The 106,890-nt window shown below is 44.7% G+C and overlaps 2 protein-coding genes across 6 annotated transcripts in view; both read right to left on the bottom strand.

Moving 5' to 3' along the window:
- Nucleotides 1–6,037: 6,037 nt before the first annotated feature.
- ankle2 (ankyrin repeat and LEM domain containing 2) lies at nt 6,038–67,790 on the bottom strand. Its single transcript, XM_038807597.1, has 13 exons — nt 67,632–67,790; nt 39,248–39,721; nt 36,716–36,910; nt 34,932–35,125; nt 30,851–31,039; nt 29,375–29,497; nt 29,209–29,275; nt 26,067–26,248; nt 21,534–21,631; nt 20,331–20,506; nt 14,521–15,436; nt 8,211–8,342; nt 6,038–7,555 (listed from the first exon to the last, which is right to left on the bottom strand). The coding sequence occupies exons 2-13, from the start codon at nt 39,708–39,710 to the stop codon at nt 7,318–7,320; spliced, it is 2,973 nt and encodes a 990-aa protein (XP_038663525.1). The 5' UTR covers nt 39,711–39,721; nt 67,632–67,790; the 3' UTR covers nt 6,038–7,317.
- Nucleotides 67,791–78,427: 10,637 nt separating this feature from the next.
- golga3 (golgin A3) overlaps nt 78,428–106,890 on the bottom strand; it is an 86,484-nt gene continuing 58,021 nt past the window's right edge. For all 5 annotated transcript variants that reach the window (XM_038807116.1, XM_038807391.1, XM_038807473.1 and 2 more), the window contains 9 exons: nt 104,433–104,576; nt 102,657–102,854; nt 98,561–98,677; nt 97,062–97,201; nt 95,243–95,375; nt 90,122–90,244; nt 88,658–88,822; nt 81,823–81,986; nt 78,428–80,285 (listed from right to left, as the gene is read on the bottom strand). In XM_038807116.1, the coding sequence (XP_038663044.1) occupies nt 80,075–80,285; nt 81,823–81,986; nt 88,658–88,822; nt 90,122–90,244; nt 95,243–95,375; nt 97,062–97,201; nt 98,561–98,677; nt 102,657–102,854; nt 104,433–104,576 (1,395 nt within the window). In that variant the 3' untranslated portion in view covers nt 78,428–80,074. The remainder of the gene's footprint in view (nt 80,286–81,822; nt 81,987–88,657; nt 88,823–90,121; nt 90,245–95,242; nt 95,376–97,061; nt 97,202–98,560; nt 98,678–102,656; nt 102,855–104,432; nt 104,577–106,890) is intronic.

The raw sequence follows: 106,890 nt of genomic DNA, 5'->3' as shown, positions 1-106,890 counted from the left end.
TCAAGATAACTTGCATCATGTCTGTGCGTTAAGCAAATTGTATCAATGTTTTTTTCAGGCTAGTACATCAATGCAATATTAAATTCAATACAGGGTTCTGCAATAAAAGGGTTTTTAACAAATTGTTATCATCATTTAGCAATAGACCTGTTATTCTCAATGTCAGCAGTTCACATCCAAGCCATGCTCTTTCACTTTTACACAATTCATGGATTAACTTCAACGGCTTACAATTCTTAATTTTAATCACCTAAAGAACTTCTAGGAAATAAAATAAAAATCTTTGTTCCAATATCTTTCAGCTCAGGTGAAAGACTGAAGCTTCCCCCATACCTAACTTGTCACAAGCCACTATCGAGATAAGAAAATATTAAATGTTTAACTTTAATTTGAAGCTTCTAGCACTGCTGCCTCACGGCGCCGAGGATCTGGGTCACTGTCCGTGTGGAGTTTGCGCATTCTCCCCGTGTTTGCTTGGGTTTCGCCCCCAGAACCTAAAGATGTGCAAAGTAGGTGGATTGGCCACGTTAAATTGCCCATTAATTGGAAAATGAAAATGAATTGGGTATTCTAAATTTATTTTTTTTAAACTTGAATGTGAAGCTTCAAAAAACAGTTACTCTAAACTGAGATCACCAGTTAGTCCTACGCTTCACAAGACTGCATTAAAAGTAAATCCTATTCAACAAGTGCTGTAAAGACTTTTCCATTCAATCTCCACTGTGACCGTCCAACATTCCAACTAGATGATCTGATTCTAGCAGCGGATCCAAACCGATTAAGCAGGAGGCTACAATTTCAGCTGTGCTCTTATTGCTAAAAAAGAGGCTGCAGAAAAGATCTGGGATTCCCGATTATTTGTGCTAACTTATTATCTGGCGGTGTACCAAAATTGGGGGAAATGCATGCAGCAAAGGACAATGGCTACTTACATTTTCATTCCATTCCTGTAGTGTTTTCACACTTTTGTCCTTACTGTAAATTCATCATAACACTGGGAGGAAACCTTTATGGGGTTGCCAACTCTGGTTTGATGTATTCCTGGAGGTTTCATTAAATGACCTCTCATCTCTAACTATTCGCTCACATTACTTTTAGATGAACAACACTTTATAACAAACAAATGTGTTGATGCAACGTTTTAAATGCACCTATCCTTTTCCAAATTGCTCATGGCTGTGTCCAGATTAACCTTTTATCCTGTTGGCAATCCTACACCTCCAACCAGCAAGAGGTTTACTAATATTACAAGCATTTATTTTTTTCTCACGCCCAGAGTGCACGGTGTGGTCACACCTTTATCATTATAACCTGTGCATTTTTAATTGTAGCTCAAAATCAATTTATATATTTTTTTGAAGCACTCAGTTTAAAAAAAATCTAAAATTTCCCATGTTCAAGAAAATGTGTCAGTGACTTTTTTCTTTGGAAATCCACGGGTGGCGAATTTTATTTTCTCCAGCGGGAGCAATTCCGGCAATCTGCAAGCCTTGGGTGATGCTGCCGATCGCAAGCTAAGCAGGATTCTCTGGCAGGTGATCAGAGAGTATAGGTTAGGGTGTCTGCACACACACACACACACACACACACACACACACCCCGGAAGAGCTGTTAGGAACAATCCGCCTCCACCCACGCAAACACGGGGAGAATGTGCAAACTCCACACGGACAGTGACCCAGAGCCAGGATCGAACCTGGGACCTCGGCGCCGTGAGGCAGCAGGGCTACCCACTGCGCCACCGTGCTGCCTTTGTGGAGGTTTTTGACCCAAATACATCTCTGATTGTTTACTCTCAAGAGCTGGAACTTCTCCACGAGTTCCCCAGGATTGCTACACTATATACACACACACATTAACCTGTTGACTGCATTGAAAAAGGCCTTGGGGATGTAGATCGGGAGGGGTCTGAACAGGAAGAGCACGTTCATCTTGATTATCTGCACTCTCCCTGCCAGGAGAGTGGTAGTGAGCCCCACCTCTGCAGGTCCTTTGTGACTTCCTCCACCAGGCTCATCAGGTTCCATTTGTGGTTCTGTGTCCTGTTGTGGGCTATTTGGATCCCCATGTAATGGAATTTAGTCTCCCTCCTGCAGGTTCACAGGGAAAATCTCGCTCTTGCTCAGGTTAAGCTTGTAACCCGAGAAGGCTCCGAACTGCTTTAGGAGTTTCATCATCCCTTCCATGATAGACTGGGGTTCAAGATGTAGGAGCAGGTATCCGCACAGAACGAGACTATGTCCGCTGAGAATACATCTGGCCTAGAGCCTTTCCCCAGTTCTCGTGGTACTTCCAGGCCCCGCCTCCTAACTTCCAGCATGCCCAGTCCGTCAAGGAACTGCTTAATCCTAGAGACCCCATCAGGGGCTCGGAGGCAAACAGCCCTTGGTAGAAGGTTGCAAAGGCCCCGTTTATCTGTTTTGATGCTGCAACTAGCGTGCCACACCCATCTTTAACCCGAGCTATTTCCCCCATGGCTGCCTGCCTCCAGAGCTGGTGAACCAGCAGCCGACTGGCTTTGTCTCCGTATTCGTAGAAGGTCCTTAGTGTCTGGCGGAACTGGTGCACTGCTTTCCCGGTGGAAAGCAGGTCAAAGTCAATTTGTAATTTTTTCCTCTCCGCCAGTAGTTCCACAGTCGACCATTTGTTGCCTGGTTGCCCTCTCCTTCCTGTCTGCGCACCTTGAATGCAATACCCCCCTCCCCCACCACAGTTGCCACACTCAGCACTCCCAGGATGTGGAGGGTTCTGGTTGTTGGTAACGTACCCATCTATGGCCACCTGTCTTCAACCTCACATCCACATAATATGCAGTGTGGTTGGATTTACGATTGCGAAGCATTCCGCTCCTACTACCCCTGGAAGGACCGATTTCCCCACTACAATGAAGTCAATCCTAGAGTATACCCTGTGGACTGAGGAGGAGAACGAGAACTCTTTCTACCTTGGGTGTGCGAACCTCCAGGGTTCTGCTGGCCCCACCTGCACCATGAAGTCATTTAGCTCTCTCAAAGTATTTGTTAAGTTTCCCAAGTTGGGGTTTGACCTGTCGGTCCATGGGACCTGTATGCAATTAAAGTCTCTTTTCCTCCCCCCACGAGTCAGTGTATAATGGAATGAAATAAAGTGTGTGCCTATGTCAGGGATTTCTGCCATTTATTTCATGAATAGTGCATTGTTCCTGTTGGGAGTTTACTTGCTTACCAGGACCACTGGTGCCCTTCCAGGACACCAAGAACCATGACATACTGCCTCCCTTGGTCCGTAACTCTGTCGCTGTGAAGGCTGTCCTCTTGTTTAGAAGTATGGCTATCCCTGAGCCCTTCTTCTGTAGCATGACTGGTAGGTCTGACCCATCCAGCTTTTTCTTACCTGTAGTTGGTCCTTCTCCCTCAGGTAGGTCTCCTGGAGGAAGACTATGTTTTTCTCCCAGACTTTTCAGATGGGTGGAGACTCTGGATTGTTTCACTGGGGCCGTTAAGTCCGTGACGTTCCAAGTGACTATCCTGATGGGAAGGGGGGGGGGGGCCTTCTGCCCCCCCCCCCCCCGCCCTCCTGCTGGGTCAGCCATACTTACCGTGGATGTGTCCCTGACCTCCAGGGTTTCCTTTTGCCCAGGGGGCATCCAATATGGCCACCATTGCCATTTATTCCATGTGGATGTGCCCCTACACTCTGATTTCCTATTGTTTGGGGGTCCACCAAGATAGTCGTTCCCAGCCCTTTTCGGTTTTACCATGTGCGACCTGTCGTAGCCAGCATTTTACCCCTCGATTGCCCCTCTTGGGTCGGTCTACCTCCTTCGTCTCTCCCCCCCCCCCCCCCCCCCCCTTCTGAGTCCCAGTGGGGCCCCCCCTCATGTTCCTTCCCCACTTCTACCAAGCATTCCCTCCCCGTCATGAGCTGAGCTGCCCCCCCCTGTACTTTCCTGTGCTGCTCCCACCCACCCCCCTGCCTCACTATCTCTGCACCTTAAAATCGCTCTCACTCCTCCTTTCTAGGACACAAAGTCAGGTTGAAAGCGAGGCAGTTTTGTCCCACGCAATTGTCCTTTTCTGTTCTTTACTCTAGTTTGTTTCTACTGTCTTCCCGGTGCAGTGACAGCATTCCTTCCCCTGGAAGGTTACCCACAGTTTGGATGGGTACAGCATTCCAAACCGTACCCCACTGTTGTAAAGGGCCGTCTTGGTTGCGTTAAAATCAGCCCGATGCTTAGCCAGGTCTGCCCCAATGTCCTGATACACTCTGATCAAATGGCCGTTGCACTGGCAGAACCATGTGTGCTTTGCCCAGTTTAGAATCTTCTCCCGATCCTGGTACCGGTGACGTTTTGCTATGACGGCCCTCGGCTGTTCTCTCGCTCAGGCTTTCGTCTGAGTGATCTGTGGGCTCCGTTTATCTCTGGGGATGTGGGAATGTTCTCCCTCCCAACCAGCTTGCCCAGCATGTGGGTCACATATTCCGTGGGGTTCCTGCCCTCGGTACCCTCTGGCAGGCCTACGATGCAGAGGTTTTGGTACCACGACCGGTTCTCCTGGTCCTCGACCTTCCCCTTGTGTCCCATGCGCCGCCACCAATCTTGCCATTTCTGTCTCCAAGGAGGCGATTCGGTCTCGCTGGTTAGTCACCACTTTCTCCGGATCTCTGATCATCGCCTCTTGTGCCTCCAACCGTTGCTCTGCTTTTTCTCGTGCCACCTTGAAGGGGGCCAGGGCGTGCGTGACCACCGCCATCACTGTTGCCATCATTTTGAGTTTGATGGCATCCCTGTGTTTCACTAGCTCCCGAGTCAGGTCTATCCACTCGCTTATCGGTGGATAGTCTGGTGTGAGCCCAAGCGACCTATCCTGCTCGGGTGTGACCGCTTCGTCCTGCATGATCGCTGACATCCCGTTCCTCCTCCTCTCTCAGCTTTTACTGGTTCTACTGTCCTTTTGGGTACTTTGAGTTATTCAGGCCATTCCTTGGTAGTTGCGGTGGTCTTTGGGAGGGCGGGGGGGGGGGGGGGGGTTCCAGCGGGTTTAGTGGCCTATTTTCCGTCTTAAAGTGCCGATTTTCTGAGTTCCCGGAGGAGAGCCACGTTTCCCGTGTCTGCTCAGCAAATCCCCGTCACCGGAAGCTGTCACTTACATTTTTATGTATAGCTAACAACTAAAATTCATGGTCACAACTCCTAATGTCTTGTACTTTTTATTAAAACGTTGATTTTGACAAGTTATATTGACTTTAAAAAAGCCCTACATCTCCAATTTCTTAACATTCGGATTTATTAACATAATTTTGTTTTTAACAACACGCTCAGCTTTAGTCCATCATGTTACAGAAATTCTGTTGCTTAAGAAATCTTTGCACAGTTTGACTGAAGCCAGGACTATTTCGAAGTAAAGTCACTGGCTGGACTCTCCCAACGGGGTGAAGCAGTAAGGAGGCCACCACAGCGGCAACGTTGAATGTAAATTACAAACAGTAGAAACAGGCTCCTCCCGTTAGCAAAGGAGCTCCCTGCCCCCATTTCATTACCTTCCCCCATTTCATTACCTTCCCCCATTTCATTACCTGCCCCCATTTCATTACAACAGCTTTTTTTTTTTAAAAGCAAAGGGACTCACCAAACAGAAAGGTCATTAAATCACTATCTACATAAGGCTGTTTTTTAATTTTGTAAATTCAGTTCAATCATACAAGTGGCATGGTAGGAGGGGCATGAACTTCCTGCTTTCCATCAGCCAGCAAATATAGTACCTTGAAGTCAACCCGAGAATTTAACAGTCACCACAGTAACAATACTGCATTTCAGTTGGAAGCGCACCAAATACTTGACTCCAGAGTAAACTAGGATACAGATAAACCCACAATATACAAACTCACAATCACTGCCTTTAGGAGAATGAATCAAATATTTTTTAGTTACACTGTTAAACTAATTTACTCGAGACTACTCAACTTGCATTTGCCCATTGAATACTTTCACGTGTACCGTACATTATTCAATGGTCTTTTAAAAAAAAAGAATTAACACAGTGTGAAACTCCACAGCAACAATTAAAACGCTTTAATTTTGTGCACTTTTGTTTATTCTTTTCTCTACACGGTTATCATTTCACATTTACACAGTAAGTGTACCATAATATATGCTACATCCCAGAGGTGCAGTCTGAAAGGTCAAGAGGCAATAAGACATTGTCATGTATCCACAGCACCAGTCTGCTGGCACTTATGGTTGTGGCAGCAACAGTGTAAAACCACTTTGTACGTGGGCGAGCAAGGTGCTTTCAGGTTAGCATTGTGCACTAGATATCTGTGCTCGAGTTTCGGGAGGGGGTGGGGGGGGCTCAACAGTAGTTGGTCTCCAGAAATCATCCAGTCATCCCATTCCTACATGTTGCATTCAATGATATCCACAGCTCAATTAAAAAGTTTTTTTTTAAAAAAAGGCACTAAAAAGCTTGCAAAAGTCACAGATGCCGTTTTCTTGTAACAAATAAATAATTTTTAATACGATCGACAAACAAACCGAGAATACTTTATGACCAATGCAAGCAAGGAGTCAGGATGATGGGTTCATCGTTGTCTGCCAATATCTTATAAGTTGTGCATATAAAAAAAAAGTAAGTTTCTCACCTTTCTTATCACCAATTATATGGACTTACTTTCTGCAGCATATTAGTCTTCAGTTCCGTGGTATATAATGTTTAAGAACGCAACTACAAATGTATTTCTCAGCAATAACGGTGGGGTTAAAAAACAAGCCATGTTCATTTATTCCCCCCGGCCACAGAATCACCCATTTCCCTACCACCCACCCCCTCTACCAGATCAGTGGTATTTTACAGAAATTTCACAGAAATTAAATTGAAAATAACATACACAACTGGGAGTGTTACTGACATTATCAGCCTGGATCAGCCCAGAGCAGGATCTTTTCCAACCCCCAGAGGTGCCTTGGTTGAGAGCTCTCAAAAAGGTAAATTATTCTCCCCCCCCCACCCCGCTGTTCTTTTTGGGAAAGTCCAAATGGGGAACATTTTATTACAGTGCAGCATAGAAAAAGTCCAAATATACTCATTTTAGGATGAAGAAATGACAGAAATCAGGGTTAGCACTGATTACAGAGAAATGGGGAACGTGGACAATGCAGCAAGCAATAAAGAAATGCACTGAAAATTGATTTACATCAACAGATTCAAACAGAATACAATAACTATGAAACAGCCATTGTACATTATAGACATATTTAGGAAACTACATTTTTTTTAAAATATAAAATTGGTTCACCCTCTAAAGTGGGGCAACATAGTGGTACCACAACATCACGTGTTAGAGCTCAGATGCTTCAGAGAAGTGCAGGTGTCGCAGCACCTGGACATGGCTCGCATAGGCTGGACTGTATCGTCCTGGGCTTCCGAACTCTGAGTAAGGAGAGCTCCCAAACTTTCCTGGACTGTGGCACAGTGGACTGGATCTTCCATGAGTGGAGAGACCAGGGCTGCACGGAGAATTCGGTGTAAATGGCTGTATTTTTGGTCTCCCCTTTAATACAGCAGGGCTTGGCCAACTGCAAGAACAAACAAATAAAACATTGTAAAAGCAACTGTTCTGTCAAATTATTTCACTCTCGTGCCAGGTTCTACCCGAAGCTCCCCCATGTACACTGCTCTGTGGAATATTGAATAAGTGTTAGTATTGTATGTATTTATATTAAAGTTAACTTCTTAAGGGTTGATAAGATACTTTTCTCATCAAAATTACTTAATTACGGGCAGCACGGTGGCGCAGTGGTTAGCACTGCTGCCTCACGGCACCGAGGTCCCAGGTTCGATCCTGCCTCTGGGTCACTGTCCGTGAGGAGTTTGCACATTCTCCCCGTGTGCGCGTGGGTTTCGCCCCCACAACCCAAAGATGTGCAGGTTAGGTGAATTGGCCACGTTAAATTGCCCCTTAATTGGAAAAAATTGGGTACACTAAATTAAAAAAAAAAAAGAAATTGTAAAGAATAGACGACCACCAGGCATTGCTTTTTTTCTATACAAACACTATGAAACAAATTTTACAAACTCCTTGCCAAGGACATTATATTACAAGATATATTAAAGCAGTGTGAATTTGATTTTTTCAAAGTTTGGAACGAGGATAACTAGGTCACTGTGAAAGGGTCCTCCTCCTTCTGAAATGTCTGAGTGGACGAGGCTTTCTTTGCCTTCAAAACCCACCTCTGCATTTCTGATACGGAGTAGGACTGCATTCTGCTCTTCCACTGACTTAAACATGGGAACATCTGAGAGTCAATATCAACCCCGCTGAGTGCAGCTAAAACATCACCGTCAAGCTTTGTTGGTTCATCTCTGGAGGAGAGAAAAGAGAATTGCATAAGCTTCAACGTTAACTGTTCACTCCAATATCTTTAAACAAAAAGCACAATATACCAGTTGTTAAGAACATAGTTACCTCCTCGGCTTTGTTTGAGTAAATGTATGTCTGCGAGTGAGTCAGTATACTTCCTCACACTCGCAGAATACGTATACTTCCTCACACACGCAGACATACGTATAGTTCCTCACACTCTCAGACATACATATACTCACTCGCTATACATACATACATATAGGGGCGGCACGGTAGCACAGTGGTTAGCACGGTTGCTTCACAGCTCCAGGGTCCCAGGTTTGATTCCCGGCTTGGGTCACTGTCTGCGCAGATTCTGCATGTTCTCCTTGTGTCTACGTGGGTTTCACAGTCCAAAGATGTGCAGGTTAGGTGGATTGGCCATGATAAATTGCCCTTTCTTTAGGTGGTGTTACTGGTTTACGGGGATAGGGTGGAGGTGTGGGCTTAAGTGGATGCTCTTTCAAGGAGCTGGTGCAGACTCGATGGGCCAAATGGGCTCCTTCTGCACTATAAATTCTATGATATACTCACTTGCATACATACATACATACATACACATACATATACTCACTCACATACATACATACATACAAATGCTCACATCCATACATACATATACTAACAGGAATAAAAGAATGACCAGGGTAAGAGTAGGGCCAGTCAAGGAGGGGTAGTGGGAAGTTGTGCGTTGAGTCCGAGGAGATAGGAGAGGTGCTAAATGAATATTTTTCGTCAGCATTCACACAGGAATGTCGAGGAGAATACTGAGATATAGGCTACTAGACTAGAAGGGCTTGAGGTTCATAAGGAGGTGGTGTTAGCAATTCTGGAAAGTGTGAAAATAGATAAGTCCCCTGGGCTGGATGGGATTTATCCTAGGATTCTCTGGGAAGCTAGGGAGGAGATTACAGAGCTTTGGCTTTGATCTTTATGTCGTCATTGTCTACAGGAATAGTGCCAGAAGACTGGAGGATAGCAAATGTTGTCCCCTTGTTCAGGAAGGGGAGTAGAGACGAACCCGGTAACTATAGACCAGTGAGCCTTACTTCTGTTGTGGGCAAAGTCTTGGAAAGGATTATAAGAGATAGGATTTATCATCTAGAAAGGAATAATTTGATTAGGGACAGTCAACACGGTTTTGTGAAGGGCAGGTCGTGTCTCACAAACCATTTTAAGTTCTTTGAGAAGGTGACCAAACAGGTGGACGAGGGTAAAGCAGTTGATGTGATGTATATCGATTTCAGTAAAGTGTTTGATAAGGTTCCCCACGGTAGGCTATTGCAGAAAATACGGAGGCATGGGATTCAGAGTGATTTAGCAGTTTGGATCAGAAATTGGCTAGCTGGAAGAAGACAAAGTGTTTGATGGGAAATGTTCAGCCTGGAGTTCAGTTACTAATAGTGTACCACAAGGATCTGTTTTGGGGCCACTGCTGTTTGTTATTTTTATAAATGACCTGGAGGAGGGTGTAGAAGGGTGGGTGAGTAAATTTGCGGATGACACTAAAGTCGGTGGAGTCGTGGACAGTGCGGAAGGATGTTGCAGGTTACAGAGGGACATAGAGGCTGCAGAGGTGGGCTGAGAAGTAGCAAATGGAGTTTAATGCAGAAAAGTGTGAGGTGATTCATTTTGGAAGGAGTAACAGGAAGACAGAGTCCTGGGCTAATGGTAAGATTCTTGGTAGTGTGGATGAGCAGAGAGATCTCGGTGTCCATGTACATAGATCTCTGAAAGTTGCCACGTAGGTTGATAGGGCTGTTAAGAAGGCGTACGGTGTGTTAGCTTTTATTGGTAGAGGGATTGAGTTTCGGAGCCATGAGGTTATGTTGCAGCTGTACAAAACTCTGGTGCGGCCGCATTTAGAGTATTGCATGCAGTTCTGGTCGCCGCATTACAGGAAGGATGTGGAAGTATTGGAAAGGGTGCAGAGGAGATTTACCAGGTATGGAGGGAAGATCTTATGAGGAAAGGCTGAGGGACTTGAGGCTGTTTTCGTTAGAGAGAAGAAGGTTAAGAGGTGACTTAATAGAGGCATACAAGATGATCAGAGGATTAGATAGGGTGGACAGTGAGAGCCTTTTTCCTCGGATGGTGATGGCTAGCACGAGGGGACATAGCTTTAAATTGAGGGGAGATAGATATAGGACAGATGTCAGAGGTAGGTTCTTTACTCAGAGTAGTAGGGGTGTGGAATGCCCTGCCTGCAACAGTAGTTGCCAACATTAAGGGCATTTAAATGGTCATTGGGTAAACATATGGATGATAGTGGAATAGTGTAGATGGGCTTTAGATTGGTTTCACAGGTCGGCGCAACATCGAGGGCCGAAGGGCCTATACTGCGCTGTAATGTTCTAAAAATTCTAATTCTCTAAAAAACACTCGCATACATACACACACTCGCATAATAATATTTATTGTCACACATAGGCTGATATTAACACTGCAATGAAGTTACTGTGAAAAGCCCCTAGTCACCACATTCCGGCGCCTGTTCGAGTACACAGGGAGAATTCAGAATGTCCAAATCACCTAACAGCACGTCTTTCGGGACTTGTGGGAGGAAACTGGAGCACCCGGAGGAAACCCACGCAGGCACGGGGAGAGCGTGCAGACTCCGCCGGGAATTGAACCTGGGACCCTGGCGCTGTGAAGCCATAGTGCTAACCATTATGCTACTGTGCTGCCAACTACATATGTAGTGCATACATACATATACACATTCACATACATACATATACTCACTTACACATGCATGTACTTATTGATACACATACATGCATGTACTCACTCATACACATACTCACACACATATACATGCATGCTCACTCATATACACATATACCCACTCCTATACATACGTACATTCACTCCTATATACTCATATACACACATATACTCACTCATACACATGCATATACTCACTCCTATATATATTCATATACATACTCACTCACGTATGTATGTATATATATATATATATATATATATATATATGAACATATGTACATAAACTCACTCATATATACTGATATACATATATACTCACTCATATATACCAAATACGTACATAGACTCACTCATATATACCAAATACGTACATAGACTCACTCATATATACCATGTACGTACATAAGGGGCAGCATGGCGGTACAGTGGTTAGCACTGCTGCCTCAGTGCCAGGGATCCAGGTTCAATTCCGGCATCAGGTGACTGTCAGTGTGGAGTTTGCACTTTCTCCCCGTGTCGGTGTGGGTTTCCTCCGGGTGCTCCCGTTTCCTCCCACAGTCCAAAGATGTGCAGGTTAGGTGGATTGCCCTTGCTAAATTGCCCCTTAGCGTCCAAAAGGTTAGGTGGGGTTACTGGGATGGGGTCAGGGCATGGGCCTAGGTAGGGTGCTCTTTCTAAGGGTTGGTGAAGACTCCATGGGTCAAATAGCCTCCTTCTGCACTGTAGGGATTCTATGATATACTCGCCTATGTACATGTCCTCACTCATATAGACTCAAATATGAGCCTATGTACATATACTCACTCGTATGCATACATACATCACTCACATACACTCATGTACATATACACACGTACATATACTCACTCATATACCATATCCATACAAATACTCACATACACGTACATGTACTCATACGTACATGTACTCACTCATATGTGTACATATATGAGTCTATGTAGATATACTGGTATAGACTCATACATATATTCACATACACTCATATGTACATATACTCACCCATATATACTATACGTATATATACTCACTCATATAGACTCACATACGCACGTATGCTCATTCACAAATGCAAGATGGCGCCGGAGCGAGGCGACTCTCTGCAAGCTCTCCCCAACAGATCCACTTTTAACTTAACTTATACTCGTTCTAACCTTTTAAAAATTAATTCTAAAGCTAACATTATTACTAACCTCTCTCTTTACTTTGTATATCTTGTGTTGCCCTATTATGTATTTTCTTGAATTTTGTTTAATTCCCTTTTCTTCCATGTACTGAATGATCTGTTGAGCTGCTCGCAGAAAAATACTTTTCACTGTACCTCGGGTCACGTGACAGTAAACAAATCCAATCAAATCCATCACTCACATACAAACGTATTCTCACTCACACACGTACATATACGCACATGTACGTATACTCACTTATGCACGTATGTATATTCACCTCATATACATGTATACTCACCTCGTACACGTACGTAAACTCACTCATACATACATATACACTCCTACATACTGATACTCAAATACGCGCACACACATATATTCACTCATATACACACATGTATGCACTCAATTTATGTTTTTTTAAAGTTAGACTACCCAATTCTTTATTTCCCCCAATTAAGGGCCAATATGGGCGGCACGGGTAGCACAGTGGTTAGCACTGTTGCTTCATAACTCCAGGGACTTGGGTTCGATTTCCAGCTTGGGTCACTGTCTGTGTGGAGTCTGCACATTCTCCCCGTGTCTGCGGGGGTTTCTTCCGGGTGCTCCGGTTTCCTCCCACAGTCCCAAAAGACGCGCTTGTCAGGTAAATTGGGCATTCTGAATTCTCCCTCACTGTACCTGAAAAGGTGCCGGAATGTTGCGACAAGGAGCTTTTCACAGTAACCTCATTGCAGTGTTAATGTAAGCCTACTTGTGACAATAAAGATTATTATTATTAATTAGTGTGGCCAATCCACCTATCCGGCACATCTTTGAGTTTGTGGGGGTGCAACCCATGCAGACAGAAGGAGAATGTGCAAACTCCACACGGACAGTGAATTGAGCCGCAATTGAACCTGGGTCCTTCGCGCTGTGAGGAAGCAATGCAAACCACGGCTTCACCGTGCTGCCCTCTTATACTCACTCATACACGTCCATCTACTCACTCATACACTACGTCTACTCACTCATACACGTGCGTCTACTCACTCATACACGTGCGTCTACTCACTCATACACGTGCGTCTACTCACTCATACACGTGCGTCTACTCACTCATACACGTGCGTCTACTCACTCATACACGTGCGTCTACTCACTCATACACGTCCGTCTACTCACTCATACACGTGCGTCTACTCACTCATACACGTGCGTCTACTCACTCATACACGTGCGTCTACTCACTCATACACGTGCGTCTACTCACTCATACACGTCCGTCTACTCACTCATACACGTCCGTCTACTCACTCATACACGTCCGTCTACTCACTCATACACGTCCGTCTACTCACTCATACACGTCCGTCTACTCACTCATACACGTCCGTCTACTCACTCATACACGTCCGTCTACTCACTCATACACGTCCGTCTACTCACTCATACACGTCCGTCTACTCACTCATACACGTACATCTACTCACTCATACACGTGCGTCTACTCACTCATACACGTCCGTCTACTCACTCATACACGTCCGTCTACTCACTCATACACGTACATCTACTCACTCATACACGTGCGTCTACTCACTCATACACGTGCGTCTACTCACTCATACACGTACGTCTACTCACTCATACACGTCTATCTACTCACTCATACACGTGCGTCTACTCACTCATACACGTCCGTCTACTCACTCATACATGTCCATCTACTCACTCATACACGTCCGTCTACTCACTCATAGACGTAATTCTGCTCACTCACACACATACGTCTGCTCACTCATACACGTACATCTACTCACTCATACACGTAATTCTGCTCACTCATACACATACGTCTGCTCACTCATACACGCCCATCTACTCACTCATACACGTAATTCTGCTCACTCACACACATACGTCTGCTCACTCATACATGTCCATCTACTCACTCATACATGTCCATCTACTCACTCATACATGTCCGTCTACTCACTCATACACATACATCTACTCACTCATACACATTCATTCATAAATGTACATGTACTTCCTCGTATAGATGCATTGATATTTTCATTAATAGAAGCTAGATTCCTGCATTTTAAAAAAGAAATTTAATAAGTAAGCTGGACTAGTTTGATACTTCAGCTAGATGGGTTGGATCTGCTTCCAGAATATGATCCAGATCTCCCCACCAACAATAATACACATATCCATATAATTATCACCTCCTTACCCAACCAGAAAAATCCCCTTGGTAGATCCTCTTCTTAAAGTCCCTGGGGTGTGCTTGGGAAGGAGCTGCTGTATATCCTCCGGGGATCTGCAGGTGAAGCTCTCCAATTGTCTATTGGACCTTGAGTTCAGCTTGATCTGAGATGCATTTGATTCCTGTGCTGAAAAATGTTCAGAAACCTCCCTCTCCAAAGCAGGAGAACTCTCTGTCCTACAAGCCAAGGTGCTGCTGTGTGCATAGTTCCTCTGGTTTTCCAGTTGTAAAGCTTCTACCTTTGACATGCACAATGACAATAAATCCGAGATATCTTCACTACCTTCTAGCATAGGCTGCTGCTGGTTGGGAGCGAGTAACAGATTCTCATTTTCTGTTTCAGTCAACATATCAGTCTCAATTAGATCAGCCTGATTATAGTGAACATCCTGGTTCTTTGCAGAGTTTTCAGCAGGTACCAATCCCGAAACATTACCGCCCATTAAATCTGCCGTTACTTCACTCGTCTCCGAAAACAAATTTCTCTCTTTGTCATCATGCAACGAAAGCTTTTCAAAATCAGCCATGAGATTAGATACGGGGGACAGGATATCTTCTGACCCGACCCTGGTAAATGAACGGGAACATCGCCCTCCAGGCTTCTCGTTACCGACAGGGGAACAAACTCCATTTAAATTAGGCGATATCTCCATGTCAAGTTTACTTAGATTGTCTGTAGAATCGATAAGATCTGTTGTGTGCTGCACAGGAAGTATATGGCACCCGTTTTCTCCAGTGGCATGAGGGCTATTTCCAGGTGTAACCATGGATCTGCTGACTTTCAATGCAGCATTTTGTCTATTTTTTAATTCTTCTAAACTTATGTCACCATCATCCAAAAAAGCACCAACAGAGATCGAGTTGCAGTATTTACTGGTTTTACCTGCAAGAGAAAATAATACATTCTGATTGCATTTTGCCAGCTTAAAGACGTTAGTTATTATTACTCATCATTATTCCTTTTCCAGAGTGGTACGAGTCGGGACTTGCAACCACATGAAATGGTTGAGCTAAGTAATGTGGACACCTTCAGGGAAAGCCAAGTACTTGAGTAAGAAAGGAGTAGAGTAAAGTGAAGTAGGTGAGAAGAGGTTTGCGTGGGGCATAAACATAAGAACGGATGGTTGGGCTGATTTCTGTGCTGTAAATTCTATGTAATTATAAGATTAACATTCTTCTCCTCTGTTAATTGGTTGACTGTGACCATTCAAACCGTACCATGGAAACTGCCCTGCATGAAGTAGCAGAAGTAAATGAAAGTACTCCCACCGTTCCGGAGTTAACCACTAACAACTCTGAGGGAGTGGTTGAATTGCCCTGGCCGTACTCCTCTTTGCCTGTGTGCAAATGCTTTGAGTCCACAGTGTGCTTTCCCCTGACTAAAGGATGGCAATCTTGCAGTCACAAAAAAATGTCTTGAGATAGTAAACCTTACTTCCGACTATGGCAGAGTAAAACCTTGCATACAAATTCTGATCTCTGTTAATGCTCCAAACCCATTGCAGTAACAATCAGTCCCTTCGAGGGTTGACAAGCAGCCACTGTTGCAAAAACAAAGATTCTGTTCCATAAAACCATAGAATTCCTACAGGCTAATTGGCCCGTCATGTCTGCACGGACCCTCTGAAAGAGTACCCTTGCTGGGCATACTCTGCTGCCCCATAACCTCCACATCTTTTGGACGCTAAGCAGCAATTTAGTATGGCCAATCCACCTATCCTGCACATCTTTGGTGCTGTGGGAGAAAGCCGGAGCACCCAGAGGGAACCCACACAGACACTTGGAGGACGTGCAAACTCCAGTCACCCAAGGCTGTAATCGAACCCGGGTCCCTGGTGCTCTGAGGCAGCAGTGCTAACCACTGTGCCACCATGCCGCCCCTACTAGAACTTGAAAATGTTGTTCTTTGCGATGCAAAACAAGTCTATGTCCACACAAGCAAATTTTTGTTAGATGCTTTAACTATTTATAATGTTCAAAATGAAAAGCGGTTTGGGTATGCAAGTAGCAACTTCTGCATTACGTTGGTATCTTTAACATGGCCAGCTGGTGCCTCATGGGAACTGAACAGGAAACCAATTTCCTGTTCTTTCACAAAAAGGGTTACCTTTTTCTCCTTCAGTACAGTGTACATACTGTATACTACTAGCAACTAGATTCAACCTTTATTTAGGAATCAACGAACGTGTTGAAGGGTGTGAGGATTATTAAAGGTGTTGTACAGTGGGTTCTTTATTAAGCTGGATAATACATAGGCCCTTCTGGAGGCAACATGCTTCCTGGGTATTAGTAAAAGATCTGTATAAATTCAGTCACAACAGCTCTGCCAGTTAAGGTAAAAGCCTAATATTTGATTTATAAAAACATAAGAGCATAAGAACTAGGAGCAGAAGTTGGCCATCTGAGATTAGCACAGTTGCTTCACAGTTCCAGGGTCCCAGGTTTGATTCTCGGCTTGGGTACATGTCTGTGCGGAGTCTGCACGTTCTCTCCGTGTCTGCATGGGTTTCCTCCGGGTGCTCCCGTTTCCTCCCACAGTCCAAAGACGTGCAGGTTAGATGGATTGGCTGTGATAAATTACCCCTTACTGTCCAAAAAGGGTGGTGGGGTTACTGGGTTACTGAGATAGGGTGGAGGTGGGGGCTTGGGTGGCGACCTGATGGGCCAAATGGCCTCCTTCTTCACTGTAAATTCTGTGATTCTATGATCTGTCCCCGCCTGCTCCGCCATTCAATAAGATCATGGCTGATCTTTTCGTGGACTCAGCTCCACTTACCCGCCCGCTCATCATAACCCTTAATTTGATGGAATAAACAACAGATTCACATATAAATCCACAAAAAGCTTAACCAAAATTATGAAATACACAGGCCCTAATTAAATGTTTGTCATTAGCTTTATTTATTGGAATAAAAAATGTCACAGAGTTAACATAATGGAGGGCTCAAAATAACTCAAAAATCTTGTGCAAGAGAGAAAGGGCATTTCCAGCAGGTTTGTGAATAGTAGGAGGGCAGATTTCACTGGAAGAAATGTTTTCACACAGACAACTAGAGCACAAATGGCTAATGCAGTAGAGTTTACATAATTTAAAATGGAACTGGAACAGGGAGAATACAAAGGAACACCGCGTTCGACAAGATGATCCAATTGAAATAGCTGACCTAGCTGCAAGTGCAGAGATGGTGATGTATTTTAGCCACATACACAGATTTAAATAGAAAAACCATCAAGGTGCACAGTTAAATGCACTTCAACAGGAGTTTCGAAGAGCGAGTGGTGAATTGATTGAAGTATATAAGATCCTGTACAGTCCTGACAAGCTGGTTGTGGAAAGGATGTTTCCTCTTGTGAGGAGTCCAGAATTAAGGGGCACTGTTTTAAAATTAGGATTCAACCTTTTAGGACAGAGATGAGAAGAATTCTTCTCTCGAGGGTTCTATAGAATTCCTACAGTGCAGGAAACCATTTAACCCTTTGAGTCTGCACCAACCCTCTGAAAGAGCACCCCATCTCGGCCCACTCCCCCCACCCTATCCCCGTAACCCCACCTAACCTGGGCACCTTCTGACTGGGGGAGGACTCCGGAGCACCTGGAGGAAACCCCACGCAGACACGGGGAGAACGTGGAAATTCCACACAATCACCCAAGGTTGGAATTGAACCTGGTTCCTTGGTGATGAGGCAACAGTGCTCACCACTGTGCCACCGTACCGCCATTGAGAAACTTTGGAATGCTCTGCCTCAGAAGGCAGTGGAGGAGGGGTCATTGAATATTAAACATGGAAATCAAAGGTTATCAGGAGAATCTACCTACCTCCGCCTTAAAGGAATAGATAGGAATGTGGAACTCGAAACATAAATAGATACACCATGATCTTATTGTACGGTGGTGCAGGCTCGAGGGGCCAAATGGTTGCTCCTATTTCATAAATTTGTATGTACATATTTACTTAACAAAACTTTGCAGTCTTTTTCCCTCATTTAAGTTTGGAATTCTGTTATCTAACAGTTGTGAGTAGTACTTAGACTTTATCAGGTGACTACAGATGTTGAGTCCCCAAATGAAATGTCAACCCACCCAATTGCTTTCATAGAATCATCAGAATCCCTACAGTGCAGAAGGAGGCCCTTCGGTCCATCGAGTCTGCACCGACCCTGGGAAAGAGCACCCTACCTATGCTCATACCCCATCCTATCCCATAACTCAGTCACCCCACCTAACCAGTTGGATACTAAGAGGCCATTTATCATGACCAATCCACCTAACCAGCACATCTTTGGACTGTGGGAGGAAACCAGAGCACCAGGAGGAAACCCACGCAGACACGGTGAGAGTCACCCAAAGCTGGAATTGAACCCGGGTCACTGGCACTGTGAGGCAACAAAGAAAATAGAAGGAGGCGGCCATTCGGCCTTCAAGCCTGCTCGACTATTCATAATGATCATGGCTGATCATCAAGTTCTGATCCCAGCTTCCCCCCCATATCCCTTGATCCCTGTAGTCCCAAGAACTACATCTAATTCCTTCTTGAAATTAACAACGTTTTGGCCGCAACTACTTTCTGTCGTCATGAATTCCACAGATTCACCACCCCCTGGGTGAAGAAATTTCTCCTCACCTCAGTCCTAAAAGGTTTACCCCTTATCCTCAAACTATGACCCCTAGTTCTGGACTCCCCACCATCAGGAACATTCTTTCTGAATCTACTCTATCTAATCCTGTCAGAATTTTGTAAGTTTCTATGAGATCCCCTCTCACTCTTCTAAACTCCAATGAATCTAATCCTAACCGATTCAATTTTTCCCCAAAGACAATCCCGCCACCCCAGGAATCACCCTGGTAAACCTTCGCTGCACTCCCTCCATAGCAAGAACATCCTTCCTCAGATAAGGAGACAAAAACTGCACACAATACTCCAGGTGTGGGGCTGCACGGTAGCGCAGTGGTTAGCACTTCTGCCTCACGCCGCCGAGGAGCCGGGTTCGATCCCGGCCCCGGGTCACTGTCCGTGTGGAGTTTGCACATTCTCCCTGTGTCTCTGTGGGTCTCACCCCCACAACCTAAAGATGTGCAGGCTAGGTGGATTGGCCACGCTAAATTACCCTTTAATTGGAAAAAATTAATTGGGTACTCTAAATTTATTTTTAAAAAGTAACAAAAAAAAAGAATACTCTAGGTGTAGCCTCACCAATGCCCGATACAACTGCAGTAAAACATCTCTATTCCTTTACTCAAATCCTCTCGCTGTGAAGGCCAACAAAACTTTTGCCTCTTTACCGCCTGCTGTACCTGCGTGCTTACTTTCAGCGACTGATGTTCGCTTTCCTCTGCTGGCCTTGAACAGTTATTTACATTGTGTTCAAGATCCTCCATCCACACAATAGTGCTGCTGCTTCCATGATGCCAAGTGCAATTAACCACATTTGGATTTCTAATTAACCCCATGCAGCTCGTGATTAATGTATTGCTTGGGGCTGGTTTAGCTCACTGGGCTAAATCGCTGGCTTTTAAAGCAGACCCAGGTAGGCCAGCGGCACGGTTCAATTCCCGCACCAGCCTCCCGAACAGGCGGCGGAATGTGGCGATTAGGGGCTTTTCACAGTAACTTCATTGAAGCCTACTTATGACAATAAGCGATTTTCATTTATTTCATTTCATTTACTTTTTAAGTGTAGGTACTCGTGTGGAAGAGTGGCATTAGTACAAGGATAACGGACAGAATGGCCTCTTTTTGTGAAGAATTTCCATGATTTTAGGTCACTTTTAAACTTACCACTTGGAGGGCTTTTGAATTGCTTGCAGATATACATGTCTCCACCTTCCTGTTCAGCTTTTTGACTCAGATATTCTTCTATTTTTCTGATTCCTTCTGGTGCAGCAAGATCAATAAAACAACTAAGAAATTCCCAGTACTCAGCCCATGGATGCCCCATTCCATGAGCTAAATCCCTGAAATAAAAATTATTATGTTACACCTGTACTTACTGAAGACAATGCAAGAGATTTAAAAATCCTCTTGGTGAAACTTTTAATATTTCTATAGTTGAAGTATATGCAAGTTTTACTACTATTTAAATAAATGATACTTATTGGGACTAAAATAAGTTGTAAATGTGGCATACACAAATTATGCAGGTTGTCTAAAGATGTAACACATGCATAAATGATACTATCCTGCACCTCACTGGGAGTATGTCACAGTAACTATTCCATTTTATCATGTGCATAATCTCTGCTGTGAGCTTTGAGCTAGTTAACAGGCTGGACCTCATTGAACAACAGTTTCCTTCCTCTATTCCCATATGAATGTACTGACTCCAGTTTAGATTGAGCTGAATTGGCGGCAGGGATGGCCACGTGGCTAAGACAGAAGCTATCAGTGGTCTATTCAACTGTCAAGGAAATCACAATACAGTCTGATAGTAATGACCACAGCACAGTGATGACCACAAATGAGGCAGTTTAGTACACTGGGCTAAATCGCTGGCTTTGAAAGCAGACCAAGGCAGGCCAGCACCACGGTTCGATTCCCGTAACAGCCTCCCCGGACAGGCGCCGGAATGTGGCGACTAGGGGCTTTTCACAGTAACTTAATTGAAGCCTACTCGTGACAATAAGCGATTTTCATTTTCATTTTTCATTTCATGTGTAGCCTACAGCAAGAAATCAATCAGGTCAGGGCGCCATGACTAAACCTTTCCTTCTCTGGCTCGAGAAGCACTCAAATCAAAGTCAACTATGTCAACATAACTGGTCAGTAACCATAGATCCTTCAGAGCTGCAATAAAAGCAAAATACTGCAGATGCTAGAAATCTGAAATAGAAACAGAAAATGCTGGGAAAACTCAGCAGGTCTAGCAGCATCTGTGGAGAGGGGAAACAGTTATCATTTCGAGTCTGTCTGGCACTTCTGGTGTTATGCAGCTCTATTTATGGTGTGCCCTTTTTATACTTTGGTTGTGTTGTTTTACCCTACCTTCCAACTCTCTCATAGCCTCGTTCAGCATCCGCCTTTTTAAATTCGCTTGCCTTCTCTCGGGATGGGGTTTTCCATACTCTTCGAAATTCCTCTGCCTGAATCGAAACAAGAAAACAACTGACTGCAATACAAATAAACTATATCTACGCCAATTTTTTAAAAAATCGATAAAGACATCAGTGCTATATATATGTATATAAAGTAGGTTTGATATGCTGCTCCCATATACCTGTGACATTTCTTCTGGGATTAGAGAGAGAGGGAAACAGGGAAACAACTGACTACAGGGCAGTGATCTGGCTAAAAGAGCTCAACTGGACAAAAATGGTCCCACAGCTTAACATATCTCCCCATTATGTACACATCTCCTGATGATCCTTTGAATGTTTGTTCACTTTAATTAAGTTGTGGTAACTGGTGTTAGATAGTGAAAAGTAAAAGCTTCATAATATGATGAATTGAGGAAATTGCCATATTTTATATTTTCTTGCAGTAATGTTGAGATGCATAGAGTGACTGCACAGAAACTGAGAGGAGGAGGAATCTCTTCAGCCAGAAGTTGGTGAATCTGTGGAACTCTTTGTCGCAGTAAGTTATGGAGGCCACATCACTGAGTGTCTTTAAGACAAGATGGATACGTTCTTGCTTAATAAGAGGATCAAGAACCCCTTGGGGAGAAGGCAGGAGAATGGGGTTGAGAAACGTATCAGCCATGATTGAATAGCTGGGCACACCCGATGGGCCAAATGGCCTAATTTTGCTGCTATGTCTTATGGTGATTAATGTATCGTAAAAGTGGGGTAATCATTGATCTGCAGGTGAAATGTTCTGCGAATAGATCTTAAGAGTCATTTATTTATTTACAGATTGCTAGCTAATGGAATACTGTTACTGTTTGAAGGGTAATTTATGAGGGGTATTGTCTTTGGTCCTGACTAAACAAGTCAAGAGACATCTTGTAAGAAGAGACAAAAGAATGCTCATGCTTTGGTGCACATTGATAGTTAATGGGAGGAGCCAGGTCTGTCTGAAAAGTCAGCTGGAACTCCCGAGTTCTGACAACTCACAGAGGTGTTTCAGTTTGGTTCTGAAAGGTTCTCTCTCCAAAGATTCTGCACAGAGAAAAGCAAGTAGAAACCGGAGTAAATTGGATTTGTTTATTGTCAAATGTACCGAGGTACACAGTGAATAGTATTGTTCTGCGTATTGTTCTCAGACAGATCATTCCATACATGAAAATAAAATACATAGGGCAAACATAAAATACACGATGTAAATACACAGACACAGGCATTGGGTGAAGCATACAGAAGTGTAATACTACTCAGTAGAGAAGATATGTGAAGAGATAACAGGTAGCTCTGGAAATAGTGGATCCATTGGTGGTCATCTTCCAGGATTCTATAGACTCTGGAACTGTCCCTGAGATTGGAGGGTAGCTCACGTCACTCCGATATTCAAAACGGGAGGTAGAGAGAAAGCAGGGAATTATAGACCAGTAAGCCGAACATCGGTAGTGGGGAAAATGCTTGAATCCATTATCAAGGACTTCATAGCTAAACATTTAGAAAGCAGTGGCAGGATCAGTCAGAGTCAGCATGGATTCATGAAGGGAAAATCATGCTTGGCAAATCTGTTGGAATTCTTTGAAGAGGTAACCAGTACAGTCGATAAGGGGGAGCCAGTCGATGTGATATATTTGGACTTTCAGAAAGCGTTTAACAGTCCCGCATACGAGATTATTGAGCAAAATTAAATCGCATGGAATTGGGGGAAGTGTATTGAGGTGGATAGAAAACTGGTTGGCAGAGAGGAAACAAAGATTAGGGATTAATGGGTCCTTTTCAAATTGGCAGGCAGTAACCAGTGGGGTACTACAGGGATCGGTGCTGGGACCCTAGCTATTCACAATATATATTAATGATTTGGATGAGGGAACAAAATGTGACATCTCAAAGTTTGCAGATGATACCAAATTAGGTGGGAGGATGAATTGTGACGAGGATGCAGGGATCCTATAGCAAGATCTGGACAGGTTGGGCGAGTGGGCAAACCAATGGCAGATGCAGTATAATTAGGATAAGTTTGAAGTTATTCATTTTGGAAGCAAAACCAGGAAGGCAGATTATTACCTGAATGGTTGTAAATTGGGTGGGGGGAGTGTGCAGCGGGACCTGGGTGTCCTTGTGCACCATCCGCTGAAGGTAAGCATGCAGGAGCAGCAGGCGGTAAAGAAGGCTAATGGTATGTTGGCCTTCATTGTGAGAGGTTTCGAGTATAGAAGCAGGGATGTGTTGCTGCAATTGTACAGGGCCTTGGTTAGACCACAACTGGAGTATTGTGCAGTTTTGGTCTCCTTCTCTGAGGAAGAATGTTCTTGCTCTCGAGGGAGTGCAGAGAAGGCTTACCAGACTGATTCCAAGGATGGCGGGATTGTTATATGAGGAGAGATCGACTAGGTTGGGATTGTTCTCGCTGGAGTTCAGAAGAATGAGGAGGGTCTCATAGAGACTTATAAAATTTTAACGGGACTAGACAGGGTAGATGCAGGGAAGATGTTACCAATGATGGGCCTGTCCAGAATCAGGAGTAACAGTCTGAAGATTCAGGGTAACCATTTCGGACAGAGATAAGGAGACATTTCTTCACACAAAGAGTGGTGAGCCTGTGGAATTCATTACCACAGGAAGTAGTTGATGCTAAAACTTTGAATATATTCAAGAGGCGGCTAGACATAGCACTTGGGGAGAATGGGATCAAAGGCTATGTGGAGAAAGCAGGATTAGAGGGCAGCACGGTGGCACAGTGGGTTAGCACTGCGGGTTAGCACTGCGGCCTCACGGCGCCAAGGTCCCAGGTTCGATCCTGGCTCTGGGTCACTGTCAGTGTGGAGTTTGCACATTCTCCCCGTATTTGCATGGGTTTTGCCCCCACAACCCAAAAATGTGCAAGCTAGGTGGATTGGCCGCGATAAAATTGCCCCTTAATTGGAAAAAAAATGAATTGGGTATTGTAAATTTATTTTTAAAGGTAAGCAGGATTAGGCTATTGAGTTGGATGATCAGCCATGATCGTGATGAATGGCGGAGCAGGCTCGAAGGGCCAAAAGGCCTCTTCCTGCTCCTATCTTCTATGTATCAGATCAGTCCATAAGAGGGTCGTTTAGGAGTCTGGTAACAGCGGGGAAGAATTAACTTTATTCATTTTTAGAATAAATTTAGAGTACCCAATTTTTTTTCCCCCCAAGGGACAATTTAGTGTGACCAATCCACCAACCCTGGACATGTTTTTGGGTTGTGGGGGTGAGACCCACGTAGACACGGGGAGAATGTGCAAACTCCACACAGACAGTGACCCGGGGCCGGGATCGAACCCAGTTCTTCGGCTCTGAGGCAGAAGTGCTAACCACTGCCCTACTGTGCTGTCCGTTTGTTAACTTTATTCACGAGTGTTATTTGAACTATACTGATTTGCTTAATTGGGTTTTTCTCTTTTACTTAATAACTGCTGTAACTTAACTGTAAAGCTATTTCTCTGTAGTTAATGTGATTAATTCTGTATTTAAATTAAAATTTGCTTGCACATTTAAGATACCTATGGGTCAGTGCTATCACTCCTGTGGGGCAGTAACAATCCCTTACAGTTTTACTAATTGAGAATAGCTGGATTCTCGTCCAGGATCCTAACAATAATAATTGAGTAAATTCAGCTCCATTTGATGACTTTCTCATTAACTTCAAAAATTTTTGGGAAATTCTTTGGAAACTTAAAAACTGTTAAGTCTCTCCTCAAACAATTTTTTTCAGTTCTGATGTAAGACCGTCAACCTGAAACATAGTTCAATTTCTCCTTCCACAGATGCTGTTAGACCTGCTGAGGAGTTTTGTTTTTGTTGTCTAATAATACTGCCCTTTCCGGTCATTCATTCAGCTGCTTTCCAGTCATAATATAATACTTATTAGTGGAGATGCAGGGAGGCATTCGGCCAACAATCAGTACAATACAAAAATAATTAATTGCCAATGATCACAGAGCACCAGAAGGATGGTTCATTTTGTAGGGCAATCTCACAGGGAGATGGAATAATGATTTCTGTCAAAAAGCTTTGGATTAACATAGATCTATTAAAGCTCAAGAGTCTGTACACATTTCTAAGACACACCTTTAAGGATACAAACAAAGAGGAGTAAGTAAGTCTTTCAGCACCTCAAGCCGCTCCACCATTTAATAAGATCATGGCTGATCTGATAACGTCAAATCTGCAACCCCTCTCTCCCCATCAGCCCTTTGCTTACCAAGAATCTATCCACATCAGCCTTTAAAACATTCAAAGACTCTGTTTCCATCACCTTTGCAGGACGTGAGTTCTAAAAGCTCATAGCACTGGGTGGAAAAAGTTCACCTCATCTCAGGTTTTAAAATAATGTTACGAGATAAGTACCATCAGAATAGTTGCGCCATATGAACATATTTTATTGAATTATTGTGTATTTGAATGCGAGAAATTCATTTTTTAAAAGGAAAACTTACCTTGGATGGAGACATGGGTCCTGCAAATGCTCTAACTTCCATAACTGGGTCCTTGGGATTTCCGGAATGCCTGGGTAAGGATGTACAGTACAGCTTAGCGGACTGATCAGGTGACCAGGGAGAACCAATGACAGCTGGGCACGAGTTGTCAGTATCTCTTAGCAATGGTACATAATATCGATCTGAAACAGAATATTAGCAGTTCAGTTCTGGCATCAGTGACTATTTCATGTTTCATAACAGAGCAACCTAAAACAAAACAAGACACTTAATAGGTAGGAGGCAGCCAACATAATAGCACAGCTAAAATTGGGTAATAGAAGAAGCAGTTAGATAAATGATGGTCTTTATCCCAAATATTCCAGATCATCAGTATCGCGTATCGTTAGGCAGCAATGAAGTCACATTAGCAAGTTATTCTGTTTTGAAAGAAAGCAGTTCTACAAATTGGAGCATAATTTGAGTTGGATTAGAGATTATATAATTTGTATGAACTAGTCTCGAAATGCTGAGACGTGCAAAATAGATCTTTCCAAGGTGGAATTTGCAGAATTAGCACCATCTTCTGGAGACATCAGTACAACCAGATAATATGCACCATTTGTTGAGAGTTCCCATGTCTTCTGGTCCTAAACACGACAGGGGAACAACTCTCAAGTTATTTGCGAGAAGGTACATCTCACACACTGTCTCTAGTTGAAACAGTGTGAATATATATATATCCTAACTGGAACTAAGTATATTTAGCAATCATTTGAAAGTGAGGAAATACTGTTAACTGGGGATGCTTTCCAGAGAGTAATGTGTCACGAGGATTCTTTCTTCCTCCATAGACATTGCACAGAAGCAGAGTTGACAGGGGCGGCACGGTGGCGCAGTGGTTAGCACTGCTGCATATGGCACTGAGGACCCGGTTCGATCCCAGCCCCGGGTTGCTGTTCGGCTGGAGTTTGCACATTCTTCCCGTGTCTGCATGGGTCTCACACCCAGTAAAGCTGTCTGATTTTGACTACATAGAATCCTGCCTAACAAGTCGCCCACAAGCTGGATAATTTTCCTTGTGCCTTCGGCTGGGAACTGTTATTGGCTTATTTCCGTCAACTCTGCTCTTTTTTAATTAATGGGCAATTTAGCTTGGCCAATCCACCTACACTGCACATTTGTTTTTAATAAATTTAGAGTACCCAATTATTTTTTTCAATTAAGGGGCAATTTAGTGTGGCCAATCCACCTAACCTGCACCTCTTTGGGTTGTGGGGGTGAAACCCACGCCGACACGGGGAGAATGTGCAAACTCCACATGGACAGTGACCCAGGGCCGGGATTCGAACCCGGGTTCTCAGCGCCGTAGTTCCAGTGCTAATCACTGCGCCACATGCCGCTCTACACTGCACACATTTTTAGAGCGGGTGAGCCACTCATCAAGATTACCACCCAGGTTCTAAAGCTGAAAATTAACCCCTTAGTTTCTCTCTCTCTCTTAGCAAACTCCTTTCACCAAAACTAAACAAACAGCTTGAATCCTTCAATGCACACTGCATCCATTAGATCAGTGTTTCACAAACGTTTTTCCATGGCCCCATTTTTACCAATCAGCCGAACTTCGCGACCCACGCCAGCCGACCTCCGTGACTCATGCCACCCGAAGTTCATGACCACCATTTTCGCTTACCTTTAATGCGACAGGTGAGCCTGTTTGGTACTCACTTGCTTTGTCATTCAATGTTAAGTTTGTTAATGGGTTGTTCTGTTTATCAGAGTTCCTGAGCTCACACTAGCACTCCCATGTCCTGCCGTTGGCTCTCCTACGAAGCTCTCTCCAGCACGTTCAGTTGTGAGATCCAGGCCTGTTTGCGTCTCTGGCCCTCTCTTCCTTCGACCAAAAAGATGCATCTTCAGTTCTTCACGCGTCCTGTTGCTTGCTTGCAACTACAAAACGGAGGAAGCTCTCCTCAGTAATTTCGAGGCCCACAGTTTGCGAAGTCAGTGTACCAGGCGCGTGACCTGTTCCCTGCCGCCGCTTCTGGCGAGAAAACTAATCGATTTAAAAAAGAATCTGCTCCTGGAACAGCACGCTGACGTACTGAAGAGGCAGTCTGCCCCGCTGGGCTCCAGGCCTGCGAACTGATATATCTGGCTGAGGAGGCGATATGCGCAGGTCGGCTGGTGTTCTTGAAAGCCAGTCACGGCCGTTGGGCTCTTGTTCCCGCGATCGAGAATGCTGTGACCGATCGCACCACGAACCTCCTGACACCCGCCCACGACCCACCCGAGAATCGCGACTCTGTTTGAAAATGACTGCATTAGGTGCTGCCATGCCAAAACAAAATGCACTTTTGCTGCAGTAAAAATATACAATGGGGTAAATTTTCCAGTCCTACCCGCTGCAGGAATCATCGCAGGCAGGACAGGCAATTTGCCAGCCTATCGTCACCTGACGTCAAATGGGAATTTCCAGTCTAGGGGCAGGTGCAACCGGAAAATCCCACCCAATGTCATCACATTTATAAAACTAAATGTAAATATTTTGAAAAATCCCCTAGTTGCCACATTTCGGCACCTGTTCGGGTACAGAGGGAGAATTCAGAATGTCCAATTTACCGAACAGCACATCTTTCAGGACTTGTGGGAGGAAACCGGAGCACCCGGAGGAAACCCACGCAGACACGGGGAGAACGTGCAGACTCCGCAGACAATGGCTCAAGCCGGGAATTGAACCTGGGACCCTGGTGCTGTGAAGCAACAGTGCTAACCACTGTGTTGCCATGCCGCCAAAAAATCTGCCAAATGGTAATCTGCGTTAAAGAGAAAGGAATACTTTTTGTTCAACACACTCCCACTTTATTCTGTTTGAAAATATAGTTAGAAGTACGTACATCGCTGTTAGACATAAATACTGTGAGGGCCTCACAAAGCATTGCCATTTTGGGGCTCCATCAATCCTCTGTTGCTCCAGTGACAAAGGGTCTTGCAAGTCTCCCATAACACCTCTAATCATTTTAATGAGCCATTTCCTCAGACTAGCCTGAGTTTTGATCAAGAGCCATTCACAGACACAAAGAATGCAGCAGCATAATATCGTAATTATAGTGTACAGGCATAGCACCCATTTCATTAAATCTTTAGTCCCAAAGCGACTAACCTTGTAAATATTCTCTGATATTTTCCTTTAGTTCCTCGGATTTATTTTTACTCCTTTCACAGATAACCTGTGGAAATAAAAACAAACTAGCAACCATATTTATTTTGCTTGTAAAGGAAGCTTAAATTTAGCATAATTTAGGGTAAAAATGATACTGAAAGCGTACCTCCATAGGAGTTAGGTCATACTTGTTCTTGGAAACTTTGCTGGTATCAGGATGCGAGCACAATACGTTAACCATCTCTGCATGTCCAAATTTACAAGCAAAGTGTAATGGCGTGTCAAAACCCTGAAAGTAAAGGTAATGGATTTTGGAGAAGCTTTGATGCATCAGATGTTTTCTAAATTTTTAAAACTCTAACATGGCAGACCAGGGCATCTACTTTCATTTTATAAGATCTCACGTTTCTAGATTACAGAGTACACAAGGTCGTGGATTTTAAGTAGGGTTTTAGTAGTGCTTTGATGATTATTAGAGCACTAAAAGAAAATCTTTCCGTCAAAAGATTAAATTATCTTTTTTTTGCATTTGCTCACAGGGTTGTATCAGCACTGTCAAGGCTGCATTTATGGTTCCTCCCAAGCTGCAGAGAGGTGGTGGTGGCTTGACTTCTCCTTCAATTGCTGCATTCCTAGTGGCTCTGGTGCTCGTAAAGTGGTGTTAGGGTGTGAATCCCATGACAATGAGGAGTACACAGTGGTGTATGTCCAACTTTGCAGGATGGCACATGGAGGGGGACTTGTATGATGTGGGCAATTTTAACATGTTTAATGTACTACACAAATGCAAGTTGTTCACACAACCAAGTTTCTCTGCTAGCTACAAATAGTTTGTCGACAGCCATCGACTAGAACACATGAACATACATGCAGACTGACATACAGGCCGACTTTTAAAAAATATATTCTTTCATGTGCGCATTTGTTGCCTTTGAACCGAGTGCCTTGGTGGGCCATTTCAGAGGCTAGTTAAGAGTCAACCACATTACTGTGGGTCTGGAGTCACAAGTAGACAGATTTCCTTCCCTAAAGGACATTAGTAAACCAGATGGGTTCACCATTAGAGTGACTAGATTTTATTAATTGAAATCAATTTAATTAATTGAAGCTGCCATGGTGGGATTTGAGCAGGGTGGGATTTGAGCACCCCATAGCATTAGCCTAGTCCTCTGGATTACTAGTATAGTGACATTATCACCAAGCCACCAGCTCCCCCAACTGCTATTGCTTATGTTACCCCAGCAATAGCAGATAGCTCGTTCCCAGTATAATCACCACCATCATGGTAAAATATTGAAATATGCCCTTCAACTAGATGTACTAACTCCAGCATTTGGAAAGACAACCTATTTTCTGTGCACTACAGATATTTCTGTATTGGCACTGATGACATTTTGAGTTTCCAACAGTAATAACTAGATTTAGGTCCTTTTAAGGTTAGACTGCTTATAGAGATTTGGACATCTGTTTCAATATTTGAAGGCAGCACTGTCAACGCCCAAACTCACAGTCAGATAATATGTGAATAATGGTCTGCTTCAGGGGTCATCTTTCATTGCGGGCAATACCTGTATGTTATAGGCTTTTCAGAGACAACATAAGTCACATTAATGTTCACTGCAGGTAAAAATGTAATACCAACCATTTTATCAGGCGTGTTGAGATAAAGGTCAACTATATATTTGATGCGTTTCTGCAGCATAACTTCATTATCATCTGGATACATCAGCCGCATAAATGCAGGGTTCTCCAATGTGTCCAGTAGAAGTTGGCAAATTTGAGGCTGGTTCTCTTTAGCAGCGACATGCACACCATTGTACCGACATCCTTCCTGCAGTTTATACACATAATATATCTTACACCTCTGAGGAAATGTATCGTCTTATCCTCTATCTTATAGCTGTTACCCTTCAGGTTTCCTCCCTTGTTCCATGCTCCCTTGCAGAGGCAGTAGGTAGGAGACTTCATTTCAAAATTCCATCAAAAAACTGGATAACAAGATACCAGGAAGTTAAGGGCAATCCTATGGATCCAGCTATGTACAAATTTGACATCTGAATGCCCCCATCTCTGAAACTTTCAAAATAAAAACTCAAACCCTTCTGGGTTTCCACGTCATTGAAAACTGATGTGTGTCCCCACATTCCCCCCGATATAAACTCAAGTGTAACATCACTGTAATATCATACAATCTTCCCACTGTCCATAAAAGGGATTCAAAATGTCTGTAATCTAGATCAGAACCATCATAAACATGACAAGTATGAGTAAGTTAAGATTGTGTGCATTAGAATAATAGGGAGACAGATTGCTTGGTGCCAATGGCAGGAGCTATCAAGCCAGCATGGGTCAGCTGACTCTCGGAAGCGCAGTGAGCAGGGTGAGCAGGTGTTAAGCTGGAGCTTGACTTGGGGGATTTGGGGGGGGGGGGGGGGGGGGTTGGAAGCCCCCCTCCACGTTGATCACATGGAACGTTAGAGGACTGAATGGGCCAGTCAAGAAGGCTTGCGTGTTCGCGCATTTGAGGGAGCTGAAAGCGGACATGGCAATGCTACAAGAGACACACCTAAAGGTTACAGACCAGACGAGATTGAGGAAGGGGTGGGTTAGCCAAGTGTTCCACTCAGGACTGGACTCAACATATGCTCCAAATTGGGACGACGTGGTATTTATGAGGTGGGTGTTAGGTAAGATCTTCTTTTTTTTTAATATATATTTAGTGTACCCAATTCATTTTTTTCCAATTAAGGGACAATTTAGTGTGGCCAATCCACCTAGCCTGCACATTTTTGGGTTGTGGGGGCACAACCCACGCAAACACGGGGAGAATGTGCAAACTCCACACGGACAGTGACCCAGAGCCGGGATCGAACCTGGGACCTCAGCGCCGTGAGGCTACAGGGCTAACCCACTGCGCCACCATGCTGCCCTGGGGTGTTAGGTAAGATCCCAGACTTAGTGTCACATAACCTGATCATGGGCGGGGACTTCAATACAATCCGGAAATGGACCGGTCGAAATCCAGGACAGGGAGACGACCGGCTGCGGCAAAGGAATTGAAAGATTTTATGGAACAGATGGGGGGAGTAGACCCATGGAGGTTTGCACGGCCGAGGACGAAGGAATTTTCCTTTTTTTCACAAGGTATACTCCCGCATCAACATTTTTGTTCTGAGCAGGGTGCTAATACTGAAGGTGGTGGATACCGAGCACTCGGCAATCGCAGTGTCGGATCATGCCCCACACTGGGTGGATCTACGGGTTAGTATGGAGAGAGGGTAACGCCCGCTGTGGAGACTGGATGTGGGGTTGCTACCAGACGAAGCGGTCTGTGGGCGGGTTAACAAGTCCATCCAGAACTACCTGGAAACAAATGATACGGTGGAGGTCTCTGCAGCGACGGTCTGGGAAGCTTTGGAGGCAGTAGCCAGAGGGGAACTAATCGCGATACAGGCCCACAGAGAAAAGGTGGAAAGGGCTGAGAGGGACAGGTTAGTTGAGGAGATACTCCAGGTAGACAGGAGATACTCGGAGGCCCCAGACGCAGGGCTACTGAGGGAGCGACGGGGGCTACAGGCAGAGTTTGGGCTGTTGACCACAGGGAAAACTGTGGAACAGTTGAGGAAGGTAAGCGGGGGGGGGGATCTAGGAGTACGGGGAAAAGGCAAGCAGAATGTTGACGCACCAGCTCAGGAAGGGAGAAGGGGCCAGGGAGATAGGTAAAGTAAAGAGTAGACACTGTAATACTGTCCTGGACCCAGTGGGGGTGAACGGGGTGTTTAAGGAGTTCTACAGTAAATCATGAGTCGGAACCCCCGGCTGGGGTGGAGGGGATGAGGCAGTTTTTGGATCAGTTGACGTTCCCTTGGGTGGAGGAGGACCTGGTGGAAGGGCTGGGAAACCCAGTTGAGATTGAGGAAATAATCAAGGGGCTGGAGGGCATGCAGCCGGGCAAGGCCCCGGGGAAGTAATGTGAATCTTGAGGGAATTTGGCAATTTTTTGGGGTATAAACTGGACATGGGGAAAAGCGAGATGTTTGCAATCCAGGCAAGATGACAGAAGAGACTGCGTGAGAGGTGCTGCTTAGAATGGTAGGGAAGAGCTTTCGATATCTGGGAATCCAGGTGGCCTGGGAATGGGAGGTACTGCACAAGTTAAACCTATCCCGGTTGGTAGAACAAATGGAAGGGGATTTCAAGAGATGGGACATGCTCCCGCTATCACTGGGGAGGGTACAGACTGTGAAAATGACGGTCCTCCCAGATTTCTGTTTGTCTTTCAGTGCCTCCCCATCTTCATCCCCAAGGCCTTTTTCAAGCGAGTGAATAAGATTATTATGGCTTTGTGTGGGCGGGTAAAACCCCATGAGTGAAGAAAGTGTTGCTGGAGCGCAATCGTGGGGAGGGTGGGTTGGCGCTGCCAAGCTTCTGCAATTACTACTGGGAGACTAATATAGCCATGATTAGGAAGTGGGGAGGGGTCGGCATGGGAGCGGATGGAGACGGCTTCATGTAAAGACACCAGTTAGGGAGCACTGATAACGGCACAACTTCCGTTCTCACCGGCCCGATACTCCACAAGTCCGGTGGTGGTGGCAGTTCTGAGAATCTGGGAGCAATGGAGGACGAGCTAGGAGGAGAGATAGAGGTGGGTCTATGAGCGGATGCCCTAAGCAGGGTGAATACCTCCTCATCATGTGCCAGGCTGAGCCTGATACAATTTAAGATAATCCACCGGGCACACATGACAGCGGTTCGGATGAGTAAGTTCTTCAGAGAGCAATGTCCACAGTGCTATAAACACGGGTGGTGCCGAGTCCGGAGGTGGCAATCTTTGGAGTGTCGGAAGATCCGGGAGTTCAGAGGGCGAAAGAGGCCGACGTCTTGGTCTTTGCCTCCCTGGTAGCCTGGAGACGGATCTTGTTAATGTGGAGGGACGTGAAGATTGGGCTGGGGGAGGGAAATGTTTATATTACCATGTTGTGTCATTGTTTATGTTACGGTTATAAAAAATTTTCAAATACATCAATAAAATATTTTTAAAAAAAGATCGTGTAAATTAGGACAGGAAACTCAGTAAATGGGTAATTCAGGAATGGGGCGTGGGCAGTAGGGGACATTGTTTTTCAGGTTTTTTTGCATGTGTCGGCCCACACGGTTGTTCAAGAAACGTTAATGTGTTAAACTGTGAAAATTCAATAAAATATTTTCAATAAAAAGGCTTCAATAAAATATTTTCTAAAAGAAAAGATTGTGTGCATTATTTAGCAATTCCTAAGAAACAGAAGACTCCTATTCTATCTTCTGCTGTTCGGCATGCTTACCTGGTCTGGCTAAACATTTGCCAACGTTAACAGACCAGTGAGTATTAGCAAGCAACCATTGAATGAAATATTGAATCACAAGGGCCAAAGCAAGTCAACGCAAGCTATTCCCAGTGAAATCCACACAAACCATAAAATGTTGACATCACCCACAAAATCAAAGTCAGCAAAGTGTCTGCAGAATACAGGCAGCTTTCATTCTCAATTCCAGGCCCAATGTAGTGTCAGGCTAGTGCTTCCACTGCACAAACTTTGTTCTTTTTATTTGAGCCCATCCCAGTGTTTCATGCTCTTTGTTTATGAAGCTGGAGGTAATTTTCTGCAGTATTCAAACTACTCAACGATAGGATGTGTACTAACGCATTATAGTTCCAGGAACAAAATATTGACTCCCCAAACCTGTAAAACGGTAGGGTTATCTCCAGATCCGATTAGATAACGTGGATTACTCCACACAAGGTCAAGAAACGCAATCTTGTCTCCCCTTTCAATGGCCTTCCGTAGTTTAGATGTTAAGTCTTGCGAGCGTGGGCTTTTAAAACTGTTGGCTCGCTCCCTGTTGGTGCTTTCTACTTCCAGTGAACTTACGCCATCTGGCAAAAAAATGCAAGTAATAAATGCATGAGTTTGATGGAAGAAAAAGTAAATTTTATTGTTACTTACAGCTCAGAAGGAGGCCATTTGGCCCATCGTGTCTGCACCGGCTCCCAAAAGAGCTACCTAGCTAATCCCATTCCCCAGCCCTATCTCGGTGTCCCTCTATAAATTCATTACTTTCAAATATATATCCAGCTCTCTTTTGAAACCTATGGAATCCACCTCCACCACTCTCCCAGGCAGCACATTCCAAACCCTAATAATGCTGAGTAAAGACATTTCTCCTCATCTCACTCCTAACTCTTTTGCTGACCGTCTTGAAATTGTGACCCCCCTAGTCACTGACATACCAACTAGTAGAAACAGAATATCCTCCTTTTTCCTGTCAAAATTGTTCAGGATTTTGAACACCTCAGTAAGGTCACCTCTTCTCTGCTCCAAGGAGAACAAGCCCAATTTCTCCAATCTTTCCTTGTATCTAAAATTCCTCATTCCTGGTATCATTCCAGTAAATCTCCTCTGCACTCTCTCCAGGGCTTTAACATCCTTCTTCAAATACGGTGCCCAGAACTGAACACAATGTTCCAAATGTGGTCTGACCAATGATTTGTAGAGGTGCAGCATCACTTCCTTGCTTTTATACTCTGTGCCTCTATTTATAAACCCAAGGATGCTGTAGGCCTGAACAACTGTTTCAACTTGCCTGGCCACCTTCAAAGAATTATGCACCTGAACCCCAAGGTCCCTCTGCTCCTGTACTCCCCTCAAAGTTGTACCATTGAGCCTGTATTGTCTCCCCATGTTTCTTCTATCAAAATGCAGTGCCTCACATTTCGCTGCATTGAAGTTTATCTGCCAGGTGTCTGCCCATTTGGCCAACTTGCCAATGTTCCTCTGAAGTCACTCAGCATCATCCTCACAATTCACTATTCTCCCAAGCTTAGTGTCATCTGCAAATTTAGAGATTTGGCCCTCACCACCCACTTCTAAATCATTTATATAAATCAGAAAAGGCAAGGGTCCCAACACTGAGCCCTAGGGAAATCCTAGGTATAGATGGGAATTCTGAGAAATGCCCATCTATACCTACCCTCTATTTCCTATCTCTTAGCCAACTTCTAATCCAAGCTGCCAAGGACCCATCAATCCCAAACATTTCTAATTTGCTAACCAATGTGCCACATGACATGACTCTGGATCAAATGCTTTCTAATAGTCCAAGTATACAACATCCACAGCACTACCTTCCCCCATGCCTGCATCACCTCATCAAAGAACTCAATTAAATTTGTCAGACATGACCTGCCCTTGACAAAGGATGGATTCCTATTCAAATGAACACTTACTGGGATAAAAGTTACACTATGTAACTGTTAATCTACACAGTCCAGTGTGAAAATCCAAAGTTATTAAATATAATAGCACTTTATGGTTTTACTGTGAATTTGGTATGAAGGTTTGGACAGTGGAAATAATTCCCCAAAATAACACATCCTTTTACAAAAATATCAAAACATTTTTGACAATTTTCTAGGAAAAGCACAAAACTCCCCAAATTCTCAAGAAACAAGCTGACAATAGTTTACCTCGGTTACACATCACACTGCCTTTCAATGGAGATATGCACGCAGATGACTTGCTTGGTGAGGGGTAGTAGTCACAAATACCTCTGGCAAACTTTTCTGCATCTTCTCGATTAATGAAAGCTTTGAATCGAGATCCTTTCATCATCTTTACAGCTTGAAGGGCTTCCTTCTTATCCAAATAGACATGCACTTTGTCTTTTCAGGAAGAATAGAAGGCAAATTAAAAAGAAAAGGGACAATGCTCTTCTACAGAAAAACACCAGTCACAATAACCAACGTTATTAACCAGCCATGTCTCTGAAAGCATCCTTACTGCCATCAGGTGAAGGATATTGGATTGGAGAACCATTTGCCATTTTGAGATTGCCAAACATTTTAACATAATAATACAAGCAAACTATTATAAAGTCCAATTTAAAAGTCACACTATTTGTACAGTTATTCCTTTGGTTGCCGACATTATAAACGGCCAACTAGCATTAAAAATAAAACATTGGAACATTAAAATCAGGAATTGTAAATAAATTGTATGAATTGTCCTCTGCTTGCAGGCAATAGCCACCACGTGGCTCCATAGAGAATTTCCAGCAGTGATATAGTCACTGGACGCGTAATCCAGAGACTCTGGTTCAAACCTCATTGTGGCAGATGGTGAAATTTGAATTAAATAAAAATCTGGAATTAAAACTCTAATTGACCATGAAACCACTGTAGATTGTTGTAAAGACTCGTCTGGTTCATTAATGTGCTTTAGGGAAGGAACTCTGCCATCCTTACCTGGTCTGGCCCACAAGTGACTCCAGATCATCGGCAATGTGGTTGAATCATAAGTACCCTTGGGAATGCCTCCATCAAGGGCAAAAATTATAACTGTGCCATAGAATCCAAACAATTGGCAAAAAACATCTTTGCCATTGTCATTTTTTAAAATGTACTTGCTTCAGTTACTTTTCACTCCATTCTTTCCCTTTCTGTAAGGTATTACTTCCCTGTAAGGTATTGTGGAGCTCACATTTGGAGTATTGTGTGCAGTTCTGGTCACCTCACTATAGGAAGGATGTGGAAGCATTGGAAAGGGTGCAAAGGCGATTTACCAGGATGCTGCCTGGTTTGCAGGATAGGTTTTGTGAGGAAAGGTTGAGGGAGCTAGGGCTTTTCTCTTTGGAGCGAAGGAGGATGATAGGCGACTTAATAGAGTTTTATAAGATGATGAGGGGGAGATAGAGTGGACATTCAGAGACTATTTCCTCAGGTGGATGTAGTTGTTACAAGGGGGGATAACTATAAGATTCAGGGTGGGAGATATAGGAGGGATGTCCGAGATAGGTTCTTTACTCAGAGAGTGGTTAGGGTGTAGAATGGACTGCCTGCTGTGATAGTGGAGTCAGCCACTTTGGAGTCAGCGGCTATTGGATAGGCAAATGGAGCACACCAGAATGACAGGAGTGGGATAGCTTGATCTTGGTTTTGGACAATGCTTGGCACAACATCGAGGCCGGAAGGGCCTGTTCTGTGCTGTACTGTTCTATGAACACTGTCCAGAAGGGCAGAGAGCCAGGTGTGATGTGGAGGGAATAGCTCTTGGTTCAGGCCCATCTCATCATTTTGACCACAAGTAAAATTAAACATGAGCAAGGCATTGCTGTCTGAAATACCAGTCAGCTGCAAATAATGGTGTGCAAGATTCTTCAAAAACAGTGACCATAATTCCAAAATATATAATGGGTGGCACGGTAGCACAGTGGTTAGCACAGTTGCTACACGGCTCCAGGGTCCCAGGTTCGATTCCTGGCTTGGGTCACTCTGTGTGGAGTCTGCAAGTTCTCCCCATGTCTGCGTGGGTTTCCTCTGGGTGCTTCGGTTTCCTCCCACAGTCCAAAGATGTGCAGGGTAGGTGGACTGGCCATGCTAAATTGCCCTTTGTATCCAAAAAAGGTTAGGTGGGGGTATGGGATGGGGTGGATGGGGGGGGGGGGGAGGCTTAAGTAGGGTGCTCTTTCCGAGGGCCGGTGCAGACTCAATGGGCCGAATGACCTCCTTCTGCACTGAAAATTCTATGAAATTCTATAAATATATGAATATCACTTCCATCTTATCAGTGGATTAGAAAATATTGATTTTTAGTAGCATGGTGAGTGATAAACTGCAATTGAATTTGCTGCTGTTGCTAACTGGACCCCGTTATATTGTTACTACATTGTTATATCCCTCCATAGACAGGTCTAGACTGTCATTCCTCCCTCTCCTACTGATATTGCTTTGTATCGTATAAATTTACTACTCAAAACAATTCACATCACAAATTAAGTCTACAAACAGGCATCAATATGTACATTGATATGTAAACCAAAACTTGGGCAGCAGTGGCGCATTAGTTAGCATGTTGCCTCATTGCGCCAGGGACCCATGTTCAACCCTTGCCCCAGCTCACTGTCCATGTGGAGTTTGCTCATTCTCCCCATGTCTGCGTGGGTTTCACCCCCACAACACAAAGTGTTACATTTGGCATAACTATAAATTTAAGAGACTCACCATTCCGAGACAATATGTCATCCCAGACTGGACAAACCCCATAATAAAGTGAAGAGGTGGCAGCTGAACCTCCTGACATCTGCTCGGTACTGTTCTGTAAATCACGTGAATCTACATCTTTTGACAACGCTGCCTCATCTGGTGGGTTTAGTCCCACATCATATCCAAAATGCCCATCGCTGTGGGATTCGGCAGAACATGCCGCAGAGCTGCAGTCAGACAAGTACGAGGAGTGGCTACACAAAGCACTGTTGTCTTCAGATTTTGCTGAATCGTAGGTGAACTTAGGTGGCCTATCTGCTTCTCCCCCTTCCTGGCGTTCCAACAACACCTGAGCGAGCTTCTTCTCAAAAATGAAGCGGGTTGTTGAAGTTATGGGTCCATAGTTCAATCCAGCATTGAGAATTTCTTGTCTGAGTTCAGTGGGGGTGAGTTGCTTCAGTCTCATCAAAATAGCTTCCATCCTGTCTTTGTCTGCAGAAGAGGGAAAATAGTCTATGAAGAAACTAAAAATGCCTGTCTTAATATAGCGCTTAGAAACTAACAAGGAGTTCAAGGTAACATCTTCAATCCTTCACACGCCTTTTCCTTTAGGTTTATGTGACAATTGTGCAACTTTTGATCCTCTTTAGTAATTTTCTTATCAAAAAAGCTCCATGTGTAATAGTATTTCCGAGATTTAGCTGCTGTCCAAAATAGTCCAGTCCAAGAATAAGATTTGCAGCTTTATCATGAAAGCTGAATAAAATTAGATCACTTTTTATCCTCCCCATTTCTGCCCCACCTCACAATAAAATAGGTGCTATTCAGCTCATAATGTAATGCAGAATTTTAAAAAAAAAACAGTAATTTGGTCACAAAGCAAAATACTGTAGATGCTGAAAAACTTAAATAAAAACAGAGGATGTTGAAATAATCAGATCACACTGTGTCTGTAGGGAGAGAAACAGAATTAACGTTTCAGGTTGATGATCTTTGGTCAACAAATAGGCCCTCTCACATACACAGAAATGTTAAATGCTATTTTGTCACTAACACTAGCATGTGTTAGATCGTCTATATCATCTCATAAACAGCAACAGGACACAGCATTTAATGAGACCTTTCTATTTAAGTACACAGTCTCCCTTCCACACGAAGTCTGGAAAAAAAACTAACGGAAAGACATGTAAAATTGAAAAAGTGTAGTAGGTATCTGAAGATGGCTTTCATCTCCATTCTCAAAATGGATGTAGATTTCTTTCCGAGTGAAAAACGCAGACATGTATAAAGTTAATATCCACCAAAAAGAAAAGACCTGAACATACTTCATAGAATAATACAGCTCGGGAGGTGGCCATTCGGCCCAGAGCTTTCCAACCAGTCCTATCATGCTTTCACCAAAGCCATGCAAATTTGTCTTTTGAGTATCTATCTATCCAATTAGCAATAAATCTGCTTCCTCCACACTTTCATTTGCATTTCACTGCATTTTACTTTATAACAACCTGCAGTGTAACAAAATGTTGCCTCCTGGTGCCTCTGATTCTTTGTCCATAAATCTGTTATGAACAATGTATTTATGTATATGTATATGATACATATGTATATGCCAAGAAAAGTAAAAATAATTTTAGTTTCATTTAGGTTTTGTTTATGAACCTTGGTGCCTGGGAGTCTGTGACAGACTTGTGACTGAGGTTTTAGAACGTTTGGGTTTGTTTGTATATACATTTTTAATGACATTTTACAGCGTGCGAAGTAAAAGAGAGGGTTGAAAATAGGTTGAAAGTTCAGTGATCCTGGAAACAAAACACAAAGTAGAAAAGCTTTACTACTGCCTAGCGACAGTGATCTGGAGGAGACTGACACAGAAAAGACACGAGTTGAGAGGATGGGTTCAGTGTCAGAGCAAGACGACATAGATTTGAAGTCCTCTCTTGATAAACCTCAAGACTAATGGGACAGTAATTAACCGAATATGCGGCTCAACGTAGTTTAGGGAACTCATCTGTTTGCTCTGTTGATGAAGAAACAATGAGTGCGGTTTTCCGGGTCTCGCGGAGAAATACAAGTTGTCTGTAAAGCATCAAGCGAATGCTCAGGAACTCATCGGAAGGAAACAATTTAATAATAATAATAATTGCTTATTGTCACAAGTAGGCTTCAATGAAAAGCCCCTAGTCGCCACATTCCGGCGCCTGTTCGAGGAGGCTGGTACGTGAATTGAACCCGCACTGCTGGCCTTGTTCTGCATTACAAGCCAGCTGTTTAGCCCACTGTGCTAGACCAGCCCCTGGTTTGTAACACAATGTCAGTCCTAAGCGAGAAGTCTGTGTCAAGCGAGTGGCAACTCTTCACTGGTTTAGGTGTCTGTAAAAATATTGCTGGGGAATTTGATTTGATTTATTGTCACATGTACCGAAGTACAGTGAAAAATATTTTTCTGCGGCCGAGGGAACGTACAGTAGACAAAAAGAATAATCGACAGAGTACATTGACAAATGGTGCGTTGACAAACAGTGATTGGTTACAGTGCAGAAGAAAACATAGAAGAACTTTGATAATAATTCTATAAGAGGAAAATAGTTTTAGTAGGTTAGAACACTGATAGAAAGAAAAGGGATGGGGGAGAGAGCTCAGAGAGTCGCCATGCTCCGGCGCCATCATGGACATCGGGTCTGAATTGTCTTGTGCTTGTATTGAGATCTTTCCAACTTTTGTGTGGTGTAACGTAGTTCACTTGTTTTGTTTTAATAAATATTTATTCTTTGTTCACTTGTGAATTTGTTCAGTAACTTTCTTCCACTGTTTCTGAAAAAATGTAAGGATCTATCAAGCCAGATTTCAGTCTGGGATCTGACTTGTACAGCAGCTGGGATCCTAACAGCTGCATCTTCCGATTACCATGCCCTCGCTCACATTTCTCCTTATTTACCCCATCTAAACCAACATTCTGAATACCTATTAATCAGATCTGTTCTGGCCTGAAGAGAACAAGCTCAGTTTCTCCAGTCTCTTCTCAAAACTGAAGCTCTTCATCCCTCGTAAAGAACAACTTCTCCAAGGCCTTGAAATCCTTCCCAAAGTATGATGCCGAGAATTTAATGCAATGCTCCAACTGAGACCCTAACCAGTGTTGGCTTTTGTACTCCATGCCTCTATTAATAAAGCCAAATATCCCATGTGCTTTTAAACAGCTTTTGCGGGTTTCTTTTCAGAATGCATATATCTGACAAATGAATGATGTGCATCATAAGTCAGCTGTCTTCAAGGATCCTTTTCCACCATAAATACAAATATATTTGCATATATATATTCGTATTCGGGCAGCATGGTAGCATAGTGGTTAGCACAGTTGCTTCACAGCTCCAGGATCCCAGATTCGATTCCCGGCTGGGTCACTGTCTGTGCGGAGTCTGCACGTTCTCCCTGTGTCTGCATGGGTTTCCTCCGGGTGCTCTAGTTTCCTCCAGCAGTCCAAAGATCTGAGGGTTCGGTGGATTGGCCATGCTAACTTGCCCTTAGTGTCCAAAAAAGGTTATATGGGGGTTACTGGGATGGGATGGATACGCGGGCTTGAGTAGGGTGCTCTTTGTAAGGGCCGGTGCAGACTCGATGGGCTGAATGGCCTCCTTCTGTGATTCTATGATTAACTCCTGTGAACCAATTGTTCATCTCAAGATCACAAACTGCCTCCAAATATGGAATATCTAATATAGTTTTTGTCCACCCACACTGAACTGTTTAATATTTCAGACTTCCCTAAACAAAATTGCCACCTATAATGGGTCCTTTATCCTAGTGGCACGGAAATGATCTTCATTTTCAAGCAAAAGGTTTCCCCTTTTGTGCATCAAAATACATGTCTGATTCTTTTTTGCATCACAATAAATATTTGCAACCTTTAAATATGGGTCCTATGAGTAATCTCCAACACTAGGGTTTCAAAACAACATTGAATCAGAAATCGGTAACTTTTCAAATGATCTGCAAATGATTTTGCCTCATCTATACTTTTGTCACTGATTTGGGGGATGGGGGTGGAGGAAATTGCCAATCAATTCAGTTTCTGTTTTGTCCAACAACCCATCATGATAATACCATCTCAACCTCTTTTTTAACCACCTTGTTTTTTTTACATTAGGCATTCTAATGACGAAAGTTAGAACTCATTTTCAAACATTATACATCTGTTTAAACATGTCTTGGGTTTATCAAAGACATTGTTTACCTCACATCTGCCTGCGCCGACAAATCTGCTCATTGTCCCATACTGCAACTGGGCAATAACTTGTGATCTTTATATTAGCTTGGCATAATCAGATAGAATCATAGCTATTAGATCATGCCATCATTAATAAGAACATTCACAGACAGCTCTGTGCAATGCTGTGGTCTTACTTGGCAGATACCATAAGAACTTTGGCCAATTCACTGATTTTTTTTTCTATTTATGGTGGGGGGCAGAAAAGAGGGTACACATATTTTTTTGATAAACTGATAGATTTCAATATATTTATTTACCAACCACATCATTCCTACAGATGAGTGAGAGTAATTTGCAACATAACAACAAGGCTAAATTTAATTTGTACACAATTTAAATAAATAAACTTTTGCCAATCAACAAGTCATTTTAGTTCTGATTATAATACTCTTCCTGTTGTAGGAAGGACACTGGGTGACTAGCAGTGGATCACAGGGCAGCAATACAAATCATGAGGGTTCAGGTGACAAAGTAAACCCTGCAGCAAAGTTCCCGCAATCTGTCAAATGAACCATGTGATTGGAAAATGACCTGCAATTCTCTACGTGACATCTAATATTGTTATATACAGGCTTTCTTCAAAAATATATCAGCTTCTGCTTTTAACTTTGCAAGTGAGCCCATGACTATCACTTGGATTACAATACAGAGCTCACTGTCCACCATAGAATTGTAAAAAGTCTTACAACACCAGGTTAAAGTCCAACAGGTTTGTTTCAAATCACTAGCTTTCGGAGCACTGCTCCTTCCTCAGGTGAAGGAAGGAGGAAGGAGCAGTGCTCCGAAAGCTAGTGATTTGAAACAAACCTGTTGGACTTTAACCTGGTGTTGTAAGACTTCTTACTGCGCTCACCCCAGTCCAACGCCAGAATCTCCACTCCATAGAATTGTACAGGTTTGTGTCCTTTTAAAAGAATGTACTGCTTTATTTACTGTAAATACAAGACAAATCTATTTTCCTAAAGTCCACGGCATGGTGGTACAGTGGTTCGCACTGCAGTCACACAGCACCAGGGACCCGGGTTCAATTCCGACCTCGGGTGACTGCGTGGAGTTTGCACTCTCTCTCAGAGTCTGCGTGGGTTTCCGCCGGGTGCTCCAATTTCCTCCCACAGTTCAAAAATATGCAGGTTAGGTGGATTGGCCATGCTAAAATTGCCCTTTCGTGTTCAAATGTTAGGAGGGGTTATGAGAATAGGACAGCCAAATGGGCATAGGTATGGTGCTCCTTCGGAGGTTCGGTGCGGAATGTCCTCCTTCTGCACTATAGGGATTCTATGATCTTCTGCCTGCCTCCTGTAGTTCCACACTGTACACACAGCTGCCTGACTGAGTTAACCAAGACAGCAGAGTGTTACAAATCTGCCATGAAAGAAAGGTAGGAGAAAAAAATACCAGATGCGCAGTGATGTGGATCAGTCTCTTTATTCATCTGAAACTCAAGATTTCATAAAATTTGAATTCGCTCTCCAGATTTTCTCACATTATGCACAGAAGAAAAGATCTTACATTTTGGATCTGCCCCATTTTGAAATCTGCTGGAATGATTGAATGGTAAGCCATTCTCCCTGGATAGTTTGGTACAGGCTGTGGCACTAAGTCACACACATTCCCTATTAGATTCCTGTGCTCTTTAAGTGCTCTTAAAGGTAAATTAGGTCGAAGCTGTGTGGACTTTATGGGCTTTAGTGCCCAACTTAACAAATAACCCTTCAACATTGCTCAGTCACACCAGGAACAGCTACTCAGATGATACTGGAATGTTGCCAGCTGCACAGATCACACAGAACAGTACAGCACAGAACAGGCCCTTCGGCCCTCGATGTTGTGCCGAGCAATGATCACCCTACTCTAACCCACGTATCCACCCTATACCCGTAACCCAACAACCCCCCCCTTAACCTTACTTTTTAGGACACTACGGGCAATTTATCATGGCCAATCCACCTAACCCGCACATCTTTGGACTGTGGGAGGAAACCGGAGCACCCGGAGGAAACCCACGCACACACGGGGAGGACGTGCAGACTCCGCACAGACAGTGACCCAGCCGGGAATCGAACCTGGGACCCTGGAGCTGTGAAGCATTTATGCTAACCACCATGCTACCGTGCTGCCTTTGGGAAGAAACGAAAATATAAAACTGCAAAGTTAAATTATTTTATTTTCACATTAATTCCAACCGTACTGCCAGTCTGGTTTACGACAACCCAAAATATAAAAATTATTCTGGAGGAACATTTCATTTTGTGCTGTTGGTCAGTAGAACAAAGAACAAAGAAAATTACAGCACAGGAACAGCCCCTTCGGCCCTCCCAGCCTGCGCCGATCCAGATCCTTTATCTAAACCTGTTGCCTATTTTCCAAGGTCTACTTCTCTCTGTTCCCCACCCGTTCATATATCTGTCCAGATGCATCTTAAATGATGCTATCGTACCTGCCTCTACCACCTCCAGCTGGCAAAGCATTCCAGGCACCCACCACCCTCTGCGTAAAAGACTTTCCACGCACATCTCCCTTAAACCTTTCCCCTCTCACCTTGAAATCGTGACCCCTTGTAATTGACACCCCCACTCTTGGAAAAAGCTTGTTGCTATCCACCCTGTCCATACCTCTCAATTTTGTAGACCTAAATCAGGTCTCCCCTCAACCTCCGTCTTTCCAATGAAAACAATCCTAATCTACTCAACCTTTCTTCATAGCTAGCACCCTCCATACCAGGCAATGTCCTGGTGAACCTCCTCTACACCCTCTCTAAAGCATCCACATCCTTCTGGTAATGTGGCGAGCAGAACTGCACGCAGTATTCCAAATGTGGCCTAACCAAAGTCCGATACAACTGTAACATGACCTGCTAACTCTTGTACTCAATACCCCGTCCGATGAAGGCAAGCATGCTGTATGCCTTCTTGGCCACTCTATCAACCTGCGTTGCCACCTTCAGGGTACAATGGACCTGAACTCCCAGATCTCTCTGTACATCAATTTTCCCCAGGACTCTTCCATTGACCATATAGTCTGCTCTTGAGTTAGATCTTCCAAAATGCATCACCTCGCATTTGCCTGGATTGAACTCCATCTGCCATTTCTCTGTCCAACTCTCCAATCTATCTATATTTTGCTGTATTCTCTGACAGTCCGCCTCGCTATCTGCAAACTTGCTCATCAGACCACTTATACCTTCGTCATGATCATTTATGTATATCACAAACAACAGTGGTCCGAGCACGGATGCCTGTGGAACACCACTAGTCACCTTTCTCCATTTTGTGAGACTCCCTTCCACCACTACTTACTCTCGGTCTCCTGTGGCCCAGCCAGTTCTTTATCCATCTAGCTAGTACACCCTGAACAAATATTTGGCAATTCAATTCCTACTTTTCAACTATATTCATGCAGTAACAGGACAATACATCAGCCTCAAAGCATTCCGATTCCGAATGGATCAACACATAGGGCTCCAAAGCTGTGCAAGCATTAAACCCTGCCTTTTTCTCACTAAGAAATGCTGATAATAAACTGTTTCTATTTAAAAGCTGTGGTCATAAAGCAGAGCAGTGGCATTTACATAGTACCTTTCGTGACCTCAGGATGTCCCCAAACCTCTTGGCTTGTAATCTGGAGCTAAACACACTCCTCATGCTTTACCACTTACAGAAGAAAGCTGTACTTAACATGAGAACAAACGACAAAGGAGTGCACCTTCCTTCAACGATTCCAGCCTTTTGAGCATCTGACCCTCGGCATTCAAGGCCACCAGGAACCAGGCAACTTCCAGTCCAAGGGGCATCAACCACGGATGATTTGGATATTCAGCAGGTAGCAGTGTGGGGAGTGAGGCATAGAAAATGAAAGGGAAAAAGCAGCAACAGGTAGAAGTGATGCTGGAAAGTGCATTCCAAGGACCGACTCCCCAGTTGAAACGTTCAGCCATTATTCTCAACAGCCCATTTTCTTTTTTAAAAAACACTTTCTTAGCAAAATGGCTGATGGTGTCACTGCAGGATTATCCAGAAGTATCCAATATATGGTGGCAAGTGTAAAGCTGTCTGTGTTTGATGCTGACTTACAGAATGCAGAATATGTATCGAGCCATCTGCTGCACAGCCTCTCAGGCAGCTGCCAAATAGACCTCTGTGTTCAATGTCACCAATGCACTGGGCAGCAAAACAGATAACTTTAGCCAAATGAGGAACATGTTTGGAACAGGCTTCCAAATGCCACTGCCACCATAGGAGCCACTCACCACAGAGCAAAGAGTGCAGTGACAAGCCAGAACTGGCAACTGGACAAGCTGCTCTCAATGAATAAACGGCACTGCTTTACCAATCCCCACCCATACCAGAACCAAAAGGAAGGTAGGCTGGGCTCAGCCAATTCCACAGCAGGAAATCATTAGGGGCTCAGACTTCAAAACATCAAGTGCCAACCTGTTTCGAGGAATATGCCACTGAAACACAGCTGCAACCCTTCTCCCAGCCTCCTGTTTTAATATTTTTGGTTGATATGCTAACACAGAATATTTACAGAGTGCTGAGGCAAGGAAAACATTTAACTTTATTGGAATATCACCGTGGCTTCCTTACCATGGGGTCTACAAAAGAGCAAGCTCACAAGACATTGCATCACTTTGTGTGATGACATATACGGTGTCTCATCAGCATATCACAGTTAGAATTAACCCCTTAAAAGTACACCCCCCTTACCCCAGATCTGTTTCTTCTTCCCCCGAGTCTCTGATTTCACATTTATTTTTACTGAAATAAACATTGTGGCAGTTTCACATCTTCCCAAAGGGGTCCTCTGCTCCTTTGGAAGTGATTGAGGATTTGGGTGCTGCTTAAGTCTCTCAGACTTGGGATCATCAATCTGGTTGTTACCTAGATCTCTTGGCAAATGCAGTATCTCAGGTCTGCTCAGTTGGGTAAATGACTGATTCGACTGTGTAGGAGGTTACTTGTGTGTGGGTATCTCGCGCACATCTGATCCATCTCACCATACAATTTTCAGTTTGAGTGAGGAAAGCCGGCAGATGTGATGTCTGTCACTTGTCCATAACGAGCTCGAATCCAAATGGGTTCTCCTGGTTGGAGATTTGGTAAGTTGCACGCTTTGTGACATTTTTCATTGTTCTATATCTGGCTGGAATAATACTATGTTTTTTCTCCCTCGCCTGTCCAAGTCTTAAATTGTACACGTGAGGGCAGCACAGTGGCGCAGTGGTTAGCACGGTTGGCTCACAGTGACGAGGTCCCAAGTTTGATCCTGGCTCTGGGTCACTGTCCGTGTGAAGTTTGCACATTCTCCCAGTGTTTGCGTGGGTTTCACCCCTACAACCCAAAAGATGTGCGGGATAAGTGGATTGGCCACACTGAATTGCCACTTAATTGGAAAAAATAATAATAATCTTTTATTGTCACAAGTATGAAGTTACTGCGAAAAGCCTCTAGTCGCCACATTCCGGTGCCTGTTCGGGTAAACTGGTACAGGAATTGAACCCGCGCTGCTGGCCTTGTTCTGCATCACAAACCAGCTGTCTAACCCACTGAGCTAAACCAGCTTATTGGGTAATGAATTGGGTACTCTTAATTTTTTTTTAATTATACATGTGGCATAAGTGGAATGGCAGAGTTGGGTGTTGTATTCTCAGTCTTCTTCCCATTAGGAGCTCACAAGGTGCTGAACCATTTGGAGTGGAGTTAAATTAATGCAGGTTGGATGTCATTGTTCTTCCTCAGCAATGCTTGCCACGGACTTCTCTTCTCATCTCACTGGAAGGACATTTTGAAAATGTCAAGGCAGTCAAACCGAGGCAACATGGTTTGGTATCGGGGAAATCAGGTTTAATCAATCTATTGGAGTTTTTTTGAAGGAGTCGCATGTGCTATGGATAAAAGGTTGCACAGTACTTGGATTTCCAGAACAGTAAGAAGTCTTACAACACCAGGTTAAAGTCCAACAGGTTTGTTTCAAAGACGAGCTTTCGGAGCGCAGCTCCTTCCTCAGGTGAATGGCGAGGTATGTTCCAGACAAAGTCAGAGATGCTGGACAATGCTTGGAATGCGAGCATTTGCAGGTAATCAAATCATTACAGATCCAGGGAGAGGGATAATCACAGGTTAAAGAGGTGTGAATTGTCTCAAGCCAGAACAGTTGGTGGGATTTTGCAAGTCCAGGCCAGATGGTGGGGGGTGGATGTAATGCGACATGAATCCAAGATCCCTGTTGAGGCCGCACTCATGCGTGCCGAACTTAGCTATAAGTTTTTGCTCGACAATTCTGCGTTGTCGCGTGTCCTGAAGACTGCCTTGGAGAACGCTTACCCGGAGATCAGAGGCTGAATGCCCTTGACTGCTGAAGTGTTCCCCGACTGGAAGGGAACATTCCTGCCTGGTGATTGTCGCACGATGCCCGTTCATTTGTGAATTGCGCTTTCACATAGCCGTCCGTCAGTCCAGAAGTAAAACACTCGAACATGTCAGTAACGAATATTCGTTTATTCACGGCCGGGACAAATCTCTAAGTAGTCGGGGAACCACCTTCGAGAAGTGCCAAAGTCCCAAAGTATGGACTGTCTCTTTATACAATCACAGCTTAGAGGTGGTCCCCTTAAATTCCTAGATACACCAATGATTTGGCAAGGATCCAGAACATGTACTTATATGGAATTATTATCCTAAGGTAGGGTGGTGACTATGACATAACTGCTGCTGCTAACGGTTTTTCTTATCCTATCTGTCCCTCAGGTCCAACTTCCTTATCTCATTCCCTCGCGTGCTCCTGAGTCAGCTCTTTCACATTCCAATGTCCCTTGTCTCAGTTGACAAGGTTTTACACACTCATCTTTGCTGTCTCTGCATTAACAGATACAAAGTTCTGTTCTCATTTCATTCCCTTAACCCTTTAACATCCTTTTACTTGAGGGTCACAGATATATTTCAGAACCTTAATATTACATACAGACAGCAAGGTTATAACAAGACGATAAATGAAATCCACTTCCACACATTCGTTGTGAATTCGCATGCAGACACTGCGACAACGAATGAACGGGCGTCGTGCGACAATCACCAGGTTGGAGAACTTGCAAAATAGCTTATTTCAACTTCAGTGGGCAGTGTGTTGTAGGGTGGATCATTTGCAAAACCAAAAGCAATTGTACATCATGACCCTGGGTTGCCCGGCACAACACTGCAGGCTAGGAATATGAGCTGAAATGCTGAATCATGTGTTAAATAAAGATTCCTGACAAGGATGTAACTTTTAACAATATTTATCTGCATGTTCAACTCAGCAATTAATCAGCTATTGAATTCTACACAAAATTTGACTTTGGAATAATAGAAACGAAAAAGAACTACTACAACAGGGTAGAGACAGCTGATGCACATGTTTTGCAGAAACCTTCAAATGCATTTCTCCATACCAGTGTGGAAGATCAAAAGTGAAATTGGCGCTGAGCTTGCACCTTTGTTGCCAAAAGCATATTTCATCTTTTCCTTAAAAGTTGAATTAGTACTTTAAAGAACTAATTGTTATACAAATATATTTGTGCCTATTGAAGTTATATCTCTCACTTTTCATTTCATGGAATAAATATATCAATTTTAAAAGATGAAAAAAAAGTGGAAAGTAAGTCGTAAAGAAGGCGTAAGAGACAAAAATAGGTCAAGCGAGGGGCAAAAATCTGGCATCTGGAATATAATGTGGGCAAATGTGAAATAGTCCACTTTGGCAGAAAGGATAGGAAAAAATGGAGATTGCAGAGCCTGGAGGTACAGAGAAAGCTGGGTGTCATAGATTATATAGAACATACAGTGCAGAAGGAGGCCATTCGGCCCATCGAGTCTGCACCGACCCACTTAAGCCCTCACTTCCACCCTATCCCCGTAACCCAATAACCCCTCCTAACCTTTTTGGACACAAAGGGCAATTTATCATGGCCAATCCACCTAACCTGCACATTTGGACCTTGGAGGAAACCGGAGCACCCGGAGGAAACCCACGCAGACACGGGGAGAACGTGCAGACTCCGCACAGACAGTGACCCAGTGGGGAATTGAACCTGGGACCCTGGTGCTGTGAAGCCACAGTGCTAGCCACTTGCCCTACCGTGTGTGTCCTCGTGTATGAATCACAAAAGGCTAGTATAGGGGTACAGCAAGTTGCCATTGTAAGGAGAATTGATTACAAAAGTTATGCTTCAGTTGTTCAGGGCATTGGTGAGACCACATTTGGAATCCTATGTACAGTTCTGGTCTCCTTGTCGAAGGAAATATGCAAAGGTGTGAGAAGCAGTTCAGAAAAATTTGCATTGGGAATTAAGTGAGATTTGAATCGTTGGCTGTTGAATTTCAAAACTAAGAAGGAGTTTACAACTTAGAAACGGTCATAAATAAGTAAAGTATGTCATTCAATTTACTTTACCCGGATGTGGCAGCCATAGGGAGATCATAAAAGATGTTTATATCAGGTAAGTTTCAAAGAAGGATAAGAACAATGGGGAAAAGATGAAAGAGAAAAAGCATATTTAAAGAGAGGTTGGATGTTGTGCTAGGTGTGGCCATGCAAGACCTCCTGAAGTGTGTGTTCTGGGCTGAGACAGAAGTTAGCAACCTTGGTCACTGTCCGTGTGGAGTTTGCACAGTCTCCCTGTGTTTGCGTGGGTTTCGGCCCCACAACCCAAAGATGTGGAGGGTAGGTGGATTGGTTATGCTAAATTGACCCTTAATTGGAAAAAATTAATTGGCTACTCTTACTTTATTAAAAAAATGAGCAACTTTCAGCTACTCCACGAGAAGTATCTGGTTGTACTAGAAAGCAGGGTTTTGTTTTAAAGTCTCTAGTTTGTACAGACGAGTGGGAGAGCCGAGAAGCCCTGGAATATACCTCTCATTGCAACAACAATGGGTTGTGCCTTGTGGTAATATTACTGGAATTTAATAGACTAAATATGTGTAAAGACTGTTGCCTAAAGGGGTGTCTATTTATGAGTCTAACCAAGAAATAATCTATTGGAAAATGTTCTGCAAGACTAATTTTAAACGGTGTAAATGCAATCTTGTTTTTAGGTTTCTTTTGTTAATAAATGTTTTAATTCTAATATTGAAATTCTCCAAGAGTGTTACTGGAATTTGTGGCTGTTTCGATTTGTACATTGCCAAAAGAAAATACTTGTCAAGTTTCCCTTTTTGGGGTGTGACTCGCACTTCATACCCATCAATCATAACAGCGGGATTTGCATCTAGCTTCATGAAGGTGGAATCCCAATTTTAGAATCATAGAATACCTACAGTGCAGAAGGAGGCCAATCAGCTCATCAAGTCTGCCCCAGGGCAGCACGGTGGCGCAGTGGTTAGCATTGCTGCCTCACAGCTCCGAGGTCCAAGGTTCGATCCTAGTTCTAGGTCACTGTCTGTGTGGAGTTTGCACATTCTCCCCGTGTCTGCGTGGGTTTCGCCCCCACAACCCAAAGAAGTGCTGGGTAGGTGGACTGGCCACACTAAACTGCCCCTTAATTGAATAAAAAAATGAATTGGATACTCTAAATTTTAAAAAGTCTGCACCGACCCTCTGAAAGAGCACCCTACCGAGGCCCACTCCCTCCTCATAACCCATCCAACCTTTGGAAAATAAGGGGTAATTAGCGTGGCCAATCCACCTAACCAGCACACCTTTGGGTGGAAAGTGGAGCACCGTAGGAAACCCAAGCAGACATTGGGAGAATGGCAGACTCCGCACAGACAGTCTTCCAAGGTTAGAATTGAAACCGGTCCCTGGCGCTGTGAAGCAGCAAGTGCCGTGTCATCAATTTTGCTAAGCTTTCATCCACAGACAACATATGATGCACTTTGCCTCGGCTGCTTTGTTCAGCTTTGTGAATGCATGCAAATTTTGTTAGATCCGGCGCATTTTGGCACTGGGACCATCCCCAAGCACCAGCTTATAGATTCTGACACAGGTGAAATAACCACTCGCTTCAACATAGAATCAGGTTGCAACTTTACCTTTGGCAAGAACGGATAAGGAGACTTTCTGGGTGTAACTGACACACTGGCTGTATTTTAGGACAAAGGTGATGTGGAACATTGTCTTAAACCTACCTAGTCCTGTGAACAACTGTGGAAATTCAGCTCAGTTTTAGGTTGCTGTTCTTTCTGGTTTTTCTACTCTGAAAATCAGATGCAAGCCGGAGGCTTTCCTCTGCTTCAAGATCACACTATAGTTAAGAAAGCCCATCAACCCTACTTTCTCAGAAGACTAAGGAAATTTGTCATGTCAGCTACAACCCTCATCAACTTCTACAGATGCACCATAGAAAGCATTCTTTCTGGTTGTATCACACATTGGTATGGATCCTTTTCTGCCCGAGACCGCAGGAAACTACAAAAGGTCATGAATGTAGCCCAGTCCATCATGCAAACCAGCCTCCCATCCATTGACTCGGTCTACAATTCCCGCTGCCTCAGAAAGGCAGCCAGCATAATTAAGGACCCCATGCAGCCCGGACATACTCTCTTCCACCGTCTTCCATCAGGAAAAAGATATCAAAGTTTGAGGTCACGTACCAACCTACTCAAGAACAGCTTCTTCCCCACTGCCATCAGATTTTTGAATGGACCTACCTCGTATTAAGTTGATCTTTTCTCTACACCTTGCTATAACTGTAACATTATATTCTGTAGTCTCTCCTTCCTTCCCTATGTATGGTATGCATTGTTTGTACAGCATGCAAGAAACAATACTTTTCACTGTATACTAATATGTGACAATAATAAATCATATCAAATCAAAAAATCAACGGGTTGCATTCGGTTGTCGTTTAAGGTCTGTACCTTCTGGCCCATGTAATTTATCATTATGATGGCAGAAGTGAACTTTTCTCCAATCACAGTTTAGCATGAAAAAAAACCTGCTGAACTCGAGGCTAACTTTAAAGCCTGTCTCCTCCAGCGGGTCATCAACACTTCAGTAGCTTCCACGTGGTTCCTGGATCTCTCCAAGGAAAGGCACCTCAATAACATGGATATCATCTATTTTATGGATCTGTCACCTTTCGACAGGTTCTCTTTTTGCTTATTGTTTACAGGCTTCTTGCTGCGAACTCTGCAAAAACAGCATTTGGCCTCTTAGACAGGACAATTTCCAAGTTTGAGGTTTTTCCCACTACATCAATTAGTCAGCTGGAGTGGTCGATGGACACTCTTGCCCTCTGTCCACACTGACTCGTACCAACTTTTACAGGTGCACCATAGAAAGCATCCTTTCTGGCTGCATCACAGCCTGTTATGGCAACTGCTCGGCCCAAGACCGTAAGGAACTACAGAGTCGTGAACACCGCCCAGTCCATCACACAAACCCACCTCCCATCCATTGACTCTGTCTACACCACCCGCTGCCTGGGGAAAGTGGGCAGCATAATTAAAGACCCCTCCCTGGGTCTTTAACTTCTTCTGTTAACTTCTTCCATTGGGCAGGAGATACAAAAGTCTGCGAACACGCACGAACAGACTCAAAAACAGCTTTCTCTCCCCTGTTACCACACTCCTAAATGACCCTCTTATGGACTGACCTGATCTTTTCCCACATCTTTTCTACTGAGTAGTACTACACTCCTGTATGCTTCACCTGTTTCCTATGTCTATGTATTTACATTGTGTATTTTATGTATTTTCTTTTGATGTACGGAATGATCTGTCTCAACTGCATGCAGAACAATACTTTTCACAGTACCTCGGTACACGGTGACAATAAACAAATCCAATCCACCGTTGCTTTTAAACTTAACATACTCCATTGAATCAGCCATTTCTGGGAAATGGTCTCCCATCACATGGAATAAATGTTGTTTCTTCTTCCCTTATCTTGTCTGCTCAGTTGGACTGCCTTTGTTAAGGTTAAATAATCCGTTGCCAGGCGGCAGGTGGCGGGGTTCCCTCCGTTGCCCCCACGTGGGGTCCAGGACAGGGTGCTCTCAGAGGTGTGGGTTGGAGGGAGGAGGATTTCGGACATGTACCAAGTGATGCAGGAGGTAGACGAGGCCTCGGTGGAGGAGCTGAAGGGTAAATGGGAAAAGGAGCTGGGTGAGGAGATTGAGGGGGGGGACGTGGGCGGATGCTCTGGAAAGAGTGAACTCCTCCTATTCTTGTGCGAGGCTTAGCCTCATACAGTTCAAGGTGCTACATAGGGCTCATATGACCGGGACTAGGATGAGTAGGTTCTTTGGGGGCGAAGACAGGTGTAAGGGGGGGGGGTTGCTCTTTCTTGTTTTTCTTAGTTGTTAATATTTTTTGTTAATATTTTCTGTTATTGATATTTTGTGAATATCTGAATAAAAATTATTTTTTTAACAAAGGTTAAATAATCCATTGATTGCATGTGGTCAGACAATGCTTCATCAAAGACCCCAACAACAATTCTGCCTCAGACTCATTAATCTTTTAAGTTGCTATATACACAGTTCTCTGCAAGTCTATACAGATTGTTGATAAATGTGTCAATACTTTTCCCTTGATGTTGGGTACATTTGCTAAATTTAGCCTACTCAACAATGGTATTCTTTCACAGATTGAAGCATGCATCAAGTGAAATGAAAAAATATGAAAATGAAAATCGCCTATTGTCACAAGTAGGCTTCAAATTAAGTTACTGTGAAAAGCCCCTAGACGCCACATTCCGGCACCTGTTCGGGGAGGCTGGTACGGGAATTGAAATGAGCTGCTGGCCTGCCTTGGTCTGCTTTAATAGCCAGCTCTTTAGCTCTGTGCTAAACCAGCCCCATAACTGCTTTTATATCTGGCAAATCCTTTGCGCCAATTCAGTCACACCTCTGCTTGGTTGAGACCTGTAACCTGGCACAAAGTTTTCCAATAACGGCAAAGACACTTGCATGCTTGGTCTTTCATTCATTTTGGCTTCTGCCAGGACCACTAAGCTCCTGACCTCATTATTTATAATCTTTATTGTCACAAGTAGGCTTACATTAACATTGCAATGAAGTTACTGTGAAAATCTCCCAGTCGCCACATTCCAGCGCCTGTTTGGGTACACAGAGAGAATTCAGAATGTCCAATTCACCTAACAGCACATGTTTCGGGACCTGTGGGAGGAAACCGGAGCACCCGGAGGAAACCCACGCAGACACAGGGAGAACGCGCAGACTCCGCAGACAGTGACCCAAGCTGGGAATCGAAGATGGGATCCTGGAGCTGTGAAGTGACAGTGCTACCGTGCCAACCTTGGTTCAAACATTGACAAAAGAGCTGAACTCCAGAGGCAAGGTTAGAATGACTGCCCTTGACATGAAGGCAGCACTTGACTAAGGAGCCCCAGCAAAACTAGAGTCAACGGGAATCAGGGGGAAAACTCTCCCTGCACTCATGCCTAGCACAAAGAAAGATGATTAATGTTGTTGGAGATAAAGGGCAGCACGGTGGCCTAGTGGTTAGCACAACCGCCTCACGGCGCTGAGGTCCCAGGTTCGATCCCGGCTCTGGGTCACTGTCCGTGTGGAGTTTGCACATTCACCCCGTGTCTGCGTGGGTTTCGCCCCCACAACCCAAAAAAAATGTGCAGAGTGGGTGGATTGGCCACGCTAAATTGGAAAAAATAATTGGGTAATCTAAATTTATAAAAAAAAATGTTGTTGGAGATAAATCATCTCAGCTCCAGGACATGGGCAGCACTGAGGCACAGTGATTAGCACTGCTGGCTCACAGCTCCAGGGCCCCGGGTTCGATTCCAACTCCAACTGCGTGTGGAGTTTGTACTTTCTCCTCCTGTCTCAGTCACAAAGATGTACAGGTTAGGTGGATTGGTCATGCTAAATTGTCCCTTCATGTCCACAGTTTAGGTGGGTTTACGGGGATGGGGCGGTGGAGTGAGCCTCGGTAGAGTGCTCTTTCTGGCCTCCTTCTGCACTGCAGGAATTCTATGAATTTTGAAAAGATTACTGCAGGAGTTCCTCAGGCTAGTGTCCTAAGCCCAACCATCTTCAGCTGCTTCAACATTGCCTTCCTTCTGTTATGAGCCAGGGTTTACAGAACACCAAAGTTTATCATGGAGTTTACCTGACCCACAACTTAATAGATTTTGGCACAAGGGCCCACTCTACAGGTGTGATGCAACAGAGATCTCAAGTACTGTTTATTCTATGAATCCAGTTAAGATTTTATAAACACAGAGTAAAAATCTTAGCAACTATCAACTCAAATACTCCCTCCAAAGAATACAGTACTCTATAAGTAACCCTTAATCTTTCCTAGCAACATCCATAAGACAAATATCCTCTTTAACAAAGACAGCAGGTTTTAAATTCTCTACTGAGAGCAGTTATCACTTTTAAATTAGTAGTGATCTGAAAATATTCTTTACATGCAGAGATGTCAAAATTACATCTTGTTTGGTTGGATGCAGCTCCAACTCTGAAAACGAAACTAAACACATAGCAGCTGCCAGCTCAAAGACAAAAGTAAAGCAGGCAGACAGCCCAGCTCCACCCACTCTCCGACATCACTGCAGCTATTTGATAAACACCCATTTCTTCAAGGTACTCTCACATGACACTTCCATCATAAGGTAGAAGTGGGGATGTTCGCTGATGATGGCACAAAGTTCAGCACCATTCGTGAATCCTCAGACAATGAAGGAGCCCGTGTCCAAATGCAGCAATACTTTTGACAATATCCAGCCTTAGGCTGACAAGTGGCAAGTGACATCTGCACCACACAAGTGCCAGGTAATGACCATCTTCAACAAGGGAGAATCGAACAACTGCCCCTCGACATCCAATGGCATTACCATCACTGAATCCCCCACTTTCAACATGATGACCCCTATCCTGGGGATTATCATGGACCAGAAACTGAATTGAACTATCCATATAAATACTGTGGCTACAGCAGCAGGTCAGAGGCTAGGAATCTTGCAGTAGGTAACTCACCTCCTGACTTCCCAAAGCCTGTCCATTATCTAAATGACACAAGTCAGGAATGTGATGGAATACTCTCCACTTGCCTGGATAAGTGCAACTACAACAACACTCAAAAAGCAGCCCACGTGATTGGCACCTATTCCACAAACATTCACTTCCTCCAACAGCAACAGAGAGTGTCAGCCGTGTGTACCATCTACAAGATGCACTGCAGGAACTCACCAAGCTTCCTTAGACAGCACCTTCCAAACCCATGACCACTACCATCTAGATTCTTGAAGGGCAAGGGAATACATGGGAATACTACCAGCTGGAAATTTCCCAAGCCACTCATCACACCGTCACTGGGTCAAAATCCTTGAACTTTCTCTCTCTCTAACAGCACTGTGAACGTACCTACACTCATGGACTGCACTGGTTCAAGAAGGCAATTCACCACCCCCTTCCCCCAAGGGCAATTAAGGGTGGATAATTAATGCTGGCATAACCAGGGCAGCCCACATCCCATGAATGAATAAAAACTCACGTCACCATATAATATTCTCGGTCTCGTTGTGCAAACAAAGAATATTTACATTGTCTGTTAAGGTAAGGAAAACATTAACTTTTTGGAATATTATTGGTCACTTCCTTCCTATGAGGTCTACAAGAGAAAGCAAGATCAGGAGACATTACATCAGTTCCTGTAATTAAATATGCAGTCTCATTAGCATATTACACATTAACCCCTTACACTACACCTGTCAGGAAGAGTGCACTCAGAAACACAGTAGGATAGGCAATTATGCATCACAAACACCACTTTGGAAGGGGAAACGGATGCATAACGATGACAAAGGGTAGTCATGTGTATACAGACTCTCAGGTTTCAATTCAGTATTTTGGGGATCAATTAACTGGATTAGCTGAGCGTATTGATTGCAGAGATGCAGCAGGGGCAAGTGTTGCTCAGAGGAATAAAAAAACACAGGTGGAACCTGTGGATAGAAACAGAGTTAATGGTTCATAGCGTGATGGCCATTCGTCAGAACTGTAGAAAGACAGAAATGCAAATGTAATTGTGTGCATTTCTGTAACTTTCCTGCCTGATTTGTTCCTTTAAAGCCAGAACTCAACACTGAGTCCAGTATGCTGTAGAGTGCCAAGGGACAGCGCCTTGAGGTTCACTGAAACACTGTAGCATGCCATGAACAGAAAAGTCAGCGTGGGAGCAAGATGGAGAATTAAAATGACAAGCAACTGGAAGCTCAGGGTCATGACTGCTGAGTGAATGGCGGTGTTCTGTAAAGCAGTCACCCAGTCTGTGTTTGGTCTCCCCAAAGTAGCAGAGACCACATTGTGAAAAGCAAATACAATATACTAACTTGAAAAAAGTATAAGCAAATTGGTGCTGCACTTGGAAGCCGTGTTGGGAGACTTGGACGGTGAGAAGAAAGGGGGTGAAAGTGCATGGGTTTCATCTTTTGTACTTGCATGGAAAGGTGCTGTCAGAAAGGAAGGGGTGTTAGGGCAGCTGAGTGGACCAGTGTGTTGCAGAAGGACAGTTCTTTGGAATGCTGTAAAGAGACGGGTAGATGTGTTTGGTGGTGGCATCACATTGGAGCTAGCAGAAATGGCAGAGGATGACCCGTTGAATACAGAGGCTGGTGTGGTGGGGGGTGAGGACAAGAGGAATTATGCTGCAAGACTAAGAAGTGTTGTGGGGGTTACTTGGCTTCTTTGTATTTGAAGATGGGGTAGAGTATTTGATTCATTGAGATGATGGGACAGTTGATCAGTGGTAGGGAACAAGTATTTGTAGGAATGCTATACAAAATATCTCCAAGCAGTTCTCAAGGGCTAGCTTTTCACAATCTCCACCTGCCTTGAAGTCTTTGGCTCAACATAAAGCAGATTCATTAATGCTCTTAAATCCTCAACCATCCCTTAAAACATAGAACATATAAAAATACAGCACAGAACAGGCCCTTCGGCCCCCGATGTTGTGCCGAACTTTTGTCCTCGATTAAGAACAAATTAATCTACACCCCATCATTCTACCATAATCCATGTACCTATCCAATAGCCGCTTGAAAGTCCCTAATGTTTCCGACTCAACTACTTCCACAGGCAGTGCATTCCATGCCCCTACTACTCTCTGGGTAAAGAACCTACCTCTGACATCCCCCCTATATCTTCCACCATTCACCTTAAATATATGTCCCCTTGTAATGGTTTGTTCCACCCGGGGAAAAAGTCTGACTGTCTACTCTATCTATTCCCCTGATCATCTTATAAACCTCTATCAAGTCACCCCTCATCCTTCTCCGTTCTAATGAGAAAAGGCCGAGCACCCTCAACCTTTCCTCGTAAGACCTACTCACCATTCCAGGCAACATCCTGGTAAATCTCCTTTGCACCTTTTCCAAAGCTTCCACATCCTTCCTAAAATCAGAACGGCCAGAACTGCACACAGTACTCCAAATGTGGCCTTACCAAGGTTTTGTACAGCTGCATCATCACCTCACGGCTTTTAAATTCAATCCCTCTGCTAATGAACGCTAGCACACCATACGCCTTCTTCACAGCTCTATCCACTTGAGTGGCAACTTTCAAAGATCTAAGAACATAGACCCCAAGATCTCTCTTCTCCTGCCAAGAACCCTACTGTTAACCCTGTATTCCGCATTCATATTTGTCCTTCCAAAATGGACAACCTCACACTTTTCAGGGTTAAACTCCATCTGCCACTTCTCGGCCCAGCTCTGCATCCTATCTTTGTCTCTTTGCAGCCGACAACTGCCCTCCTCACTACCACAACTCCACCAATCTTCGTATCGTCTGCAAATTTACTGACCCTTCAACTCCCTCATCCAAGTCATTAATGAAAATCACAAACAGCAGAGGACCTAGAACTGATCCCTGCGGTACGCCACTGGTAACTGGGCTCCAGGTTGAATATTTGCCATCCACCACCACTCTCTGTCTTCTATCGGTTAGCCAGTTTGTTATCCAACTGGCCAAATTCCCCACAAGACCTACCCCTCACAAATCCATGCTGACTATCCCTAATCAAGCAGTGTCTTTCCAGATGCTCAGAAATCCTATCCCTCAGTACCCTTTCCATTACTTTGCCTACCAATCACTAAAAAGTAAAACTCATTTCCAAATAGTGACCTGCCCCTTTATAAAACAAAGAACAATGCAGCACAGTAACAGGCCCTCCAAGCCTGCGCCGAGCAAGTGTCCTATCTAGACCAACCGCCTGAACCCTTTGATACCCCGTCAATCTAGATAAGTCTTAAAGGTCGCTAACGTGTCTGCCTCAACCATCTCGCTTGCCAGCGCATTTCAGGCCACCACTACCCTCTGTATAAAAAAAATTCCCCTGCAGATCTCCACTGAACCTTTCCCCCTCACCTTGAACTTGCACCCCCTTGTAACTGTCAATTCTGCCCTACTCCGCCCCTCAATTTTATAAACTTCTATGAGGTCTCCCCTCAGCCTCTGTCTTTCTAGGGCGAATAATCACAGTTTATTCAATCTCTCCTCCTAGCTAATACCCTCCATAACAGGCAACATCCTGGTAAACCTTTGCTGTACTCTCTCCATGAGCCATAAGATGAGCTAATGTCTAAACACCAGCATTGCAATCAGCAGCACCAGGTCCTGATGACGTTGATCTTCGAGTGTTGTTGGAGAGTTATTGTTTAGCCTTGAAAGGAACAAATCGGGAAAGAACCGTATACAAATGCACACGATATTAAATGGTAAAAATCAGGTTAATCTAGAGCAAGGAATGTCAAGAGACATTCCTGATTTTTAAAAAATTCATTCAAGGGATGTGGGCTGCGCTGACCCATGTCATGTAGGTATGGGGGGGGGGGGGGGTGAATAATGGTCACTTGAGCAAAATAAAACAATATAAGGAATTTGGTTTAATGAGAGGAAACCAATGTCTGGACTCCTTGGATTACATCCCTTGATTCATTTGTTGGCCATGAAGCAGTTTGGGACATCCTGTGTTTGTGAAAAGCATAGAACATAGAACAGTACAGCACAGAACAGGCCCTTCGGCCCTCAATGTACTATATAAATTGAATATTTTTCACATAAAATGCGCCAAGCAGTAACAATGCTGGTTATATTATTTTAATTCATCCACGGAACGTGAACATTGCTGAATTTCCCATCCCAGAGACCTCTCATAACGTCTCACCTCCTCAGCATTATTTCTCTAAGTATCTCCTTTCCATGGTCTGATGTAATAGAACATAGAACATAGAACAGTACAGCACAGAACAGGCCCTTCGACCCTCAATGTTGTGCCGAGCCATGATCACCCTACTCAAACCCACGTATCCACCCTATACCCGTAACCCAACAACCCCCCCTTAACCTTACATTTATTAGGACACTACGGGCAATTTAGCATGGCCAATCCACCTAACCCGCACATCTTTGGACTGTGGGAGGAAACCGGAGCACCCGGAGGAAACCCACGCACACAGGGGGAGGACGTGCAGACTCCACACAGACAGTGACCCAGCCGGGAATCGAACCTGGGACCCTGGAGCTGTGAAGCATTTATGCTAACCACCATGCTACCCTGCTGCCCAAAGATCACCTCAGTCAAACAGCCACATTTTTATTTTAATCAACATTCTGCTCATTTCATACGGCATATATAATTACAGGGATTATTTTCCATAGTGCGTGGATGTAAACGCTAGAGTTTGTAAGTTACCAGTCAGATTTAGCTACAATCCTCACCATTTTTAATCAAACTGAGTAATTTAAACAAAGAACCGCTGGGGCACAGCAACGCAATACCAATGAACTGAAATATAAACAATTGATTGAAAAAGTACCTTTGACAGGCTGCCACAATCTTTAATTGGCACAATATATAATGTCAATAGAATGTCCTTGCAGGTCCTTTCAAAATTACAACAGCATATTAATTAAACCTAACATTTTAACAGGCATGTTCATTCAGTGTTTTCAGTGCACCCTCAATACTTATCAAACCAGATATCAGCCTGCATGGATGAACAGATGTAATGATTAACTATTTAGAATATGGAAAACATTAGGCCTTTTTATGGATTAGAGATTCAGCCTTTGTAGCAGATATAAATTGGCTGATGAATTGTACATTGAGAAAGAGTAATTTTAATTACTTTAATCCAATCATTTCATCACAAAAACAGATGTCTTGGTTTGTTTCAGACTATAGATCGAACGACACTAATAAAACAATGTCAGAGTCAGATTGTGATCTTGGTACAAACTCTACGAAAATTAACATTTTGCATACAAGCTGCCCCACCAGTAACAACACTGCTTATATTTTTTAATTCATTCACAGGATACAACACAGTGGTTATCACTGCTGCCTCTCAGTGCCAGGACCCGGGTTCGATTCCAACCTTGGGTAACTGTCCGTGTGGAGTTTGCACGTTCTCCCAGTGTCTGCGTGGGTTTCCTCCGGATGCTCCGGTTTCCTCCCACAGTCCAAAAATGTGTAGGTTAGGTGGACTGGCCATGATAAATTCCCCCTTAGTGTCCCAAAGGTCAAGCGGGATTAGGGGGATAGGGCTGGTGTATGGGCCTAGGTAGGGTGCTCTTGCAGAGGGTTGGTGCAGACTGGATAGGCAAAATGGCATCCTTCTGCATTGTAGGGATTCTATGATGTGGGCATCACTACATTACCCATCCCTGATAAAGGCAAAATGCTGCAGATGCTGGCAATCTGTGATAAAAGCAGAAAATGCTGGGAAGTCTCAGCAGGTCTGGCAGCATCTGTGGAGACAGAAACAGGTTTAACGCTTTGAGTTCACATGACGTCTTCGGAGCTGAAGAGAGGTTGAAAGGTGATTGGTTTTATGCTGTTGAAAAATGGGGTGGAGCAAAATAGAAGGCAGGTATAGGTTGGGGGTCTTGCTTCACACAGTGCTGACCTTTATTCCAAAATGAACACACATTCTGCTATTTTGCTTTCAGACAGTGCTGTTATTCTAATATTAACACTTCCTCTGGACCAAAGCTTCCGTCTTGACCCCCAACCTATCCCTGGCCCATTTTGTTCATCCCCTTTGTCAACAGCATAAAACCCACCTCATTTATTCCTCTTTCAGCTCTGAAGTCATATTGGATTCAGAATGTTAACTATTGTTTCTCTCTCCAGATGCTGCCAGACCTGCTCGGTTTTCCCAGCATTTTCTGTTTCTATGTCCATCCCTGGAGTACTCAATTCATTACTGTTAACTTTCAGAATGTTTCATAAATTCAGTACAGAAGATACATCAGTTCCAAAAACAAACCAGTAATTGAGCACAAGGATAAAATCCATGTATGCAACCTTGAAGGACCAAAAACACCAAATTGCGAGAACAATAAAACCTAACTTCTAGTCAGACAAGGGGAAAATACTGTGGATGTTGGAATTTTGAAATAAAAACTGGAAATGCTGGAAATATTCAAGCATCCGGGAGAGTTTCAAGTGGAGTTTTCAACTTCAGTCTTTTTTTTAAATGATGGATGAGCTTTCGGAAAAGCATTTTACACACGAATCCCACATATGCTTCGCTTAATGGCATAATTACCCCAAATGTATTGCAACCTGTCACGGCCTCAACAGCGGACAGCAAAAACACACAATCCTATTTTCGGATTTGGGGACTCACAAGGCCATCGCCGAAACCTTGTTTGCTCGTCCAGTGACCATCCTTGTATTTTTTTCTCTCTGGCTGAGCAGTATTGTGTGGAGGTTTCCCCCATCTCCAAACACAGACACCCCCCCACCCCGCGCAAACACAACCCCCCCACCTCGCAAACACAGACCCCTCCCACCCCGCAAACACAGACCCCCCCACCCCGCAAACACACAACCTCCCCCACCTCGCAAACACACAACCCCCCCACCTCGCAAACACTAACCCCTCCCACCCCGCAAACACACAACCCCCCCACCTCGCAAACACACACCCCTCCCACCCCGCAAACACACCCCCCACTCCGCAAACACACAACCTCCCCCACCCCGCAAACACACACCCCCCCCACCTCGCAAACACACACCCCTCCCACCCCGCAAACACAGACCCCCCCACCCCGCAAACACAGACCCCCCCACCCCGCAAACACAGACCCCCCACCCCACAAACACAGACACCCCCCCACCCCGCAAACACAGACCCCTCCCACCCCGCAAACACACCCCCCACCCCGCAAACACAGACACCCCCCCACCCCGCAAACACAGACACCCCTCCACCCCGCAAACACAGACCCCCCACCCCGCAAACACACAACCCCCCCCACCCCGCAAACACACAACCTCCCCCACCTCGCAAACACACAACCCCCCCACCTCGCAAACACACACCCCTCCCACCCCGCAAACACACCCCCCACTCCGCAAACACACAACCCCCCCCACCCCGCAAACACACAACCCCCCCACCTCGCAAACACACACCCCTCCCACCCCGCAAACACAGACCCCCCCACCCCGCAAACACAGACCCCCCCACCCCGCAAACACAGACCCCCCCACCCCACAAACACAGACACCCCCCCACCCCGCAAACACAGACCCCTCCCACCCCGCAAACACACCCCCCACCCCGCAAACACAGACACCCCCCCACCCCGCAAACACAGACACCCCTCCACCCCGCAAACACAGACCCCCCACCCCGCAAACACACAACCTCCCCCACCTCGCAAACACACAACCCCCCCACCTCGCAAACACACACCCCTCCCACCCCGCAAACACACCCCCCACTCCGCAAACACACAACCTCCCCCACCCCGCAAACACACAACCCCCCCCACCTCGCAAACACACACCCCTCCCACCCCGCAAACACAGACCCCCCCACCCCGCAAACACAGACCCCCCCACCCCGCAAACACAGACCCCCCCACCCCACAAACAGACACCCCCCCACCCCGCAAACACAGACACCCCTCCACCCCGCAAACACAGACCCCCCACCCCGCAAACACACAACCCCCCCACCCCGCAAACACACAACCTCCCCCACCTCGCAAACACACAACCCCCCCACCTCGCAAACACACACCCCTCCCACCCCGCAAACACACCCCCCACTCCGCAAACACACAACCTCCCCCACCCCGCAAACACACAACCCCCCCACCTCGCAAACACACACCCCTCCCACCCCGCAAACACAGACCCCCCCACCCCGCAAACACAGACCCCCCCACCCCGCAAACACACACCCCCACCCCGCAAACACAGACACCCCCCCACCCCACAAACACAGACACCCCCCCACCCCGCAAACACAGACACCCCCCCACCCCGCAAACACAGACACCCCCCCACCCCGCAAACACAGACACCCCCCCACCCCGCAAACACAGACACCCCCCCACCCCGCAAACACAGACACCCCCCCACCCCGCAAACACAGACCCCTCCCACCCCGCAAACACAGACACCCCCCCACCCCGCAAACACACCCCCCACCCCGCAAACACACCCCCCACCCCGCAAACACAGACACCCCCCCACCCCGCAAACACAGACACCCCTCCACCCCGCAAACACAGACACCCCCCCAACCCACAAACACAGACACCCCCCCACCCCGCAAACACAGACACCCCCCCACCCCGCAAACACAGACCCCTCCCACCCCACAAACACCCCCCACCCCACAAACACCAGCTTGTTGAATCAAACAATGGGCAGATCTCCCACCGTTGTGCGGTTTGCTGGTGTGTGCAGATGCAGGAGGGGAAATGGAGGAGCTGACTGGATTGGGAGGGGTGGGATGTGAAGCACACAACACAAGGAGGGGGCTTCCCGAATGGACAGGGGGAGGTAAACAATGTGGGCCTGGGGAGGGCCCCGCGGATGGGCGGGCCGGGAGGCGGCGAGGCCGGGCGGGGAGGCGGCGAGGCCGGGCGGGGAGGCGGCGAGGCCGGGCGGGGAGGCGGCGAGGCCGGGCGGGGAGGCGGCGAGGCCGGGCGGGGAGGCGGCGAGGCCGGGCCGGGAGGCGGCGAGGCCGGGCCGGGAGGCGGCGAGGCCGGGCCGGGAGGCGGCGAGGCCGGGCCGGGAGGCGGCGAGGCCGGGCCGGGAGGCGGCGAGGCCGGGCCGGGCCGGGCCGGCAGCAGCCGCCCGGTCTCCGTACCGCCCCCCGGGCACAAACAGCCCGCCTCCCTCCATTCACACCACTCACCAGTCTGACACGGGTCTGTCTCCGCCGAGCGCTCCCCGCCCGCCGCGAGCCGCCAACCGCGAGCCGTTCAAACTGCCCCGAGCAGCAAGGACCCCTCCCCAGCCGGGCAGGCGTGGCCGCCGCGCTGCCTGTGCAGAGAGCTGGCGAGAGACAGAGAAAGAGGCACATCCGGGCAACTGGGGGCAAACCCCGTCTCTGCTGACCCCGCCCCCCGTGGCTACTCCTCCCCGCCGCGCGGGGGCGCTGTGGAGAGCTTCCAGGTGGGCCCGACAGCGCCACCTGAGGCGGAGTTCTAGTATAGGTTTGAAGTGAGGGGGTCGGTGCAGACTCGATGGGCCGAATGGCCTCCTTCTGCACTGTATGTTCTATGTTCCACCTGCAGGGGGCTGTCAGGGCCCCGGAGTGCTTCTGGCAGCTCCAGCTGCGGACCGGGCCCCCCCGCACTTCCAGTTACGAGTCTCCGCATGCGCAAGGTGGCCGCCTCAAGCGGCCGTGCCAAACACGATGGCGGAATCAGCCGGTGGACCTGGACGAGGAAAGGTCCCACCTATTGGGCCCAGAGCGCTACATATAACATGCCCAATCGCCACCCCCTCCCCTCCAGTACTTGACCCCCCCACATGCCCCCCCCACCCCCCCCCACCAGGGCGGCTGCCGTGCAAGAGTCCTGACCGACCAGACGCGGTTAGAACCACACAGTCAGGAATTCGGCCAGAGTATCGTTGGCAGGGCCTCTGGCAGTGGCCCGCCCAGCCGCGCTGTGTAAATCTCACACGAGCGATTCTCCGGTGAACTGCGCCGGGCCTGATCCTGTCATAAAAGTGGATTCTGCGCCGCCGCACCAAACTCAATTTTAGAGCAGGGCTGCAGAGAATCCACCCCACAGGTCTTTATAAAAACAAATAAATTACCAATTCACTCTAAACTAAAACTATATGTGTATACTTTACCCGCTTTCACTATCCCACTTTGAAGCAGCGCTTCCCAAACTATTTTCCATTTTAACACTTACTGAACATAGCTATGGCCTCCAAAAAAAAGTAATAAAGCAGCACAGTAATAAAAGGAAATTCAGTGTTAGGACCCTTGCTTTTCCTGATTTATATTAGTAACATATGTTAGGCCTTGGCATACAGGGCACAATCTCTACATCTATGGATGATATCAAGGACAGCACAGTGGCACAGTAGCTAGCACTGCTGCCTCACAGCACTAGGGATCTGGGTTCAATTCCCACCTCTGGTCACTGTCCGTGTGGAGTTTGCACTTTCTCCCTGTGTCTGCGTGGGTTTCCTCCGGGTGCTCCAGTTTCCTCCCAAAGTCCAAAGATGTGCAAGTTAGGTAGATTGGCCATGATAAATCGCCCCTTAATGTCCAGGGACATGCAGGTCAGGTTATAGGAATACGGGGATAGGGTGAGGGGGACACTCGTAAATGGACAGAATTGTCATTTGAAGGGTCGGTCTAGACTCAATGGGCAAAATGGCCTCCTTCTGCACTGTCGGGATGCTAATTCCTACAATGCAGAACAAGGCTATTCAGCCTCTCGAGTCTGTGCCAACCTTCCACAAGAGCACTCTTAGAACATAAGAACTAGGAGCAGGAGTAGGCCATCTGGCCCCTCGAGCCTGCTCCGCCATTCAATGAGATCATGGCTGATCTTTTGTAGACTCAGCTCCACTTTCCGGCCTGAACACCATAACCCTTAATCCCTTTATTCTTCAAAATACTATCTATCTTTATCTTTAAAACATTTAATGAAGGAGCCTCAACTGCTTCACTGGGCAAGGAATTCCATAGATTCACAACCCTTTGAGTGAAGAAGTTCCTCCTAAACTGAGTCCGAAATCTACTTCCCCCTTATTTTGAGGCTATGCCCCCTAGTTCTGCTTTCACCCGCCAGTGGAAACAACCAGCAGCATGTTTTAATATTTTATCATTTAAATAATAATCCCGTTTGTTGTTATTCCTACCAATATGGATAACCTATCTATTCCCTTCATAATTTTATATGTTTCTATAAGATCTCCCCTCATCCTTCTAAATTCCAATGAATACAGTCCCAGTCTACTCAACCTCTCCTCATATTCCAACCCCTTCAGCTCTCGGATTAACATAGTGAATCTCCTCGGCACACCCTCCAGCGCCAGTACATCCTTTCTCAAGTAAGGAGACCAAAACTGAACACAATACTCCAGGTGTGGCCTCACTAGCACCTTATACAATTGCAGCATGACCTCCCTAGTCTTAAACTCCATCCCTCTAGCAATGAAGGACAAAATTCCATTTGCCTTCTTAATCACCTGTAAACCAACTTTTTGCTACTCATGCACTAGCACACCCCGGTCTCTTTGCACAGCAGCATGTTTTAATATTTTATCATTTAAATAATAATCCCGTTTGCTGTTATTCCTACCAATATGGATAACCTCACATTTGTCAACATTTTATTCCATCTGCCAGGCCCTAGCTAGCCCATTCACTTAACCTATCCAAATCCCTCTGCAGATGTCCAGTATCCTCTACAGTTTTTGCTTTACCACTCATCTTCGTGTAATCTGCAAACTTGGACACATTACCCTTGGTCCCCACTATGTAAATTGTGAACAATTGTGGGCCCAACACTGATCCCTGAGGGACACCACTAGCTACTGATTGCCAACCAGAGAAACACCCATTAATCCCCACTCTTTGCTTTCTATTAATTAACCAATCCTCTAGCCATGCTACGATTTTACCCTTAATGCCATGCATCTTTATCTTATGCAGCAACCTTTTGTGTGGCACCTTGTCAAAGGCTTTCGGAAATCCAGATTGACAACCATTGGGTCTCAATTATCTACTGTACTGGTAATGTCCTCAAAAAATTCCACTAAATTAGTTAGGCACGACCTGGCCTTTATGAACCCATGCTGCATCTGCCCAATAGGACAATTTCTATCCAGGTGTCTCGCTATTTCTTCCTTGATGATAGATTCGGGCAGCACAGTAGCATTGTGGATAGCACAAATGCTTCACAGCTCCAGGGTCGATTCCGGCTTGGGTCACTATCTGTGCGGAGTCTGCACATCCTCCCCGTGTGTGCGTAGGTTTCCTCCGGGTGCTCCGGTTTCCTCCCAAAGTCCAAAGATGTGCCGGTTAGGTGGATTGGCCATGATAAATTGCCCTTAGTGTTGAGTGGGGTTTCTGGGTTATGGAGATAGGGTGGAGGTGTTGACCTTGGGTATGGTGCTGTTTCCAAGAGCCGGTGCAGACTCGATGGGCCGAATGGCCTCCTCCTGCACTAAATTGAGAGACATATTCCAGCATCTTCCCTACTACTGAAGTTAAGATAACTGGCATATAATTACCTGCTTTCTGCCTACCTCCTTTTTTGAACAGTGGTGTCATGTTTGCCTATTTCCAATCCACTAGGACCACCCCAGTCTAGTGAATTTTGGTAAATTATCACTAGTGCATTTGCAATTTCCCTATCCATCTCTTTTAGCACTCTGGGATGTATTCCATCAGGCCAGGAGACTTGTCTACCTTTAGCCCCATTAGCTTGCCCATCACTACCTCCTTAGTGATAACAATCTTCTCAAGGTCCTCACCTGTCATAGCCTCATTTCTATCAGTCACTGGCATGTTATTTGTGTCTTCCACTGTGAAGATCGACCCAAAAAACCTGTTCAGTTCCTCAGCCATTTCCTCATCTCCCATTAAAACTCCATTCTCATCCTCTAAAGGACCAATATTTAACTTAGCCACTCTTTTTTTGTTTTTTGTTTTATATATTTGTAGACACTTTTACTATCTGTTTTTATATTCTGAGCAAGTTTACTCTCAATCTTACTCTCCTTTATAGATTTTTTTAGTAGCTTACTGTTGCCCCTAAAGATTTCCCAGTCCTCTAGTCTCCCACTAATCTTTGCCACTTTGTATGCCAGATTCCTTGGTACGGAGGCAGTAGTGGTAACCACTGTGCCACCCAATAAAGGTGGCAGGCTAGGTTAAGAACAATTAATAAAGCATACAGTATCTTGGGCAGAGTACAAGAGCAGGGAGGCTATGTTGAATTTGCACATTTCACTAGTTCAGTCTTGGTTAGAGTCCTACTTCCAGTTCCGGGACCATTGTAGAATGCTGGAAAAACTCAGGCCAGGCAGCATCTGTAGAGAGAGAAGAGCCAACGTCGAGAGTCCAGATGACCCTTTGTCAAAGCTGGCAGAAAAAGCATACGGAGGCTGGTGGGGTGAAATGTGAGACCGAGGGGGGGCTCTATCCTTGTTCTGGGAGGGAGGGGAAGGAATGAGGGTAGTGTCACAGGTGTTGGACCGCACACTATTGAGGGCCCTGTCAACAACTGTAGGTGGGAAATCACAGTTGATGATGATGATTATGGGATGACAGGGAAACGGGTGAGGTGGACACTCATGGGCAGCACTAGCACAAGTGGCTAGCACTGTGGCTGCACAGCACCAGGGTCCCAGGTTAGATTCTCTGCTGGGTCACTGTCTGTGCAGAGTCTGCACGTTCTCCCCATGTCTGCGTGGGTTTCTTCCGGGCGCTCCGGGTGCCTCCCATAGTCCAAAGACGTGCAGGTTAGGTGGATTGGCCATGATAAATTGTCCTTAGTGTCCAAGAAAGTTAGGAGGGGTTATTGGGTTACAGGGATAGGGCGGAAGTGAGGGCTTAAGTGGGTCGGTGCAGACTCGATGGGCCGAACGGCATCCTTCTGCACTGTATGTTCTATGAACACATTTTCTAAGCACCATTTTGGGAAGTGGCATCATGGGAACACATGCGAAGGAGCTGAGAGAAAGAGATGGAGTCCTTACAGGGTGTAGGGTGCGAAGAGTTGTAATCCAGATAGCTGTGGGAGTCAGTCCACTTCTGGGATTTGCACTTTAGAAAGGATGGGAACACATCAGAAAGGGTGCAGAAAATATTCACAAGAATGATTTCAGTATAAGGAATTTTGGTTGTGAAGATAGATTGGAAGTTAGGACTGCTTTCCTTAAAGCAGAGAGATTTGATAAAGAGTATTCAAAATATCAAGGGGTCTGGACAGAGTAGATAGGGAGAAATAGTTACCATTCATAAAAGGGTCAACAACAAGAGGGCACAGATTTAAAATATGAGCAGCACAGTGCCGAGAACTGCTGCCTCACGGCGCTGAGGACCCTGGTTCGATCTGGCCCCGGGTCACGGTCTGTGTGGAGTTTGCACATTCTCCCCGTGTCTATGTGGCCGCATCCCTACAACCCAAAAATATGTGCAGGGTAGGAGGATTGGCCATGCTAAATTGCCCCTTACTTGGAAAGAAAAATTGGGTATTCTGAATTTTTTTTAAAAAAAAATTGTTAAAAGCTAAAGTGATAGGAGGATGTTTTTTATGTAGCAAATGTTTAAGGTTTAGAGTACCCGAGAGTCTGCTGGAGGCACATTCAATTAAATCATTCAAAAGGGAGTTAGACTGTTATCTGAATTATTGGGAGAAGAGGAATATCACTGGCTGCATTGCTCATTCAGAGAGCAGATCAATTGACAGTGTTTTATGCATGTCCTATGTTTTTTCATGTATGGATCGGACTGTCTGGACTGTATGCAGAACAATACTTTCCACTGTACATCGGTACACGTAACAAATCAAATTCAAAATGATCTCAAAATGTACATTGATCTCCTTCTGCACCATAACAAACTGCGATTTTGCAACACTCAGTGTATAATAATAGTTATTATTGTCACAAGTAGGCTTACATTAACACTGCAATGAAGTTACTGTGAAAAGCCCCTAGTCGCCACACTCCAGCACCTGTTAGGGTACACAGAGGGAGAACTCAATGTCCAATTCACCCAACAAGCACGTCTTTTGGGGACTTGTGGGAGGAAAACAGAGGACGCGGAAGAAACCCACGCAGACACAGGGAGAACGCGCAGATTCCGCACAGACAGTGACCCAAGCCGGGAATCGAACCTGGGACCCTGGTGCTGTGAAGCAACAGTGCTAACCACTGTGCTACCGTGCCTGGGGAAAAAAAGGTATGTTACCAAAGCTTTTTGTCTTGCACCCATCAGAACAAATGCACAAACATTTTCAAAGGATCATGATTTATACTACAGGATAAAAGATGTGCTGATTAGTTAGCAAGGCGACTCTGATTAGTTGGCATTGCCATGGAGATTGCCATGGAGAAAGCAATGAGAAACACACCCTCTCCCCAAGTTCCCAGGCAATTCAAAGACACAAGGCTTGAGCATAATCCTTTTATTACAGAGAACAGATCCCCAGGTACACACGCCACTTCTAGCGAACATAAATGAGCCACATTATGAGTTCAATCTATTAACTTAAATAGGTAATTAATGTACCTATTTACACAAGATGGTGGAGCAAGAGCAGCCCAATCGTGAAATCAACAGTTAACAGTAGACCTTGTTTTGGGTTTTGCATGCGCAGGTTGGTTCAGTACTCTGCTTATTACCAAGCTGAGGAACGTAACGTTTGGTTCAATCAACCAATTGTTGGAACATACAGCCAACATGCCTGGCACCACACAGGCACTGAAATTCATTCACAAACTTACTCAATTGTGTGGTAGACTTGGATTGACAGCAGCATCCTGTTAGTGGAAAGTACCACTCACCTCGTCATCATATAGGAGCAGCGTGAAACAGCCTGTTTAACCATTGTTCCAATTTTTGAGATATTGTGCCTTTCCAGAGTCATTTAAGGTAAACTGGGTAGTTTTCGGGTCCAAGCAAGCCTACCTTCACTGGTCAATATACACATTGGGATTCACACGCTATAAAATTAGCCTCAGCAACAATCTTATCAATACAGCCCAAGCTCACCATGCAAGCTTAACACAGAAATAGCGCCCAAAAATATCCTATGGGACAGTAGCTATCCCCATCAGCTCATAGCTCTCGGTGTATCATTGGCAAGTAGGCAGGATTGCCAATTTTGCACCTCAAGTAAAACCAAATACTCTAAAATTATTCCAAACTGATATTAGTAAGTTGAGAGACTTTAATTTGTTACTGGGCTCTTTCATTTGAATCTTGCTTGTAAATGCAAACGACCATTCACCCTCAATTTAACCATCAAAATTTGATAGTTCTGTACTGCTAGTATTTGCTTTTTCTTTTACTATTTAAGTTTGATTGACATTTAAAATCGTAAAATGTAGCATTACTTTGCTGCTTTCTGAAACCTTGATAAAATCTTGAATTTTTAAAAAAGCTGGGCAGTCAACTGCCAGTAATCAGTTAACTGGTCCACTCACCATGGTATTGTCTCTGCCAGAGTCCATTTGCCATCCAATCAGCACTCGAGGAAGAGATGGTTGACAGCTTAAAATTCCTAGGCATACACATCACCAACAATCTGTCCTGGTCCACCCACATAGACGCTGCAACCTGGAAAGCACTTCAGCACCTCTATTTCTTCAGGAAACGCGGCATGTCTACATTTGACTCTTACCAATTATTACAAATGCACCATAGAAAGCATCCTATCTGGCTGCATCACAGCCTGGTATGGCAACTGCTCGACCCAAGACCCTAAGAAACTAGAGCTGTGAACACAGCCCAGTCCATCGTGCAATCCACCTCCCATCCATCGACTGTCTACACCTCCCGCTGCCTTAGGCAAAGCAGGCAGCATAAACAAAGACCACTTCCATCCGGGTTATTTGCTCTCCCAACTTTTTCTGTCGGAGAGAAGATACAAAAGTCTGAGAACACGCACTAAGATCCAAAAACAGCTTTGCCCCCACCGTTGCCACTCCCGAATGACCCTCTTATGGACTGAACTGATCTCTACACATCTTCACTTCTATTGTAGCACTACGCTTCACCCGATGTCTATGTATTTACATAGAATATTTATCGTAAATCCCATGTTTTATTCATGTATGGAACAAGCTGCCTGGACTGTACACAGAACAATACTTTCACTGTACCTCAGTACTCATTACAAATCTAAATCTCATTTCTCTTTGCATGCAGTATAAATCATTGTTCCATTTATATTTGGCATTCTTGCCAATTGGCCTGAAGAGCAAAAGGGAAAAAGTTTGACGTGTCTTTTATACCACCAAACTGAGAAAAAATAATCTTGTTCCTTAAAGTCACTCATGCAATGTCACAGTGCACCAAAACATGATTTTTTGAGATATGTAGCAGTCTTGACAGAGGAGTTACCTTGAGCCATAATCTTATATTCCATAAAGAGTTATTTAGTTTGTGTTTTATATTTTGGTTTATTGCATGACAATATCTTAAATATAGCAGCATATTTTGATATGTGGCCCTTTTATATACTTGCAATCTTAAATGGATGCAGCATAGTAAACCATTCCTTTACCTCCCCTTTCAGATCATTAGCAACAAGGTGCAAACAGTTACTGAAAACAGATGGTGAATCTCCAACTTCTAGAGCAAAAACAGCATGAGAAATAGCAGCTCATCTTGTATAGCTCATCAAAAGATCCTTCTGAATATACATTTTGGACTATCTGCCCAATGAAGCAGTGTCAACATTAGGAAGGTCGCATGCCTAGTCAACTTGGCATCCTTCCTTAGCACTGTACTCCACTACAGAATGGACAAAGATAGACACAAAACACACAATGCGAACAAGCGTGCAAAGCATCATTAAGAGCAGATGCAATTTCACAACTCTGAATACAAAATTATAAAACGGCAAAATAAAGTTAAAGATTTACAATCACAAAGAAATTGATTAGAAACTTCCACAAAAGATGCAAAGTAATACTTCCCAAAATTTAGTATAGGTTTTTATTGTGTTCATTAAATAGGATAAAATCAAGATTAAATAAAGAACAAATTTGTATTTATAAAGCAGCTTTCATAATCTTAGGGCATACTAGCTTTACAGGTAAATTAATATTTTGTGAAACATTTAGGAAATATTATTCCATCAGACTAGGATTAGTTACTTTTTCCCAAAACTCCTTGGAGACTGAATGTAAATTTCACTAGGAATAGCGGTTTTGTTTTGCTCAGACCTTGACCCTACCTCATCTGTAGGTTCACAAAAACTTTAATTTTAAACAAGTTAATCATAATTTCACAAACAAATGCTGCATAAATAAATCTGGGAAAATGTCAATTATATAATATATATACATATATACGCACACACACACACATACACCAAGTAAGTCAAAGTATGGTTACCAATTTAGTATCAACTTGGAGCAAGTGAAATCGCTTGCCTACTAGGAACTGCATTGAGACTTCATGATAAAAGCAAATTACTGCGGATGCTGGAATCTGAAACCAAAGAGAAAATGCTGGAAAATCTCAGCAGGTCTGGCAGCATCTGCAGGGAGAGAAAAGAGCGAATGTTTCGAGTCCAGATGACCAGATGGTTTGACAAAGGGTCATCTGGACTCAAAACGTTTGCTCTTTTCTCTCCCTACAGATGCTGCCAGACCTGCTGAGATTTTCCAGCATTTTCTCTTTGGTTTTATACTTCCATGTATTCAGTTCAATCATAGGACACCTAAAGGCAGCAGATGTTTATCTGAGCAGCATTTGCACTTGGGTCACTTAAATGTGACACGTGTTTAATCCACACATATACTTTACGAAGAAAAACCCTTCAAATAGTAGCGGTACTCTTCCTTTTTAATGAAGTTGGAACTTTTAACACTGTTCATTTTGCAGCGCTTAACTGGAAAGTAGGAATGTCAATCAGATTATGAAGCACACAAAAACAAGAAGCTGCAGGAACTTTTAATTATATTGAACAATGGCAGCAATTATTCGGATAGTTAAACCGAGTTTCTGCTGGAAGTTTGGGGTAAAACACTCTTAAGAGGCAGATTCTATGAGCCATAACCTGATCTGTTAACTACAGGAAGGCTGAGGAGTAATCTGTGCAGTGATGGCAATAAGGTTTCCTTAAACATTTTCAAGGGTAAAATTAAAAGAAACCAACATTTTCCTCATCTTTGGTGACCCATTCATAGATTAAATGCCTTTTAAAAAATGCATTAAAAAATGCGTGCTTTATATAGTGTAATAATTGTAGCTCAGAAGGTGCCCATTTGGCATGTTGTGTCCATGCCCGCTGTCAGCGATAGCAACTCAGTTAGTTCCATTCTCCTGCCTTTCCTAGCGAATATTTCTCTCCAGATAGTAATGGGCTTCTCTTTTGGAAGCCATGATTGAATCTGCCTCCAGCACACCCTCGGGCAGTGCATTCTAATATAACGGACATACAATTTCCTTATAACTAACTACAGATCAATGAGCTTCAGCAATGTCACTATAAATGTTAAACAACCTGCAAAACAAATACTATCAAGGCCAGAGAGCACTGGACATTCAGTGCTAGCAAAATGAAAGACAAAAGTAATCAACATAGTGGTGATTCTTATGTTCCGTGATTTAGATAATGGTTCTAAGAAGTTGGGGCTTTATCTGTGCTGTTTAACATCATACGGAAATATGTGCAGAGTATAATCAATTACTCCCATCAGACATTAATTCCAGTGCATTCCTTGACCATGGAAGGACTTATTGTTTGTTCATGGATACTCAGTTGTGGAATCAAAGTGTGATCAGTAGTTCCCATTGAGAGTTACAAAACGTTTGGGCTTATGCATACTTCTGTATGCTTTAGTTTTGATTATTTTTCATACAAGGCAAAATATGAACTGTTAAACAGGCTGTGTAGATGATTGATCATATGTAACTGGTTTCACACGTGCAAATTGTAAATAAGCTGTGCCTTCACTTTAAAACAAAATAAATCCAAAGGTAAATCATACATGGAAAACCATTACCAAAAATAGTTTATTGCACAATGCTCTCCAGCAATATTATGCACAAATTTAAGTCCCTTAACATGCTTACATAACTTTCATACAGTTTTGCTTAGTAGATCCAGAGTGTCTAGTCCAGATCAGAAACAAAATGAACAGAAAGCAAAAGTTAAATTAAACTGAATGGTGAGAAGTTACTGAGCAAACTATTCCACCATCTCACGATAGAAGCAGTTATCGGGAACAGAGGAAACAATAATTGACGTAGTGCACAAATGCCGACAAATAGTTAAAGCAGCTCTCGTTAGGTTCATACATTACTTAGACTCAATGCCACGGTTGAAAAAGGAATTTGCTTTTCAGCTCACTTGATAGTGACATAGACATGCTTTCTTTGCGACAGAACATTTTACTCAGATGGCAGGGGATTTTTTGCTGAGCACGTTCCATAATTTTTCCAAACGGTTCTCTTTTTTAAAAAAAAAAATTGCACTAGTAACCCAGGATTCACGGAAATAACTTTTCTTTCTGCTCATCATGGCGAGGATGTCTAGTGCTGGGGAATGGACTACTCTTCCATTGTAGGCACCAAATGTTGCCAACCAGTATTCCCAGGTAACAGGTGTCTGCAGTTTAAAGCTTCCTATATTTTGTCCCAAAAATGTTTCTTAGCCTCAACAGAGAAGAGCACCACCCAGGACACCTATGTAACATTTCCATTTCTTCTGAATGTAATTGCCAACTACAGGGCATGTGTGACTTGAGCCCATATCCACCGGGGGGCTGGATTTGAAACCGTCATCCTTCTGTTTTGGCCAGGTTCAAACCCAGAGCGCTAAAATGTGTTGTGTGATCAAACCCTCTCCCAGTGTTGTTGTAAAGAAACACGAAAATTTTAACATTTAGATGAAGTTATACATAAGCGTGTGCACAGAAGCAAAATATAATACATAAGAGCATCTTCAGCATTTGCTACCACGGTTAGGTAAAGTCAGTTTATATATTTTAACTTATCTCAAGTCCACAAACTTGGGAGATGCAAAAGGTGCAAAATATGTTTGGAAACTATGGTTTCTTCCAAGAGAAAGAATAAGCTTTATGCTAAGATGAAAGTGTACAAAACATAATGTCCTCAGTGGAACCTAGACTTATTTAGTACCAACATAATGCTGCCCGAGCCTTAAACTAACAAATATATGTCTCAAACTTCAGAACTGTAAAACAAAACTTACAACTTTTTAAAGTTAAAATGTAATTTTAATAAATTAGAATCAATATGTTTATCTTTATAAGCCCTTCCGAATTTATTCCGCTCCCCATCACTCAGAGGGCAGGAATCCCTAGAATTTTTCCAAGTCAATCCAGCCTATTGAATAGCCAAGGATTGACTTTCTGAAGATAAAGTTACCTCCCACCTCCTGTTCTTTTTTTCTTCTCTTTGTATGGACCCAGTGGCCTAATAGAAATCACATGCGGAAGGTAGATTCAAGCAGCTACAGGTGATATTGATATCCATAGCCAGTAGTGTGAAAGAATGTGTTGCCAGGCTGTGAAGAAAACCCCAAATATAAATAAAGCACAAGGAGGTTTGGAAAACATTCCTATGCGTCAGCAATAGGGAGGGCTTTTATATTCCTGGCGGTGCCGAACTGTTCCCTACTGACAGGTCCTATTCGCATGGTTAGTATTTTCAGCATCGTCGACGTCAGTTTCTGTACTATTGCTGGACAGTTCTGCTGCTGTTGGGCTGGTGCCATCAACAGTAAGTTCCATCAACTGTCCTTCCATTTGTGTCCATGATGACATAGATTGGTGTACGGTTACTGTGTGCTCCTCCATCTGTCGCTGTAAACTGTCCATCTCTTGTCTTTGGATAGGAGAGGGAGAGAGAGAGAGAAAGAGAGAGAGAGATGATTTTCTTTTTTAAAAGTATAATTAGATCTCCTATGTCATTGCCCACAGATAATCCAAGATCGGAATAGTCCTGCAGCAATGCATTCACCGTAAAACAACATTTACGAAAGCAAAAGCAGAACACTGCAAAAGCTGGAAATCGGAAATAAAAACTGAAAACACAGCCAATCAAGCAGCATCGGTGCGGAGAGAGAGTTAACATTTTAGGTTAATCACTCTGGGCATTGATCGCAAATAACTCTCTCTCTCCACAGGTGCTGCCCAACCTGTGCACGGTAGCAGTGGTTAGCATTGTTGTTTCATAGCGTCAGGGTCCCGGGTTTGATTCCCAGCTTGGGTTACTGTCTGTGCGGAGTCTGCATGTTCTCCCAGTGTCTGCGTGGGTTTCCTCCGGGTGCTCCGGTTTCCTCCCACAGTCCAAAGCTGTGTAGGTTAGGTGGATTGGACATTCTGAATTCTCCCTGTGTACCCGAACAGGCACTGGAGTGTGGCAACTGGAGGATTTTCACAGTAACTTCATTGCAGTGCTAATGTAAGACTACTTGTGACAATTTTTAAAAAAGAGTTAGGAAACGGAGAGGTTGACAACAGCAGGTTCCCCGCCACCCTTTCAGTTTCTTTGTAAAGTATTTAAAAATACACTGGGATCGTGGGCAGCTCGGTGGCACAGTGCTTAGCACTGCTGCCTCACGGCGCCGAGGTCCCAGGTTCGATCCCGGCTCTGGGTCACTGTCCGTGTGGAGTTTGCACATTCTCCCCGTGTTTGCGTGGGGTTCGCCCCCACAACCCAAAGATGTGCAGGGTAGGTGGATTGGCCACGCTAAATTGCCCCTTAATTGGAAAAATGAATTGGGTGCTCTAAATTTATATTTTTTTTAAAATACACTGGGAAGTTCCGACAACATAACTGGCGGGCTACCCTCTGCTTTTTGGCCCGAGATCACACTTGGCCAAAAAGTGGCAAAATCCCACCCTTAGTTTCCACTGACTAAGAATTTGCGAATAAGGTTACGAAAATTGATATTGTAATTAACCAAAGCTTTGGAAACAAAGTAGTATATAGCCAGCTGGTGTCAACAAAATAACTAAAGCTGCCAGCTGCAAATACAGTTTTTCTTGAAACTGTGTAACAATACATTAACTGCCTCTCACATTCTAATATTGAGACTGTGGAGAACAAGAGACCGACGATAATGATTAAATCTTGTCAAATGTCAACTACGACCACAAAACTGAAAAGGGTTTAATCACTGTTTTAATTCATTCTCAGAATGCAAGCATCGCAACAAGGTCGGTATTATTGCCCCTTGCCCTCAGCGGACCACTTTCATTGCGATTTGATGCAACCTAACGGTTTGCTGGGCCACGGAGGGCATTCAAGAGTCAGCCGCATTGCTGCAGGCGGTCTTCAGTCACATGCCGACCCAACTGGCCCAATAAGAACAGCAAGAAAACTTTAAAAATCCCAAACCTTTTTGCACGGAACTTACCTCAACTGCTTTAAACAACTGTGCAGGTTGTTAAGGGGCTCCTTACTCACAGCCATCGGTGGCCTAAGTAATTCTTCGAGGAGGGAGGCAGGAACTGGGCAATCGGGGATCTTTACTGGGGTCACAGGATTTGATGAAACAGCATCTCCTTTCAACTCTATTCTCTGTTCAAAAAAAAAAGTTTAATCATAGCATTACCTTGATTTTACAGCGGAGAAACAGGCCATTCGACCCACCAACTATATGATATTGTGTTGGTATTTACGTTCCACAGGAGCCTCTTCCCACTGTATTTCATCTAACTCCAAGGACATATCCTTCTACTTCTTTCCCCCTCATAGAAACAGGGAATGCCATTCAGCCCGTCGAGCCTACTCTGCCATTCAATTAGAACATGGCTGATCATCCACTTCCTCGCACTTTCTCCATATCCTTTGATCTATCCATTTCTGTCTTAAACATGCTCAACGATTGATCTTCCAAGAGAATTTCAGATTCACCACCCTCTGATGTGTAGGTCAGGTGATTGGCCACGCTAAATTACCACTTAACATCCAAAGGTAGATGGGGTGTAAGGGACAGAGAAGGGGGAGTGGGCCTGGGTACGGTCCTCTTTCAGAGGGCCAGTGCAGACCCTATAGGCCGAATGGCTTCCTTTTGCATGATTCTAAGGCGAAGGCGGCACTCTCTGCCCACAGTGATCGAATCGTCTCCCTGAAGGCAGAGATGGTGGTGCTGGGTGAGTAGTGGAGAGCGCTAACAGCTAAGATTGATGATCTGGAGAACCTTTCCAGACATCAGAACTCAAGAATCGTCGGGCTGCCGGACGGCCAGGAGGTCTCCAACTCACGGACTACATGTCCAATAGGTTTGGAAAGTTGGTCTTTCCGACTCCTCCCAAGTTGGACCGGGCCCATAGATCGCTGAGCCAGAAGCCCAGATCAAGGGAACCACCGCGGGCTATCATAGTCAGGTTTCTTCAATACCTGGGTAAGGAGCAGGTCCTGAGGTAGGCAAAGGCTCATCGAGAATGTAGATAGGAGGACCATGTCATCAGAATATACCAAGATGTTGGGGCAGAGCTGGCGAGAAGGCAGAGGGCTCTTAAGAAATTTTAATAAGGCCAAGGCCACGCTGTACACGGGCAACGTGAAGATTGGTGTGGTGGACCGGGCTCGTATACAGATATCTTTCAAGGACAGAGATTATTATTTTGATGCGCCGGAGGATGCAAATGAATTTGTCAAGAAGCATGGACTGGGGCTGAACTAAATTGCTCGAGGACTACGGAGTTTGTTGTTTGCTCATTGTTTTTTATTTCTTTTTTTTTTTTTAATTTAGAGTACCCAATTATTTTTTCCAATTAAGGGGCAATTTAGCGTGACCAATCCACCTAACCTGCACATCTTTGGGTTGTGGGGGTGAAACCCACGCAGACACGGGGAGAATGTGCAAACTCCACACGGACAGTGACCCAGAGCGGGGATTCGAACCCAGGTCCTCAGCGCCGTAGGCAGCAATGCTAACCACTGTGCCACCGTGCTGCCCTGTTTGCTCATTGTTAAGTTCATCTGTAATGTATCTTTTGGAGGATTTTTGTTGTAATATGGGGAAAGGCTTGGGTTGTGCCTGGCTTGTTGGTGGATGTTCATTTTTGGGGTAGCTGGAGTTCACAAATTGCACCGTTGTGTTTTCTTTGTGGGGGAAGCTCGGTGTTGATTTTCCTCAAGCATTCTGTATTAAAATTTGGTCCTTTGGGGTGGGGGTGGGGCTTGATTATTGATGTACTGTTTTGTTGACTTTGATTTCGACCCTGTGTAGTGATCACCCTGCTGGCAGTATAGCTAGTTAACAGGAACAGAGAACCATTTACAGCAGAGAGGGATAGGTTTCGGTATTTGGGGATTCAGGTAGCAAGAGAATAGACGGGGCTCCATAAGTGGAACTTAACAAAGCTGGTGGAGGAGGAGGCCAGGGAGGATCTTGAGAGGTGGGATACATTGCACTGTACGATGGCGGGGAGGGTCCAAACGGTGAAAATGAACATTCCGCCGAGGTTGTTGTTCATCTTTCAAGCTCTTCTGATGTTTATACCAAAGGCCTTTTTTCAGAAAGTGGACACGATCATGAAATGAAAATGAAATGAAAATCGCTTATTGTCACGAGTAGGCTTCAATGAAGTTACTGTGAAAATTATTTCTTTTCATTTAAGGGTCAATTTAGCATGGCCAATCCACCTAACTTGCACATCTTTTGGGTTGTGGGGGTTAAACCCAAGCAGACATGGGGAGAATGTGCAAACTCCACACGGACAGTGATCCAGGGCCGGGATTCAAACCCAGGTCCTCAGCACAGCAGTCCCAGTGCTAACCACTGCGCCACATGCTGCCCCAGCTTGCTTCATTATTATTGGGCAGTGAATGTGGACACGGTGCAGCGGTGGTGGGAAGGAGATGGGGTAGAGTGGATAGGATGGAGGAGGAACCTTGAAAGGAGTCTAGTTTGAGGGTTATGGCGACAGCAGCGTTGCCAATGGCTCCGAGTGGGTATTCAGGGAGCCCGATGGTACAGTCCACGGTGAAGATATGGAATCAGTTGAGGAGGCATAGGGTAGAAGAGATGTCGGTGCTAACGCCTCTCTGCAAGAATCATGGGTTTGAGCTGGGGGGTGGGGGTGGGGGGGAAGAGATGGATAGTGTGCACAGGAGGTGTAGGGAAGTGGGGCTGGTCAAGGTGAGGGATCTGTATTTAGAGGAAGGGTTCGCCAGTCTGGAGGAGCTAAGGGAGAGGGTAGAGCTGCTGAGGGGTAGTGAGTTCAGGTATCTACAGGTTAGGGACTTTGCACAAAAGGTCTGGAAGGGGTTCCCTAGATTGCTGGGATACACCCAGATAGAGCAACTGCTCCTTCCTGATGTGGAAGGGGAGGGAAGAATTGGGGATATGTACAAGTGGCTGGGGGAGCAGGGAGGTGAAGATCAAGGAGAAATGGGAAGCGGAGTTGGGAATGGAGATCAATGGGAGAGTATGGAGTGAGGCACTACGTAGGGTAAAGGGGACTTCCTCTTGTGCAAGGATGAGCCTGATACAGTTTAAGGTGATGTACAGGGTGCATACGACTCGGGCGAGAATGAGTGGGTTCTTTCAGGGGGTAGTAGAGGAGTGTGAGAGGTGTGGGCATGGGCCAGCGAATCACACACACATGTTTTGGGGTTGTGAAAAATTGGGAAGATTCTGGGCGGGAGTGTTCACGGTTTTAGCCAGGATAGTGGAGGAGGGAGTGGACCCAGACCCCTTGCTGGCGATATTTGGGGTTTCAGAGAAGCCGGAGCTCATGGAGAAGAGGAAGGCTGATGTCTTGGCCTTTGCCTCTCTGATTGTATCTGTACAGACTGTATAGTTGATTGGTGGGAAGTACGTTTCCCAGGGTGTTTATTCGCTGTAACCTGTTTTGATACCAGTTTGTAGTAAAATACATTTTTGAAAAAGCAGGAAGGGCAGCATGGTGGTGCTGTGGTAGCACTGCAGTCTCACGGTGCCGAGGTCCCGGGTTCGATCCCGGCTCTGGGTCACTGACGGCGTGGATGTTTCACATTCTCCCCGTGTCTGTGTGGGTTTCACCCCCACAACCCAAAGATATGCAGGGTAGGTGGATTGGCCTTGATAAATTGCCCCTTAATTGGAAAAAATGAATTGGGTACACTAAATTTATAATTAAAAAAACAGGAGCAGAGAGGGGGAAATGTCTCCAGCTTGTTAAAATTAGGGCATTTTTAAGCTTTTTGGTTCTGTTATGTTTGGACTTGGGGACAGGAGCGGGGAGTCTGTGCTTTTGTTTGCCTCAACAATCGAGCCACTGGCCATTGCATTGAGGTCGTCTACCAGATGGAGGGGGACAGAGCATGGGGTGAGGGAGCATCGGGTGTCCTTATACGGGGACAATCTGTTGCTATATATCATGGACCCTCTCTCCAATCGGGGGAACATAATGGAGCTGCTCAGGAAGTTTGGCTGCTTTTCTTGGGTACAAGTTAAATCTGGGCACAAGTGAATTTTCCCAAGGTGGGTAGGTGATCTGGGGAGGCTGCCATTTTGTCGTGCCAAGACTAGCTTCCGGTATCCAGGTGGCTCAGACTAGGCCACTTTTCCAGTTTAGTGGCTGGGGTGACTGAAAAGGTGGGATGCCCTCCCTCTGACTTTAGAGAGAAGAGTACAGACAGTGAAGATGAATATTCTTCCCACGGTTTTGGTTTTTGTCCCAGTCTTTCTTCCCAGAGCTTTCTTCTGCAGGGCTAACAAAGTGATATCTACTTTTGCCTGGGCTGGCAAGACTCCTCGGGTTTGTAGAATGTTTTTGCAAAGACTTAGGCAGTGTGGGTGGGATGGGGGTGGGGAGGGGGGTTGGCATTAACTAATCTTTTATGCTATTACTGGGCGGCAAATGGTGATATGGTGCGGGGCTGGTTCAAGGATCCAGACTCTATTTGGGGGCGGATGGAGGAGGTTTCATGCATAGGGTCGAGTCAGAATGTCCTGGTTACAGCACCATTCTCTTTTTATCCTGCCTGATTCTCTTCAAACCCGGTGGTGATAGCCACTTGAGAATTTGGAATCAGTTTAGGCAGCATTTTAAACTGGGCTCCATGGCGCTGGTGGTTCCAATCTGTAGGAACCATACGTGTGCGCCGTCTGGCTTAGATTTATTGATTATGGCATGGGGCTGGGAGGGGTTGGAGAGGTTTGGAGACATATGCTTGGAGGGTAGATTCGCCAATCTAAGCAAGCTTTTAAGAAGTTCCACCTCCCAAGAGGATGTATTCAGGTACGTACTTTTTTTACGCAAGGAGCTTCCTTAATTTCCTCAGGTACCGTCACCTTTGCTTATGGACAGGGTCCTGTCCTTGGCCAAGTTGGGGGAGGGTAAAATTTTGGCTGTCCATGGGCAAATGTTGGCGACAGAGCTAGCATCATTGGAGGAGGTAAAGAGAAATGGAAGGGCGAGGTGGTGTGCCTGACAAGGGCGTGTTTGAGGAGTTCTTTTCGGGGGTGGAGGATAGTTGTGAGCGGTGCTGTAGGGGGGCTGGCGAATTTACATGCTATCATCTTGCCCCAAGCTTGTTAAGTTTATGGTCTCCTTTTTTGAAACAATGCGAGGGATTTTCGGCATTCAGCTGGAGCCGTGCCCGTTCGTGGAGGTGCCAGGTGCTGCCTGAGGCCTTGGCTTGGTTGGGGGACCTGATGGAATTTGTGCAGCTGGAGAGGATCTAGTATACCATGAGGGTGTCGGCAGAAGAGTTCTACCCGGGTGGCACTCTTTCATCCTTTTCAGGGAACGGCTTACGGCTGTTTGGGCTGGGGGGGGCGGGGGTCTTTTATTTAGTCTGATTACGGTTTTGTTTTCTTTGTGGGGGGGGGGCACATGGGGGAAGAGAATTTGGGGGTCTTGGTGGGTGTACTTAATGAATAATATGTGATTGGGATTTGTTGTACTGTTGTTGTGCTTGTAATAATGAAAATTTAGTTTGAATAAAAATATTTTTTAAAAAGTGTACTAAATTTTGACTGATCTGTCAATCATTTTTATACTTAAATTAGGGCAGCACGGTGGCGCAATGGTTAGCATTGCTGCCTCATAGTGCAGAGGACCTAGATTCGATCCCAGCTTCGGGTCACTGTCCTTGTGGAGTTTGCACATTCTCCCCGTGTCTGCGTGGGTCTCACCCCCACAACCCAAAGATGTGCAGGGTAGATGGATTGGCCACGCTAAATTGCCCCTTAATTTGGGTACTCTTAAATTTAGATACACTGGAAGGATTAAAATTAAGAATGACTACAATCATATCCATGTAGGTTTCTTGTTGTTGATATTATTTAAATACTACATGGAGAAAGAACATCTAACGTGACGTTTTCTGTTGGAACTTCTGATGAAACCAGATGACAAAGGAGGTAGGTTCAAGATTGATCTATACCAGTTACCAGGCTAATAATTTTGCTGTAGCGAGTAGATACAAGCTGAAATGCACTGCCTACAAGGATGATGGAAGTAAATCCCACTGTGGCTTTCAATAGGGAACTGAATATTTATCTGAAGGGAAACAATTACAGAGCCGGAGTGTGGAACTGGCTACATTGATCTTGCAGAGAGCCAACATGGACTTAATGGGCCAAACGGCCGCCTGCAGTCCTGTACGCACTTTACTAAATATCAAATACATTGAGACAAGCAAAATGAAACATCAGATTTTTTAAATATAATTTTTATTTATTTATACAAATTTAGAGTACCCAATTCATTTTTCCAATTAAGAGGCAATTTAGCATAGCCAATCCACCTAACCTGCACATCTTTGGGTTGTGGGGGTGAAACCCACGCAGACGTGGGAAGAATGTGCAAACTCCACACGGACAGTGACCCAGGGCCAGGATTCAAACCCGGTCCAGTCCCCAGCACCGCAGTCCCAGTGCTAACCACTGCGCCACATGCCGCTCCGAAACATCAGATATGACACACAATGTTCGATATTTCATGTTCCTTTCCTCAAAACAAATTTCAGGCACTTTAGGAATCCACGTGAGGGGCAATTCTTAGTTCAAATCTGATTGATGTTTCTCTCTTCTCCCCCCGCCCCCCGGCAGGTATATGAAGTTAGGTAACAGGACTCATTGAATGGCATGAAACAGACTCCGGGGCGAAATGGTTTGCACCTGTACCTATGATCAGTTGAGTTGGACAAAGTCACGGCAGTTCACACAACTAGCATTTCAGACATCTGGGCAAGTGCAAATATTTTAGGGGCAGACACTATGCTGTTCTGCCCTGGAGGTGCCAATTTACCTTTCGTGTTTTTGTCTGTTTGAGGTCCATCTTCAGTTGGTGGTTTTGCTGCAGTAATGTCTTCATGGTATTTCTTAGTTCTGACACCTTAGTTTGGAGCATGAACTTGTCTTTACGGGTGACTGCCAGCTCCTCCTGCAGTTCCTCCAAACTAGCCTTGATACCCTGCAAAACACAGTTCAAGAAAGAATCAGCTACATTTTAAACTATTTTACATTGAAATAAGTTAACAATAATCACTAGATACTAACGGTATGGTGGAAATGTTTAAATCCCATTGAATTACTTTTATTACATTAGCACAATAGTTACCTGTTCAATAAAGGTAACAGAAAATAAATGCAGAACCTTGTTCCAATTGAGGATTAGTTGAAATGAAATGAAAATCGCTTATTGTCACGAGTAGGCTTCAATGAAGTTACTGTGAAAAGCCCCTAGTCGCCACATTCCGGCGCCTCTCCGGGGAGGCTGGTACGGGAATCGAACCGCGCTGCTGGCCTGCTTTAAAAGCCAGCGATTTAGGCTGGTGAGCTAAACCAGCCCATTGGGGACCATGTCCATTTGAAACATGATTGAAACTATCCAAAACTACCCTTAGGACATTTTCTTTCAGAAACCAAAATGCACGGAAAACCGAAAAGGTTTATTAATCTCCCCGCACATTGCGATGTAAAAGACAGGGTGGTACACTAGCGATATTCTGAATTTAGTTATCCAAGAATGTTTGTAACAGCCCAGGCCAGACTCCCACCAAAGTCTCTCCTCTCCTCTCTAACGTGTGAAAGTTACCCTTTCTTTCCTGAAAGAGATCTGGAACTCACATGTGAAGCTCAGGTATGACCACTATTCTACAGCCCTCCATCGTGACATTTCAAATCTTTCCACACCATGTAATGAAGATGGTTCCATGTAACGAAGATGGTTCCAGGACATGCCTAGATGACCCAATATACTTACTCATTTTCAGGATTGTAGCACTAAATAACACTTGCATTTAGTGAGTTGCTTGAAAAGTATAACCCCATAATTATGCCAATCAGTTAAAAGTTGAATATTTTTGTGTCTATTTTGCATACATTCTTACATTACATTGAGGGCTGGTTTAGCTCACTCAGCTAAATCGCTGGCTTTTAAAGCAGACCAAGCAGGCCAGCAGCACGGTTCGATTCCCGTACCAGCCTCCCCGGACAGGCGCCGGAATGTGGCGACTAGGGGCTTTTCACAGTAACTTCATTGAAGCCTACTCGTGACAATAAGCGATTTTCATTTTCATTTCATTCTGAACTTTCCATGTCATGGGATATTTAAATAAATTGGCGATGGGGAAGACTGCCAAATTGCCAAAAGACTCAACTCTTTCAGCAGGAAACATTTGGGGATAACTACCATGTAAGAAAAGTGTGCAAAGTATAGATACTTGGATAGTGACAACGGAACAAGACTCTTCTAACTAATATCTCCCACCTGTAGAGCTTCTTGTAATCCTTCCAACTCCTTCTGACTTCGCTGTTCAGTCAGTGACAGCTGCTGTCTTAAGGCTTGAAGATCTCTTTCCTTCTGTTCAACTTCCCATTTCAAGTCCTCCACCTGAAGAGAAAGACTTTTTTTACTTTGCCATAATCTCAGTATCGGCATAGGAGGCATTCCCCGAACTATTTCCCACTGCTGGTAACTAATGCCACCTTCCTTTGCTGAAGGGACAGATGGCAACCACATAAATGACAGAATGTGCATCATATGCTCCATGTTTGAATTAAAATCTTTAACAAACTTATTGCCACAGATTTATTGAGCAGAATAAAATGTAATATTTGAACACCACAGCAAAAAAGTTCTCCACATGGTATTTCCATTATTAAGGCATCAGCACTCGTTAGTTATCACACATTTATGTTCCATTGTTTTTTTTATAAATTTAGAGTACCCAATTCATTTTTTCCAATTAAGGGGCAATTTAGTATGGCCAATTCCCCTACCCTGCACATCTTTGGGTTAGAACATAGAACATAAGCGCAGTACGGGCCTTTCGGCCCTCGATGTTGCGCCGACCTGTGAAACCATCTGAAGCCTATCTGACCTACACTATTCCATTTTCATCCATACGTCTATCCAGTGACCACTTAAATGCCCTTAAAGTTGCAGAGTCTACTACTGTGGCAGGCAGAGCGTTCCACACCCCTACTACTCTGAGTAAAGAAACTGCCTCTGACATCTGTCCTATATCTACCACCCCTCAATTTAAAGCTATGTCCTCTCGTGTTGGTCATCACCATCCGAGGAAAGAGACTCTCACTGTCCACCCTATCTAACCCTCTGACTATCTTATATGTCTCTATTAAGTCACCTCTCAGCCTTCTCCTCTCTAACGAAAACAACCTCAAGTCCTTGAGCCTTTCCTCGTAAGACCTTCCCTCCATACCAGGCAACATCCTAGTAAATCTCCTCTGAACCCTTTCCAAAGCTTCCACATCCTTCTTATAATGTGGTGACCAGAACTGCACGCAGTACTCCAGGAGCGGCCGCACCAGAGTTATGTACAGCTGCAGCATGACCTTGTGGCTCCGAAACTCAATCCCCCTACTGATAAGAAGGCATATGGTGTGCTAGCCTTTAACAGCCCTATTAACCTGGGTGGCAACTTTCAGGGATTTATGTACCTGGATGCCGAGATCTCTCTGTTCATCTACACTACCAAGAATCTTGCCATTAGCCCAGTACTCTGCATTCCTGTTACTCCTTCCAAAGTGAACCACCTCACACTTTTCCGCATTAAACTCCATCTGCCACCTCTCAGCCCAGCTCTGCAGCTTATCTATGTCCCTCTGTATCCTATAACATCCTTCAGCACTATCCACAACGCCACTGACCTTCGTGTCATCTGCAAATTTACTAACCCATCCTTCTACACCCTCTTCCAGGTTATTTATAAAAATGACAAACAGCAGTGGCCCCAAAACAGATCCTTGCGGTACACCACTAGTAACTGAACTCCAGGATGAACATTTGCCATCAACCACCACCCTCTGTCTTCTTTCAGCTAGCCAATTACTGATCCAAACCGCTAAATCACCTTCAATCCCATACTTCCTTATTTTCTGCAGTAGCCTACCGTGGGGAACCTTATCAAATGCCTTACTGAAATCCATATACACCACATCAACCGCTTTACCCTCACCACCTGTTTGGTCACCTTCTCAAAAAACTCAATAACGTTTGTGAGGCATGATCTACCCTTCACAAAACCGTGTTGACTATCGCTAATCAACTTATTCTTTTCAAGATGATTATAAACCCTATCTCTTATAACCTTTTCCAACATTTTACCCACAACCGAAGTAAGGCTCACAGGTCTATAATTACCAGGGTTGTCTCTACTCCCCTTCTTGAACAAGGAGACAACATTTGCTATCCTCCAGTCTTCCGGCATTATTCCTGACGACAAAGAAACCCACGCAAACACGGGGAGAATGTGCAAACTCCACACGGACGGTGACCCAGGATTCGAACCCGGGTCGTCAGCGCCGTAGTCCCAGTGCTAACCATTGTGCCAACTCCACATGGACAGTGACCCAGGATTCGAACCCGGGTCCTCAGCGCCGTAGTCCCAGTGCTAACCATTGTGCCAACTCCACACGGACAGTGACCCAGGATTTGAACCCGGGTCCTCAGCGCCGTAGTCCCAGTGCTAACCACTGTGCCAACTCCACACGGACAGTGACCCAGGATTTGAACCCGGGTCCTCAGCGCCGTAGTCCCAGTGCTAACTACTGTGCCAACTCCACACGGACAGTGACCCAGGATTTGAACCCGGGTCCTCAGCGCCGTAGTCCCAGTGCTAACTACTGTTCCACGTGCCGCCCTTATGTTGAATTGTTTAACAAGAACTTCAAAATCAAGTTTGTCTAGAGATCCAAAAAAATTATTTTAAGTAATAAAATATGAATATCCCTATTGAAAATTTCGAAATATTCCAGCTACTTTGATCACCAATACCATATAAAATAGGGTAACAGCATATTTCAGGGAGAATTACAATGCCAGTGAAATAGCTGCAAAAAATCCTCAGTTCCTCGCTCCTCACAGCGCCAGCGGCCCAGGTTCAATTCCAGCTTTGGGTGACTGTGAAGTTTGCACCTTGTCCCTGTTTGCCGCATCGATTTCCTCCCACAGTCCAAAGATGAACAGGTTAGGTGGGGTTACGATGAACAGGTTAGGTGGGGTTACGGAGATAGGATGGGGGACATGGACCTGGGAGGGCTCTCTTTCAAAAGGTCAGCGTAAACTCAATGGGCCAAATGGTCTCCTTCTGCTTTGTATGGATACTATGAACTGTGCTAGTAAATCGTTCCAACAAGCACCAACTCTCTTTAACGTCTTGACTGAACGTTTGTCCTTTGCAGGGGGGACCTAAGTAGTTTTTGGAAGCAGGCATTTTGACTATAGAAGAATCAGAGCTCAGGCTAAACACACCGCACAACATAGACAAAGGTATAGGTTGTAGGGGGAGAAATAGAGATGGAGATGTTGCAGCGAGAGGGTGGGCGGTGAAAAGAGGGAGAGAAAATGTTCTACGCGTGAAGGCTCACTGGAAAATGAAAAAACAAGTCTTATCTGATTTTTCCTTTTTGTAATCCAGGGGCAGAATGTTATGAAATCAGCACCAGTACAGCCTAGACATCCAGTGTGGACCCTCTCATCCAGACGGAGAATATCAGGCCATATTTAAGTGTAAAAATACATAGTTATTTTCATGGCATCCTACCACATAGAGGTAACCTTTCAATAGGGCTACAACACAGATGGTCTTGAATAAAGAGTAAGCTCAGGGCAGCATGGTGGCACAGTGGTTAGCACCGCTGCCTCATGGCACAGAGGACCCGGGTTCGATCCCGGCCCCAGGTCACTGTCCGTGTAGAGTTTGCACATTCTCCCAGTGTCTGCGTGTGCCTCACCCCACAACCCAAAGATGTGCAGTGTAGGTGCATTGGCCACACTAAATTGCCCCTACATTGGAAAAAAAAGAATTGGGTGCTTTAAATGATTTGAAAAAAAGATAGAAATTAAGCCCAGGAGTGAGTTGTGCGCGATCCTGACAAAACATTCCTGTTTGAAAAATGTGTGCTTACAGACATTTCACTGCAAAGTAGACAAAAAAAAAACTGGCAGCATATATTACATTACCATTTTCACAATGATTAAAGCTCCCCATACACCCTCAAATCAAGTCTTTCCCCCCTCCCCCATTCCATCACCAAGAAAACAGAAGTCCTATCAATAACAGACTGGTTTGTTCAGACAGTGTAGATCATTACTAGGTTATCCGAGTGTTCTGTAAAAGCCTCACCGTCTAGTATTGCTCCACTTTGGAGACACAGATTCTATACCTTGGGGAACACTGACTTAAGTATTGAGTGATAAATCTTGTTTCAAACATCACCATAGTAAAAAGCATGAGCCAATTTGTGCCATAAAAGAATTGTAATTTAGTATGGGACAACCAGTATTGGAGGGAGCATGCTTCGGCCAATATCAGCTACCCCAAGATATTTTTCTTTAACCTCAGGAATTGGCTCATGTATATTTTACAACAGAGATACTTGAACAGCCTTCGTAAATTTACAAATAGAGGTCTACACAATTATCTGGGGCACGAGTAGAGTGGATAGGCAGGCACTCTTTCCCAGGGTGGATGGGTCAGTCACCAGAGGGCATAGGTTTAAGGTCCGTGGGACAAAGCTTAGAGATGTGCGAGACAGGTTTTTTTTTAAAAACACAAGAGGGTGGCGAGGGCCTGGAACGCGTTGCCAGGGGAGATTGTGGAAGCAGATACATTAATGGCGTTCAAAAGGCATCTTGACAAACACATGGATAGGATGGGTATGGAGGGATACGGCACAAGGAAGTTTTGAGGGCTTTAGACAAGGCTGATATCATGGCCGGTACAGGCTTGGAGGGGCGAAGGGCCTGTTCCTGTGCCGTATTGTTCTATGTAGTCTCACAAATCTGTCTTTTTCACTTTGCTTACACAGCCAACTGTCTTGTTGGGATACAAGAAACATGGCTGTCCCTAAGAAGTGATAAGGAACATAGAGTGCAGTGGTCCAATGCACTCAGGAAGGGAAAGGGTGGTCAGAGAGGCAGCATGGCCCTATATGGGAGATTGAGGTTGATCCTGTGGCTGAACAGGGTTAATATGAACTGGTTGAAGCTAACACCATGGATATTCTACAGATCACCAGGTCAGGAATAGGAAGAGGGTCACGTTTGCTCCATGACAAGGTTAGAAAAGCATGCGAAAACTGAAGTTTATTTTCATAGGTATGGTGTTGTAGTGCCATCTAGATTATTTGTTGGAATGTAACGTCAACCTACAACCACATTCACTCAGGAGACCGGCTGGAATACTGATGGAAGTGGAACCGGGTCATGAAAAGACAAACACAGGTGAGAGGAGCATAAAACTATTTTCACGCATTGGGATTTCAAACTCCGTATAATTATGGTCAAGGCTTATGTTGAAACCGGGAGATCAAGCTGTGCAGGTATCACGGTTTATAACAGACGTAGCCACAAGGCAAGTTGTACCTCCTGGTTTACAGTAGCTGGTTTGTCTAGCTGCTCATCCAGCTGTTTCTGCAATAGTTTAAGCTGAGAGTGAGCTGCAGCCAATTCCTCCTGGAATTGTGCTACTTCCTGAGAGTGTTTCTTATCCTGGGCTCTGCAATAGAACACAATGGAGCCAAGTTAAATCAACCCAATCATAACACAACAGCAATTCCAGGGACCATTAAGAAATCAAATTACTGAAAAAGGTACAGGTTTCATCTAGCTGAAGTTATCTGATGGAACAGAAGGCAGTGCCTGTGATACAAGCTGGGTTCTCAAAGAAATGATATCACATTTTGAACAACTGTAGAAGTAAAACTTGCTATTTCTTTGACTATGAGTCAGGCAATTTCTCATCATTCAACAGGTCAAAGGCTAGGAATCCTATGGTGAGTAACTCACCACCTGACCACCCTCCCAAAAAAAAACACAAAAGCCTATCCACCCCCCTCCGCCAAAAAAACACAAAAGCTTGTCCACCATCTACAAGGCACAAGTCAGGACTGTAATGGAATACTCACCACTTGCCTGGATAACACAGCACAGGAACAGGCCCTTTGGCCCTCCAGCCTGTACCAGTCATGACACTGACCTTGGCCAAAACTCTCAGCACTTCCTAGTGCCGTATCCCTCTATACCCATCCTATCCATGTGTTTGTCAAGATGCCTTTTGAACGCACGAGTGCAGCTCCAACAACTCTCAAGAAGCTCAACATTGTCCAGCACAAAGCAGCCCGCTTGATTGCTTCTCCTTCCACAAACATTCAAACCCTCCACCACCATTGAACAGTAGCAGCCATGTGTACCATCTACACGATGCACTGCAGTAACTCACCAAGGTTCCTTAGACAACACCTTCCAAACCCACAACCACTACCATCTAGAAGGACAAGAGCAGCAGATACCTGGGAACCCCACCACCTGGAGGTTCCCCTCCAAGTCACTCACCACCCTGACTTGGAAATATATCGCCGCTCCTTTACTGTTGCTGGGGCAAAATCTGCAGTTCCCTCCCTAACAGCACAGTGGGTATACCTACACCTCAAGGACTGCGGCGGTTCAAGAAGGCAACTCTCCACCACCTTCTGAAGGGCAACTAGGGATGGGCAATAAATGCTGGCCGAACCAGCGACGCCCACATCCCGTAAATTTTTTTTTTTTTTTTAAAAGCTGCTTACATTCATAATTGTGATGGTAGAAGGCTGCAAACTTGCTGCTGGTATAGGAGATTCTAGAAAATACTTACATGAAGATTTTCCAACTACTTTTTCTGCTCCTTCACGAAGTTGAACCAAATAGGCAAAAAGAATTGATTCAGTAGAAACAAGTTATTCTATTCAGCTCCCCGTTTGAGCAAACAGCTCCAAATACACAACCATCTAAATCCCACATCCGTGTCCTTTTCCCTAGCGTAGATAATTACTGACACTCTATGATGAGCCAATGTGGTCAATTTGAATTCCTATGATTCAATAAAATGTATCAAACACAATCACAAGTCTATTCGACATCACTCCAGCCACAGATTCCAGATCGAATGCTGCACGGGATTTGGGGCTGGGATTTCCCAAACTCTTAACATTTAATTTAACCTGGCAATGCTGTGCAATTTTGTTCCCCAAAAGCTGCCACGGATTCACGGTGCTGAAGAGGCTACAGTGTGGGGAAACTCTACCAATACAAGGCAGGCTAGATGGTGTTTAAATCCTAGGGAGTTCGGAGAACACTGTTGTATCTCTCAGCTCAACGAGTAGATGTCAGATGTGTAGAACAGTTAACTGCCACACAGTTAACTTACTGGAGTTTATCAGCTTCTGCCTGCAGAGCTTCTACAAGCTGTTCTTTGGCATACAACTCTTTCTTCACCTCACTGAGTTCAAGGGCAGCTGCTCGGTAGTGACGACGATTGTGTCCAGCCTCAGCCTTGTTTGCTGAAACCTATAAATAATTGAAATAAAGATTTTTCAAAAATAGACCTACTGTAAAGAGCAAAGCCAAAATAGTGCTTTACTTTCATTAGCGAAGTGGAAACATTGCATTATCTCAAGCTAAACATCTGGCTTGTAAAGCAGAACAAGGCCAGCAGCGCGGGTTTAATTCCCGTACCAGCCTCCCCGAACAGGCTCTGGAATGTGGCGACTAGGGGCATCTCACAATAACTTCAATGTGGAGATGCCGGCGTTGGACTGGGGTGAGCACAGCAAGTCTTACAACACCAGGTTAAAGTCCAACATGTTTGTTACAAACACTAGCTTTCGGAGCACTGCTCCGAAACTGATTCACCTGAGGAAGGAGCAGTGCTCCGAAAGCTAGTGTTTGAAACAAACCTGTTGGACTTTAACCTGGTGTTGTAAGACTTCTTACTGTGCTCACAATAACTTCATTTGAAACCTACTTTTGACATAAGCGATTTTCATTTCATTTCATTCCCTTTTCATCTTGAAGTTGTCTCTTGCTTATGTATTGTTTAATAAATGTAGTCAGCCCTTCAGCATCCCACATCCAGATGATTATTTTTAAGACAGCTGCTGAACTATAAAGGACAGCACAGCAGAGTGCACTGCTTTCTTCATCCATGATCCACACGTGCATTGTCAGCAGGAATCACTGTTCAGCGGGAGGAACCCTGGCTGTTAGTTCCCAAACCCTAGCTCACTGTATACTAAATGGCAATTGCAGCATTTCAATTACCGACCAGGCTGTGACCCATTTCCTCAGTAGAGAGTTTGTATGATTCAATCCTACACTGAGCTGTGCTGCAATCATTCTTTGGTAAGAGACGTAGATTAAAGCAACCCGTTTTCTATTTTTGTGATTCAACACAATTTACAGACTAGCGTTGACATATACAGCAAGACAGGCAATTTTGAAGTGTTCATTCAATACGAATTGCAGTTTAATCAAAGTGTTTGAATTTTCTGAACCTTTACACATTGTTTAGCACACTGGGCTAAATCGTTGGCTTTTAAAGCAGACCGAGGCAGGCCAGCAGCACGGTTCAATTCCCGTACCAGCCTCCCCGAACAGGCGGCAGAATGTGGCGACGAGCGGCTTTTCACAGTAACTTAATTGAAGCCTACTCGTGACAATAAGTGATTTTCATTTCATTTCATTGTTGCCTCCCTTCAGTTATAATCTGGGTGGAATGCTAGAGAATTAGACATTCCCAGGCTCCAAACCTCTACTTTTGGAGTGAAAGTATAAAATGTTAATGAGGTAAACTGATGCAATGTGTTTTGACTGCTATCATTAAAGGTTTACTGCTCCTTGAAATGAATGTTTAAAGCCACCATTTACCTGCTGTTTCAGTTCATTAACATTTCCTTTCTCCTTTTCCAGCGCAATCTGCAAAGTTTGTACTAATTGCTTCATCTGCTGGTCCTCCTCTTCCTTCCGTTTTAGGACTGCTTGTACCTATCCCAAAAAAAAGGGTCACGTGATTAAATCCTCCTCCTCTTGGCTGTTACTCAGAGAATGTATTCCTTTTTTTTTATTTTGGAGATGAACATGGATATTACTGAGATACAGGATTATCACGGAAGCTGGGGGAAGGGAAAAGGGGCTTAAAGATCATCATTGATTTTTGGGTTGGTTGCACTGGTAGGCTACAGTACGGTTTGCTGCTGCTTTATTTGGCCCTGGCCCTAGGAGCAGCAACCACCTTTCAACACGACAGAAACAAACTGCTGGGGACACTGAGCATGTGAGATTCTGGATTTGACACAACACAAACAAATATTTATCAGATTGCATCCATAATGTGACCATCCAGGTCTTCTAGATCATGAGTGGCTCTGGCACTGGTTTTCTGCCAGACAGGACAATTTTGCGCTTTCGACTCCACTTACAAAAATATGGTCGATGGAGCAAAGGGGCCGGTTTAGCTCAGTTGGTTGGATGGCTGGTTTGTGCCATGGAGCGACATCAACAGCGTTGGTTCAATTCCTGTACATGGTAGCACATTGGTTAGCACTGTTGCTTAAGAGCACCAGGGTCCCAGGTTCGATTCCTGGTCTGTGCGAAGTTTACACATTATCCCCGTGTCTGTGTGAGTTGCCTCCGTGCGCTCAGGTTTCCTCCCACAAGTCCCGAAAGATGTGCTTGTTAGGTGAATTGGACATTCTGAATTCTCCCTCTGTGTACCCGAACAGATGCCGGAGTGTAGAGGCTAGGGGATTTTCACAGTAACTTCATTGCAGTGTTAATGTAAGCCTACTTGGGACAATGACAAAGATTATTATTATACCAGCTGAGATTATTCATTAAGGCCCTGCCTTCTCAACCTTGCCCCTCACCGGAAGTGTGCTGATCCTCAGGTTAAATCATCACTGGTCAACTTGCCCCCTTAAAGAGGAAAGTATCCTATGGCCATCTGGGACTATAGCAACTTTACTAGATGGAGGAAACCACACCCATGTGTTGAGAGACCCATTTAGAAATAACTAGTTAAAGTAGCATTTGTGAAAGAAAGGGAAGATGGAGTGCACTGTTACCTCTAACTTCTGTTTGCTGTATACAGGTCAGCCTGTTGCACTGCGCAATCCCTTTCAGATAGACATGCACCCACTAATGCTCACATTTTAAGGGGAACGCTACTTGTGCGCAGCCTGTTTTTTCCTTGCACAGCACATTCCCCATTTCTACGCAGTCATTCCATGCAGCATAAAAGAACATTGGTACAGAGAGTGTGTGAATGGGGAATGTTAGCAGAAGTGTTTAAATTGAACTTTTAAAATAATTTTTGTTCCATGAGATTAATATTAGAATAATAAAGCTATGTTACTATATTAAAGGTTTAGGATACCGGACCAGATCCCAACTTCTGTTAGGAGATCCCAACTTCTGTTAGGATAACGGACGAGACCCCAAACAATTTGCAATTTTTAAAACTGTGAGGAAAGGATACTTCGCCCCAGGAGTGATGGCTCTGACCAATAGGTATCTTTTAGGTTAAAATAAACTTTAATTTAAACACAGAATTAACCACATTATCAAATAAATTGTTTTACAGTTCTTAAATAAACAGAAACAACTTCAACTCATTATCTACACCTGTCTCTATATATTTTCTAACTAAGCAACCCAATACAGTTCAAATTCCACTCAAAGTTTTTTTTTTAAAATTTAGATTACCCAATTATGGGGCAATTTAGTGTTACCAATCCACCTATCCTGCACATCTTTTTGGGTTGTGGGGGCAAGACCCACACAGACACGAGGAGAATGTGCAAACTCCACACGGACAGTGACCCAGAGCCGGGATTGAACCTGGGACCTCAGCGCCGTGAGGCAGCTGTGCTAACCACTAGGCCACCGTGCTGCCCTATTCCACTCAAAAGTTTTTTTTATTTTTATAAAATGTTTTTTATTGAATTTTCATATATTATATCCAACAAATTATGAGAGAAAAAAACACGCAAAAATTAACATGTATATTTACAGGTAAGCATCTTCATAACAACTGTGGCCGCCCCCTTTAGCCGGCATACATATTTTACATTCCCCAATATGGCCGAGGCACATGTTTATAGGCATTTATTTACAGTTTGGTTTTGGGCCTTAGCTTGCCATCAAACCCCCATAACAAACCCGTAGCCCCCCCTCCCCCCCGGCTACCTTCCCCCGATTCCCATCCATTTTCCCCTGATTCTTGGCCACCCGACTATTCTTCCTCTTGTACGTTGGTCACAAACAGGTCCCGCAACAATTGCATGAATGGCTCCCACGTTCTGTGGAAGCCGTCGTCTGACCCTCTGATGGCGAATTTGATTTTCTCCATTTGGAGAGATTCCGAGAGGTCGGACAGCCAGTCTGCAGCTCTGGGCGGTGCTGCTGACCGCCAGCCAAACAGGATTCTACGGCGAGCGATCAGGGAAGCAAAGACAAGGGCGTCCGCCCTCCTCCCCAGGAATAGATCTGGCTGGTCTGAAACCCCGAAGACCGCCACTAATCGGGCATGGCTCCACCCTCACCCCCACCACTTTGGACATAGCCTCGAAGAAGGCTGTCCAGTACTCCACAAGTCTGGGGCAAGACCAGAACATGTGGGCGTGGTTGGCTGGGCCTCTTTGGCACCGTTCACATCTGTCCTCCACCTCCGGGAAGAACCTACTCATATAGTTTCTTGTTAAGTGGGCTCTATGTACCACTTTTAGTTGCGTCAGGCTGAGCCTTGCGCACGTGGAGGTGGAGTTGACCTTATGCAGTGCTTCACTCCAGAGTCCCCACCCTATCTCAATCCCCAGGTCGTCCTCCCATTTCATTCTTGTTGCGTCCAGTACGGTGTCGTCCCTTTCTACCAGTCGGTCATACATGTCGCTACAGTTCCCTTTCTCTAGGATACTTGCGTCCAGTAGGTCTTCCAGTAGTGCCTGTCGTGGCGGTTGTGGGTACGACCTTGTCTCCTTTCGTAGGAAGTTTTTGAGCTGCAGATACCGTGGCTAGTTTCCCCCAGCTAGCCAAAATTTCTCTGTCAGTTCGTCCAGTGTTACGATCCTGTCGTCCGTGTATAGGTCCCTGACTGTCAGTGTCCCCCCGTCCTGCCTCCACCTTTTGAAGGTGGCGTCAGTCAGTGCTGGTTTGAACCTATGGTTGTTGCAGATGGGAGCCTTGTCCGATATTTTGGTCAGGCCAAATTGCTGCCGCAGATGGTTCCAGGATTGGAGGGTGGCTGTCACCACTGGGCTGCTGGAGTGTTTTTTTTTTGGGGGGGGGGGGGGGGGGGGGGGGAGAGAAATGGGAAAATGGGAGTGCTGACGTGGCGAGGGCCTGGAGGGAGGTCCCCATGCAGGAGGCCTCCTCCGCACGCACCCACTCGTATTCCACTCAAAGTTAACAATCAGGGTTACTTGCCATGCTCTCTGCAGACCTTTGGAGAGACCTTCCTTCAGGAACAACCTGAAAAGCCTCGTCTTGTCAGACTATAACCTTATAGCAAACTGCTGTGCAACTTAAAATCTTATAAGACTGCAAAACTACAGAAAGACCTGGCTCCTCTTCCCATTAATTACATAATCTATCTCCCACTAATATGTTCCAGGACTAAACACCATCCCTCAAATGATCTGCACCTCCTTTCTATAAACAATATTCCATTAGCCATCTCTCTGTAAACAGGTCAATGGTCAAAATCAATAATGACCTCACCTTTACAACTCCTTAATCACAGTTTTAGCAGACATACTATATGTATGTATTTGGCCCAGGGTTTTTAATAACATCACCGCATAATATAAAATACAATATATAACAATTTCCTACACGGATTTTCTTTTTTTTTTAATAAACAAAATGCTTATGGCATCTGGAAATCCTTTAATCTGCAGCAATCTTGAGATTTGGCAGCAGAAATGACTCCTGACTTTAAAAATATCCTCTGCTTTTAAGCTCATACCTGAAGGTTAAGTTGGACAAGATCTGCCTCTCTCTTTGACAAGGCAGTCTCCAAGATGCTGGTATGATCTTTCAGTGCAGCATGGGATTGACTCAGACCAACAAGTTTCCCTCGTTCATGCTCCAATTCTAGAGTCAGCTTTTTATTGGCTTCTTCCAAGCGTCTTATCTTTTTCCGATAACCTCTTGACTCTTGAAGCTAAGTGGGAGAGAACTGAAGCCATCAGTGAACAAAAAATTTCTACAAAGTATAATAATGATCCTTCATACTCATTATGGTATATGAACAGACTTTTTCTCAAAAATACAATTGGGGACTGGTACAAAAGGGATTATAAGAGCTGTTCAAAAGATTCCATTGTATATTTGACAATTTTTAACACTCTATTACTGACTGGAAAACAGTTCCAGGTGCAATCGAGGCCATCTGACAAACATCTGTATGAAAAGCTTTAATCAGAGCTATATCTTGCAACTGGGTTTGCTCAGTGGGTTAGACAGCTGGTTTGTGATGCCAGCAGCCCGGGTTCTATTCCCATACCGACTGAGGTTATTCAGGAAGGCCAGCCTTTTCAACTTTGCCCCTTGTCTGAGGATGGCGGATATGGTAGTTTCATGGGTGTGAGCAGGTCGTACATCATCCAAGACACTATTTCTTTTTTTAAATAAAGAGTACCCAATTACTTTTTCCCAATTAAGGGGCAATTTAACGTGGCCCATCCACCTATCCTGCACATTCTTGGGTTGTGGGGGTGAGACCCACATGGACATGGGGAGAATGTGCAAACTCCACACAGACAGTGACCCAGGACCAGGATTGAAATGAAATGAAATGAAATGAAAATGAAAAGAAAATCGCTTATTGTCACGAGTAGGCTTCAAATGAAGTTACTGTGACAAGCCCCTAGTCACCACATTCCGGCGCCTGTTCGGGGAGACTGGTACGGGAACAACCTGGGATTGAACCTGGGTCCTCGGCACCATGAGGCGGCAGTGCTAACCACTGCGCCGTTGTGTGACCCTACCAGTTTTGATTCATAAATCCAATGTGGAGGGGCAGGATAGCCAAGGAAGACCCTGCCTTTAGCAGAAATCTGCCAGTTCAATATTGAGCGGGTCTGGAATCACACGTAGGCTAGAGCAGCTACATGTGGAAGATTTTCTTCCCTAAAGGACATTAGTGAACCAGGTGGGTTTTTACAATAATTGACAACAGCTGTTATAGACTTTTTTTTTAAATTCCAGATTATTTATTGCATTCAAATTTCACCATCAGCCATGGTGGGATTTCAATCCAGGTCCCAGAGCATTACTCTGGGTTGCTGGATTACTCGTCCAGTGATAATACTACTGTGCCACCGCTTTCCCAGTTAGGTTACGGCATGGTAGCACAGTGGTTTGCACAGTTGCTTCACAGCGCCAGGGACCCAGGTTCGATTCCCGGCTTGGGTCCCTGCCTGTGCGGAGTCTGCAAGTTCTCCCTGTGTCTGCGTGGGTTTCCTCCGGGTGCTCCGGTTTCCTCCCACAAGTCCTGAAAGATGTGCTTGTGGTGAATTGGGCATTCTGAATTCTCCTTCTGTGTATCCGAACAGGCGCCGTAGTGCGACGACGAGGAGATTTTCACAGTAACTTCATCGCTGTGTTAATGTAAGCCAATTTGTGACACTAATAAAGATTAATAAGTTAGCTTGGAATTTAGTGCACCAAAATGAAATCAGGGTGGGTTTGACTGATAAAACTGCTCAGGTTCAGAACTTGGGTTTGGTTTCATTTTTACCTCATCCTCCAAATCCAAAACCTTCTCTCTGTAATCCTCAAGTTCCTGGCTGGTAAGCGAGATGATTGCCTGCAGTTCCTTCTCAAGCGTGGCTTTGCTGTGGTTTACCGCCTGCAGCTCCAGTTGCAAAGCCTGAATCCGTTCCTATTAATATATAAAGGGACGGAAAGATAATTTTCCAGTCCAGCTCCATGGAACATTGCCAATATGCCCGGTAATGTCAAAAGCCCAATTTCTGCCAAAAATTAACCCAACTGCAACTATCCATGTGCACAACAAACTTAACAAACATTGCATACTGACACCACACTTCTCACTCCCAAGTAAAATCCAACACGAGCTATATTCATCAGAGACTTGTTGAAGAGAGAGACTTTTTTTGTTTGAACAGGAAACTCCATCCAGTAAATATCCCTGCATCACAACCCATCACCTCCTGAGAAGATGGGGAATTTTGCTTATATCATATGAAAGTTTGACATAAGGGCCAACTCTGTCAAAGAATCAGAATTATCTGACCACCAATTTTAATTACTAGGCTACAGGGATAGGGTGGAGGTGGGGGCTTAAGTAGGGTACTCTTTCCATGGGCCAGTGTAGGCTCAATGGGCTGAATGGCCTCCTTCTGCATTGTAAATTCTACGAAAACACCTGGCTCCATGTTTTAGTGTCTTATCTGTGCAGTTGAGCTGAGATCATATATTCAACAGTGGGGAACTATGGTGGAAACCTGTTGTCCATCAGTTTATGGCTCCAATGAGCTGTGCCATTCTTTGTTATATATTTCAGCCAACTAAACTCCGGGGTCACAAAAGCAAATAAATAAACTGTAGGCGCTGGAAATCTGACACAATACAGAAGCTGCTAGAAATACTCAGCAGGTCTGGCAGTATCTGCGGAGAGAGAAACAGAGTTAATGCTTCAGGTCGACAATTATCAGTTCTGATAAAGATCAACAACCAGAAATGTGAACTCAGTTTCTCTTTCCAAAGGTGCTTCCAGGCTTGCCGAGTATTTCCAAAATGCTCTGTTATCATCATGATCTCCACAGGAATGCTTTGCACACAAGCATCAAAACTAGCCCACAGAGATTCCCTCGACTGGGAAATAATCATGTTTTATTGATTTAATCACTTGAAGACATCTATCTAGCTCTATTCTTCATCCATTTTCAAATAATAAAATCTCTCTCCATGGCCAGCTGCACTCTTTAAAAATTAGCAAAGAATAAAAAAAAGCGTAGAATTTGATTTCTTAGTTGATCTTGTTAATGTTCCCCCCCCCCCCCGCTTTCCCAACCTTAGGGTCAGACATACAGTGGCAATTAAAAGTCAATTATGGTACGGATAAAAGCATGCATGGGTCAGACTTGGAGAATCTGGTGTAGTGGTATGTCACTTGACGAGTAATCCAAAGACCAAATTAGTGATGCATCGAAATGCAAGGTAATACATTTTGGTAGAAGATTCATGAGGAGACAATACAAGCTCAACGGTACAACTTTCAGAGGCGTACAAGAGCAGAGGGACCTTGGGGTTCAGGTGCATAATTCTCTGAAGGTGGCCAGGCAAGTTGAAACAGTTGTTAAGGCCTACAGCATCCTTGGGTTTATAAATAGAGGCACAGAGTAGAAAAGCAAGGAAGTGATGCTGCACCTCTACAAATCATTGGTCAGACCACATTTGGAACATTGTGTTCAGTTCTGGGCACCGTATTTAAGGAAGGATGTTAAAGCCCTGGAGAGAGTGCAGAGATTTACCAGAATGATACCAGGAATGAGGAATTTTAGATACAAGGAAAGATTGGAGAAATTGGGCTTGTTCTCCTTGGAGCAGAGAAGAGGTGACCTTACTGAGGTGTTCAAAATCCTGAACAATTTTGACAGGGAAAAGGAGGATATTCTGTTTCTACTAGTTGGTATGTCGGTGACTCGGGGTCACAATTTCAAGATGGTCAGCAAGAGTTAGGAGTGAGATGAGGAGAAACATCTTTACTCAGTGTTATTAGGGTTTAGAATGTGCTGCCTGGGAGAGTGGTGGAGGTGGATTCCATAGGAGGTTTCAAAAGAGAGCTGGATATATATTTGAAAGTGATTAATTTAGAGGATTACAGAGGTAGGCCTGGGGAATGGGACTAGCTAGGTTGCTCTTTTGTGCCAACACAATGGGCTAAATGGCCTCCTTCTGCACGTTGGGATTCTAATGAAATAATGTTTATATTCGGCACATTCTATTGGTATCAGGTTCCCTTCCCCGTAGGGCATCAAACCTGGCATCTCTTTACAGCAATATAGCAGCTGCCGTGGTCACAAATTCCCTTGGTACGATAGGGTCTCATTCTCAATCTCTGGCATCTTGGTCTAGAATCACTCAACCCAGAACATTGCCTCTTGAACAAAATTCAGTGCAGACCATCGTTTATTTTTGGAACCTCCTGAAGTTATCTTTATTACAACTTT

The sequence above is a fragment of the Scyliorhinus canicula genome, chromosome 1 (assembly GCF_902713615.1).
Source record: "Scyliorhinus canicula chromosome 1, sScyCan1.1, whole genome shotgun sequence".
Taxonomy (NCBI): Eukaryota; Metazoa; Chordata; class Chondrichthyes; order Carcharhiniformes; family Scyliorhinidae; genus Scyliorhinus; species Scyliorhinus canicula.
The sequence above is the reverse complement of the archived record's forward strand: the minus strand, read 5'-3'. Positions and strand labels throughout refer to the sequence as shown.

What these genes read in the sequence shown, in the direction of transcription:
- ankle2 (XM_038807597.1), bottom strand. Translation starts at nt 39,710, where the DNA reads ATGGAAGCTATTTTGATGAGACTGAAGCAACTCACCCCCACTGAACTC. An exon ending in TGACATATTGTCTCGGAATG is followed by an intron (nt 36,911 to 39,247) that starts GTGAGTCTCTTA and finishes CTTCCTGAAAAG; the next exon opens with ACAAAGTGCATGTCTATTTG. An exon ending in ATAACCCTACCGTTTTACAG is followed by an intron (nt 31,040 to 34,931) that starts GTTTGGGGAGTC and finishes TATAAACTGCAG; the next exon opens with GAAGGATGTCGGTACAATGG.